The sequence below is a fragment of the Salmo trutta genome, chromosome 15, assembly GCF_901001165.1.
Source record: "Salmo trutta chromosome 15, fSalTru1.1, whole genome shotgun sequence".
Classification (NCBI taxonomy): Eukaryota; Metazoa; Chordata; class Actinopteri; order Salmoniformes; family Salmonidae; genus Salmo; species Salmo trutta.
The window spans coordinates 30,074,573-30,188,979 of record NC_042971.1 but is presented as its reverse complement, the minus strand read 5'-3'; the positions used below and the strand labels follow the sequence as shown (position 1 = coordinate 30,188,979).

General features: G+C 42.3%; 3 protein-coding genes across 5 annotated transcripts; 2 read left to right on the top strand and 1 right to left on the bottom strand.

The window, feature by feature from the left end:
- Window positions 1-7,002: 7,002 nt before the first annotated feature.
- Window positions 7,003-25,841, top strand: LOC115148783 (E3 ubiquitin-protein ligase CBL). Its single transcript, XM_029691008.1, has 15 exons — window positions 7,003-8,189; window positions 9,113-9,360; window positions 10,580-10,726; window positions 10,849-11,005; window positions 17,124-17,245; window positions 18,922-19,059; window positions 19,298-19,385; window positions 19,668-19,799; window positions 19,947-20,183; window positions 20,453-20,569; window positions 20,762-21,048; window positions 22,357-22,512; window positions 22,727-22,854; window positions 23,182-23,376; window positions 23,480-25,841. The coding sequence occupies exons 1-15, from the start codon at window positions 8,055-8,057 to the stop codon at window positions 23,809-23,811; spliced, it is 2,619 nt and encodes an 872-aa protein (XP_029546868.1). The 5' UTR covers window positions 7,003-8,054; the 3' UTR covers window positions 23,812-25,841.
- A 3,688-nt stretch (window positions 25,842-29,529) lies between these two features.
- mcama (melanoma cell adhesion molecule a) lies at window positions 29,530-94,572 on the bottom strand. 2 transcript variants are annotated; one of them, XM_029691006.1, is made up of 16 exons: window positions 94,275-94,572; window positions 46,079-46,203; window positions 43,782-44,016; window positions 43,506-43,576; window positions 43,310-43,397; window positions 42,921-43,100; window positions 42,260-42,387; window positions 37,671-37,815; window positions 37,135-37,250; window positions 36,804-36,945; window positions 36,405-36,535; window positions 36,083-36,224; window positions 32,932-32,967; window positions 31,126-31,255; window positions 30,768-30,885; window positions 29,530-30,615 (listed from the first exon to the last, which is right to left on the bottom strand). In XM_029691006.1, exons 1-16 carry the CDS (start codon window positions 94,336-94,338, stop codon window positions 30,595-30,597), a joined length of 1,872 nt encoding a protein of 623 aa, XP_029546866.1. In that variant the 5' UTR covers window positions 94,339-94,572; the 3' UTR covers window positions 29,530-30,594. The 2 variants fall into 2 exon arrangements, with proteins under 2 accessions (XP_029546866.1, XP_029546867.1); XM_029691007.1 differs by having other exon boundaries at window positions 29,530-30,620; window positions 94,275-94,571.
- Window positions 94,573-107,164: 12,592 nt separating this feature from the next.
- On the top strand, window positions 107,165-110,261 carry LOC115148781 (E3 ubiquitin-protein ligase RNF26). Of its 2 annotated transcripts, none has more exons than XM_029691004.1 (2): window positions 107,165-107,391; window positions 107,743-110,261. In XM_029691004.1, exon 2 carries the CDS (start codon window positions 107,754-107,756, stop codon window positions 109,155-109,157), a length of 1,404 nt encoding a protein of 467 aa, XP_029546864.1. In that variant the 5' UTR covers window positions 107,165-107,391; window positions 107,743-107,753; the 3' UTR covers window positions 109,158-110,261. The 2 variants fall into 2 exon arrangements, with proteins under 2 accessions (XP_029546864.1, XP_029546863.1); XM_029691003.1 differs by having other exon boundaries at window positions 107,165-107,396.
- The last annotated feature ends 4,146 nt before the right edge of the window (window positions 110,262-114,407 follow it).

The following is a 114,407-nucleotide window of genomic DNA, read 5'->3' as shown; positions in this document are numbered from 1 at the left end:
TGGAGAGATGGTCAAAATGATAGAGAGCATAGCAGAAATGCAGGCCACCATAGCTGACTGCAGAGTTCTCAAACCTGAGAAAAATAACTCTGTCCAGAGCTTTGTAAGTTACTCCTACTTATTGAGTGTAGTCACATCTGCAATGTGTTATGAAGTAGTTAATACAGTATATCTAGAGATTGTCTATAACATAGCACTGTCCTGATAGTTTGTTTGTTGTTTCTGGTCCTACAGAGCCCAGGGAAGGTCTCTGTGTCCTGTGTCTGGCATGACTGACCTCTCACCTCTTGTGACTTCAGCACCGCAGACCCTGGATGAAGCCCTATGGCCCTGCCCTCTGCTGTGGCCCCTCCCTCCCCAGAGGATGTCCCAAGGCCTTTGAGTCCTCCCAGCCCTGTCCATGTCATTGTTGCTCTGCCTGCTGTGGAGTACTTCTTATACCACCGCAGCCCTTACCTGGACCCCATCACCAACCTGAGCGAGAACGGTAGGAAGCTGCTCCAGGAAATGTCGCAGGACATAGCAGGAGTGGCCCAACAGGTAGGTTTTGGGAAGGGGTTGTCATTCCTTCCTACTATAGCTGTAAATTACCCGCAGGGTTGGGTAGGTTACTTTCTAAATGTAATCCGTTACAGTTACTAGTTACCTGTCCAAAATTAAAAAAAATTGAATTTTAGAATTTTTATTTCACCTTTATTGAACCAAGTTCTCATTTGCAACTGCGACCTGGCCAAGATAAAGCAAAGCAGTTCGACACATACAACAACACAGAGTTACACATGGAATAAACAAACATACAATCAATAATACAGTAGAAAATCTATATACAGCATGTGCAAATGAGGTAGGATAAGAGAGGCAAGGCAATAGGTAGGCCATGGTGGCAAAGTAATTACAATATAGCAATTAAACACTGGAATGGTAGGATGTGCAGAAGATGAATGTGTAAGTTGAGATACTGGGATGCAAAGGAGCAAGATAAATAAATAAATACAGTATGGGGATGAGGAAGATTGGATGGGCTATTTACAGATGAGCTATGTACAGGTGCAGTGATCTGTGAGCTGCTCTGACAGCTGGTGCGTAAAGCTAGTGAAGGAGGTAAGAGCCTCCAGCTTCAGAGATTTTTGCAGTTCATTCCAGTCATTGGCAGCAGAGAACTGGAAGGAGAGGCGGCCAAAGGAAGAATTGGCTTTGGGGGTGACCAGTGACATATACCTGCTGGAGCGCGTGCTACGGGTGGGTGCTGCTATGGTGACCAGTGAGCTGAGATAAGGCGGGGCTTTATCTAGCAGAGACTTGTAGATGAACTGGAGCCAGTAGGTTTGGCGACGAGTATGAAGCGAGGGCCAGCCAACGAGATCATACAGGTCGCAGTGGTGGGTAGTATATGGGGCTTTGGTGACAAAACGGATGGCACTGTGATAGACTGCATCCAATTTGTTGAGTAGAGTGTTGGAGGCTATTTTGTAAATGACATGGCCGAAGTCGAGGATCGGTAGGATGGTCAGTTTTACGAGGGTATGTTTGGCAGCATGAGTGAAGGATGCTTTGTTGAGAAATAGGAAGACGATTCTAGATTTAATTTTGGATTGGAGATGTTTAATGTGAGTCTGAAAGGAGAGTTTACAGTCTAACCAGACACCTAGATATTTGTAATCAGTAACGTAACTTTTGGATTACCCAAACTCAGTAATGTAATTTGATTACATCCAGTTACTTTTAGATTACTTTCCCCCTTAAGAGGCATTAGAAGAAGCCAAAAATGTATGTTAGTAATTGAACGACATCTATTGCAGGATAAATCAGTGTTAAAGTTTACATAGCTGGCCATATATGGATGTTACATTTTACTTTATGGGTTGGTTATGTAGGCTTCTTCTAACCCATCGCTTTCTACTACATATAATAATACGATTAAATTATATCTTTACATTAAAAACCGAACTCTATCAGAATTCCAGTCATTCCAATAAATGTTATATCCCTTGATCTTCAAGAGTAGGACTTGGAAATATGGAAGTATAGATTAGCCACATTGTTTTACCTGAACATAACCCCAAAACCCCATCCTGACTATGTCCCAGTCCCTGCCGCTGAAAAACATCAATTTTCACCCTATCATTTGGACTGAGTGCACTGAGCACCTTGGACTCTTTGTCATAGTACCTTTTCTGTTCACTCCTTTTTCTCAGTTTGTTAAGAATGACCTTGTCATCCTTCTCTGTTTCTAGGAGTACTGGCAACCTAGTTTTGAGTTTCCTGTTGAACAACAGCTCTGCAGGAGACACCATGTTTTAGTGGAGTAGCCCTGTAGTTTAACAAAGCTAGATACGGATCTGTCTTTGAGTCGAGAACTTTCTTAAGCAGTAGTTTCACTGTTTCGTAACCGTTTTCGACGAACCCATTAGACTGTGGGTACAGTGGGCTGGATGTAACATGCTTGAACCCCTCCAGTTTAGCAAAATCACTGAAAGCTGAACTGTGAGGCGTTGTCTGTACAGACTACCTCTGCGACCCTATGACGAGCAAAGAATGACTCAATGTGAGTTATCACCTGACTAGCAGTAGTGTCCTTCAGCAAAGCCATCTCTGGGTAATGGGAGTAATAGTCTATCAGTAGAACATAGTTCTTGCCCTCAAGAGAAAAGACATCTATTCCTACTTTGCCCCATGATCTCAAGACCTCTTTTTCCTCAACCCACATTGGCTCTTTGCTCTGTTTCGACCTGTATTTCTGGCATGTTTCACAGGCTCTGACTATCTGCTCTATATCAGCATTCATCTTGGGCCAGAATAACACTACTTTTGCACATCGTTTTGACTTTTCCATCCCTATTTTGATCAGCATGTTTTTCTATAACACACTTGGTATCATAATTCTTGAACCCTTCAACAGAATTCCATTAAGGCCAGATAGCTCATACCTGTATTGACCATAAGGGTATGGTATCGCTTGTACAGCATGTTATGGCTTGAATCACCTTTTGCAAACACTCATCTTCTGTACCTTTGAACATTCTTTGCAAAAGTAACCAAAGGTTTAGGATCTGTTTCGGCCCATACTGTGTTAGCCATAGATAAACACATGGAATTTCTGACATGCATATGACAGTGCCAATGTCTCTTTCTCAATCTGAGCATTGTTACACTCAGAAATTGTCAGAGCCCTGGAGGCATATGCAACTGGGCGCCATCTAGTGCCATACTGCTGTAACAACACTGCACCTAAACCTGCTTTAGAAGCATCTGCTGAGATTTTGGTTTTGCGCTTTTCATCATAGAACCTCAGTACTGGAGCATGCATGATTAATGCCTTGAGCTCCTCAAACTCTTTCTGGTGTTTACTGTTCCAAAACCACTCTGTAGTTTTACAGAGTAAACTTCTCATCTGACTCTTGTGAGTTGCCAGATTAGGTACAAATTTGCCCACATACTATTAACTATACTTAAGAACCTTTGTACACCCTCTTGATCGGTAGGCGGTGGCATGTTCTTGATGGCTTTCACTTTGCTCTGGTCTATCTGAACACCTTCACATGTTAGTTTTTCACTCAAGAAGGTTATTTCTGTCTTTCTGAATTCACATTTGTCTGCATTTAGCTTTAGCCCGTTAGCTCTGACTAGAGCAAGTGCTGCTTTCAACCTTGTGTTGTGCTCTTCAAGAGTCTGAACCCATATTAGCACATCATCAATGTACACCTTTGTGCCTGGCACACTCTCAAATATCTGTTGGACAGTCCTATGAAAGACTTCTGGTGCTGAAATGAGACCAAACGGGAGCCTTTTAAATGAGAACCTACCAAAAGGAGTATTGAAAGTACAAAGCCTTGTACTCTCCTTGTCTAGACTGATCTGCCAAAACCCTGAGGAGGCTTTGAGAAGCTTTGAGAAGTATTTAGCCCCTGCTATGTCCCCGAATATCTCCCCTCTGGTGGGCAGCTGAAAGTGTTTCCTTTTTACATACTTGTTTAGCTCTTTTGAATCCATACACAGTCTGAGCGAGCCGTCTTTCTTCTCAACTATTACTAGTGAGTGGACCCATTCAGTAGGCTCTTCTACTTTGTCTTGGATATGTAAGGACTCTAGCCTCAGTAGCTCTGCTTTTAGCTGGTCTCTTCGTGATAATGGGACCTTTCTACAGTAGGTGCATGGATCACTGGTCTATATGGCTGCTCTAACTCGATTTTGTGCCGCACCTTGAGTTTTCCTACTCCCTGAAAAACATCAGCATATGTATCCTCAACATTAGTCATTTCACCATTCACTGTATGAACCCGTTTCACTAGACCCAGTAAGTTACATGACTTGAACCCAATGATGGGTGTTTTTTCTCTCTTTACTATGACAAACAGAACCTTGTGAGATTGATCATCTACCTCCTGTACCAATGTGCATGTCCCTGAAGTGGCAATTGCTTCTGTCGGCACTGTCCTTTGAAGTGAGCCTTTTAGCTGTAGCTCTTCCTTTGCTAACATACTCCACTTTACATACTATGTCACTAAGAACACCACTGTCCATTGACCATATGCAACTCTGAGTCACTTCTCTAGTTTGACACATTTGTATTGCTCCTTCTAGTGTCAATTTATTCTCACCAAGTAACTTTTCTCTCAGCCCCTTGTCTCTCACCCCCATGACAATTCCATCTCGTATAAGCGAGTCCGCAATTTGACAAAAATTACACGACTGACATTTCAGTTTCAAGTCCATAATAAATTCCTTTAATTTTTAATTCTGACATCTACTGTTGAAAACATACCTCTCAAATGTCTTGTTTCCTCTGGGAGTACAAAAAGACAGACATTTGGCTAATACCAGTTCATATTCTGCTTGCTCTTCATCCATTAGCTGAAAGCTGTTGTAGACATCAATGGTGTCCGAGCCAGCTACTGTGAGAAACTGTGCAACCTTCTGTGCGTCGTTTTTTTCAGCCTCTTCTATCGCCGGTCAGATAGAGGATGAAACGCTGCTTGAACCGCTTCCATTGCTCTTCAACTTTTCCGTTAAGTTTCAGTTCTGTTAGAGGCTTTAGCTGCTCCATGTTGTTAGCCAGCTAGCACTGCAAAACGACTAACTACATGCACTGCAAAATGACTAGCTACATGCACTGCACGCTCCGTTAGTGCCGGCGTGTTTTTTAATTTTTTTATTTACCACAGTCTTGTTAGCCCAGTGGCTAGTAAGCTAACATTAGCTAAAGTTAGCTAGTTGACGTGAAGCCTCTGGCTTCGTTCAGCATTTTCTACCAAAACTCGATGATGGATGAGACAAAGGCGAGTTCTGTCACTCCTGGTACCATGTTGTATCTTCTTGTCTAAGAAATTCTAAAGAAAACAACTGTTCTTTAAACATAAGTTCTTCTTTATTCAAGTTAACAGGAGCCGTACAAAAATTGTGCATTGAGCTGGGATCTCCCGCTCTTCCATCTCTCTGCGAGGGCTGTGCGTCCCCTAAATGGTCAGGTGGCCTCTGATACAATATGCCACATCTGGTAGCTAAGAAATTGAACCTAACTAGAGTGAGGATGAATTACCTGCAGTGTCAGGTGCAGTGAAGACTGGCGAATTTGGGCCTTGCCCTGATAATGACAAAGATGAATCTGACCCAGTGGTACTCAGATTTTTGGAGAGAATGGATCCTTGCTGTATGGCTTATCCATATGTGGTGTCAGGTTGGGTGAAAATATGTTGGGGACTGTTGAATTGGTGAAAGTAACTGGAAGTGGACTTGTGATGATTTTTTTTGTGTGTCTTCCACCCAGAGGGAGTGGTGTCTCCGCACCACGCGCCTCGGGACAAGACCTGTGACTTGCTTTCCTCTCCGAAGAAGGGTGCAGTTGAAAGGAATGATAACTGGGGTGGCATTAAGTGTTATGGAGGATCAACTGAAATGGAAGATTCCTGGTGTCTGTGACACCTGCCATTTGGTGCGACACAGACCTAGTGGAGAGTGTGGTGAAACAGAGAAGACACTGTCTGTCCTGCTGAGTTTTGATGCAGAGTCTTTACTCCAAAAAAGTCAAGTTAGAGTGTGTCAGTTATCCCATGAGAGCTTTTGTCCCAAACTCATTATGGTGTTTTGGGTGCCAAGTTTTATGGTCATGCAGCAGTGTGTAGGAGGGAGATTCCTAGTTGTGAGAAGTGTGCAGGAGGACATGAGACAAAGGAATGTGTAGCACAGGAGGCTGCTGAGGAGAGGATGGCTCATAATAATGACGGGAACGGAGCGAATGGAATGACATCAAATACATGGAAACCATGTGTTGATGTATTTGATACCATTCCACTTCTTCCACTCCAGCCATTACCACGTGCCCCTCCTCCCCAATCAATGTGCCACCAACCTCCTGGGATGTGTAGTATTGGTGGAAAAAGCTGTGTGTGTTACCTGTAGGGGTACCCATTTTGCTGGAGATCAGAAGTGTCTGGTGAGAGAAATGTAGGTCGAAGTTGCAAGGATCAGAGTTGTACAGAAGGTGTTGTATGCTGAGGCAGTGAAGAAAATAGTAGAGAAAGATGGGTCCAAGGCAAGGGATCCTTAGAGGCTCCCTGTGAGTAGGCCGAGGCCAATAGAGAGTGATAGGAATAACATATGCTTCAGTAAGGTTGGCTTCTTAGCGTTCATAGCCACGGTTATGGTTAACTGACCGCAGAAACTGAACGTAAATCACAGAAAATAGATGTTGTGGTGGCAGCTGCAGAAAAGTACTCGGTTTACAAGGTTTTTCTGCAGAAGAGTTACAAGGTGTATTGAACGATAGTGTCCAGTCCTCACAGGCTGCCGGCTTGGTGTAGGATCAGATAGGGCCAAAGTAGTGGAATAGTGGTAAGGTTTTAAAGAGTGTAGGGTTAGTTGGTAGGGCAATTTTTCTTCCCTTTCCCCATTCTGTTCCCCCTCTCCTTTTTGTCACAGTGGGGATTTCTCTTTTGAAAAAAACTCTTTCCTCACTCCTTTGTGACCCGAAAACCCATAAGTGATCGAAGAGTGTGTCAATTCGTTGGTAGCTATATGGAAGACAGCCATTCACTCCTCGATTGCCTCCTTTAGGCGAGGAAGCACAAGTGTATCCTACCTGAGTCCTTCACTGAAAAGTTTAGAAATCTGCCACACCCCCTTTAAATCAGCTATCGTTTTCTGGAATGAGAAAAGCATGCAAACATTTAAAAACGTTATACCACGTATCCTTTCATGTATAAAATGTCTTGCAAATTCGTTTGTATCACTTTATACATTTATTTTGGGATTCCACCCTGTAAACGTAATTTGCCTGATGGCGCGCGATTGGAGGACAGTCTCATTTCACAGGAGCGCATTTTAGTCCACGTTCCCCCTCCTCGCCGCCTCTTCTTGATTACCTTTGACCTTTTTCAAAAGGAGGCCAGAGAGAGGACGCCGTAGTTGATACTATCTTAATTGAGAAAATTAATGCTCCAGAACAGTAGATGGACACACAGTAGGTGGCGGCATGCACCTCTGACGTTTGTTTGCGACCTCCATAATACAATAGAAGAAGACTTTTTATTTTATTTATACACTTTTTTTACGTTTGAAGCTACATTCCAAACCGGAAGTTACCCGATTTGCTCTACAGGCGGAAAAAAAACTGAAACATAGGAAGAAAACAGACAAATAGTAGCAAGCTAGCTACGCTCCTATTTAGCTAGAAGTCTGAAGAAATTAGCCAGTATACTTAGCTCGATATTATTATTTTTTTATCAATACGCTTTTGTATTTGCGTGTGCCCTGTGTTCATCCAAGCCTGTCCACAAATATAACAGACGGGTCACAAATTGAACAACCAGGCAGTAGGTTGAACTATGCAAACGCCTGTCTTTTCCGACGAAAGGAGAGGGCAGATGAAGACTTTAAATCAGCTAGCTAGCAAGCTTACCATCCTTTAATTCGTCTTGTGATATTTGTGTGGTTATTACTGTCTTTATTCGAGAACAATAGAGATAGGCAACTACCGTGGTTACTAAATACGTGCCCAGAATTGTCATTCATTGACGGCCTCCAAGCCCCGGGGCTCTCCCCCGGCCGGCGACAGAAGCATGGCAGGAAATCCGAGGAGGGGCGCGGGTTTCATCGGCTTGATGAAGGACGCATTTCAGCCCAATCACCAGCCTCCCCAACCTGCGGTGGTAGACAAGAAAATGGTGGAGAAATGCTGGAAACTTATGGATAAGGTAGGTAACAAGCCATCTAATTTCCTCAGGTCTTATGTTAAGTCCTTTTGATAGGTAGTGCAATTGTCCATTTAAATAGCCAGAATACTCAAAATATGAAATGCAAGGTTTGCAAATGTCCATAGTGTAGCAATAGCAAAACAATAGGACAGTGTGCTTTTCATATTCTGTGAGCAATTACCACAAGACTGATCATGCTAAGTCAAAACTATTTATTCTGCAAAAAGAAGGTAACATATTCAGGCATTTTTTTAATTTATAAAATGGGCTCCAATACATTGTTCTCCAAATGGCCACAATTACCAATTATGCTGATTGGGCAATTTTGACTTAAGCAGAGTGTACAAGTTGTCTTTGTCAAGAAAACACTTTCAGAACAAAGTCTGTTTTCAAAGTCTGAACTAACCATCAGGTGGTTATTACATCCTTCCTCTTTTGCTCACTCACTCCAGTTTGAATGAACACAAGCGTACCAGTTCCATGTGTCAAATGGCCTATTCAGATATTATAACAATACCAAGTAGGCCTAAAAGGTATTATTTTCACATGTATTTTTCATTTCACACAACTAAAATAAATTATAGGCCTACAAAATGGTCTATTCCCTTCTGTGGTAAAAATATAAACTATATTTTCTATAAATCAAATTTTATTGGTTGGGTACACTTATTTTGCAGCTGTTATCACAGGTGTAGCGAAGTGCTTATAAACAAAGATGATAAGGACTACTTGGTGTACTTTCAAAAAGGACAGTTGAGACACTAACAAGGTACTGGCTAGGCCTGGTTTGGTGAACCAGCTGAAATATAAACATCAACAAGACTGTACATTTAAAAAAAAAAACATTAATTTCACACAGATGCACGTTGGAGAAACACGTCCAGGTTCCTCTGACCTCGTCTCATCCTCCCTTTCCCACGCAGGTGGTACGTCTCTGCCAGAACCCTAAGGTGGCCCTGAAGAACAGCCCCCCCTACATCCTGGACCTGCTGCCAGACACCTACCAGCACCTCCGTACCATCCTGTCCCGCTACGAGGGCAAGATGGAGATTCTCGGGGAGAACGAGTACTTCCGGGTGGTGATGGAGAACCTGACCAATAAGATCAAGCAGACCATGAGCTTGTTCAAGGAGGCAAAGGAGCGCATGTACGAGGAGAACTCTCAGCCCAGGTAAAATGTAGGAGGATATTGAGCCTGCTGGGTGCCAGTCTGTTTCTGCTTTAGCCAACTTGTTGTTGTTCTGCTTTAAGGCTAGAACCAAACTTGAATAGTAGGCCTAGTTCCTATCAAAGGTTTCTTTTCTCGTTATCAAGGTGACTGGTATGTCTTATTTTAGAAGAGTTTCTCAAGTGATTTCGACCACTTGTGGGGAGGTATAAGAGCATTTATGCATATCTCAGCAGTGTTAACCTACTCTTGAGTGAAGCTTCAAAATAGGAACGCCCTAGTGGGAGATGCTGTGTGATCAGTGTTTTGAATTTCTTCCAAGAAACTACCCCACACCTCAATCCAAAGTCCTATGAATAAAGCACATGTTGTGTTATTTGCAACGATTTGTAGCCATTTACACACACAGAAATACTAGAAATTAGTAATTTGACATTTTTCCTTATTTAGGTGCAGCTAACGTTGTGTAAAGCTGAGTGATGCAAAAACCACTAGGCTAAATGATGACCAGATCTGTTTAGGGTATATTTCCTCTTTTAATCAAAAAGACACTACTAAGCTAAAAACCCATCCTGTTTACTTTAGTTTTCAGTGAAGCAATCATAGAATTCTAATCTCATTCTAGTTCTGTGAAAGCAATGATGCTATCAGTGATTCTTCTTACTCACAAGTAGCACAAATGCATGAGCCATTATAGGAAACGGACGTGCTAGTACTTGTATGCAGCATGAAATAGTTTGGTCGGAAAAATAGTTTTTTTCTTAAGGTGAACATCTTCTAAACAAGTGTTCGGAGGAATGTAAAAAAAAAAATGTTTAGCCCCTGTGTAAACTTTTGTGGTCTAAAGATAAACCCACCAGGCGGTCTCTAGCATATACCACCACACGGATTACACTTCTAAGAACCTCATCACACTTTCTTACAACTGAATGGGTGAGCAAGTTAGATGAATGTAATTGAATCAAACGCAATTGCTTCTCAATTGCACTTTCCCTTTGCTCACCTGTAGTGAATACTCCAGTCCCCAGCATTGCTTTAGTAGACTAGTGTGAATTTAGTATCCAATCCTAAGCGGCTAGGCTTATACTACCTAGCCTAAATGTTTGACCAGGGGGGTGCCAAAGTCAAGAGAATGCATTACCATTAGTCAACCTCAGGGATATGAGGTTTGTTTGAGGACCTGATTTGCTAAGATGAGATATAAGATACCGTTTCTCCATAGGCGAAACCTGACCAAGCTGTCGCTGATATTCAGCCACATGCTGGCTGAGCTAAAAGCCATCTTTCCCAATGGCCTGTTCCAAGGAGACAACTTCCGCATCACCAAAGCTGACGCTGCTGAGTTTTGGAGAAGGTCTTTTGGTGATAAGTGAGTTTTTCTTGGCTCATCTATTATATAAAATGTCCTTAAAATTAAACTTAAATGCTTAACCAAAACACACCTGGGGATAATTCCTACTTTTGTATCACTAAACGCTTTCCCCTCTGTAGGACCATTGTTCCATGGAGGACATTCCGCCAGTCTCTTCATGAGTTCCACCCCATCAGCTCAGGCCTGGAAGCCATGGCTCTCAAATCTACCATCGACCTCACCTGCAACGACTACATCTCTGTCTTCGAGTTTGACATCTTCACCAGGCTCTTCCAGGTAATGATTTGCATGTATTTGTATTTAAGTTTCTCAAACTCAAGTAATGATGGTGATGGATGCGTTTGTTTAGCGCTTTTCCAGGTGCCTAAAACACTTTAGATTGAATGGGGGTAACTTAACTCATCCACTACCAAAATAGTTTTGCACCCATTCCACCACCAATATATAGGGAGTGTGCTTTCACTGCTCCCCATTCCTTTCCTGAATCACTCACTATCATATTACTTTGGATGAGAGCGTCTGCTAAATGAATACAAAGGGACTTACAGTAAGTGCTTTATTACCTTCTACAGTCACAAAGTTGTTTTCTCTCTGGGGCGCCAAATCTATACAGAGCTCAACTGCAGTGTAGAAACTCCACTGTAGAAGTTAACAAAACTGTTGGAGGTGGCTAAGGAAAGGCCTGCGACACCACTGTGTGGGTGGTTAATTTCAACCATGGGTACCTTTTTTTAGGCCATAAGGACATGTGAGTACAAAGGTAGAAACAGCTGCTCTATCATTATTTAGGGTGGGGTGGTTAAAGTTCAGTCAGTACGTGTTCTATTGAACGTATGTGCGTGGCCTTTACAGTAATTCCCTCGACTGTGTGTGCACAGAGGCCACAAGTGTTTCCACAGCCTGACTCCGGGCTGCCTGAAACCAAAATGACTTCCTCAAATTAGCCTTGAGAATTGAACTGGAGATGCCTGTAAATGTTTAACCAATGTAGTTTGTAGTGCAGCAGTGGTTACCAGCCAGTGGCCCTGGAGAGCTACTGGGTATGCTGGCTTTTGTTGCAGCCCACCACTAACGCATCAGCTTGAACATGATAATCAATTAATCATCAAGGCATTGAGGGGATTTCGAGCTGGGCTGGAACAAAATCATACGGGGGTAGCTCTCCAGACCATTGTTGGTGACCACAGTTGTAGTAAATATCAGGTGAAGAACAAAATGAAATGTATTTATAAAGCTGTTTTTACATCATCAGATGTCATAAAGCGCATATACAGAACCCAGCCTAAAACCCAAAAAGCAAGCAATGCAGATGTAGAAGCACGGTAGCTAGGAAAAACTCCCTAGAAAGGCAGGAACCTAGGAAGAAATCTAGAGAGTAACCAGGCTCTGAGGGAGTGGCCAGTCCTCTTTTGGCTGTGCTGGGTGGAGATTATAAGAGTACATGGCCACTAAGGCCAGATTGTTCTTCAAGATGTTCAAAGGTTCATAGATGACCAGCAGGGTCAAATAATAATCAGTGGTTGTAGAGGGTGCAACAGGTCAGCACCTCAGGAGTAAATGTCTGTTGGATTTTCATAGCCGAACATTCAGAGGTCGAGACAGCAGGTGCGGGAGGGAGGGAGAGGGTCCGGGACAAGATAGCTTGTCTGGTGAACAGGTCAGGGTTTCATAGGCACAGGCAAAACAGCGTACATAAACTGGATCAGCAGCACGAACAGGTGGACTGGGGACGGGGGCAGACGGGAGTCATCCGGCCAGATGGTCCTAGGGCTTAGGTCCTTCAGGAGGGGAGAGAAATATGGGAAAATTAGAGAGAGCATACTTAAGTTCACACAGGACACCAGATAAGACAGGAGAATTTCACCAGCTAGGACAGACTGACCCTAGCTCCCCGGCACATAGACGATTGCAGAATAGATACTCAAGGCTGAGACGGGGGGTCGATACCCATGGACAGAGCCAACCAGGCAGGATGTAACCCCACCCAATTTGCCAAAGCACAGCCCCCACACCACTAGTGGGATATCAACAGACCAAGGCTGGTGATCATGACATTTTGTCAGCCGGTGATTGTCAAGCAAATAACTGCCAGTCTCATGGTAATTGACTGTTAATTTACATAAACACATTTAGCATCTCCTGGCTTCCAAGCATAGCCTACAAGTCACTGATGCAGACCTTTGGATCATCTACATTATAAAGTCTAATAAATCCATGTAATATAGCCTTCACCATCACAATAAATCCATTATTTATTTTAAACAGGTCTAAAGAAACATGATATGATGAAAATGTAGTCTATTTCAGAAGAACGGAAAAGCATACTCTGAGTTGTCCTTATGTTAGGCCCTGATCTGGCTATGCCATATGCCTGTGGGCTACACTAGTTCATTTAGCAGACAATATTTGCTTAGAATTCCGTGGCATTATTTTATAGTATAAAGAATACAATTGAACATAGCTGAATAAAATAGAAAGGATATTTTCTCCAAAGGATTTGAGGGAGTGCGCACATGCGGCTATTCTGTTATTTATGTAACTTTAGTTGTGATAAAAATGTTGGGCTATATGTTTCGATTTGTAAAAGTTTCTAAGGCTGCAGGATGTGACTGATGGTGATTTGAAAAAAGTTGCATGAAAGGCATAAGCTCTACTTTTTTGTTGTTGCGCAGGCTGTACACACTTCATCACTCTCTCACTCACAATTTGACAAGCACTTGATAATGCCTAGAATTTTCCGGCTTCATCCCCTTTGTGTGGCCTTAATGCCCCCTAAAAAAATCTGTGCCTTTTGCAGCCAGTGATCGTTGTGCCCTTAGGCTGAATATAATAAATATAATTTGCTTCTCCCAGCTGCCTGCCGAAGCACCTCTCCGTCACGTGATCGGGTCTTTCTCACAGGCTACAAGGGAAGACGGACACATCGGGGCGCGTCCTTATCTAATTCCGAGGCGCATATTGAAGATATTGGAAGAACTGTCCACATTTACTTTTTGTCAGCCAACAAGATGATTAGGCCTAACGAACAGCAAAAGCATTAGCCTATATTAATCTACTATACCCCATAGTACAAAAGTTGATCTACTCTATTCTGTGCGAGAAATAAATATTCCAAATATAATCTGGGACAGTGTGGGATGCGATAGATCCCAAATTAATACAACCACTAGCATAAAAAAACCTGTTTTACGCAATGAGCCTGACGCAACAGATGACAAAGTTTATCAACATTTTTAGATAAACGATTAGGCTATTTCTTCACATTATAAGCACAGCAATGCTCACACGTCAGTAGGCTATAAGCTCTAATGTTCCATTAGCAGGAAAATACCATTCTCAAAAGTGACCACAAATGCGAATATGCATCTATTGCTTTTATTATAAAGGTGCATTTTTATGGTGAAAAGGATCTTCTCCAAACATGTAATTTAAGCACTGCGTATGTATGCCATTTAGGTTCTACACCTGTTGTAAAGCAGATTAATGTGCTTTATTTTAAGAAGTTATTTGGCCACTTTAGTTGTGATACAAACATTATCGAAACATATAGGCCTATGAGCTAGGCTACATGAGCTATAAGTTGAAAAAGTTGCAAAAAAAGAATGCGCTGTTTGCCTTAAGCTGGGCATCATAATATATAATATATAATATATACAGTTGAAGTCGGAAGTTTACATACACTTAGGTTGGAGTTATTAAAACTTGTTTTTCAACCACACCACAAATTTCTTAAACTATAGTTTTGGCAAGTCGGTTAGGACATCTCCTTTGTGTATGACAAGTAATTTTACCAACAATTGTTTACAGACAGATTATTTCACTTATAATTCACTGTATCACAATTCCAGTGGGTCAGAAGTTGACTGTGCCTTACACTAAGTTGACTGTGCCTTTAAACAACTTGGAAAATTCCAGAAAATGAGGTCATGGCTTTAGAAGCCTTTGATAGGCTAATTGACATCATTTAAGTCAATTGGAGGTGTACCTGTGGATGTATTTCAAGGCCTACCTTCAAACTCAGTGCCTCTTTGCTTGACATCATGGAAAAATCCAAAGAAATCAGCCAAGACCTCAGAAAAAAAAATCTGGTTCATCCTTGGGAGCAATTTCCAAACGCTTGAAGGTACCACGTTAATCTGGACAAACAATAGTACTCAAGTATAGACACCACGGGACCATGCAGCTGTCATACCGCTCAGAAAGGAGACTTGTTCTGTCTCCTAGAGATGAACGTACTTTGGTGAGAAAAGTGCAAATCAATCCCAGAACAACAGCAAAGGACCTTGTGAAGATGCTGGAGGAAACGGGTACAAAATATCTATATCCACAGTAAAATTAGTCCTATATCGACATAACCTGAAATGCCGCTCGGCAAGGAAGAAGCCACTGCTCCACAACCACCATAAAAAAGCCAGACTACGTTTGCAACTGCACATGGGGACAAAGATCGTACTTTTTGGAGAAATGTCCTCTGGTCTGATGAAACAAAAATAGAACTGTTTGGCCATAATGGCCATCATTATGTTTGGAGGAAAAAGGGGGAGGCTTGCAAGCTGAAGAACACCGTCCCAACCGTGAAGCACAGGGGTGGCAGCATCATGTTGTGGGGGTGCTTTGCTGCAGGAGGGACTGGTGCACTTCACAAAATAGATGGCAACATGATGATGGAACATTTTATAGATATTTTGAAGCAACGTCTCAAGACATCAGTCAGGAAGTTAAGCTTGGTCGCAAATGGTTCTTCCAAATGAACAATGACCCCACGCATGCTTCCGAAGTTGTGGCAAAATGGCTTAAGGACAACAAAGTCAAGGTATTGCAGTAGGAATGACAAAGCCCTGACCTCAATCCTATAGAAAATGTGTGGGCAGAACTGAAAAACTGTGTTCGAGCAAGGAGGCCTACAAACCTGACTCAGTTACACCAGCTCTGTCAGGAGGAATGGGCCAAAATTCACCCAGCTTATTGTGGGAAGCTTGTGGAAGGCTACCCGAAACGCTTGACCTAAGTTAAATAATTTAAAGGCAATGCTACCAAATACTAATTGAGTGTATGTAAACTTCTGACCCACTGGGATGAAAGAAATAAAAGCTCAAATCATTCTCTCTACTATTATTCTTTCACATTCTTAAAATATGGTGGTGATCCTAACTGACCTAAGACATGGAATTTTTACTAGGATTAAATGTCAGGAATTGTGAAACTGAGTTTAAATGTATTTGGCTAATGTGTATGTAAACTTCCGACTTCAACTATACTTCACAAGTGATAGGCTAATATTGTCACCCATCAGACTTAAAAAAAAATTTAAACTGGTCTTTACATATACTTAATGTGTTAAATTTGTTTTGATTTAGAATGGACCATTATCATGCACCTGTATCGAAACAGGGGCAGCCGGAAAAAATACATGTCATCTATGTACTTAAATAGCGAATTGAGGATGCTTTTCACGTGATTAATTTTCATGCCAGTCAGGTAGGCTATACTCCTGTTGTAAAGAGAAGCAATGTGTTTAATATTAGGAAAGCTGAGAAATAAATATAGTAGGCCTAGCCTACAGAAAGCTAATGGGATCCTCCTCCTTTTTAATAGAGGCCATCATTCTGTTCTCACACAATTGCAAAGCATATAGAAATGTTGGGAAACATGAGCTCATGTGCTCTCATCAAGTCTTTGATTAGATTTTTGATTACATTTGCATTGATTTCAGATTGATTAGAGGGACAATAGAATGCTGAGTACAAGGCAGTTAACAAGTTTGGTAGACAACTAATGACCATCAGAGCTTGGAGAAGCCTTAATACCGTGACTAAGCGGTCACGTGGAATTTGAATGTCATGACTCGTGACAGTCGGTGTGGCGGTAATACGGTCACTGTAACAGCCCTACCACCAACTTACTACCCACAAAGATCTCCTCCACCGCACTAGCCTGAGGGGGCGCAAAGCCGGACAGGAAGATCACATCAGTGACTCAACCCACTCAAGTCGAGTATTGTGAAAAAAGCCTGACGCAACATTTTTTTACATTTACATTTTAGTCATTTAGCAGACGCTCTTATCCAGAGCGAATGACAGTAGTGAATGCATACATTTCTTTTTTTTTTTCTCCGTACTGGTCCCCCGTGGGAAATGAACCCACAACCCTGGCGTTGCAAACACCATGCTCTACCAACTGAGCAACACGAGACCACGTGATGCAGCTCTCCTAGGGACGTTATGGAAGAGCACTAGTAAGCCAGTGACTTATCCCCCGTAATCGGGTCAGAGGCAGAGAATCCAAGTGGGAACACAAGTGCTTCTTTCGTGTTTTATTATCAACTAGGATTATTATTTGTTGTCAGAGTTTTGACCGTGGTTTTTGACCGTGGTTTGTGTGTTGTATTGTGCAGCCGTGGTCATCTCTCCTGAGAAACTGGAACAGTCTGGCTGTCACACACTCCGGGTACATGGCCTTCCTCACCTACGACGAGGTCAAGGCCCGGCTTCAGAGGTTCATCCACAAGCCTGGCAGGTGAGACACACACACTCACAAATACACATGACATACACACACTTGCATGCACTTCCATACACACTAACACACAAACAGTGAGGCACACAGACCATCCAAATACATCATGTACACTCACAACTGCCCTTATGGACCACACACACCGCACTGAATGTTGATCTCAAATCCAATTTTATTGGTCACTTACACATGTTTAGCAGATGTTATTGCGGGTGTAGCGAAATGCTTGTGTTTATAGCTCCAGCAGTGCAGTTACATCTAACAAGTAAAATCTAACAATTTCACAGCAATACACAACTACATACAATACATAACTACATACAAATCTAAAGGAATGGAATTAAGAATATATACACCACCGTTCAAAAGTTTGGGGTCACTTAGAAGTGTCCTTGTTTTTTGTCCATTAAAATAACATAAAATTTATCAGAAATACAGTGTAGACATTGTTAATGTTGTAAATTACTATTGTAGCTGGAAACGGCTGATTTAGAAATAAATAAATAGGCTATTCAATGCTAGAAATTGTCAAGAAACTGAAGATCTCATACAACGCTGTGTACTACTCCCTTCACAGAACAGTGCAAACTGGCTCTAACCAGAATAGAAAGAGGAGTGGGTGGCCCCGGTGCACAACTGAGCAAGAGGACAAGTACATTGGTGTCTAGTTTGAGAAACAGACTCCTCACAAGTCCTCAACTGGCAGCTTCATTAAATAGTACCCGTTGTGCACTGGGGCCTCCCACTCATCTTTGTATTCTGGTTAGAGACAATTTGCACTGTTCTGTGAAGGGAGTAGTACACGGCATTGTACGAGATCTTCAGTTTCTTGGCAATTTCTTGCATGGAATAGCTGTAATTTCTCAGAACAAGAATAGACTGACAAGTTTCAGAAGAAAGTTCCTTGTTTCTCTCCATTTTGAGCCTGTAACCGAACCCACAAATGCAGATGTTCCAGATACTCAACTAGACTAAAGGCCATTTTTTTTATTGCTTCTTTAATCAGAACAATGTTTTTCAGCTGTTTTAATATAATTGCAAAAAGGTTTTCTAATGATCAATTTGCCTTTTTAAAATGATAAACTTGGATTACCTAACACAAAGTGCCTTTGGAACACAGGAGGGATGGTTGCTGATAATGGGCCTATGTAGATATTCCATAAAAAATCTGCTGTTTCCAGCTACAATAGTCATTTACAACATTAACAATGTCTACACTGTATTTCTGATCAATTTGATGATAGGTCATTTCGAAGTTGCCCCAAACTTTTGAACGGTAGTATAAATATTTGGAGGAGCAATGTCAGAGCGGCATAGACTAAGATTCAGTAGAATAGAATACAGTATATACATATGAGATGAGTAATGCAAAATATGTAAACATTATTAAAGTGACTAGTGTTCCATTATTAAAGTGGCCAGTGATTTACAAGTCTATGTATATAGGGCAGCAGCCTCTAATGTGCTAGTGATGGCTATTTGACAGCCTTGAGATCGAAGCTGCTTTTCAGTCTCTCGGTCCCAGCTTTGAGGCAGCTGTACTGACCTCGCCTTCTGGATCTACCGTTCGTCTGCCGTTCATTCGGCGTGCTGTATTTCCGGGATCATTCTACATGTACAACCGGTTTGCAAATTACGGCCGGCCCTCACACACCACACGTCTCCCTCTGTCCCAGTTATATCTTTAGACTGAGCTGCACTCGGCTGGGCCAGTGGGCCATTGGCTACGTCACTGCAGATGGGAACATTCTGCAGACCATCCCCCACAACAAGCCCCTCTTCCAGGCCCTCATTGACGGATACAGGGAGGGATTGTGAGTACCATGACATAGCCAAGATGAAAGAATGACCAACTACTACCTTCTCTGGTTCAGTCAAGGCGTTTGCTGAATCTGTTGTAAAGTTTCCTCTGAAAGTGGTTGAAATCAGTTTCTAAGACTATAAACTAAAGTCACCACAGAATTGCACATTAGTTGAAATAACAGGAAATCATACAGCCTGTGGCTTCAACTGGCCATTGAAATGTTTTGGTTTGTTGCTCTCTCTGTCCAGCTACCTGTTCCCAGACGGCCGGACACAGAACCCAGACCTCACAGGGCTGTGTGAGCCCTCCCCACAGGACCACATCAAAGTCACACAGGTCAGACACTCACGTCCACAAAGTACAGGTCGTAATTCAGACTTCAGATTCACTTGTGTGACTCAGAAGTTTGCTTACTGTAATTTTCCATAGCTTACAACGCCCTAAACGTAAATTTGTATACTTATTCCGATTTATGTCCGTCTTTCTCAAGTCAAAATGCTGTCTGTTTAGATGGATGTTTCCTAAAATCAGAGAAGGAAATATTTGTTCAATTGTAGTATGCATGCACTGATATATTCTGACATTTCTGTTGTCTCCTTTCTCTTCTCTGTGTTACAGGAGCAGTACGAGCTCTACTGTGAGATGGGCTCCACATTCCAGCTGTGTAAGATATGTGCTGAGAATGACAAGGACGTGAAGATCGAGCCCTGTAGCCATCTCATGTGCACCTCCTGTCTCACTGCCTGGCAGGTAGGTCCCAGAGTTGCTTCACCCTGAAAGAGTGTCTATTGTTTCACTCACATATTTTATACATTTGATCTAGATTTAGTCTATTTTGGTCCTGTACTGTTACTCTCCCCTCTTCCTCTCCTTTCTTTTTTCTTTTTCTCTCTTTAGGAGTCGGAGGGGCAGGGCTGTCCGTTCTGCCGCTGTGAGATTAAAGGCACGGAGCCCATCGTGGTGGACCCCTTCCGCCCCAAGAACAACGGCAGCGGGGCCTCCTTTGCCAGCTTCCAGGGGCTCTACGGGGCGGAGGGAGGGGGCTCCCTGTCAGTCTCCCCGAGCAACGACGAGGACGATGACGAGCGCCTGGAGGACCCCCACCTCAACATGAGCAGGCTGGCCTGCACCAAGGCAAGACTTCCTCACCCCCAGCCACCATCTGGAATCAGTCAGACTTTGTCATGTTCTCTCTCTTTCTCCTACACACACACCATCTCACAACATAATTGTTTCCTTATGTGCTCAAAGTGAAAAGGAAATCTTTTATATATATTTCAGAATTCGCCACTCAGATACACCACCCAGTAAATTAACAACAACAAAACCACATCCTCCATCTAGAAGTTGTAGAAAGTCTGACCTCTCAAGTTTGTTTTAATGTCTCCCCTGTGTGTTTTCAGGTAGAGCGCCCACCCTCCCCTGTTACACCACTGCCCCCCGTGCCCCCCCGGCTGGACCTGGTGCCACAGAGGCCCCCCACCTCCCCAGGGGCCCTGGGCCAAGGAACCACACCCAAGGCAAGTGGAGGACCTAATCCATCAATCACTTAATCAAATTCAAGCTTTCTTATGTATATAATGGTGTGTGACCATGCATGTCATATGACATTTACATTTGACAAATTTAGCAGACACTCTAATCCAGAACGACTTGCAATGAATTTACAATTATAAATGGCATCCAGTCATATGAATGTCTGCTCTCCCCAGATTGCAGCCCTCCACAGAGACAAACCTTTGCCTCTCCCTCCTGCCCTGCGAGAGTTACCCCCACCTCCCCCACCCGAGCGTCCCTCTCCCCTTGGACCTACAGAGGGCCGGCTCCAGAGGAGACCCCTGCCATGCACCCCTCCAGAGCCCAACTGGGCCTCCAACTACATGGTTCCCCGGCCTGTTGCCAAGGCCCTGCCACAGACCAACGGGCCCAGTGACAGTGACTCCATCCCCAGAGCAAAGCCGCTGGCAGCGACCAACGCTATCTACTCCTTGGCAATCAGGTATGGCATTTGTATACATATGGATAAAATATGTGTGGATGTAATGTAGATGTTCAATTGAGATTAGTCGCTCAGGTGCTAGGAAAACATTCCCCACACCAGTACACCACCGCTACCAGGCAGGATGGGGCTACGGACTCCGCTTGCCGCTTACACCAAATCCTGACTCTGCCATCAGCATGATGGAACATGAACCAGGATTTGTCGGACCAGGAAATGTTTTTCCAATCCTTGTTTTTTTTGGCCCTTTTTTCTCCCCAATTTCGTGCTATCCAATTGGTAGTTAGTCTTGTCTCATCGCTGCAGCTCCCTTACGGGCTCGGGAGAGGTTGAGAGCTATGCGTCCTCCGAAACACGACCCAACCAAGCCGCACTGCTTCTTGAAGCAATGCCCACTTAACCTTGAAGCCAGCCGCGCCAATGTGTCAGCGGAAACACCGTACACCTGGCAATCATGTCAGCGTGCACTGCCCGCCACAGGAGTCGCTAGTGCCGGATGGGACAAGGACATCCCTGCCGGCCAAACCCTCCCCTAACCTGGACGACGATGGGCCAATTGTGTGCCGCCCCATGGGTCTCCTGGTCGCAGCCGGCTGCGACAGAGCCTGGACTCGAACCCAGAATCTCTAGTGGCACAGCTAGCACTGCGATGCAGTGCCTTAGACCACTGCACCACTCGGGAGGCCTCACTGATGCCGGGTCTTCTTGTTTTTAGCTGACAGGAGGGGAACTCGGTGTGGTCGTCTGCTGTAATAGCCCATCCAAGACACAGATCGATGAGTTGTGGGTTCCGAGATGCCGTTCTGTACACCACTGTTATACTGCACTATTATTTGTCAGTTTGTGGCACACATGTTAGCTTGCACGATTCTTGCCATTATCTTTCGACCTCTGATCAATGATCTGTTTTCATCCACAGGACTGCCGCTGACTGGATGTTTTTTGTTTGTTGCAACATTCTCGGTAAACACTAGACACTGTCGTGTGTGAAAATCCGTTTCTGAGATACTGGAACCTGCGCGCCTGGCACCGACGCTTAGGTCACTCGTTTTGCACATTCTAAAATTGTCGAACAGTAACTGTATGCCTTGATGCCTGTCTGTCTGCTTTATATAGCAAGCCACGGCCACATGACCACTGTCTGTAGGAGCAAACCATTTTTGTGAACCGGGTGGTGTACGTAAACTGATTCAACTAAAACTGATTGGCTATATTCCTTGTTTGTGACTCATGGTATGACTGATCAGGAATTCAAATGCGTCATATGTATTACCTGGCTCAGTGTCTGTCTGTGTGTCTGTCTGTTAGGACACCTCAACGGGCGTCTACTGGTGAGAAGTCGTCTGGGAGTGACGAGGAGAACGAGTACATGAGCCCCACCTCTCTCCCTTCAGGAGGACCCTCCTGGGTCATGGCGGGGGCTGTCGTGCCACCACCGCCCCAAACAACTAACCACGACTCACGGTGAGCACTCAAGACTGTCACTATGAGGTGGCCCAGTGGATTATGATTGTACTATCCTAGATGTATGTATTTCCTGAATGGCTTAAATCTCTAAAATCAGTACAGGGTCATGACTACTGTTTTTTTTTTTATGCCCCTCCCTCTGCCCGCCATCTCTCCCTCACTCTTTCTCCATCCCTGCCTCTCTTTCTCTCTCACCTTCCTTCTCTCCTAGAACTGTGGTGTGTGATGTGGACTGTGAGGACCCTCAGGTGTATGAGTCCATGTGTAACATCAAGGCCCAGGCTAGTGCTGCTGAGCCTCTGCCCGCGCTGTCCCTGCCACAGCAGCCCCCAGAGTCCGGTACATAGAGATGAATTAAGGATCTCTATTCTCACCTTTCTGATTGCACATGAAGTTACATAAGTCATACCTTTGTACAATCAGAAAACCATCATCTAACTTTGGCTTGAATCACAATATATTTGTTTTGCTACTCTATACCTGCCCAGAAACCTACTATTGCAATGAATGTGGCCACGATTGGATAACAGTTCATTTTGATCCCCACCAGGTTATCTGTTAAGCCAGTTATCATGCATCTCAGTGCATAGAAATGTATATTCTGTATTTGGGGTATTAAAATCACTATCTTTTTTTTATCCCTTGAATTCTCTGGTTTCCGTCCAGACTACCTCATTCCGCCCCCTGCGGTTCCCCTGCACCTCGCAGTAGAGGAGATTGAGGCAAAAGATGTGTATGATTATGACTACCCCCGACCCCAGGCTCCCCCGACCCCCGCCAGGCGCACCCTCTCTGATGTCACCGGCACCTCGGCCGCCTTCAGGTGCCTCTCTATGGACAGCCTGTCTACCATGGATGCCTGTATGTAGCTTAGCATTCGTGTTTTCAGTCCTTTCACTCTCTTGCTTTATGTTAAGTTATAGTTATCAAACACCATCTCTCTCCTCTCTCTTTCCTCTCTCAGCTATGTTTGCACCAGGTCAGGACTCTGAGCGCCCCCCTAAGCCCCTCCCCCGCCGGGTCAACTCAGACCGGCAGCCCCGCCCCCTCACCCCAGAGGCCCTGCCCGCTGCTGCCAGTCCATCAGCGGGCTCCAGAGGAGCATCCGGAGGGCCCTCTCCAGTTCCTGGTGCGGAGCTACCCATCAACGGGGAGATAGAGCGTCTGATGAGCCAGGGCTATTCGTTCCAGGACATCCAGAAGGCCCTGATGATCGCCCAGAACAACCTGGAGACGGCCAAGAACATCCTGCGCGAGTTTGTTTCCATCCCCTCCACGGCCCACATCCTCACGTAGCAGCTGCAACACCACACCCTATATCCTTTACCCTCTGTGCCATAATGGATAGCATTTCTGCTGCGCTAGTTGTGACAGGTCTGGAAGCGCTGTATATTGTAAGGGGAGGAGGGCTCACCTTGGTTCCATGCACAGGCATCTAGTGAGATAATCTAAAGAGAGAGGGAGAATATGGCCTGTGTACGGCCAAGCCTTTGAACCTCGCATGGTCGTTTGCGCTTGCCTCCAGTCTTATTGTGTGGATCTAAGCATTTCCTTGTTTCTGGGTACAGCGTAGAGTAAGCCTAACTTTACACTGTGTTCTTAGGCTGCAATGTCTCGCAAGGAATAGTTTCAGACTTATTGTGCACTAGCAGTAACTGTCATCGGGGCGTACTTGACTCATGATTCCCCTCCCCTCGTACATACATTTTGTAGCTAAATACGTCAGGTGGAGATTAAAGCGTTTAATTCTGTGGTTTGTGCTAAAGCTAACGAATGTGAATCTTGAAGTTGCATTGCAGTATTACAGGGCTCCATGTCATACATTTCACTGTATTGTAGTAAATGAAGTAATGATTTTTTTAAAAGTAAGAATAACTCCAAATTGCTTTAGTTCCTGGTTTATTGATGGTCTTATAATATATAACAGTCTGAATGATGTGTACGTAATCTTGGAATGTACAGTAAATGTACAGTAATGTACAATGTAGTGCTAACATTGACGGATGAACTAACGTAACATTTATCATATTTGTAATTATTTTTTACAATTGTTTTAATTCCACCAGTGGTAGTGGTTTCATGGTTAAGCCTTATTGTTAATTCTGTGAATACCTTGTATATTTTAAAGTGAGTGTCCTTTTTTAATGTCATACTTAAAATTAAGGGAGTATATGTGCCCTATCAGAATTTTCCTAGCCTAATCCGTATTTTTTTCATATCCATACTATTCATTTTCCAGACAATAGCATATTGATTGGGCAGAGAAGACAAAGTGATCCAAGTCATATATATATATTACACTCCTTGATATTTAGTGAAATGAAGTACTTAATTGGCACTACCTCATAGACTTGCTTTGCTGCCTCCTCTTGTACAACGTTCTTGTTACGTTACAAACAGACCATGACCCCATCGTAAGGTGGCAAAAAAAAAATCTTACTTTGTTAATGCGTTTTCTTTGTACCAACCTTGATTAGCAGTCTTTTTTCCCCCAGGGACGTGGCTTCGACACATTATTGAGAATCTGTTCATATATTAATAATTACATTTCTTTCCTTTGAATTTGAAACCCGGTTGGACAGAGGGAGTTTTTGTCATTGTCCTCTTGACTCAGGTACACAACAGAAACTGAACAATGTGTAGTGATATGCCAAGGTTGTATGGGGACTCACACTCCAGAAATGTTAGTTGTAAATGTGTTGGATTTAAAGCCAAAAGCATTTGAAATACAGGTTTAAATCGCATATTAGTAGTAGATACTTGTAAGGTCATTGTAAAGAATGGCCATGATATTTCTGCATCGGTTTGTTTCTCTTGATCTCAATACCGTTTTAACTTCTTTCAAATTGTGATGTACGTTGACTGCAATTCCTTGATCATGAACTTAAGTGCCACTCCTTGTAAAATAATTTGTGAAAATTGACTTGAAATTGTTCAAAGTAGTGCTTTGTAAGCCCTCTGCTTTCCACTGTCACTCATATGTAGACTCACCACAAGAGGGCACTCTGTCATAAGATATTGCTGTGGTCTCTGACTCCACATACAGTGCTCAATAGTTGCATAATTTACTGGTATACTGTAGTACAGTTGGTACTTTGTCATTCGATCTAAGATCCAATGTGAAAATGTATGTATGGTATAACTCATTGTTCGCCTAACCGTTACATACGGAGAGAAATAGCTTTTTTCATTGCCTTGTTATTGCATGTGTAGATAAAATATTGTATTTATTGATTTTAATATACTCCGCATTCATTATGTTGCCATGTGTTCATGCCTCAGCCATTAAATATTTGAAAATAAACCATATTTTCTTTAAAATTTGATGATTGGTATATTTTATTGAAAAATATATAAATAATATTGTAGTACTGGAAAAGTATTGTGTTTAATGTAGCTCTAGAAAATAACATTTTCCAATCGTAAGAGTAAGGGCATTCAAATACAGATGAAATCTGCTGTTTCTACATGTCTAGACTATTTTGTTGAACCTCCTCCCACCAAGCAGGCTCTCTATGAAAATCTGGAGCTACTGTACTACTCACGCCAGCATACAGCATAACAGTGGTTAGCGGGGAGAATTATCTCCTTTCCCCCGTCGATCACATTCTGGCTCTCTGATATAGACCATACTGAGGTGCAAAGTCAGTCATATTTTGGCTGGTGAATTAAATGTATTTTCAGTCATGTCTTAGCCACTGAAATGCACTCGTAGAATGTTTTCAATTCTCTGCTATAAACTTTTCTTTTAAATATTTTGTGTAAAGATGACAATGAAAAAGCGACATCAAATGTGACTTTTATTTGGCATTTTCTTGCAAAAGAGAATTATAAAAAATGCAAGCATCAAATCACAAGAACTATACTTAATTTACACACATTTGCAAAATCAAAACATTATAAAACAATGATAAACTGTGCTGGTCCAAACATTCTTGTCCACCAGTAGCTGTTCCAGATAGTGATTAACATATCAGTCAAAGAAAGTGGTTGGGATGGGAGGAAGCAGGTTTAACTTTATATTTTCTGAGCTAACTGCATGCTGTTTTTACTGGTGATGTTGGCTAACAGTGAATCTTTTTTACATCATGTAGGCCAGTCATCCACAAGCTTTTCTTTCTCCTGTGTTGGGATCTGTCTTTGGGTGACATAAATGAATGAAACTAAAACACTCCTATGTCCAGACCTCTTCCTTCCATAAGCATCAAAACACTACACTATAACACAACTAAACCAGACTGAACAAAAAAGGCACACAGTTGTCATACTACTACCAAAGGTCCACTATCTGCAGTCCAATGGCTGGATGAAAGCAGGCTGAACAAAATGTATTACATTTCAACTAAACACTTACAATGACCACTAAAATATTACCTTTGAAGGCAATGTTAGGATCACAACATACACTATTTGTACAAATTGAACTCTAACATATCACCATTCCGTAAATGTTACAAATCAGAGCAACAACTTCTTCTTCCCTGCACACAACTTACAATAAGCATCCAAAATGGATCACACACAAAATGACCTTCAGGTCTGCTTGGTGCTCATCCAAACACAAAGGAATACACAGAGCAAAAAAGAAAAAATTCAGTGTATTTTACATTTTCAAAATGAGACAAATTTCCACAGGCACTGCAGATTATAAAACAGTAGGCCATTTAAAAAAAGACAGTTGAAGGCCATGGCTACAAAGGTTCTTATGCTACGATTACAAACAGTACAAGAGCTTGACAGTAGTTCACAAGAGAATGACCCATCTGGATGGGCGAGTTTTGCTGACTAAATTGAAACGGCTGTTGGCGTGGCGTTTCGCCATTTACATAAAGGTGGCAGAGCATTGGGCCACTACTGCTTATCTGACATGACAAGCTCACTGGTTCCCTGATTTACTTTAGGCTTTCTCTCTTCAGATAGGCAGCTCCAGAACTTATGTCTTATGATGGAGTATAGCTGTCAAAGCTTTTAGTGAGCCAATATAGTGCTGTACACACACCCACAAAATGTCACATTTTGTATGTCTCTCTAAACATTACAATGGGTAATTGCTCCAATGTCAACAGATTAGCATATTATGAATCATTCATGGATAAAAAAAGAATAGCATTATAATTGTGTACAACAGAGCTTTGAAGAATGTAGAGTTGTAGACACAATCTGATTATTCATCGAATCAGGTCTTGAACAGCAGTATATTTACTGTATGTTTCCAAAAGAAAAGTAAAAACAAAAAAACATAAAAACAGCAACTGGTCCACTGATAGTAGACCATTCACAAAACTAAGACCATTCACAAAACTAACCAGCTTTGTTTAAGCTTTAGGAGTCAACAGGTCATGTATACTGCCACAGATCACATACTTCTTACATCTGGATGTACATGTAAGATAAGTAAATGGTGATTAGAGTAGAAGAGGAGAGTCCTGTAATTCAGTGGTGTGACTGCTGGAACATGTCAACACAGATTGAGGATTTAGATCCAACTTGCCCTCATGTCAGGGAGTTTCAGTGTGGGGACTTAAAGGGCTATATGTAATATTTTTCCATTGTAATTTCATAAAATGACCTTAATATGTGTACAGACGTGGCCAAATGTTTTGAGAATGACACAAATATTCATTTTCACAAAGTTTTCTGCTTCAGTGTCTTTAGATATTTTTGTCAGATCTTACTATGGAATACTGAAGTATAATTACAAGCATTTCATATGTGTCAAAGGCTTTTATTGACAATTACATGAAGTTGATGCAAAGAGTCAATATTTGCAGTGTTGACCCTTCTTTTTAAAGACTTCTGCAATCCACCCTGGCATGCTGTCAATTAACTTCTGGGCCACATCCTGACTGATGGCAGCCCATTCTTGCATAATCAATGCTTGGAGTTTGTCAGAATTTGTGGGTTTTTGTTTGTCCATCCGCCTCTTGAGGATTGACCACAAGTTCTCAATGGGATTAAGGTCTGGGGAGTTTCCTGGCCATGGACCCAAAATATCGATGTTTTGTTCCCCGAGCCACTTAGTTATCACTTTTGCCTTATGGCAAGGTGCTCCATCATGCTGGAAAAGGCATTGTTTGTCACCAAACTGTTCCTGGATGGTTGGGAGAAGTTGCTCTCGGAGGATGTGTTGGTACCATTCTTTATTCATGGCTGTGTTCTTAGGCAAAATTGTGAGTGAGCCCACTCCCTTGGTTGAGAAGCAACCCCACACATGAATGGTCTCAGGATGCTTTACTGTTGGCATGACACAGGACTGATGGTAGCGCTCACCTTGTCTTCTCCAGACAAGCTTTTTTCCGGATGCCCCAAACAATCGGAAAGGGGATATATCAGAGAAAATGACTTTACCCCAGTCCTCAGCAGTCCGATCCCTGTACCTTTCGCAGAATATCAGTCTGTCTCTGATGTTTTTCCTGGAGAGAGTGGCTTCTTTGCTGCCCTTCTTGACACCAGGCCATCCTCCAAAAGTCTTTGCCTCACTGTGCGTGCAGATGCAGTCACACCTGCCTGCTGCCATTCCTGAGCAAACTCTGTACTGGTGGTGCCCCGATCCCACAGCTGAATCAACTTTAGGAGATGGTCCTGGCGCTTGCTGGACTTTCTTGGGCGCCCTGAAGCCTTCTTCACAACAATTGAACCGCTCTCCTTGAAGTTCTCGATGATCCGATAAATGGTTGATTTAGGTGCAATCTTACTGGCAGCAATATCCTTGCCTGTGAAGCCCTTTTTGTGCAAAGCAATGATGACGGCACGTGTTTCCTTGCAGGTAACCATGATTGACAGAGGAAGATGTTTTTTGGGGGGATTCAGTTCATTTGCATGGCAAAGAGGGACTTTGCAATTAATTGCAATTCATCTGATCACTCTTCATAACATTCTGGAGTATTCTCAAATTGCCATCATACAAACTGAGGCAGCAGACTTTGTGAAAATTAATATTTGTGTCATTCTCAAAACTTTTGGCCATGACTGTATAGTTATAGTGGAATGATAGTTTCACAATATTTATTTCAATTTGTTTTACATTCTGCCTACACAAAATTGCATTCTAATGGTGCAGCCGTATTAGCTATCAAAAGACAGACCATCTCTTGTTTTCAAATTGACTGAAGCCAGCAAATCTTGTATTGTCAATTCAACAACGGACCAGTCCATTTGACAACAACAGATTTGCTGACCCCAGTCAGTTTGACAACAAGAGATGGTTCGTTGTTGAATTGTTACATGTAGTACCTTTAAGCTTCCACTGATGCCACTGATAGTGCTTAAGAAGACATAACAATCAGAAAAGAAACTGAGGGCTCTATTTAATCCACATAGAGGAAATTCAGCTTTACAACATGATTGTAATTTAAAGGCAATGTTCTTGCTTTAGCGGAGACTGCATTCACGGTAAACGCTGCTTATGTCGGCTCAATCGGAAATGATCTTAACATTTATATTGTGGAATCTGTAACACTTCAGAGTTACAGATTGAATAGAGCCCTAAGAGGGTGAAGATATGAAGAGAGAACCCTTGGCCTGACTTGAGTGACATTTATGGTCAAATCACCTCCATAAGATAATGTTGGAACGCCTAAACATGGATCATGGATGAATAGCTAAAGCAAAATGACACCATAAACAGATACTACCATGAAGTCTGAAAGGTATGTGTCAAAATATCTTAAATAACGAAATATATATAATATATACACTTTATAAAGTTTATAACGCACAATTTATGAACGTCATCGTACACTTGAAAACAGCAAAATCAAATCAAATCAAAAAGGCTTTGGGGAAACGGTACAAAAGAAGAAACAGTAAAACGGAACAATCAAAACATCCTACAAACCTCTATCATACACCTTAAAATCTGTGGTGTGTGTTCCTGTGTGGTTTTGGCCAGATATGGGGAATACTGCTGAACACAGAAGAAATGTGGGGAAAGTGATTGATTGAGTCCTAATTATAAAGTGATTGTGAAAGCAGATTTTTTCCAAGGCTTCCAGTAGTCTAGCCTTGGATTGTGGGTGGATGTGGTGGGGTGGCGAAGAGCTTCGGCTGCCCACGTCAGAGCTCGGCCCTCTGCATATGTCACTTCCTCAGATTCATGTACTTTACTCCAGGGAAAAACACAATGTATGGGGGAGAGTGAGAACAAACACCAGAAAATAAAATGTCAATTCGGTGAGCCATGCAAGATTCAAGAAATACATTAGACAGTAGGCTACTTCTGTTTAGCGTATAGCTTTCGTATCCATAGTTACCTGGTCGCTGGGGCCATTCTTGTCACCGTTGATGCCCTTCAGAAGTCCGGCATCCTCGGTCTTGGTGTTAGTCTTCATCTCCATCACAATGTCATCTTTGTTGGGGTTCTCCTTGGTGCTGTGGATGGAGAGCACAAACTCAGTTTCCTCTCAAAAGTCCTCTCCAGTGAGGACAGTATCACATTCTTAGAAGCAAAAAGACTAATTCATATAGAATACATTTACATAACACTTTTTCAAGTGCTCAGGGTGGTTTACATTGTAATTTACCCTAACACACTACAAATGTGTAGCACCTATCTTATAGAACTAGACACAAAACCTGGCCCTAGACCAGTTGTTAAAGTGCAATACTCACATCTCCTGCTTGCCAGAGCGGCCACAGGGGATCTTTCCCTTCTTGTGGAGGAAGTAGAGCACACTGCCCAGGATGGCCAGCAGAAGGATACAGAGGATGATAACCACAATGATCACACCATTGCCCTCAGCTATATAGACAGACAGACAGACAGACAGAGGGGAGGGCAAGCTCAGGTTAATGCTTACACCTGTTCACCGATCCGATAAACTGGGAAAATGGAGAATGATCATGGAGAATCATCCAGACATGATAAGGTTAAACACTTCCTGGTCACCTGTGCTGCCTATACATGTGACCAATGACCCATGACCCATGACCCATGATGTGAGAGTGTCCTTAGTGTAAAAAAACAAGTGAAAACATCCCTAGACAGACAACATATACCCAAGACATAAAAAGGCCAAAATGACTCGTACAATAACGTTTTCAGATTTGCTACATCAGCAGTTGTCAAAGCAGTTGTGACAACTTTTTACATCAGCAGTTGTCAGAAAGTGGTTACTGTAAATAACCCAGCCATGACCCAAAAGAGAAGGCAGAAGCAAATTCACAAGCACAGTGGCCAGGGATGGGTGGCCCATCCTCCTCTTGCAGTACCAAAAATATATGTAACAGTAAGACAAAACATAGAAAGATGTGGAGGATAGTAGCCACTAGCCAGGATAGTCCACTCAGCAACACTTGCCACTGTTTTCCAGGGAGTCCTGGGATCCAGATTGTAGAACAGTTGTAGAGTATGGAGCTATTGGTAATGAATTATGGCCAAGTCATAAGAAGCAGATTGGGAAACAAATCAAATGTCAATTTCCTGGTTCTCTGACAGAATGGCACAATAGATGTAGTTAATTTGTTGTGTTCGGAACATTGTACAAATTACTGTATGTTCCCTACAGGCTGATGTGGTTTTTAATGTAAAAGTGGGTTTGAATATGCACATTAACTTCCCAGCTTCAGCTCTCTTGCTTTGTGAGTGAGTGCTCCAGACACTGGGCAGAGAGAGATGGGAAATAGCCCTGGCCTGCCCCTGTGACAGAGCCATCAACATTTCAGTGCAATCCCCTCAGGAGGAAATTAGAGAGTGCTACTACCTACCAGAGCAATTAACTCCTATATTTAACCATGGAGTAAGCCCTCGTTAAAAGGGAAACAATAGTCTGGGTGTGGGTTTATGACAATTTCTATTACAACAGCTCAATAAAACAGTGAGACAGCGCATTAACTTCCCCAATAATAAGTAAATATAAGTGATTTTGGCACTCGACCACTATATTTTGGAATTCGACCACTATAAGTGTTGTCTTGCTCTTTTTTTCCTGTTAGATTTGTCTCTTTCAGACAGAATTTTAAATGTACCCGCAGGCAATGAGCAGAGCCAATCCTCCCACTCGTTCCAGCGAACACTTTGCCTGCATGAAAATCATTAATTATTTAGTTGCCTCGTTGGCTTATCCTTCATTGTCTGGGTTGGTGTGCATTCAGAGAGAATCAAACAAAAGTTGAGAGAAAGCAAATGAAAAAAATCTCAAAGTTCTTCTCAACTAGATAAGAGTGATCTAAAGGTGAAGAAGAACAGACACAGTGTGGGAGTGTGGTTCCGTGGTAGTGCTGAAGCCTCCCAAGCACATGTTACCCATGGTGATATGGGTAGGAATTCCACCCCACACATTTGTGCTGTTTCTTCTCTGTACTACTTCCAACTGTCTAAATAAAAGTGATAAAATATGCTCCTGTTCTCCTTTAAAAAAAAGATGAGGAGAAACAGAGAGCAGCAAGAACAAAATAATAGCGAGATTGCTGTCTTACCGGGTGAGTAGGGCGCAGTTGAAGTGACCATGGGAACTGTGGACAAGCAAAACAACAATTAAAATGTAAGACCTTCCCATCAACAATATACATTAGTGAGCTGTTTAAAATAAAAATGCATTTTTATTGTGGGTGTGGGGTATTGCTCATAAATATCCATTTTGGGGGTGGGTAAACGTAGTTGTCCTTGATCCCAAAACTTTCTCACTAAAGCATACTGACCAGAGGTCCACTGTCACGCTCTGATAATTAAATGATGTTCACTGCGAGGAACTACACCTCTGGACAGTTAGCTCACAGTGATAAGATGCTGTGTTCCTGACGTTTACTGCCATTTGCAGTGTAAGTTCAAATCCCCCATGTGGGGTAAAGCAACTATTTTAAATGTGGACTCATATTTATTGCGATGCAATCATCACCTTGAAAATGAAGATTAGTGGCTCAATTCAACCCACATTTTTACGCCGTAGCTTTTTTTCCAGTGGTCAAATGAACTCCCAGATTGGTCTTCCTGGGTACTGTATAAAACCTACAACTACGACCGGAGTGACCCCTTTCACAGGTATGCTTTCACTTTTCAGAATTAGAAGTGTGTGGGCATGGGACAAATAATGCAAATAAAGGATTAGAACTCACAATTAGTGAATTCTGATGCAACAGTCTTAGCGGACTGCGCCACCAATCAGTCATAGCAGTGGAGAAAAAATACAACAAGTTGACATTAACACTATTGTCATCTATTTCTTGTTACGTCTGATGGATGTAGCTATGAATATAAACATAGAATCCTCATGGCCTACATGTTTTTTCTTTGTAAAAGCACATACAGTTGAAGTCGGAAGTTTACATACACTTAGGTTGGAGTCATTAAAACTCGTTTTTCAACCACTCCACACATTTCTTGTTAACAAACTATAGTTTTGGCAAGTCGGTTAGGACATCTACTTTGTGCATGACACAAGTAATTTTTCCTACAATTGTTTACAGACAGATTATTTCACTTATAATTCACTGTTTCACAATTCCAGTGGGTCAGAAGTTTAAATACACTAAGTTGACTGTGCCTTTAAACAGCTTGGAAAATTCCAGAAAATGATGTCATGGCTTTAGAAGCTTCTGATAGGCTAATTGACATCATTTGAGTCAATTGGAGGTGTACCTGTGGATGTATTCCAAGGCCTACTTTCAAACTCAGTGCCTCTGCTTGACATCATGGGAAAATCAAAAGAAATCAGCCAAGACCTCAGGAAAAAAAATTCTGGCCAAAAATTCATCCAACTTATTGTGGGAAGCTTGTGGAAGGCTACCCGAAACGCTTGACCTAAGTTAAACAATTTAAAGGCAATGCTACCAAATATTAATTGAGTATATGTAAACTTCTGACCCACTTGGAATGTGATGAAAGAAATAAAAGCTGAAATAAATCATTCTCTCTACTATTATTCTCCCATTTCACATTCTTAAAATAGAGTGGTGATCCTAACTGGTCTAAGACAGGGAATGTTTACTAGGATTAAATGACAGGAATTGTGAAAAACTGAGTTAAAATGTATTTTGCTCAGGTGTATGTAAACTTCAGATTTCAACTGTATACACTACATGACCCAAAAAAGTATGTGGACACCTGCTCGTCGAACATCTCATTCCAAAATCATTGGCTGTGGAAACCCATTTCGTTAAGGTCCCGACCAACAGTTATTGTGCTGACGTTGCTTCCAGAGGCAGTTTGGAACTCAGTAGTGAGTGTTGCAACCGAGGACAGACAACATTTATGCGCTACACGCTTCAGCAGTCCCGTTCTGTGAGCTTGTGTGGCCTACCACTACGCAGCTGAGCCGCTGTTGCTCCTAGACGTTTCCACTTCACAATAACAGCACTTACAGTTGACCGGAGCAGCTCTTGCAGGGCAGAAATTTGATGAACAGACTTGTTGGAAAGGTGGCATCCTATGACGGTGCCAAGTTGAACGTCACTGAGCTCTTCATTAAGGCCATTCTACTGCCAATGTTTGTCTATAGAGATTGCATGGCTGTATGCACAATTTTATACACCTGTCAGAAATGGATGTGGCTGAAATAGCCAAATCCACTAAATAGAAGGGCTGTCCACATATTTCTATATAGCGTATCACTTTTGCAACAAACTGTCTAAATGAAGACCAGAATGGACGTATTTCACTATAACTATGCCAAAACATCTGGTTTAAAATGATTTAAAAAAAATGAAAGTTAGTCTTTAAAAGCTGTTAAAACGACCCAACATGTTTTTGATAAGATTTCAGTTCGGCTTGGATGCATATTTTATGTGATTGAAATACTATCATATTTTATGATGCTGATAAAGATAGCACCTTTACAGACGGTCCCTAAACGTGAATTCGTTCTTTCAAGATGCTGAAATAAGTATTATTTAAATAATAAATAATATTTCTCCACTCCTGTTCCAGAGTAAAAATGTACATTTGGTGTATAATTTTACTGCAAGAAATGATTAATTCTGCAGGAGTTCATATTTTATTAAACTATGTGAGAGGCTATAGACCTACAGTAGCGTCCAGTATTCCATTTAATGCATCTGAACAGTACAGTTCCTTTGACGGGCCATTTTGATGTCCCCGTCTTATGACTGTCGAATTTGTATAGTGCCTCACAATTATCACACGTAACACTGCTATCAGCCTCTTTTACCACGTCACCAAATCTTTCCCAAACATTAGACTATTGTTCTGGCCCTCCCTTCTATTCATTTTCAACTCTCCATTTCGCAGTGTTTCTCTTATTGTCCTTTTTGCCTCAGCGGATCAATGTTAACTTTTTCTGCCCAAGTTCCCAAAAGCATTTCGCAATTGGCGTGTATTTGATGTTCTACAGTTAGGCCCTAAAGACTAGGCTTAGGCTACGCACTAGATAAAAATAATGAAAGAAAAACCTCAGTGTAGCCTATAGATATGAATTGCACAAGAATGATACATTTATGGATTTTTTATGCATGTTTTCTCATTATTCAACCTGCCCTTCATCCACACGATGTTTCATGACCCTAAACTCGCCCACCCCGTGTTTATAACTGTGGGGACTGCTGGTAATGAGTCAACCCGCGCATCACTAATGCCCATATATTCCTATGTAGTGTATGTGGCAGGGAGGCTTACTGGCTCTGATGCTGAAGGACTTTGTCTCTGTGCCAATATCGTTGGTGGCGTTGCAGAAGGCTGTGATGTCAGAGGTCACTTTGATGGACACCACGCTGATAGTGCTGTGCTCCGTGGCTCTGGTCAGCACCTCGTGCCAGCTCTGTTAACACAGCACACACACACACACACACACACTAATGTCATATCATCAGTCACACCAATGTGCATCGGAAACAGACATTACCAAGAAAATTAGATAGCATAAAAAAAGCTAAATTCATGCAATGTAAATATGCCCACATATGTAAACTGCCCAGTGTACTGCCAAGCCCTGTTTTACCTGGCTGCCAGTCACGGTCCAGGAGATGGTGGTCAGGGGATGTGCATGTGCCTCACAGCTCAGGTTCACCCACTTCCCAGTTCCCTCATCCATTTCAACCTCCCTATCAGCATCCTTCATCTGGGGAGCACCTGGGAGACGGGTTACAAACACATATACATGATAGGTAAAGACAGTTTTTGAGCTATGAAAACATCTTATCTGACAAACTCAATCCATTGTTTCTGGTAGAACAACCAGGGTGGATGTTTTTGTTCTATCCTATCATATCACACCTGATACAACTAATCACCAAGTAGTGAAAGTGCTGGGCTAAAGCAAAAATGTGTACCCCCTTGGGAGTTCCCCAGAAATGGACTGTATGTTACAGAGAGTACATGTGGTGGCGTGGTGACTCACCCTGGACGATGATGTGGACCGAGCCAGAGGTGTGCAGTCCAGGCAGGGAAGAAACAGTCACCTCACACACATACTCTCCTGCCGTGTCATAGGTGGCATCCTGCAGGAACAGCATGTGGCCTTTTCCAACCTCCTGCCCATTCTACACATAGACAAAATTATACACACAAACATAAGACATATAAGAGGGAACATTACTAAGTCCACATAACTGAATAACAATGCCTGATTAGCTACATTCGGCAAGTGACATGGTCATCTGTTATGTCAGTCTTATAACCGTGTTGCATTTAAAGCACTAAGTTAGTGCTTATTACGGGGTATACTGTACCTTCAACCAGACAGTGGTGGTTTCCAGGGAAGACAGAGCGTTGCAGGTAGCAGTCAGACTCTCTCCTTTTAACAAGATCTCTGAGTCTTTGGGCACCACAACAGCTGGGTCCAGATCTGGAGAGAGTAGATATGATGTGAGGACAAGACATTGCTAAGTACCATGCTGGTGTGTGGTCCATGCAACCTTTTTCCATTCAAATACCTTCTCAATTTGAATTAAATCACTGCAAATCATGTTAATCGATGGTGAAAATGTTGACTTCAATTAAATGATCTTAATGAGTAGTGAAGTGATGCAGTGACAGTGAGCAATTGGAACACAACAGCAGAGCTATCTTGGTAATCAAAGGGCCATGAGTAAAAATAATTGATAGCTTAAACTCAGTCAAGCAACTAATTCAACCACTTCCAGTCTAAACAGAGCATAAAAAAATACAAGTGTACGTGTGCGTGCACATGTTTCAGTGTGTGTGTGTGTGTGTGTGTGTGTGTGTGTGTGTGTGTGTGTGTGTGTGTGTGTGTTAGCTAACTTACAGTGGACAGTGAGCTGCATGTCTCCCGTGACCTGCTCGTAGGTGTCCAGGTCCAGAGCACGACACTGGTAGACCCCGCTGTCCCCACGGATCACCTCCCTCAGCACCAAAGTGTCATCGCTGGCCTCCAGCGCCGTCTCCTGCTCCTGAGAGGGGCAACACCAGGTTTACACTGTCATATTAATGGATCTACATTTTGGATACTTTTATGGAATGGAAATCTTTGGCAAATGTAGATTTTGGGGTGAACTATCCCTTTTAAGTCACACACAAACAACAGCTTAACTAGTCTGGTTATCGGGAGCTACACTATATAAACCCTTTAAAATGTTCCTGTGACCCTCTTAATCAGTGGTTCAACACTGTGGGTCAGGACCCACCGGTGGGTCACAGTAGGGGTCCAGGTGGGTCAGGGGATATTTATTGTGCATTGAAGAAGAAAAAATATTCTCCCTGCTGCCAAGATGTGGGCCTAAAATGTTCTTGCCCAGGGCCAGGGCAGAATTCAGCAGTGCAGACGACCGACCACGCCATTGTCACAAAAATGACAAAATACAATTACAAAATACCATAAAGATCAATGTATTAAATACTACAAAATACTTGTATTTTCAAATGTATTTAATTAAAATACATGTACAGTTGAAGTCGGAAGTTTACATACACCTTAGCCAAATACATTTAAACTCAGCTTTCATTTCTTTCATCACATTCTCAGTGGGTCAGAAGTTTACATTCCCTCAATGAGTATTTGGTAGCATTGCCTTTAAATGGCCACTCCAATACCTTGACTTTGTTGTCCTTAAGCCATTTTGCCACAACTTTGGAAGTATGCTTGGGGTCATTGTCCATTTGGAAGACCCATTTGTGACCAAAACTTAACTTCCTGACTGATGTCTTGAGATGTTGCTTCAATATATCCACATCATTTTCTGTCTTCATGATGCCATCTATTTTGTGAAGTGCACCAGTCCCTCCTGCAGCAAAGCAACCCCACAACATGATGCTGCCACCCTCGTGCTTCACGGTTGGGATGGTGTTCTTCGGCTTGCAAGCTTCCCCCTTTTCCCTCCAAACATAATGATAGTCATTATGGCCAAACAGGTCTATTTAAGTTTCATCAGACCAGAGGACATTTCTCCAAAAAGTACGATCTTTGTCCCCATGTGCAGTTGCAAACCATAGTCTGGCTTTTTATGGCGGTTTTGAAGCAGTGGCTTCTTCCTTGCTGAGCGTTATGGTTTCAGGTTATGTCAATATAAGATTCGTTTTACTGTGGATATAGATACTTTTGTACCCGTTTCCTCCAGCATCTTCACAAGGTCCTTTGCTGTTGTTCTAGGATTGATTTGCACTTTTTGCACCAAAGTACATTCATCTCTAGGAGACAGAAGGCATCTCCTTCCTGAGCGGTAAGACAGCTGCGTGGTCCCAGGGTGTTTATACTTGCGTACTATTGTTTGTACAGATGAACGTGGTACCTTCAGGCGTTTGGAAATTGCTCACAAGGATGAACCAGACTTGTGGAGGCCTACAATTTTTATTCTGAGGTCTTGGCTGATTTCTTTTGATTTTCCCATGATGTCAAGCAAAGAGGCACTGAGTTTGAAGGTAGGCCTTGAAATACATCCACAGGTACACCTCCAATTGACTGAAATGATGGCAATTAGCCTAACAAAAGCTTCGAAAGCCATGACATCATTTTCTGGAATTTTCCAAGCTGTTTAAAGGCACAGTCAACTTAGTGTATTTAAACTTCTGACCCACTGGAATTGTGATACAGTGAATTATAAGTGAAATAATCTGTCTGTAAACAATTGTAGGAAAAATTACTTGTGTCATGCACAAAGTAGATGTCCTAACCGACTTGCCAAAACCATAGTTTGTTAACAAGAAATTTGTGGAGTGGTTGAAAAACAAGTTTTAATGACTCCAACCTAAGTGTATGTAAACTTCCGACTTGTGTACGCAGAGGAACTTAAAACTGTATTTTAAAATACAGCAGCAACATTTTCAGTAACGGATACAGAAACATTTTACTTGCTATGACTGTGATATGTTGTTGTTTATCTACACTACATCAAATCAAATCAATTTTTATTGGTCACACACATGGTTAGCAGATGTTAATGTGAGTGTAGTAAAAATCCTTGTGCTTCTAGTTCCGACAATGCAGTAATATCTAACACGTAATCTAACAATTCCACAACAACTATCTAATACACACAAATCTAAAGGGATGAGCGATGACTGAGTGGCATAGGCAAGATGCAATAGATGGTATAAAATACAGTATATACATATGAGACGAGTATGTAAGATATGTGAACATTATTAAAGTGCCATTATTAAAGTGACCAATGATTTCGAGTCTGTATGTAGGCAGCAGCATCTCTGTGTTAGTCATGACTGTTTAACAGTCTGATGGCCTTGAGATAGAAGCTGTTTTTCAGTCTCTCGGTCCCAACTTTGATGCACCTGTACTGACCTCGCCTTCTGGATGGTAGCGGGGTGAACAGGCAGTGGCTCGGGTGGTTGTCCTTGATGATCTTTTTGGCCTGCCTGTGACATCGGGTGCTGTAGGTGTCCTGGAGGGCGGGTAGTTTGCCTCTGGTGATGAATTGTGCAGACCGCACCGCTCTCTGGAGAGCCTTGTGATTTTGGGCGGTGCAGTTGCCGTACCAGGCGGTGATACAGCCCGACAGGATGCTCTCAATTGTGCATCTGTAAACGTTTGTGAGGGTTTTAGGTGACAAGCCAGATTTCTTCAGCCTCCTGTGTGGGTGGACCATTTCAGTTTGTCTGTGATGTGTACGCAGAGGAACTTAAAACTTTCTACCTTCTCCACTGCTGTCCTGTCGATATGGATAGGGGGTGCTGCCTCTGCTGTTTCCTGAAGTCCATGATCATCTCCTTTGTTTTGTTGAGGCCCGTCAGAAAGTCCAGGACCCAATTGCACAGAGCGGGATTGAGACCCAGGGTCTCGAGCTTATTGATGAGCTTGGAAGGTACTATGGTGTTGAATGCTGAGCTGTAGTCAATGAACAGCATTCTTACATAGGTATTCCTCTTGTCCAGATGGGATAGGGCAGTGTGCAGTGTGATGACGATTGCATCGTCTGTGGACCTATTGGGGCGGCACGCAAATTGAAGTGGGTATAGGGTGGCAGGTAAGGTGGAGGTGGTATGATCCTTGACTAGTCTCTCAAAGCACTTTATAATGACAGAAGTGAGTGCTACGGGGCGATAGTCATTTAGTTCAGTTACCTTAGCTTTCTTGGAAACAGGAACAGTTGTGGCCATCTTGAAGCATGTGGGCACAGCAGACTGGGATAGGGATTGATTGAATATGTCTGTAGCTTTACACCACTCCAGCCGACTCTTGGCATTGCGCAAGGTGAATTTAGGCATGTTTGCGGCTGCTTGGCCAAGGAAACCCATATCATGAAGCTCCCGACAAAAAGCTTTTGTGCTGACGTTGCTTGCAGAGGCAGTTTGGAACTCGGTAGTAAGTGTTGCAACCGAGTACAGACAATTTTTATGTGGCCATCCTACAAACACTACAAATGCCTTGATGATCTGGATGAGACTGCCGAATCGAGGCAAAAGTAAGAATCTCTGTATTAACTATCTAATGTTAGCTATATTTAGTAATTAATAAATTGGCAACATTTCTTTAAACTGACAATTCTTTGAACTGTCTTGTGCAAGTTTTAAATTGACACAATACCTGTTAGTAAAGGTGTCAGCTGAGAGTAAATAGAGCCGAATCTATTGATAAAAGTCACCTTGTCCGAGAGAGATTTACATGGTTATCAAAACGTCACTCCAGGGTAAACCTAAAATGAAACATAGCCCTTATTTTAAGTGTCTCTAAAATCCTATGGGAAAAATGAAGGGTGGAAAAACGATTGGAACCATTTCCCTATTTGACCACTAGGTTTTATAGGTATTATGACACATCCACTGTGGGGCTCTATGGGGTGACGTCAGAGTTGGGGTGTCCCAAGGATCCCGTTTATAGACTTTTCTGTGACGCGACTTATGCTTTTGGACATTGACAAGGCAACACTCCAACTTAACTCCTTCTCCACAATTACTGGATTTGTTGAACCTCACCTGACAGGTTTTTCCTCTCGTCAGGACCAGAATGTGGGGTGTCACGCACAGGCATTTCTTTTACGCCTTTCTACATTAGGTTAGGGAACCCCTGCTCTGAATGACCAAATCATGCTTCTATCCACATCCCAGTCTTAAGACCCAACAGGGGAAACCTTAAATGTGTTATTGTGGTCAGTTGAACATACTGTAGGTATTGTGTGTGAGACATGGGAATGAGAACTATTCTATCCTGAGGATTTTGATCTCCAGTCAGTCACAGACCCTGCCGGAAGGGGTCCAAAGATCTCTCCCAGAGCCACAGGGTCAAACATTATGTGGTCCCGTTCACAAGGCCTACACTTCTACTCTGAGGCCTGAGTCTGAATATCAAAAACATTCTCCAGATGTCTCCTGCGTGTCATTTTTTCCCCCTCGTTTTATGGTTCTCTGGACTCAATAGGCAGACGCAGAAAAGCGGGCCATTCTTACTTGTTCTCGGTTGAAAGTGAAGGGCGGCGGGGGGTTGCCATCGCCTTGGCAACGAAGCTCCACAGTGTCCCCCTCTTTGACCAGGCCCTGGGGAGATTCCTTCCACAACTCGATGATGGTCGTGGGGACTGCGGGACAAAAACCATACATCAACGGGACTATTCAATGCCTGGTGAAGTCACCAGACTACGCCGCTTTACAAGCCAGTCATTTACTCAGCACTGACAACAGCAGAGTTGATGTTTTGTCATCACTGTCATGGTATGCTAAATTGGTTCAAACAACACTAGACACATTGAGAAAACATTGTGGGCTAAAATTGAAAGAGCGCCAAAGATGGTGGGTTTGGATTAGATTAGTTGGTTTACTACTTTGACAACCCAGAAGCTGTTGACTTGTTTTAGATAGGCTGATATCATTTCATATGCTTTAACTTGGGTGTTGTAGAGAGAAACACCAGCAAACACCCTACTAGTTTTATGGTAGGGAAATTCATAAAAACAACTGGAGAGCGTCTTTATCACAACGAGGAAGCATTAGCTCTAGTTAGCAATACATTCAATTGAACTCAATAATGCTAAGAGTAGCACGCTGAGTTAGCATGAGTTGTGCGGTTAGCGATAGCATGTCTGGGGTATATGACAGTTGGTAGGTTTCTTACAGTGCACAGTGATGTTGATGACCTTGGACTTGGCTGTCCTCACACCTTCTGGAACATAGTAGCTGACCTCACAAGAGAACAGGGCGTCCTTGTCCTCCTTGGCCACTTTGTACTGCAGCTCACTCTGGACCGTGTAGAAGCCACTGGACTCACGGGTCACCAGTGTTACCACATTGATCTCTGGGATGGGTGAGAAAAACACTGATTTAGCTGCTATCACAGGCTGGTAGATAGATGACATCTGGAAACACTTCTTCATGTAACGACAACATGTATTTCAGTGACTGTTGTGAGTATCACTACATGAAGTCAAAACAAGAAAATAGCTTGACTAGTTTTTCTCAAATAGTCCATTGATGAGATAGTCCATTGGTATTCTTGCTACTCACGGCCATGAGTGGGGGTAAGTGGGCTGCTGTCACGGTACCAGGTGATGTTGGGTTTGGGGAAGCTGTTCCTTGCCTCACACGATGCAATCTGAATAGAGAGAATAAGATACCTTAAAGCGTTTTATAATGTTCAATGTTGCTTTCATGGACTGAGAGATAAAGTGAGATGTACTCAAGTGGACTGCCTAGTGCCTACCCTTGATGGCAGCTCATTGGTCACAGAGATTCCAGTATGGACACCTTCAATTACTGAGGCCTCTGGAGGATCTGGAAAAAAATTACATTATCAATATATAGACGCATTCTATCAATAACCACTGAAACACCTGGTAATGGGCAGAGTATGTCACCATACTGTGCTGTACCCAAATCCTCAATCATTTGGATAACAAGGAGAGAGAAGTTGGATCAAGCACAAACAGATTTGGACCATCAGGCTAGGAAGAGACTGATGCAGAGTCCAATGTCTTACCGAACACCCTGAGGTGGGTCTTGCCTTCTCCGTTGCCTGCAGCCATGCCGTTGACTTGGCAGAAGAACTCCCTCTCATCAGTCAGCTGGACGTCCTGGATGGTAAGCAGCACGCCCTCCTGGTCCCCAATGTCGGACACTGTGATACGGCCCGTGAAGTCTGTACCATCATCCACTATCTGCTGTGTGTTGTCACCGTAGTAGATCCGCTCCCGGCTACTGCTACCGGGATTCCTCTGTAGGGAAGGAAAGTGCCGGAAGATGAACTAAGTTGAATGTGAAAAATACAGTGTACTGTACATAGAAATAAATTGGTGTGTGTATGTGTGTCAGAGCATGTGAGCAGAGTGGACCAGTTGGAAATCCCGTTCATCGCTCATGGAGCGGTGCTCGCGGCGCTCCATGTCCTTTCCAACCGCTCCGCCTAAAACCGTTGTGCACTCACAGGGAACAAAACTGCCGCTCCAAATTCGCTCCATTCATTAAAATCACAATTTAACCAACAGCAATCTATTTCTGTGACTACCTGGACCTACCATTTGGCTTGGAAGTATTGAAACCAAACCATATGGATTTGAATAAAAAGTATTTGAATAAACATGAAAAGGTGAATGTAAGAAGCGCACATCATTTAAAATAGGCTACATGTCATATTAAACAGCATATAAACACTCTAAATAGGTCAGAAGCCAGACAGGGAGCCTAAGCCATATCAGACTGGCCAATAAAAATAAAAGATTAAGATGGGCAAAAAAACACAGACGATGGACAGAGGAGTCACCTCTTCACCAGTCTCAACGTCAACAGTGTTTTGTGGGTACTATTTAATGAAGCTCCCAGAATAACCAGAATAGAAAGATGAGTGGGAGGCCCCGGTGCACAACTGATACAACGGGTACTATTTAATGAAGCTGCCAGTTGAGGACTTGTGAGGCATCTGTTTCTCAAACTATACACTCTAATGTACTTGTCCTCTTGCTCAGTTGTGCATTGGGGCCTTCCACTCCTCTTTCAATTCTGGTTAGAGCCAGTTTACACTGTTCTGTGAAGGGAGTAGTACACAGCGTTGTACGAGATTTTCAGTTTCTTGACAATTTCTCGAATGGAATAGCCTTCATTTCTCAGAACAAGAATAGACTGACGAGTTTCAGAAGAAAGGTCTTTGTTTCTGTCCATTTTGAGCCAGTAATCGAACCCACAAATGTTGATGCTCCAGATACTCAACTAGTCAAAAGAAGGCCAGTTTTATTGCTTCTTTAATCAGAACAACAGTTTTCAGCTGTGCTAACATAATTGCAAAAGGGTTTTCTAATGATCAATTAGCCTTTCAAAATGAAAAACTTGGATTAGCTAACACAACATGCCATTGGAACACAGGAGTGATGGTTGCTGATAATGGGTCTCTGTACGCCTATGTAGATAGTCCATAAAAAATCTGACGTTTCCAGCTACAATAGTCATTTACAACATTAACAACACCGTATTTCTGATCAATTTTATGTTATTTTAACGGACAAAAAAAGTAGCTTTTTTTCAAACCAAGGGCATTTCTAAGTGACCTCAATCTTTTGAACGGTAGTGTATATATAGGTAGGCATAAAGATTTTTAGGCAAAATAACCCGATCAAAACGGAACGCTCCTTGAACATGGGAATATATCAGGCTTATTGGGCCAAAATCAATTATGGCCTATTGTATAGATAATAGAACAAAAATGAACGAAAAGTCTAAGAGATCTTCTTTTTTGTTTATAAATACTTTGCTACAATGAAACACTTAGTTATCTACCCACCTTGTTCCTTTATTTTAGCATGTGCATGTAGTAAGTACACCATCATGCTTTCGGAATATGTGTCTTTCCAGATTCCACAATGACTCTTTAGTTGTGAACACTCCCTCTCTTGCTCTTGGTCCTCATCTTTGTAAGTCACCTTGATTTAGCACCTGTGAGTTCTATCAGTTTCTTTATGAAAATATTTAGTGAACTCTATGATAGTAGCTAAAGCAAGGGGCTATAGCAGCACACAAGGAGACTACAAATGCATGTTGGGCCGGGCATGCCCTGAGCTCTTGAAGTGGGCGCTACTGGAACGAAATTCGAGCAGCCTGACGCTCCAACCTTTGGGAATCTAGCTCTGCGCTCCAGTCAAATTGGGCACGCTCCGCTCCAGCTCCTCTCACATACTCAGATGTGTGTATGTGTGAGAGAGAGAGAGAGAGAGAGAGAGAGAGAGAGAGAGAGAGAGAGAGGCTGGGTGAGTCAGGAGGGGGTGCAGAAAATGGTCCAGAACTACTCACCACAAACCACTGGATCATGACTGCTCTGGGCTGCTCACTGAAGACATACTGGCAGGGGATGTCTGCTAAGTCACCCAGGTACACCTCCACACTCTCGTCCATGGTCATTTCCACCTTGGCCCAGGCTGCAAAGAATAAACACAACACCATCATCAATGTCTTGTCACACCAAGGACCACAACAACATGCAAGGCAGGCCAAAAATAGGCTTTGCATTTTTTATGTTTTCAAAAGACAATCTTTAATTCATTACCCCTATTGTGTCAGTACTATAATGACACACAGGCACAGTGTGAAAGCCAGCATGTTCACTCTATTGCAAACTGATGGATCATCTATGGATCAGTGGGACCTGTGTTTTGGCCACTCTAACGGTGTGAGAACTAGACACTGTGGCTGGCTGGCAGAGGGAAGAGATGTTACAATGTGTGGAATGTGTGAAGCAGGGCCCACCCTGGTCCCTCCAGGAGCACTGGGCAGTGTCCAGCTCTTCAGCATGTCACCCGCCAGCACAGAGAAAAGGCTTGTTTTACACACAGACTGAAGAATTACTGCAGTGTTCCCTGTTAACCCGTGACCGAGCCAACAAACTATCCTAAAACTGGCCCGCTCAGCATCGTCATGAGAACCACCAGACACAAGATAGAGCCTGTTTGATGTATAACAGCCTTATAAAAACATTTTTTTAATAGGATGTAGAATCTAGCACTATTCTTGGCAGATCTGTCTAGACTTTAGGGTCACACAGCTACCCATAATCAAATAATTGAAAGTTATATAGTCTGCTACTGCAGGGTTTTGGTAATTTTAGGTAACAATCAAATATGCAATATTAATTGAATTGGGTTATAATCATGTTTCACACTCATTTCTGGTCTGAAGGTCACTTTTCCAAAATGATCTGGCAACGTTGTTCTCAAGCCTCTTCCCACTACATTGGAGCTGAGCCACACAGACACTCCCTGAGACAGTGTTACAGTACGTGTTGTTTTGTTACCACATTGTTCTTGTGATCTCCAGTAGGTAGCCCCCACACAGATCTCTATCTATAGTAATACCCTGTCTGAGCCAGAGAAAAGGAGACATGCCTCAAAGTAAGCCTCCCATTCATGGTGGAGAGATACTTGCTCTTCAATCCCCCTTCCCTGACACACATGTAAATATTGTATGGTACATTGTTGAGTGCCTTCCTGTATTTATACTAAAGCTACTTTTTTATTCTATTCTACTGAGCTCATTTACTTTTTTATTTTAATTCTTATCTTTTATTATTTCTTATTTTTGTCACAATATCGAGAGGGAACCTGCAAGTAAGCATTTTGTTGGACTGTGCATACCATGTGTATCCTGTACATACAATAAATAAACATAAACTTGAAACTTGAACTACCCTTGGTGCCACAGCAATCCGCCACACTGACTTGTAAGCTATGACCCCCACTCTGTTCTCCTCCCCCTCTCTACCCCGCACATCCCCCTCTTTCTGGCTCAAAGACAGTCTGTTTTTCTCCCCTCGTCCCACCCCTCCATCTATCTAGCCTGATCCTAGTCCACTGGGGCCACCATGCCCCCCCTCCTATCTACACCCCCTCTTCTTCTTCTTTTTCTCTCACTCCATTTCAACCCCCCCTCTTGCTGTCTACCCCTATCTCAACCGCACCCCCCTTCTCTATCTCACCCCAACCCCTCTCTCTCTCTAGCCTCCATCTTCACTTCAGCATGGAGAGAAGTAGAGAGAATTGAGAGAGGCTTCCTTCTTAATCGGAAGCATGTGGGAGGCGGGGACTGGTGCTGGTAGGGAGCCGGGGAGTATTAATGGGTTTCCTCCATGTTGGCAGAAGGAGCCCTTACTGGGTGGAGGGGAAGGGGAGAGCAGACATTGGTAGTGCTAAGGGGGTGGAATTGGTACAGAGAGTCATCAGCTTTTCAATTCAATTCAGGGCTTTATTGGCATGGAAAATATATGTTTACATTGTCAAAGCAAGTGAAATAGATTATAAACAAAAGTGAAAAACAATGAACAGAAAAAAAATTGAAAAAAAATTAACAGTAAACATTACACTCACAAACATTCTAAAGGAATAGAGACATTTAAAATGTAATATTATGGTTATATACAGTGTTGTAACAATGTGCAAATAGTTAAAGTACAAAAGGGAAAATAAATCAACATAAATATGGGTTGTACAATGGTTGTTCTTCATTGGTTGCCCTTTTCTTGTGGTCACACATCTTGCTGCTGTGATGGCACACTGTGATATTTCACCCATAAGATATGAGAGTTTATCGAAATTGGATTTGTTTTTCGAATTCTTTGTGGGTCTGTGTAATCTGAGAGAAATATGTGTCTCTAATATGGTCATACATTTAGCAGGAGGTTAGGAAGTGCAGCTCAGTTTCCACCTCATTTTGTCTTCTCTTGTGAGCCAGGTATGCCTACGGCGGCCTCTCTCAATAGCAAGGCTATGGTCACTGAGTCTGTACAAAGCGTTCCTTAATTTTGGGTCAGTCACAGTGGTCAGATATTCTGCCATTGTGTACTCTCTGTTTAGGGCCAAAATAGCATTCTAGTTTGCTCAGTTTTTTTGTTATTTCTTTTCAATGTGTCAAGTAATTATCTTGTTTTCTCCCCACATAAGAGTAGGAATGCCAACGTCAAAGAAGACATGGCGAGGGGGGGCTAGGGGTGTCCTGGGTGAGTGAGAAGGAATGGAATTGGATCGGCCTCATTCATTGTTTGTGTGGTGTGTGTGTACTGTATGTATGTTTGTGAGGGGGGTATGTGTCTGAGTCCGTCTGTGTGTGTGTGTCCAAGCCCACAAGCCATTACCATTTGCACTTTCTAGAAGTATTTTCAAACTTCTATATTCAGATCTGTCATTATAAATCACACACAAATGCATGCACGCAGACACACACACACACATGCACGTATGCATGCACGCACACACATTCAGAGCCCTTATTAAACTCACAGTCACATCCTGCTGGTCCTATTGAGCTTTCCCACCCCCACTGTCAGCCTGCTTGCCCGCCTGCTTTTCCCCTCCTTTATCCTGTTCACAGCGCCAAGCAACCAGCCTGCTCATTGTGGCCCTGCTTGTTGGGGCTTATTTCTGTCAATTCTCCCAGTCTCTCATCTGGTTTCTCTCTCTCTCTTTCCCTCGCTCCGAGCCATGAGGCCCCAGGCTGTATTCAGTCACCTCTAAGACGCACACGCCATTGTTCCCACACCTGGTAAGACCTTAGCCTCTCTGCCTCTCTCCAGAATGTTTGTCCACCTCAAACTCAGAGGTTACAGGGAGTTTGTCACGTACCACTAAGGTTGTTTGCTGTTTATCTCCTGAGCTGTGGTGGTTTAGCTCATGACGGAACAGGAGTAGAGAGGAGGGGGCAACGTTTCTGTCTCTTTGGGCCTCGTCCTTTTTGGGCTAATCCGATTAGCATGCGGACAGAATATCTACTAATCGGGGGATTTAACTCCAAAGCCAACATGGGCTGCCTTATCTGTGTAAACTTACAGATACAACAGCAGCATACCTCACCTGTGGACTACTCAGTCAGAGTGTTGTCCCTGGTTACCACAGTCTGCTGGCTGGAAACCGCCACTGGATATTTGGATGTGTTGACAGGGCCCGTAATGAGGCAATGAGGCCCAAAACTGCTGGGCTGTCACAGAGGCAATGGAGGGGGGTGTACCAAGGAGATTTACAATTTGTCCCGTTCTTAGGGAACATTGCCCATTGAATCCAACCTGCATTGTTAACAGTCAGAGGCATTGCAGACAATAGCCCTGAGACAATGGGAAGTGCCGCATGGATTGTTTGAGGGGGGTCTTGCATACAGTCGGTCATTATGCACCTAATACGCAGACAATAGCATTAGAAGCTAATCACGGTAGTCTCAACATTAGCTTCTGTGCACCTCCCCTCACCTCCCTCACTGACAAAGCAAATCAGCTTGGGTTGCAGGCCCATCTGAGCTCCATTAAAGCTCCAGCTGTTCCTCGTCATCCTCCTTATCCACGGTAACAGACCCACCCTGCCTCTGCCAACCGTTGACGACAACACACACACAAATCACCTGTGGCAATAGAAATTAAAGCTATATAAATGGGAGATATAGCCTAATCCCTCCATGTCTAGCCAGGCATGAAATAGTGCAATATGTATGTTGTGGCAGATAACCAGCGCCTGTTCACCCCGCTACCATCCAGAAGGCCAGGTCAGTATAGGTGCATCAAAGCTGGGATCAAGAGACTGAAAAACAGCTTCTATCTCAAGGCCATTAGACTGCAAAACAGCAATCACTAACTCAGAGAGGCTGCTGCCTACATTGAGACCCAATCACTGGCCACTTTAATAAATGGATCACTAGTCACTTTAAACAATGCCACTTTAATAATGTTTACATATCTTACATTACTCACATCACATGTATATACTGTATTTTATACCATCTATTGCACCTTGCCTATGCCGCTCGGCCATCGCTCATATTCTAATTCACCCCTTTAGATTTGTGGGTTTTAGGTAGTTGTTGGGGAATTGTTAGATTACTTGTTAGATATTACTGCAGAACTAGAAGCACAAGCATTTCGCAGCAGTCGCATTAACATCTGCTAACCATTGATATGTGACCAATAAAATTGGATTTGATTTGATATCATGTGAAATCTTGGTAATATGGGGTGACTAATGTAAGTGGAGGTATAACGTTTATGTGCCTGGGGCCCCATGGTGGTTTTCCCTGTGCCTGACTCTCAGCCTTCTTCTGCTTAGGGGCACTGCCTGCACCAACTCCCCTTATAGATCAGCGACACACTTTCCAAAGAGGAGCTGTTATGCTGAGGCTTTCTCATTCCCAGACGGTGACTATGATGTCTGTAGTTTTCTATTGATTCCTATTGACGTGTGATCCTCTTAAATACAACAAACTGATCTAAATTTCACATCGTTAGAGTCACCAAAGCCTATCCAGGCAATGGTGATTCCTTCTGTTGTTCTTCAAACACCATGTGTTCTAGGTGGTGGGGTTTGAAAATGGCATACCTGGTGGTTCTAAGCCACCTCAGGAAGTCAAAGGGGTCAGTTTGTGGGACTGGCATGTAACCCTGTGTGACAGTTAGGCAGTGATGACCCCTCAGAACTTTAAACAGCACCCCCTGGTCCCACTGAAACACCTGGGGGAGTCCACACAGCACCCACCTGAGATCAAAGTGACCCTGAGCCTCAGCTCTGCTTTCTCAGTGTGCTGTTACACACACACACACACACACACACACACACACACACACACACACACACACACACACACACACACACACACTGTGAAAGCACATACCCCTAGACTGGAGAAATGAAACCCCCTTGACCTACTGGTCTTCCCTGGCTTTGTGAACTACACTCTGGCACAAATCTCCCCAGGAGGGTGGGTCTGAGCCAGGGCCAGGGCTGTGGCATTCATTCAGATGGCAGCAAAGGGAGGGTTAACGTCAACTACTTCCCAGAGAAAGGACTGGAGGAATGAAGGTGTAAGGAGAAGCAGGTATGGGGAGTCAAACATTTAATCAGGAACAGACATAAAACAAGACAGGAACAGCGTCAGCACACAGGTATACAAGGACATAAGACAATCAATGCAGAAGCAGGGAACAGAGTGGGGAACCAGACAGATATAGGGAAGGTAATGACAGAGGTGATTGAGTAGAGGTGAGTCCAATAATCGTTGATGCGCGTGACGGATGAAGGCAGGTGCGCCCTCAAGCTCCAGGGGGGAAGAGCGGGAGCAGGCGTGACAGAAGTAATGGTCCACATCAAACATGTCAAATCAAATCAAACGTTATTGGTCACATACACATGGTTAGCAGATGTTAATGCGAGATTAGTGAAATGCTTGTGCTTCTAGTTCTGACAGTGCAGTAATATCTAACAAGTAATCTAACAAATTCACAACAACTACCTTAAACACACAAATGTAAAGGGATGAATAAGAATATGTACATATAAATATATGGATGAGCGATGGCCATGCGGCATAGGCAATATGCAGTATATGGTTCAGAATGTCTACATAATGTAGGATATGTAGACATTATTAAAGTGGTGTTATTTAAAGTGACTAGTTACCTTTATTAAATCCATTTATTACATTTATTAAAGTGGCCAGAGATTTGAGTCAGTATGTTGGCAGCAGCCACTCTATGTTAGTGATGGCTGTTTAACAGTCTGATGGCCTTGAGATAGAAGCTGTTTTCAGTCTCTCTGTCCCAGCTTTGATGCACCTGTACTGACCTCACCTTCTGGATGATAGTGGGGTGAACAGGCAGTGGCTCGGGTGGTTGTTGTTCTTGATGATCTTTTTGGCCTTCCTGTGACATCGGGTGCTGTAGGTGTCCTGGAGGGCAGGTAGTTTGCCCCCAGTGATGTGTTGTGCAGACCGCACTACCCTCTGGAGAGCCTTACGGTTGTGGGTGGAGCAGTTGCCGTACCAGGCGGAGATACAGCCCGACAGGATGCTCTCGATTGTGCATCTGTAAAAGTTTGTGTTTTATGTGACAAGCCAAATTTCTTCAGCCTCCTGAGGTTGAAGAGGTGCTGTTGCGCCTTATTCACAACTCTGTTTGTGATGTGTACGCCGAGGAACTTAAAACTTTCTACCTTCTCCACTACTGTCCCGCCGATGTGGATAGGGGGATGCTCCCTCTGCTGTTTCCTGAAATCCACGATCATCTCCTTTGTTTTGTTGACATTGAGTGAGAGGTTGTTTTCCTGACACCACACTCCGAGGGCCCTCACCTCCTCCCTGTAGGCTGTCTCGTCGTTGTTGGTAATCAAGCCTACTACTGTAGTGTCATCTGCAAACTTGATGATTGAGTTGGAGGTGTGCTTGGCCAGGCAGTCATAGGTGAACAGGGAGTACAGCAGTGGGCTGAGAACGCACCCTTGTGAGGCCCCAGTGTTGAGGATCAGCGGGGTGGAGATGTTGTTTCCTACCCTCACCACCTGGGGGCGGCACGTCAGAAACTCCAGGACCCAGTTGCACAAGGTGGGGTTGAAACCCAGGGTCTCGAGCTTAATGACGAATTTGGAGGGTACTATTGTGTTAAATTCTGAGCTGTAGTCAATGAACAGCATTCTTACATAGGTATTCCTCTTGTCCAGATGGGATATGGCAGTGTGCAGTGTGATGGCGATTGCGTCGTCAGTTGACCTATTGCGGCGGTAAGCAAATTGGAGTCGGTCTAGGGTATCAGGTAGGGTGGAGGTAATATGATCCTTGACTAGTCTCTCAAAGCACAGTGCTAAGGGGCGATAGTCACTTAGTTCAGTTACCTTAGCTTTCTTGGGAACAGGAACAATGGTGGCCATCTTGAAGCATGTGGGCACAGCAGACTGGGATAGGGATTCATTGAATATGTCCGTAAACACACCAGCCAGTTGGTCTGCGCATGCTCTGAGGACGTGGCTAGGCCGGCAGCCTTGCGAGGGTTAACACGTTTAAATGTTTTACTCACGTTGGCCATGGTGAAGGAGAGCCCACAGGCTTTGCCACTGGCACTGTATTGTCCTCAAAGCGAGCAAAGTTGTTTAATTTTTCTGGGAAAAGGAAATCAATGTCTACAACAGGGCTGGTTTTCTTTTTGTAATCTGTGATTGACTGCAGACCCTGCCACAAACATCTCATGTTTGAGCCATTGAATTGCAACTCTACTTTGTCTCTATAGTGACACTTCATATTTTTGTTAGGCAAGTCATTTAAAAACATTACCTTGTTTTTAAATTTTTTACCTTGTCAGCTCTGGGATTTGATCTTCCAACCTTCCAGTTACAAGTCCAACACTCTAACCACTAGGCTACCTGCCGCTTTACTTGTTTGATTGCCTTGTGGAGGGAATAGCTACACTGTTTGTATTCTGTCCGAATCCCAGCCGCTACCACAAAGAACTGGTCCGAACCCAACCCCAGTCCCGCAATGTTATTTTAGGCATATATGATGATGCAGCTCACTTGCCAGCCATGGTCGCAGCAATTTTGTGCCTTATAGACAATATCAAAATGCGCAAAAATATCCTAAGAAATAGGTTAAATAACCAGATTTTAATGTGAACCATTATATTAGGCTATCGGTATCATTGGGCTATATCAGCAAATAGGTAAGACGTACCGTAATTTCCGGACTATTAAGCGCTCCTGAATATAAGCCGCACCCACTGAATTTAAACCAAATTATTATTTTGAACATAAATAAGCCGCACATGTCTATAAGCCGCAGGTGCCTACCGGTACATTGAAACAAATTAACTTTACACAGGCTTTAACGAAACACGGCTTGTACCAAAAATAAATAGGCTTTAACGAAACACGGCTTGTAACAAAAATAAATAGGCTTTAACGAAACACGGCTTGTAACAAAAAATTAAAATTAGCAGTAAGCTTTAGTTGCCTTTTTGCACTGAGTCAATTCCTCACGCTGCTGTTTCCAACATCTTATCATCGACTCATTAAGACCAAGCTCCCGTGCAGCAGCTCTATTTCCTTTTCCAACAGCCAGATCAATCGCCTTCAACTTGAAAGCTGCATCATATGCATTTCTCCGTGTCTTTGCCATGATGAGGGTGACAAAATGACTACCGTAATCAGAATGATGGGAAGTTTGAGAGAGCTCGATTTAATCTAAACAGTAAACAAAAAAGTTGTTTGACCTTAACCCGTTCGGCAATTTCATTGGTCTAATGAAAGCTTCATGCCGGCAAAAAACTGAGCACGTTACAGAATGTGTTTTTTTGGGAAAAAAAAATTGAAAGCGGGAAAAATCCATATATTAGCATTGTTTAAGCCGCGAGGTTCAAAGCCTGGGAAAAAAGTTGCGGTTTATAGTCCGGAATTTACGGTAGTTTGAAGAGAGCTGAGTTAGAGAGATTTGCACTTTCTCTTGAGCTACGTTTTATAGCCTACCTTTTAGGAGTGGGATGATTTTCAGATGGAGACAAATATGGGTGATCAATATGTATTTATTCTAAGCAATGTAGAAATAGTCTAATCATATTTAGGAAATACATTTCCTTAGAAAGAAAACTGTACGTTGAGACCACACATATACTAGGCGTACTTGATCTCGCAGGCCCAACTAGGATAGGAGGTAGGTTACCTAAAGCAGCGAATTCTGAGTGTGTGAATAATGTGACAAAGATGTGTTTTTAATACAATAGGCAGATTAACGCATACCAAGCCCTTTCCAAATAATCTGCAGGACAAGAAAAATATTTGAATCCTAAAGTTGTCTGATCTGACCACCTGCTCCCAACCGCAGCATGAAAAATGCCGACCACGCCGCAATGATCTCTGTCGGGCCCCCCAGGTCAATCAAGCTCCTCTTGGTAACCCATCCTGGATCAAGGGCCTTGCTGTCTAATATTTGTTTTGTCTGTGCAGCACACTGAAAGTAAAAAATGTTTGTTACTTGTTTAACTTGTGTAATGTGTAACTCTGTGTTGTTGTTTGTGTCGCACTGCTTTGCTTTATCTTGGCCAGGTTGGAGTTGTAAATGAGAACTTGTTCTCAACTGGCCTACCTGGTTAAATAAAGGTGAAATAAATAAAAACCATTAAAAACGTTATGAGCTGGGATGTCTGTCTGTCCTGCAAATAGTTTATTTCAGAGACTGTATAAAATGTTTGCATGTGTTTCTTAGCATTTAGCTAGCATTCACTATGACATTTTACATGTACTTGATTGAAAATAGCGCCCCCTGTGTCCAGTGCCGGTATTACCGAATATCCCAGGATGGCACAAGGTAGGTATGAACGTATGACAATCTGGATACCGCCCAGGCCTTTTGAAACTCTCTTTCTCATTGATCTATTAATTAACTTTATTTTCCAGCTTGGTTTTCTTGGTCCTTTTGGCTTCTCTCAATTTTATGTATTTTCACAGTCTCTCCAGTGATCATAAATCTAGCCTTAGGTCATAATGATCCAAAAAGGGGCTGAAAAATGTACGGAAGTCAAGAGTGACATTCACACGCGTTTCCAGGTAGACAACCCTAAGCTGATTAAGGTGATTCATATTCTATCTAGAATTAAAATCACTAGGAGTGACAGACAAGCTTGACTGACATTAAAGCAGAAAGGTCAGGTGGCCCGTGGCAAATATACAACGTATATCAGACGTTGGCATGTGACGTCATTACAACCCTATAAATAGAATCCCTGCTTCACGTCAGCTCTCATGACAGCAACCTCATAGGAACCTGACAAAAGATCTCCTTGTCTCTGTGCACAGGCCTGTGGTTACCAATGTAATAGATACTCTCAGAAAGGTCCTAGAGGAGAGAGGAAAGGGTGGAGGAGCTGAGGAATCAAACCGACTGGCCTTCGGTGGCTTTATCTTTACTTTGGACAAAGTATTCTATGTATTTTCAGCATGAAATACACCGAAAACCATTCAATGAACCAGATAGAAAGAGCACTATGGTTTCCAGTACGACCTCACCAATAATATGACTCCAGCCTCTCTGGCATGTCTCCAACATTCCCATCCCCTGGATGTGGGCTGCTGTCGGCCTGTGTGTGTGCTGCTACATCAACCAACCAATCCCTCTTGTGCTGGCAGAACTCTCAGCCTGCTTCTACGAGTCACACAACAAAGACCAATCTGCATATACCCGTCCTTTTATGCTATCGATCAGACGTCAGGACGCTGTCACCCGGTCAGAGACACACCCGAAACGAGGATCAACCAGCAGCATATCTCCAGTTCTATGAACCCCCGCCACAAGGGCTTAATGACCTCAAAGAGAATAGCAGATTGATCACAGGTGCACCATAGCGTTAATGAGGGGGTGGGGGGGACTAGTACCCCCAAACCCCTCCATTCTCAAACTCCCGGCTGTCAGCTAATGAGAGCCTGGGCTAGTCTGAATTCTAATCTTCTCTTTTACAGGAATTCTTTAATGGGGCTTTGGATTAGCCTGGTCTTGAGGATTATGAACACGCAGTGAGTAGGTTAGTTGTTTCCGTGTTTAAATTAAGATTGGCAGTTTTAGAGGTACACAGCCCCAAACCACCAAACAATGTTTTGGGAGACAGGGCCTGTGTGGGCTTTGAATGGCTTGATTTGGACTGAAATAGTAGGTCAAGCTCAACAGGAGAATTCAGTATTTTAAATGTTTTAAAGTTTGGCAGTGGAAAGGTTTGTCTGAATCCTGCTGCCTAGAGCTGTTTCAGCTGCCTACCAATCCCAAGCCTCTCTCCCACCAGCAAGTGCCAAAGGTGAAAGTTAAAAAACATCTGTTGGTTTTCTCCTCGTACCCCTCAGTGTATTGCACTCTTTGCTCCCATTCCGCCCTAAGCACTGTTTACAGCAGCCTCAAACAGCCTAGCACTAAACGACAGGACTTGAGGACCTACAACCACTTCTGTTTTCACCAAAAATTGCCCATGTTTCCCCTTGAAACAGAGTCTCAACTCCAGGAGCAAAAATACAGCCTCCTTTACCTCAAATTAACCCACTGCCAGTCAGACAATGTCAAGCCCAATGACATATCGACTGTTTTCATAACTCCAAGCCACAGACTTTCATATCAAAATGTTAAGCGCTTTCCTTTTCATATCTTCTGTACATCTAAACTTGTGACTGGAACTAAAACCACTGCGGAGAAAATAATATCAACAGCTCCAGACTGATGTTGTATTGACTGAGCGCCATGCCAATACCTTGAAAGATGCTACTATTATGGCTGCCGCTCCAGTCCAGTGGGTGGCCCATGCCACGCTGCGCAGGGAGAGAGGACGGAGTAGTCCTGGGATAGATAGAGAGGTGGGGTTCACGCTAACATGGGCAGCTGCAACAATGGGAACATCTCTCAGACTCCCAAGCTAAAGACAGGCGCAGCTGGGGACAGAGAACTCTCCTATTGACACCTGTCGCCTGGCCATTTGCGAAGTGATTTAATGGAAAGTGGTGGAGGAGGGGGTGGAGGTGGGCAGAGGGGGAACAATGGTGAGAAAGTAGAGGAGAGGCAGTGGACCACACATAATGACTGACACTGTTCTCTCTCTCTCAAGTTTTTATTTCTCTCTTCCACACCAGCCACACCTGTGCCCATAATAAATCCTGCACTTCCTTCCCCCCTCATTCAGAGGGATCTGTTCAGAGGTTTCTCTGCAGAAGTTTGGGTCACGGAAACCGGCTTGGTTAATGTCCCCCACTAGGATGTCAACAGCAGGTGCTCTGGTGCTTTTAACTGGATATGCCTTTTGCTTAAGCCATAATAGCCACGCCGTGGAACGCACTTCCAGACACTATTAGCGCTGCAGATTCTCTGTCCTAATTCTGGTCTCATGTCCTCCGGATCTGACGACACCTTTGATTGTTGTCTGTGTTCTATGTTCTGTGTTTTGGATTGTTTTTATTATTTATTTTTTTTAAATGCACCTTGGGTGTGAGAAAAGCTTTACAAATTAAATTAATTACTATTATTATTATAACTTGGATTTAAGAGCAACTTTATGTAGCCTACTGTTTTGTAGACAATGCATAGCTGCTGGTCTGTCTGAATATGTCATTACGCTGTCATAGGATAAGGGATAGTCTTTATTAACACTGTTCAATACTACTGAACTCATGAACTAATCAGTCTCTGAACTCATTGAGTTAATTCAGTATGTCAGTCTCTCAGTTTAAAGGTGTAATCCATAATGTCTATGTTCCCTGTGGCAAGAAAAGGAAGCCTGGTTTGATTTGCGCCAGTGAGTGCACGGCTCCTATTATTCTTCAGTTTTACACTTACAGATAGTGCCTTTTAAAGTGGCCTGTTTTTGGTTTGATGAGTTAGACTTTTGAAGGATTACACTACTATGCCTTTGGGGAGGCAAAGCACAATGTGTTTGGAGGGAAGTGTTTTTATCTAACTCAACATATCCTCAACAAGCACCCAAAGGCTCTCTGTGTAATTAACAGTGTGTGATTTTGTCAATCATTGTGATGATGGAAAGAATGGGTAACTGAGAAAAAGGCAGGATCCGATTCTCGTTCTGCAAGTCCTGCTCTAAAGGGAAAGGGGGATACATTCAACTGAAATGTGTCTTCTGCATTCTGAATCAGAGAGATAGCAGCAAGATTGAATTATTGGACGTAATAGCTTTGGGCCACTATCCCAAAATTCTCAAAAGAGGGAAAGGGCTCCTTTTTAGGTGTGCACTGAAGCTGGTATATGAATAACTTCAGCACAAGCAATCGCACCAGATAATCAGTATGCACACCAACACACCACTTTGATTCACTCGTGATCTTTTAACAGTGTCTAATATCAGGGGAGAGGAAGAGGAGGATTTGATATTCAAGGAGCTTTATCGTCTCTCTTTGAAACGTCAAGTTCAAAGATTCACAACTATCCCGTTCATCTGTGGGCCTAGACGACCTTAAGAATAACTAAGCGACTGTTCTTCATCATAGAGCAACAGCAATGTCTTTATTTGGGGTTCCCATTGTCCGACTTCAGATGGCGTCATTTGTGCAGTGTGTGTTCTGTCAATATACTTGGTAAAATAATGGTTCATAAACAATTCTAAGGGGGGCCCTATAAAATGTGAGATTTTTTCCCAAATTCTGTTTTATATTTTAGTAGCTAGGATAGTAGCTGGGAGCTTGTGGTGTCATTTGTTTATGACAGTTTGCGATGGAACATTGCATACAGGCCTACTTTCGGGAATTGTTTGGCGACCTACTCATAGGTGGGCTGTGAGCTACAGGTGGCTTGCGATCGACCTGATGGAGACCCCTGCACTAGTTCCTAACTCAGAAAATCAATCAGTTCTCCTAAGCTATGATGCACTGGCCACTACGGCAAACCATGCTCGATCAGCTGAGCAAACTTGCTCCAGCTAGCAGCCTAGTGCTAGCTTGTTTGAATAGCCATTATGGTAGATAGTTTGCCAGCTTTTTGATGCACATCACCAAATTATGGGACTATTCTAAGAAATCAGAATGTATCTATAGCTAGCTAGAGGGAGTATTCAGCATTGAGTGTGTGAACGGAGTTGTTAGCATCCCTTTCATTTCATATGGATTGATTTGAGACTGGTTCAGCAAGCAGACACTAGCCAGCTAGCTCATTTTTGTGCACATTTAAATGTTCATAAATACTGATTCTACAACCACAAAATGCCTTAGCTAGGTGTGAATACTTTTTTTCAAAGTTAGCTACAGGTTTATGGTTTTTGTTAACACTCTTTTTAGGATGAAAGGGGCTTCAGTGGACAATGTCACCTTGGTAACATTTTTGAATGTTAGGATAGGATATTATAGCCAAACTTCTATTTAGATATCCTTTGAGTGTTTGTGAGTTATCATACGGATCAATACCGACATGAGACAATGGGGGGTTCGTGGAAACTATGACAAGTATTATTATTATTATCAATGATAATACTGCAAAAATAGCTCTGCAGCGCAATGGATCCACATTCTTTGATGTTTTTTCCCATGCTCCTTTCAGTTTTATCAAATCAGAGCAATTTCTGCATAATGAAATATTCTTAGATGTTTTGAGGCTTTTATCACCAAATTAAGTTATTCAATTAGGAAGCGATCCAAGGCAGTTCCTGTGATATGCTAACTCTCTTAGCCTGAAGTCTAGACCAGTCGAGCCCTTTCATCCAAAAAATGTGCATTATGAACAAAACTGAACATTATACGCAAACGTAGTACACATAGTCTAGAGTATACTACTGAGTCAGCAGAATACAAGTGGAATGCTCATTTTAGGAAAAAATATATTAAAGTAGAAGTGTTAAAATTCATATACTGTAAATTTGAGCTTTTGGAGGCAAGGCAAAGTGGGCACTGATTCAAAGAAGTGTTTCTGTGATGCCTTGCCAATTCATTTTTGTCCCATCAATTCCACTGTCAGCCCCAGTCGATGCCCTGCTGAACTGGAGGCGAGCCAGAGAACAAGCTGGAAAGTCATTGATATGGGAAAATCGAAGAGTAGCCAATATACTTCCCCACTAGCATTCATTTTTCTCCACAGCTGAGCATTTGGGTTAATTCCTTTATACTACTACTGAATGGCTCAAAGCGTTTTAATGTGGGGTCCTATGGTATGCTTTGTTTGTATGCCCTTTGTTTTCATCAGGAAGTTAGTCACTGTATAGCAAGACAAGAGATGGATCTATCACAAAATACACCCTTATAAAAATGTATTTAAGAGTCATGGGCAGGGCTTTAAATAAAACAATTTCAGCAGTGGTGTTACTAAAGTTGCCCATGAAAACCCTCAGACCACTCGTAGAACAGCTAAGTGTGTCATTAGATGCTTATTTGCCCTTTTTTGCACTTTATACACAGAATATCTCAGCTAAACATAGAATCAAGATGTTTATCTGTCTATCTGTGACCGCAGGTAACATTAGAACGAAGATGACAAATACAAAGTACATTAGAACGAAGGTGCAAATACAAAGTTGCCAATGTCTGTGCAATTATTTTGGTATTTGGTATTATATTAGGATCCCAATTAGCTGTTGCAAAAGCAGCAGCTACTTTTCCAAACAAGAGAAGGATTAAAAGATGCTTCAAATAAAAACCGAGATGACTGCATTCAAATATAAATACAGTAGGCTACATAAGCCCTGTAATTCAATAATATTGAAATCCATTTAATGTTCAATCAAATGAGTTCTATTTTGGTAATTGTAGGCTTTCTGTCATTTTTTTCCTCTATATTTCATATTGCTTCATTAACAACATTATATTATCGGCCGTTGTAGGAACGATGCGTCATTAAAACAATCAGGCCTTGATCTTTTGAACTGTTTGGACTAGAAACAAGACGTTTTTTGCTGTAGTATTGGTGCAAGCATGACACTAACAAATCTGAGCTCGGTAAACAACAGTACAGCAAAGCCTTATCATTACAACAATTATTATTACAAAAATATACACTGAGTGTACAAAACAGTAAGAAAACCTGCTCTTTCCATGACAGACTGACCAAGTGAATCCAGGTGAAAGCTATGATCAATTATTTATGTCACCTGTTAAATCCACTTCAATCAGTTTAAATGAAAGGGAGGAGATGGGTTAAAGAAGGATTTTAAGCCTTCAGACAACTGAGACATGGATGGTGTATGTGTGCCATTCAGAGGGTGAATGGGCAAGACAAAATATTGAAGTGCCTTTGAACAGGGTATGGTAGTAGGTTCCAGACGCACCAGTTTGACTGTGTCAAGAACTGCAACGCTGCTGGGTTTCACGCTCAACAGTGTATATACACTGAGTGTACAAAACATTAGGAACACCTTCCTAATATTGAGTTGCACCCCCTTTTGCCCTCAGAACAGCGTCAATTAGTCGGGGCATGGACTACAAGGTGTCGAAAGCGTTCCAAAGGGATGCTGGCCCATGTTGACTCCAATGCTTCCCACAGTTCTGTCAAGTTGGCTGGATGTCCTTTTGGTGGTGGACCATTCTTGATACACATGGAAAACGGTTGAGCGTGAAAAACCCAGCAGCGTTGCAGTTCTTGACACAGTCAAACCGTTGTGCCTGGAACCTACTACCATACCCCGTTCAAAGGCACTTAAATATTTTGTCTTGGCCATTCACCCTCTGAATGGCACACATACACAATCCATGTCTCAATTGTCTCAAGGCTTGAAAATCATTCTTTAGCCTGTCTCCTCCCCTTCATCTACACTGATTAAAGTGGATTTAACAGGTGACATCAATAAGGGATCATAGCTTTTACCTGGATTCACATGGTCAGTTTATGTCATCGAAATAATGTTTTGTCCACTCAGTGTACATTGGATTTTTTGGGGGTCTCACTGGTGCTCCCAAATTAAAACTGCAGGTCACACAACAAAATATTTCATCGCACTTTAGAACCCTGGTCATGGGTAAAGGCTTGGGTCATTGGTATGGAAGTTTGTGATGTGATTTGATAGTATTGTACCCTAAAAGCAGAAGATTGAGTTATAGTATTTGTACCTAACACCCTCTCTCCAAGCTCAATTGCTATTATGTCACTTATGTTTCCTAAATGATACTACAGTTGGGTGGTGAAATAAAGACATAAAGGAATAATGAGAATGATAACTCAGCAGAGAACGCTTCAAGGCATCAAATGGCCTCAACCTTTGAGGACAACAGATATTTAATCCAATAATGCCCCTAAAACTGATGGGGAAAATGAGGTTTATAGCAAGTTCCAAGCAGGCAATGACCAAATAAAGCTATTTAATAAAACTTTGGGGAGCTTAGCAGACAACAAAATGACACTACAAAGATGAATTGCCATTGAAGAGAGACAGTACAATGAATTCAATTAATCTGTTTGAGGGGGTGATTTAGCTACCTGAAGATGCCAAAAATAACCCTTCCTTCCTGAGTAACAACAGAGCTCCCCTCAGTGGTGCGGTATCTATATCAGTAAGACATGGACCTGTCTGTTTCCCTCCTCACTATAATTGGCTACTTAGGTGTTCTCTCTGTGCCCGGTGTTTGTATGTGCTTGTCAATATCACAGTTCCTGGTGTCCGCTGGGAGAGCAGATGCCAGTCAGTAGGAGTGGAGAGCCCGCTGTGCCATGACTCCTCCAGCACTGCAGGGGGAAGTGCTTTGTCAGCTGCTTTCTAACAGACCTGCTGGCACTCTCCATTGGATGTACAACAGTTGTAAACCAGTTGCCCCTGGTTGGGGTGATAGAGTCTTAGCCTTACTTAATTTTGTAAGCAAACATACATAGCTAGCTACCTCTGCTAATAGGCTAAATTGAGCCCAGTGGACTACGTAGGTTACACTTAAGGGTCCTTACGTGACTGGGATTAGCGGAGGCTGACTGAGCAGCACTTCAGGAAACATCAATAATTAAGTGGCTAATAATCATGGAACTTGGGAGGGGTCTGTTTATATCAATATTGCTACATATTAGATAAGAATGACCATATGGGGCAACTCACCTCTAATCCCTCTCCTCAATACTAATCTAGAGAATTGCCATCCATAGACTTGTAACCCCTGTAACCCCTTGCAAAGCTAAGCACTCTGAACTAACACACTAAGACTATAAATCAACAATCAGATGAAGGAACAGCTACCTACCCTATTATTCATACAACTCAAGGAGCGATTATCTTATAGTTCTTGGATTGCAAAGTGAATCATAATGAAGTATCGGATTGAGGGCAGACAACGACTGTACTTGATTGGTGACTTACTGGTGAGTTATGTGACAATAAGACCTCCATTCCAGTTCATTACTTCTGAACAAACCAATGCCAAGATGTGGATTGACCCTGCTTTGTAATCAATAACCTTCTTAGAAGTGAAACTTGATCTGAAAATGGCAAGAAGGGACCTCACAGGAACCAGAAACACAGCATAATAATTTCCCAACAATAAATCTTGAATGTCAGTGGCAGATTCATATATTTCAAGGTTTATGAGGACAATGGGTATTTTCTATCCAAGAATTACAAAAAAGTAATAAAAGGCCATGTTGGATGACACTTTGAGCTAATATTTTTTCCCACCAGCAATCACAACAAAATGGACACATTCTGTCTGACAGGCCTGCCTTTGTCATAATGAATATGTGCATATAAACAACGTTTATGAGAACGTTTAATGGGAGGAAATTCATTTCAAACGATGAAGGGCTACAGACCATTTAACACGCAGCAGAGGTGGTGTGCAGTTAAGAGGAGTATGCTGCTTTAACAGTAATTTTGTGGGATCCACAATAACAACAATATTATGTGATAGGGTTTGCATCAGGCAGCAGTCTAATACAGTGACAACTAAAAGATACCAAAAACAATTTAGCACAATCAAAATAAGCTAAATATGATGTGGCTGTCCATGGTTCTGATTTGTGTGCGTGTGTGTGTGTGCGTTCGTGCAAGTAGATAAACATGTTGACTAACCTTATTTGTAGAGAAACACCAATGCCATCCTACTCTCTTTCCTGTTGACGAAACGGTCTATCACTCTGTCATACAGTAGACGCTTGTATTTTTTGTAGTCCTAGGCTACCTGGCTAAAATGCTTGCTCGCTAGCCTAACTTCCATTCATAGGCAACGTTAGCTAGTTAACATTAGCCTTCTACATCTAGCTACATATTGAACTTTCATACTCTCAGGCCAGAGGCACAATAATGTATTAATTAATGGTTGGTTCAGAATCGCCGTTATAATCATTGGCCAGTACGGAGAATAACTAAAACCACAAGTCCAAATCCCTATCTCCATCCATGACTAATGTAGGAAAGAGCCAATTTTAGCTAGCTGGTTAGCTAGCCACCGGAGGACAAAAACACAACGAGATGCAACAATTCAACTTTGTCTGCCAATGACGTATGCTCTCAATGGGATTTGATAGGAGTGACGCCAAATCCAAACTGACTTCCCTTGACACTTTCTTTTGGTGCACCTGGACCATTCACAGTTGAGCTCGCTCAGTTTAGCTCAATGCTGATAGGCACATTTTTTTATACTTTTTTTGTCAAGGGAGGCCAGATAATCGCTGGCTTCCCTTGCCTTCAATGCTACGGGGGGTGACAATGTCATAGTCGTTTGGACCAGACAGCATCAGATAGACGGCCTACACGTAGAGAAACAGAGGGGTACTGTTTCGCTCGCTCAGATGCTGTCACGCCCTGACCTTAGAGAGCCTTTTCATTTCTCTATTTGGTTAGGTCAGGGTGTGATTTGGGTGGGCATTCTAGTTTTTCTATTTCTTTGTTGGCCGGGTATGGTTCCCAATCAGAGGCAGCTGTCTATCGTTGTCTCTGATTGGGGATCATACTTAGGCAGCCTTTTTTCCCACCTTAGTTTGTGGGATCTTGTTTTTGGTACTGTGCTGTATGCACTACTGAACGTTACATTTTCGTTTGTATTTGTTTTGTTTTCGGTGTTCATTTAATAAATCTAAAATATACGCCTACCACGCTGCACCTTGGTCCGATCCTTCCATCGACGAGCGTAACAGATGCTTTCTCCTGTGAGATACATTCAGCCTCTTGCGAATTTAAGGAAAATTATGAAACACAGAGAGACAATTTGTTTTATTGGTACATTTTTTTGGGAAGCCTGGCTTCCCTTGGCATCCATGAATACACATCACTGTTCAAAAAAGACATTGTCAGCGAATTTATAGGTGCAGAGAGAAACCTTGGCAGTGGCACACTGACCAAACGAAACCCAACCAAATGATTTATCTACATGAGGCATGACAAGACAGTGTGCAGTCGGCCAAAGCTACTGACCACTCAATCAGAAAAGACACCGGAGATTTAAGAGCCAGGAGCCAAGGAATATTTTTTAACTAAAGACAGTTTCTCCTAGGCATGTTTTTTTATTTATTCCTCACAAGGAACAGAGAGAGCTTTGTGGGCTGTGTTTTCACTAAGATGGGAGTAAAAGCTGAAAGGGTGAGGGGTTACATATATCAACCACAAATATGATAACCAGCAAGAGTGGCTTCACTTAAACAAACCACTGCTGCGGCGCTGCTGAGTGGGCGATATATCAACAAAGACAAACCACAAGATACCAGGAAGTAGGCGTAGCCTACGTTCCATGTCTTCATCATTAAGAGTCAGCATGATCATTTTTCTTTTTTTTAAACATTATTACAAGATGCTTTAACTGATAACCTTCTCTATACTAACAAAGAGGTCATGACTTGTGTGACCAAGCTCAAAATATACATGTAGGACATACAGTACTAATACATCATCCACATTTAGACAAACTGCAACAGCAACAGACACTACCCACTGGGCATAGACGTCATTTCAAAGTCTTAATTTTTATTTAATTTTGGTTGACTTGTCAACTAAGGGATGGATCAAAATTTACAGAATGGTTACCTGGAGGAAAATAGGGGAGGGTCATGCTTTTTCAATTTCAGTCAAGGGGAGGACTCAGTATTTGTTTTAATCTAGTCCAGGGGAGGGTCATGTAATTTGTAATGAATGAAATTTCAATATTTCTAAGTGTTTAAGAATTAGTTGTTGATTAGGGTATTCACTGAATATACAAAACATTAAGAACACCTGCTCTTTCCATGACATAGACTGACCAGGTGAATCCAGTGTTCCTTATGTTTGGTATACTCAGTGTATACCGATGTGTGCTCCAAGCTGCCCCTCGTCTCTGATTCTCCACTGGGTACCCAATATCAAGTGCGCCTATAGGCTATAAGCTACTAAGTGCATGCTCGGAGAAGCACTGAGCAAAGTTACATTTCTAAGATAGCTGCTGGGATGGTGTAAACACAACTAGGCTGCAATACACACTGCAATGGATGTTCCAACCATGAGCCCCGGCCTGCTCTGCTCTTGCTGATCAAAAACATTTTTGTGTGCTGCCTAACCAATGGCTGTGCTGTATAAGCCTACAGTGGCAGGATTGATTAGGCCTAGTCCAAAAAAATTCACCCTTGCGTGCGGACTAGCCTATAGCCTATGTTCTGTTCAGTTTGAGAAGGAGAGCGCGAAAATGAGAAGGAGGACAAGAGGTTAACTTGCTACTACTGTAATGTTTCTTGTCCATGATGTATTTATCAGAGTTATTGACCTCACAATAAGCCAGATTTTTACACTGTGGTGCTGAAACTTGAAGTATCAGCCGCGGCACAATCAATCGTAAATGGACAGCTCATGGTGCTGAAAGTAGGCAAATTACAGTTGGCATAATTCATTTCAACATTCTTCAATTTAATTTGACTTTACTAACAAAAAGAGGGCTTTGTGTTGGAGCCTATTCCTTCCTATTTAAGAAATAAGAGGTAGGCCTACCTGTTTGACAGATGAAATTAGGCTATAGGATGCTATATACAGTTGAAGTCGGAAGTTTACATACACCTTAGCCAAATACATATAAACTCAGTTTTTCACAATTCCGGACATTTAATCCTAGTAAAAATTCCCTGTCTTAGGTCACTACTGTATTTTAAAAATGTGAAATGTCAGAATAACAGTAGAGAGAATGATTTCTCTCATCACATTCCCAGTGGGTCAGAAGTTTACATACACTCAATTAGTATTTGGTAGCATTGCCTTTAAATTGTTTCACGTCGGTCAAACGGTTCAGGTAGCCTTCCACAAGCTTCCCACAATAAGTTGGGTGGATTTTGGCCCATTCCTCCTGACAAAGCTGGTGTAACTGAGTCAGGTTTGTAGGCCTCCCTGCTCGAACACACTTTTTCAGTTCGGCCCACAAAATTTCTATAGGATTGAGGTCAGGGCTTTGTGATGGCCACTCCAATACCTTGACTTTGTTGTCCTTAAGCCATTTTGCCACAACTTTGGAAGTAAGCTTTGGGGTCATTGTCCATTTGGAAGCCCCATTTGAGACCAAGCTTTAAGTCCCTGACTGATGTCTTGAGATGTTGCTTCAATATATACACATAATTTTCCTACCTCATGATGCCATCTATTTTGTGAAGTGCACCAATCCCTCCTGCAGCAAAGCACCCCCACTACATGATGCTGCCACCCGGTGCTTCACGGTTGGGATGGTGTCCTTCAGCTTGCAAGCCTCCGCCTTTTTCCTCCAAACATAACAATGGTCATTATGGCCAAACTGTTCTATTTTTGTTTCATCAGACCAGAGGACATTTCTCCAAAAAGTACAATCTTTGTCCACATGTGCAGTTGCAAACCGTAGTCTGGCTTTTTTATGGCGGTTTTGGAGCAGTGGCGTCTTCCTTGCTGAGCGGCCTTTCAGGTTATGTCGATATAGGACTCGTTTTACTGTGGATACATATACTTTTGTATCCGTTTCCTCCAGCACTTTTAGCACCATAGTACGTTCATCTCTAAGAGGCAGAACGCATCTCCTTCCTGAGCGGTATGACGGCTGCGTGGTCCCATGGTGTTTATACTTGCGTACTATTGTTTGTACAGATGAACGTGGTACCTTCAGGCATTTGGAAATTGCTCACAAGGATGAACCAGACTTGTGGAGTTCTACAATTTTTATTCTGAGGTCTTGGCTGACTTCTTTTGATTTTCCCATGATGTCAAGCAAAGAGGCACTGAGTTTGAAGGTAGGCCTTGAAATACATCCACAGGTACACCTCCAATTGACTCAAATGATGTCATTTAGCCTATCAGAAGCTTCTAAAGCCATGACAACATTTTGTGGCATTTCCAAGTTGTTTAAAGGCACAGTCAACTTAGTGTATGTACACTTCTGACCCACTGGAATTGTGATACAGTGAATTATAAGTGAAATAATCTGTCTGTAAACAATTGTTGTAAAAATTACTAGTGTCATGCACAAAGTAGATGTCCTAAACGACTTGCCAAAACTATAGTTTGTTAACAAGAAATGTATGGAGTGGTTGAAAAACAAGTTTTAATGACACCAATCTAAGTGTATGTAAACTTCCGACTTCAACTGTACATAGATTTGTCAGTAAATTCCTCCACCCACCATGTACTCTTTAAATACCCTACCTCCATGTCAGTGAAGGGCTGTTGAGTTAAAAACAAGACTCAAATTAAGCGGGTATGAAAGGGTATGCCATATGCCTACCATTTATTTTTTTTTAATGGAAAAAAGCTTAAGATTTTAAAGAAAATAAAATGGATCTGATTATATAAAGTGATCTATAACCACACTTTGGTCCACTTTATGCTAGATACAAGCTGTAAAATAAATGGGAAAGACTTGACTCAGATGCATATGGGAATATCATTGTTTCGTTTCTTTGACATTCAGAGGCTGAGCTACAACCTTCTATAGCCGAGGAGGCAAAAAATAGACTTTGCTTGGGAAGTAATCTAATTCTGTCACTATACATTGATTAAACTATTCACTGTCAGTGCAATAGAAGATGTTTAAACCCAGTCGCCTTTTAGGGAAACACTTGTCAAATCAAATCACATTTTATTAGTCGCATGCGCCAAATACAACAGGTGTAGACCTTACTTAAAGCCCCTAACCAACAATGCAGTTAAAGAAATAGGAATAAGAAATAAAAGTAACAAATAGTTAAAGAGCAGCAGTAAAATAAGAATAGTGAGACTATATAAAGGGGGTATCGGTACAGAGTCAATGTGCGGGGCCACCGGTTAGTCGAGGTAATTGAGGTAATATATACATGCAGGTAGAGTTATTTAAGTGACTATGCATAGATAACAACAGAGCATAACAGCGGCGTAAAAGGGGGGGGCAATGCAAATAGTCTGGGTAGCCATTTGATTAGATGTTCAGGAGTCATATGGCTATGTGGAAGAAGCTGTTTAGAAGCCTCTTGGACCTAGACTTGGCGCTCCAGTACCGCTTGCTGTGCGGAAGCAGAGAGAACAGTCTATGACTAGGATGGTTGCAGTCTTTGACAATTTTTAGGGCCTTCCTCTGACACCGCCTGATATAGAGGTCCTGGATGGCAGGAAGCTTGGCCCCAGTGATGTACTGGGCCGTATGCACTACCCTCTGTAGTGTCTTGTGGTAGGAGGCCGAGTAGTTGCTATACCAGGCAGTGATGCAACCAGTCAGGATGCTCTTGATGGTGCAGCTATAGAACCTTTTCAGGATCTGGGGACCAATGCCAAATCTTTTCAGTCTCCTGATTGGGAAATGTTTTGCCGTGCCCTCTTCATGACTGTCTTGGTGTGCTTGGACCATGTTAGTTTGTTGGTGATGTGGACACCAAGGAACTTGAAGCTCTCAACCTGCTCCAGCCCCGTCAATGAGAATGGGGGTGTGCTCGGTCCTCCTTTTCCTGTAGTCCACAATCATCTACTTTGTCTTGATCACGTTGAGGGAGAGGTTGTTGTCCTGGCACAACACGGCCAGGTCTCTGACCTCCTCCCTATAGGCTGTCTCGTCGTTGTCTGTGATCAGGCTTACCACTGTTGTGTCATCGGCAAACTAATGATGGTGTTGGAGTAGTGCCTGGCCGTGCAGTCATGAGTGAACTCCAGGGAGTACAGGAGGGGACAGAGCACGCACCCCTGAGGGGCCCTGTGTTGAGGATCAGCAGGGCGGATGTGTTGTTACCTACCCTTACCACCTGGGGGCGGCCCGTTAGGAAGTCCAGGATCCCGTTGCAAAGGGAGGTGTTTAGTCCCAGGGTCCTTAGCTTATTGATGAGCTTTGAGGGCACTATGGTGTTGAACGCTGAGCTGTGGTCAATGAATAGCATTCTCACATAGGTGTTCCTTTTGTCCAGGTGGGAAAGGGCAGTGTGGAGTGCAGTAGAGATTGCATCATCTGTGGATCTGTTAGGGCGGTATGCAAATCGCAGTGGGTCTTGGGTTTCTGGGATAATGGTGTTGATGTGAGCCATGACCATCCTTTCAAAGCCCGTCATGGCTACAGACGTGAGTGCTTCGGGTCGGCAGTCATTTAGGCAGGTTACCTTACTGTTCTTGGGCACAGGGACTATGGTGGTCTGCTTAAAACATGTTGTTATTACAGACTCGGACAGAGAGAGGTTGAAAATGTCAGTGAAGACACTTGCCAGTTGGTCAGCGCATGCTCGCAGTACACATCTTGGTAATCCATCTGGCCCTGCGTCCTTGTGAATGTTGACCTGTTTTAAGGTCTTACTTACATCGGCTGCAAAGAGCGTGATCACGCAGTCGTTCGGAACAGCTGGTACTCTCATGCATGTTTCAGTGTTATTTGCCTCCTTGCGAGCATGAAAGTAGTTTAGCTCGTCTGGTAGGCTTGTGTCACTGGGCAGCTCTCGGCTGTGCTTCACTTTGTAGTCTGTAATGGTTTGCAAGCTCTGCCACATCTGACAAGCGTCGGAGCCGGTGTAGTACGATTCGATCTTAGTCCTGTATTGACAGTTTGCCTGTTTGATAGTTTGTCAGAGGGCATTGCGGGATTTCTTATAAGCTTCCGGGTTAGAGTCCTGCTCCTTGAAAGTGGCAGCTCTAGCCTTTAGCTCAGTGCGGATGTTGCCTGTAATCCATGGCTTCTGGTTGGGGTATGTACGTTTGGTCACTTTGGGGACAACGTCATCGATGCACTTATTGATGAAGCCAATGACTGATGTGGTGTACTCCTCAATGCCATAGGAAGAATCCCGGAACATATTCCAGTCTGTGATAGCAAAACAGTCCTGTAGCTTAGCATCTGCTTCATCTGACCACTTTTTTATTGACCGAGTCACTGGTGCTTCCTGCTTCAATTTTTCCTCATAAGCAGGAATAAGGAGGATAGAATTATGGTCAGATTTGCCAAATGGAGGGTGAAGGAGAGCTTTGTATGCATCTCTGTGTGTGAAGTAAAGGTCATCTAGAGTTGTTTTCCCTCTGGATGCACATTTAACATGCTGATAGAAATTTGGTAAAACAGATTTAAGTTTCCTTGCATTAACCTGTTGGGGCTAGGGGGCAGTATTTGCACGGCCGGATAAAAAACGTACCCGATTTAAACAGGTTACTACTCTTGCCCAGAAACAAGAATATGCACATAATTAGTAGATTTGGATAGAAAACACTCTAAAGTTTCTAAAACTGTTTGAATGGTGTCTGTGAGTATAACAGAACTCATATGGCAGGCCAAAACCTGAGAAGATTCCATACAGGAAGTGCCCTGTCTGACAATTTGTTGTCCTTCAGTTGCATCTCTATCGAAAATACAGCATCTCTGCTGTAACGTGACATTTTCTAAGGCTTCCATTGGCTCTCAGAAGGCGCCAGAAAGTGTAATGGGGTGTCTGCTGTCTCCGGGCGAAGAACAGTGAGTTCTTTGTGAGTGGTCAGCCTGGGAACAGTGACCCTGGAGATGCGCGTTCATGAGAATTCTAAAAAAAATTATTTCAGCCTTTGAATGAATACAACGTTGCCCGGTTGGAATATTATCGCTATTTTATGAGAAAAATAGCATAAAAATTGATTTTAAACAGCGTTTGACATGCTTCGAAGTACGGTAATGGAATATTTTGAATTTTTTTGTCACAAAATGCGCTCGCACGTCACCCTTCGGATAGTGACCTGAACGCACAAACAAAACTGAGGTATTTGGATATAACTATGGATTATTTGGAACCAAAACAACATTTGTTGTTGAAGTAGAAGTCCTGGGAGTGCATTCTGACGAAGAACAGCAAAGGTAATCCAATTTTTCTAATAGTAATTCTGAGTTTGGTGAGGGCCAAACTTGGTGGGTGTCAAAATAGCTAGCCGTGATGGCCGGGCTATGTACTCAGAATATTGCAAAATGTGCTTTCGCCGAAAAGCTATTTTAAAATCTGACACAGCGATTGCATAAAGGAGTTCTGTATCTATAATTCTTTAAATAATTGTTATGTATTTTGTGAACGTTAATCATGAGTAATTTAGTAAATTCACCGGAAGTTTGCGGTGGGTATGCTAGTTCTGAACATCACATGCTAATGTAAAAAGCTGGTATTGGATATAAATATGAACTTGATTGAACAAAACATGCATGTATTGTATAACATAATGTCCTAGGAGTGTCATCTGATGAAGATCATCAAAGGTTAGTGCTGCATTTAGCTGTGGTTTTGGTTTTTGTGACATATATGCTTGCTTTGAAAATGGCTGTGTGATTATTTTTGGCAGGGTACACTCCTGACATAATCTAATGTTTTGCTTTCGCTGTAAAGCCTTTTTGAAATCGGACAATGTGGTTAGATTAACGAGAGTCTTGTCTTTAAAATGGTGTAAAATAGTCATATGTTTGAGAAATTGAAGTTATAGCATTTTTGAGGCATTTGTATTTCGCGCCACGCGATTCCACTGGCTGTTGACTAGGGTCGGACGCAAGCGTCCCACCTAGCCCAGGGAAGTTAAAGTCCCCGGCCTCTGGATGAGCGTTTTCCTGTTTGCCTATGGCGGAATACAGCTCATTGAGTGTGGTCTTAGTGCCAGCATCAGTCTGTGGTATGTAGACAGCTACGAAAAATACAGCTGAAAACTATCGGTAGATAGCGAGGATAGCTGTGCTGCAAGCCCAGCTTCAGATGCAATCGTTAGGCAAGGGTAATTTTAGTGTAGGAAAGGATGAAACAGCGTCTGTGCCACCAGTAAGTACAGATAGTAGTATAAATCCCCTCGCACGGTCCCCGCAGTTGGACAACTTTCTCATGGCTTCTGGAGGGAAATGCTGTAGGAATGCTCAACCGGTGTTGCTCATTCAGTCGACAGAAACTTTCAACCGCTTCTCCCCATTAAGCAACGAGTCGGAGTCTGAGGCCGAGCCTTCTCTGGTCTCTACTCCTCCCGTTACGGGGTCTGAGAAGCCGAAGGCTCCCACCATTAGCTCTGACAAATTGAAAACCCTAGTCATTGGCGACTCCATTACCCGTAGTATTAGACTTAAAACGAATCATCCAGCGATCATACACTGTTTACCAGGGGACAGGACTACCGACGTTAAGGCTAATCTGAAGATGGTGCTGGCTAAAGCTAAAACTGGCGAGTGTAGAGAGTATAGGGATATTGTTATCCACGTCGGCACTAACGATGTTAGGATGAAACAGTCAGAGGTCACCAAGCGCAATATAGCTTCAGCGTGTAAATCAGCTACAAAGATGTGTCGGCATCGAGTAATTGTCTCTGGCCCCCTCCCAGTTAGGGGGAGTGATGAGCTCTACAGCAGAGTCTCACAACTCAATCGCTGGTTGAAAACTGTTTTCTGCCCCTCCCAAAAGATAGAATTTGTAGATAATTGGCCCTCTTTCTGGGACTCACCCACAAACAGGACCAAGCCTGGCCTGTTGAGGAGTGACAGACTCCATCCTAGCTGGAGGGGTGCTCTCATCTTATCTACGAACATAGACAGGGCTCTAACTCCCTTAGCTCCACAATGAAATAGGGTGCAGGCCAGGCAGCAGGCTGTTAGCCAGCCTACCAGCTTAGTGGAGTCTGCCACTAGCACAGTCAGTGTAGTCAGCTCAGCTATCCCCATTTAGACCGTGTCTGTGCCTCGACCTAGGTTGGGCAAAACTAAACATGGCGGTGTTCGCCTTAGCAATCTCACTAGAATAAAGACCTCCTCCATTCCTGCCATCACTGAAAGAGATCGTGATACCTCACATCTCAAAATCGGGCGACTTAATGTTAGATACCTCACTTCCAAGGCAGTTATAGTCAATGAACTAATCGCTGATCATAATCTTGATGTGATTGGCCTGACTGAAACATGGCTTAAACCTGATGAATTTACTGTGTTAAATGAGGCCTCACCTCCTGGTTACACTAGTGACCATATCCCTCGCGCATCTCGCAAAGGCGGAGGTGTTGCTAACATTTACGATAGCAAATTTAAATTTACAAAAAAAAAAAACGTTTTCGTCTTTTGAGCTTCTAGTCATGAAATCTATGCAGCCTACTCAATCACTTTTTATAGCTACTGTTTACAGGCCTCCTGGGCCATATACAGCTTACCTCACTGAGTTCCCTGAATTCCAATTGGACCTTGTAGTCATAGCAGATAATATTCAAACAGACCCACTCCAAAAGGCTTTTGGAGCCATCATCGACTCAGTGGGTTTTGTCCAACATGTCTCCGGACCTACTCACTGCCACAGTCATACTCTGGATCTAGTTTTGTCCCATGGAATAAATGTTGTGGATCTTAATATTTTTCTTAATAATAATAATCCATAATCCACCCCTAAAAACTAAAAACATTTGTCATTAGAAACTAGCTCCCTGGTATACAGAAAATACCCGAGCTCTAAAGCAAGCTTCCAGAAAATTGGAACGGAAATGACGCCACACCAAACTGGAAGTCTTCCGACTAGCTTGGAAAGACAGTACCGTGCAGTATCGAAGAGCCCTCACTGCTGCTCGATCATCCTATTTTTCCAACCTAATTGAGGAAAATAAGAACAATCCGAAATTTCTTTTTGACACTGTCGCAAATATAACTAAAAAGCAGCATTCCCCAAGAGAGGATGGCTTTCAATTCAGCAGTAATAAATTCATGAACTTCTTTGAGGAAAAGATCATGATCATTAGATAGCAAATTATGGACTCCCCTTTAAATCTGCGTATTCCTCCAAAGCTCAGTTGTCCTGAGTGTTCAGGGAGACACTTAAGTGTTTTAGTACTATATCTCTTGACACAATGATGAAAATAATCATGGCATCTAAACCCTCAAGCTGCATACTGGACCCTATTCCAACTAAACTACTGAAAGAGCTGCTTCCTGTGCTTGGCCCTCCTATGTTGAACATAATAAATGGCTCTCTATCCCCCGGATGTGTACCACACTCACTAAAAGTGGCAGTAATAAAGCCTCTCTTGAAAAAGCCAAACCTTGACCCAGAAAATATAAAAAAACTATCGGCCTATATCGAATCTCCCATTCCTCTCAACATTTTTTGAAAAAGCTGTTGCGCAGGAACTCACTTCCTTCCTGAAGACAAAGAATGTATACGAAATGCTTCAGTCTGGTTTTAGACCCCATCATAGCACTGAGACTGCACTTGTGAAGGTGGTAAATTACCTTTTAATGGCGTCAGACCGAGGCTTTGCATCTGTCCTCGTGCTCCTAGACCTTAGTGCTGCTTTTGATACCATCGATCACCACATTCTTTTGGAGAGATTGGAAACCCAAATTGGTCTACACGGACAAGTTCTGGCCTGGTTTAGATCTTATCTGTCAGAAAGATATCAGTTTGTCTCTGTGGATGGTTTGTCCTCTCACAAATCAACTGTAAATTTCGGTGTTCCTCAAGGTTCCGTTTAAGGACCACTATTGTTTTCACTATATATTTTACCTCTTGGGGATGTCATTCGAAAACATAATGTTAATGTTCACTGCTATGCGGATGACACACAGCTGTACATTTCAATGAAACATGGTGAAGCCCCAAAATTGCACTCGCTGGAAGCCTGTGTTTCAGACATAAGGAAAAGTATGGCTGCAAACGTTCTACTTTTAAACTCGGACAAAACAGAGATGCTTGTTCTAGGTCCCAAGAAACAAAGAGATCTTCTGACAATTAATCTTGATGGTTGTACAGTCGTCTCAAATAAAACTGTGAAGGACCTTGGCGTTACTCTGGACCCTGATCTCTCTTTTGACAAACATATCAAGATTGTCAGGGAGGGTTTAAGTCAAAAAACATTTTGATTTTTTTACCTTTATTTAACTAGGCAAGTCAGTTAAGAACAAATTCTTATTTTCAATGACGGCCTAGGAACAGTGGGTAGAAACGGGGGCAGAACAACAGATTTGTACCTTTTCAGCTCGGGGATTTGAACTTGCAACCTTTCAATTACTAGTCCAATGCGCTAACCACTAGGCAACGCTGCCGCCAAATACATTTTGGTGAAGGGAGGCCCATCCATTTTCATTTCAGTGAGGTCTTATTAAATAACTACCTAATGTGAATTCAAAATGAAATCAACAAAACATTTCACAATGCCATTGGTTTTAGTTTAAAAGTTGGGTGGAAATATACAAAATTCCCTTAAGTTGACGACTATTTGCAAATCCAAACAGTTTTCCATGTTGATTCAACGTTATCAAATGTAATTTCTTTGTTTAAATGACGTGGAAACTAAGTTGATTCAACCAGTTTTTGCCCAGTGGGTAATCACACAGTGATAAGTAGACATGCCAACTTCTTATTGAATGTAGGCTACATGTACAGTTGAAGTCAGTAGTTTACATACACTTAGGTTGGAGTCACTAAAACTCGTTTTTCAACCACTCCACAAATTTATTGTGAAGAAACTATACTTTCGGCAAGTCGGTGAGGACATCTACTTTGTGCATGACACAAGTAATTTTTCCAACAATTGTTTACAGACAGATTATTTCCCTTATAATTCACTGTATCACAATTCCAGTGGGTCAGAAGTTTACATACACTAAGTTGACTGTGACTTTAAACAGCTTGGGAAATTCCAGAAAATGATGTCATGGCTTTCGAAGCTTCTGAACATCATTTGAGTCAATTGGAGGTGTACCTGTGGATGTATTTCAAGGCCTACCTTCAAACTCAGTGCCTCTTTGCTTGACATCATGGGAAAATCAAAAGAAATCTGGTTCATCCTTGGGAGCAATTTCCAAATGCCTGAAGGTACCCCGTTCATCTGTACAAACAATAGTATGCAAGTATAAACACCATGGGACCATGCAGCCGTCATACTGCTCAGGAAGGAGACGCGTTCTGTCTCCTAGAGATGAACGTACTTTGGTGCTACAAGTGCAAATCAATCCCAGAACAACAGCAAAGGACCTTGTGAAGATGCTGGAGGAAACAGGTACAAAAGTATATATATCCACAGTAAAACGAGTCCTATATCGACAAAACCTGAAAAGCCGCTCAGCAAGGAAGAAGCCACTGCTCCAAAACCGCCATAAAAAAGCCAGTCTACAGTTTGCAACTGCACATGGGGACAAAGATTGTACTTTTGGAGAAATGTCCTCTGGTCTGATGAAACACAAATAGACCTGTTTGGCCATAATGACCATCGTTATGTTTGGAGGAAAAAGGGGGAGGCTTGCAAGCCGAAGAACACCATCCCAACTGTGAAGCACGGGGGTGGCAGCATCATGTTGTGGGGGTGCTTTACTGCAGGAGGGACTGGTGCACTTCACAAAATAGATGGCGTCATGAAGACTGAAAATTATGTGTATATATTGAAGCAACATCTCAAGACATCCGTCAGGAAGTAAAAGCTTGGTTGCAAATGGGTCTTCCAAATGGACAATGACCCCAAGCATACTTCCAAAGTTGTGGCAAAATGGCTTAAGGATAACAAAGTCAAGGTATTGGAGTGGTCATCACAAAGCCCTGACCCCAATCCTATAGAAAATTTGTGAGCAGAACTGAAAAAGTGTGTGCGAGCAAAGAGGTATACAAACCTGACTCAGTTACACCAGCTCTGTCAGGAGGAATGGGCCAAAATTCACCCAACTTATTGTGGGAAGCTTGTGGAAGGCTACCCAAAACGTTTGACCCAAGTTAAACAATTTAAAGGCAATGCTACCAAATACTAATTGAGTGTATGTAAACTTCTGACCCACTTAGAATGTGATGAAAGAAATGAAAGCTGAAATAAATCATTCTCTCTACTATTATTCTGACATTTCACATTCTTAAAATAAAGTGGTGATCCTAACTGACCTAAGAAAGGGAATTTTTACTAGGATTAAATGTATTTGGCTATGGTGTATGTAAACTTGCGACTTCAACTGTATCAGGGCTCTATATTGCGACCATTTTACTCGCTGTTTATGAGTTTGACAAGGCGGGCTTTAGTGTGTAATTAAGTGCCACAGTCCCTCAGTGTGCCCTGACCCGCCACAGAAAAACAAGACCTCCCTTCAAGTCCTGTTGTCAGGAAGGACGAGTCAGATATGAAATCTGGGAGACAGCTGGGAGGAAACTCAAGATAAGATACAAGGAGCTGCTCTCTCCTCTAATTCCAAAAAAGAGCAAACAGATGTTTTACTTACTGTATGCTGTTAAAGCAGCATGTGTTCTATTTTCATTCCAAATAAAAAAATACAGAGGTCAAATACACCAAACAGCTATGACATGAAACAAAACAAACTGATTGAAGTTGTCAGTTCTGATTGTAACTTATAAGCATTGTATTTCCAAGCAGGGAGTGCTTGCATTGCTAAAGACAAATGGGTACAAGGTGTTTGATGACAACATATTATTGGTCTCTGCATTCTAAAATATGCAATTGAATGTACCATGATTCATTTAGGACATAAGCAGAGTTTCTATGACAAATGTCAGGTGTATAGATCTCCTGCAGGATACATTTCAGGGTTTAAACCTGAGCTGAGCCTTAGGTCACATTACCACTTTCACATTACTGGTCTTCAAAAAGTACCATACGAAAGTGCCTCAGATCAAATAAGCAACTTTGTGCTGAAGTATATTTTATATTCCATCTGCTTAACAAAACCCATGTGTCACTGCCAGGCTGCTCCTCTGTGTCTAGGTCTAATCTGGTAACACAGACTGCCTCAGTTTATTATCACATTTCCTGGACCCTTCAAACGACTTTAAACTTAAACGGAACTCTTGAGAAAAACAGACACACTTGGAGAGCAAATGTCCCCTCAAGTTTTCTCCAAACTGGCTGAGTTTTGTAGTAGTTTTGTGAATTGACACTCTGAAGCACCCCTGAACAGTTGTCTCTGCATAAATTCCGCAACACTAAATGACACATTACAGAGCCTGTCATAAACTAAAGTGGTTACTAATGTGGCTACATAAAGTCTTCTCTAAAAGCTAACATTTAGTGACATGGACTCCATAATGGAATTGGAAATACACTGGGATACATTATCAGTGAAGGGTTGTGGACGAGCTCTGAACTGACTAACCAGGGTTGGCTGCCGAAAGCAGTTAGCTACTGAAACTGTGTAGTGATTTTCAATGAATCATTTGCATCTGAGAGACCGTGTGCGAGGCAAAATTCTGAAAAGAGGAAGTTATTTTCCTCATCCTATTACGTTCTTTCCTTTCCTTCCTTTTTGTCATTATGCGTCTGTTTCACTCCAAATATCATGGTATTTCTGCTCGTCTTTTTTAAACGACTTCACAAGGATGAGTGGGATGAATTAATGCATATTTTTATTATAAGATATACAATTCCGGTTCTTCTTGGAAAATCCACTGTACTGAATGGATAAGAGGGTTCATTGTCTCACATTCATCAACGCGTCTTGCTAAATATCACTAAATGCTAAATGGAAAACACATACTCACACAGATTTTAGGGGACAGACTTCTATAGATAATGCAAACTAATTGCTGAGTGCAGTAATATTCTGGATTACTTCCATTATTTGATCATCAACACCCTGTCCCCCCCCCCCCCCCACCTCTGTCCTCTCTCTCATGATCCCCTTGAGACACACTTAAACAAAGAGGTCTGTCCCATGGGTGTCTGGGCCAATGACACGGTGGATGAATAAATGCCCTGAAACTCATAGAACGTCCACCCAGCCAGTCCTTGAATAATTACCCTATGAGCCTCCTGAGGGTATAGGAAAACAGAAAACAAAGTTGTTTAGCCTAATTTTGCCCTTTGTCATCGCAATGCTCATTGCCCTCTGCCATGGCATGTGTGCTAGACAAGTAGCCATAGGGCAACCTTAACACTTAACCACCACGGTGTGACTGTTTTTACTTCCTGCTCATTGTTGCATGGCATGCAAGTGCAATCCATGATGCAATTACCCTTGAATCAGGGTGGGTGGTTCCTCTACAAAAGCTCTTTCCAGTGTTTAAGGATTTGTTTTGCACTATTCCATAAACCAGAGTTATTCTGATGGTGCGAGTTACTCTGAAGGTGCTTTCTTAATAGCAAATATCATGGCCTAGAAGGAAACAAGTTATGTTGAACAAGCAAAGCTACTGCAGACATTGAACTATGGAACACTTTTGACCATTTGCATCTGATCATGGTGGATGTCAAATGTTTTTCTTTCCTTTGGAAAATCGATTCACTATGCTGACACAAAGTGGTCACTTTGAGACAACCCATTCTACAGATGACCAAAATGAATGTACTATAAGCAGCATTTCCTGTAACAGACCAATTCCATCTCTGACACCAAAGAAACTCATAAATTGACACCCTATCCCCAAACATTCTGTCACTAAGCTATATCAGATGCTAAGTGTCCTGCAGTCACATTCCAATGAAGGTACGTATCTTCACACCATTAATCCTAAGGGGCCACCCACTAAACACCATAACACAAATACTTTTGTCAATGGTAAGGACAGTTGGAAAGTGAAGGAGGACAAATACAGAAACAGCCACTTTTCCTCAAAGAGCCAATGTAAACATGAATATTTATGTACATATGCACAGCCTTTATGCCTATCTGTCATTTTGCCAAAGCTGCCATTACATACTCATCCGGGAATCATTTTAATTAGGTGAGGCACATGTAAAAGTTTGGGATGAGAGCTGCTGGTGGCAGGAATTTGGCATGGCGCCAGAAAAAGCATCATGTGTTTCACCAATTGGCTTCTCGTATTCACCTGTCTCTGCTTAGGCCCTGTACCAAGAGTCAATCTGCCAAGGGTTTAAGATGGAGCCAGCTAGAGTCTAAGAAGCAAGGTAGCATGGTTAGTGTCATAGCTTCTTTCCACTGGGGTTTATTGACAACTCAAAATACCCTTGCTGAATAGAGTTCTAAGTTTGGTTTGGCTGGCAATATCAAAAACCATGCAAAAACTGGGCCAGCTCTTTGAGTTCCGCTGGTTTCCTAATGTTTATTTGAAAAACATTAGGAAACCAAAACGGAGAGCAGGACTGAGGAAAACCACTGCCGGGGCTATATTCAGATAAAGAATATTCATGAAGTTCAAACCTGCAATGAGCCCATTGTGCAAAAAAGCAGCTAATTTGCACACAAAAGCTCTTTCTTTCGGGGGGATTTTTTTATTGTTGCAATTTGAGCCAAGCAACTTCTGGTAAAATGACACAAAAAACAAATGCTCCTCAAAAATGTGTCTTGGAGACTTTCTGCGAATCTGATAGCATATTCCAAATTGAAAGTAAGTCATTTGTTAAACTGGTATCTTGACATAACCCCAAGAACAAAAGGAGTTAGCAAAGACTCATTCCTCAAGACAATGATATGGTTTAAGGGTATGTTCAGAGAGAGCATTCAGAGAAGAAGGTTGGGAGTTGCATTGTTCTATGACGAAGCATTATCATATCTATTACAATAGAGTCCAGACCAAAGATGAAAGTAGAACCTCTATCTTATGACACATTGCCTTGGTCGAATTTCACAAACCCTCAAGTGTGTCCCTTGAGCATTAAGGACAATAGGTGAAGCTAAGTCAAGCTCACATTCCAGCACCCTCACAGCATACTTAAAGCTTTAAGCCCGTGTGACTGTGAGTAGTTTTTTTCCTATCAAACTGGGCAGTATTACTGCATGCCCCCAGTACTTACATTAAATGTACTCTGGGGAGACAATGCTTACATAAAACCTTAAACGTGTGACTCCAATGTTCTATGAATATTTGATTATTATTTTGTAATATTTGTCAATATCCAGGCTGTATCACAACCGGCCGTGATTGGGAGTCCCACAGGGCGGCGCACAATTGGCCCAGCGTCGTCCGGGTTTGGCCGGTGTAGGCCGTCATTATAAATAAGAATTTGTTCTTAACTGACTTGCCTAGTTACATAAAGGTTATATTTAAAAAATATATATATATATTAAAAAAAATGGTTTAACATAACAGAAGCTGAGGGAAGTCAGTTGTGGACAAAACAAAGGAACTGCTGGGACTGTTCTGAAAACAAGCCCTCTCTTAACCTATTACCTATATACCTTCTATCTTCAGTCACCAGTGACGTTTTAGCAAAAACATTTTTTGTATAAATAGGGGAGTTTTAAACCGACTGTAAGACAATTATTAGACATTTTTTTATCTATCCAAACTGTTTGGAAAGGTGCACGATACCAAGTTACTCTAGACTGCCTATGTCTGTCACACAGACTACGCTCTTAACTTCTGATCAATCGATCAGGACATGATATCAGCCTTCTCTCTGCTGCCCATTCACAGTACAAAGGAAGGGAGCAATAATCCCAGGCCAAGACGACCACAAAGTGCCATGTACAAAACAAATGTCCTTGAATACAATCAATAAATGAAAGGAATTTAAATTACAATTCATATCAACAATGAATTTCTCTTTGACATGACTGCACATTGCCCCACACCTCCACCCTGTATGTCCCTTTATCTAAAAACCACTGGTGCTGTTATTCTGCTTTTGGTATTTCTATGTTAATCAATACTGTTTACTACAGCAACAGAAACACAGAGGCCTGGCAGCCTCAGGCTCAATCCACCAGGGATACCAGCCAAACAAAGACAAGGGGGGTAGAGAGTGGGAACAAGGGGAGGGGGGTTAGGCATGAGAGATGTGTGGGAGGACATGTTTTTGACTGCGGAGGATAGGGGGTGGAGGATTGGAGGGGGAGGTCCACTGTGGTGTATGTTTTCTGTGTAACCTGAGCAGCGTAGTACCCCCCTCCCCTGCCCATTCCCCCTCCAAAATCTGCATTGTCTGTGAATTGGGTGCCAGGTGTGTGCAGCTGCTGGTTGTTGAACTGTGTTTGAGAGACTTGGGGCAAAGGAAGAACAATGGGGGGCTTTTCAGCAAGATCTCTGAGTCCCTTTGGAATCATTGGGATCTCTGCCAGGGCCGAGATCCTGGCCCAAGAGAGTTGCCCAAGAGAGTGCCATGTGTCCCACAGATGGGCACTCCAATATGAGGGGACATACTGTACAGACGAGATGGCTAATATTGCCCAAAGAGAGCTCAGGCACTAGCTTTAATGGCTATAATGGCATAAAAATGAGGCGACCCAGACTAATGCCTATCATCAATATAATGTACTGTTATACACATTTAAAATGCTAATAGACCGTTAATACCAATGTGATTAACACAGCTGTGGGCTTCATCAAGGCTCTGCCCTGAGAAAACCACAAGCAAAGAACAGTCACAGTGTAACCTACTAAGACATTTGTCAACTATACAAAGACATGTTTGCAAACAGCTGGACGCAAAGCTTTTGGCATACAAACTTCCTTTCCTACCGCCAACAAGGTGTAAAAGTACTAAGCACTTGCACCCTACTGCTTTTTTCCTGAAATGAACAGGAAAATAAATGTTTTCGCAAGAGCAGTATGCATGATGTGGTTTTTCTACATAGTGCTAGATTTGCCCTGAAAGTGACTGCCCTGGTATCTGCCAATGATAAATTCTTCACCCCCTGGATGCACTTGGATGATTGTAATTAACTCTCACGCCCTTATTACCATAGTTGATCTCCCCATTTGACTTTGATAAACAACCAGTATTTTACAGAAGGCGCTAGATACTCCAAGGCTAAAACTTCTGGTGTAACATCTGGCCATGATTGGGAGTCCCATAGGGCGGCACACAATTGGCCCAGCGTTGTCCGGGTTTAGTCCGTCATTGTAAATAAGAATTTGTTCTTAACTGACTTGCCTAGTTAAATAAAGGTTAAAATACATTTTTAAAATTCCATTCTCATGAAAGAGGTGCCCTGAATAAAACAGTTAAATCTCAAGCAGTTTTTTGTCGGTTTTCTGGCACGAATACGATAAGTCAATGCTGAGGAAATTCCCTCCAAGAGGGCAGGGATAAATCTAACCACTTCATAAAGAGCAGCTGAAATCCCACACTAAAATCAATAATCCACATTCTGGAGATACTGTATGCATGGCTAAGCCCTCAGCTCAGGCCGGGGTGCCCTGACTGCTGATGCCTCTTTGATATACTGTCTGTGCCTGGTTTATTTTTTTACAGTGTGGTAAAGACGTCCAACCAAAATCTAAAGCTATGGGTATGTAACCACAATCATTTGTGGGTGGGCTTACGACGGAAGTATCATGCTTCTAAAGTGCAAGAGGTCCAATAGAGAAGGTAAAACCAAACAAACCAAGACTATCTTGTCTTCAGATCAGCACAGCCTCGAGACACCTGTCTACAGGTCTAGATGCATTTGGGATTAGGATCACCCCCATCCTATAATCAAAGCCCAGGTAGAGCAACATGGGGCCCTTAGAAGCTCCTACTCATTGTTTTGGTCCACACTTCAGCGGGCAACTTCAAATGGTGCAGGGGGGGGACCGATTTGGGGCTTCCCTCAGTCTCCGTACTCCTGTCTCACCTCATCATTGCTCAGGGGGCTTATCACAGCAAGGCTCAGGGCCTAACTCCATGGCTCCTTGGCCTTGATCAATGAGCCTCCAGAATGAGAGGTGTCATGGTCATCTCAGCTCCTGAATACAGCTGTCAGGGCTGTAGACATCTGAGGTCAATCAGAATAAAAGATCCGGAAATTTCAATTAATGGTTTGGTAAAGTCCCAGTGCCAAGCAAAAATTAATTGGCAATGTAAACTGCGATGCTTGGCCAAAAAAGTCTGCTGAGATGTGCTGCAAGTAGATTAGTGCAGAGTGCACCAACAAAAGAGTTGTTAGACTTGAAGCTTTGAGACATTCATTCTCTTATCTACTCGATATCAAATTGGCCTATATATTCAAGAGCATATTTGCGACCAATACCATTTTTGGTGTACATTTTTGTCAGTATTTCCATCAGTATCAGTACTATTTCAAGGCCCTGTTTTAAGCCTCTGGGCTAAGACAGCACCTTCTCTCTAATGAACACAAAGAGTCAGTACATTTGAATATTTGCCTGCCGTGGCTAACTGTCACTCAGGCTAAAGCAGTAGTGCTGTGTGGGCGAGGCCCACAGCAGCACACATCCCAGCTGCCTCTGTACAGCACACGGCAAATCCACCAAATTTCTACAGCTGCCCATTTCTGTAACGGAAAAGACATGAAAAAAAGATAGGTAAAGTCAAGAAAGTTATGAGCCTATTGGCATTGTATGTTCTCATGGTATTGAGAAGTGTCTGACTGCTGGAGCTAGAAGATTGTTCAGCTAAACTTCTGTTCTTTCACTCTTGGCCTCAAAAAAGAAGACTTCATTTTATAGATTATGCTTTTCCTCTGTAAGAAAGCACAGCTTGGATATAATAATGAATCTGAAGCATTGCTGAGAGCCTGAGAGTTTGCTTCAGGATCAAATCAAATCAAATTTTATTGGTCATGTACACATATTTAGCAGATGTTATTGCGGGTGTAGAGAAATTCTTGTGTTCCTAGCTCTAACAGTGCAGTAGTACCGTAAAATAATGGAATTAAGAAATATATAAATATTAGGATGAGGAATGTCGGAGTGGCATTGACTAAAATAGAGTAAAATAGAATACAGTATTTACATATGAAATGAGTAAAGCAGTATGTAAACATTACTAAAGTGACTAGTGTTCCATTATTAAAGTTTCCAGTGATTCCATGTCTATGTATATTGGGCAGCAGCCTCTAAGGTGCAGGATTGAGTAACCAAGTGGTAGCCGGATAGTGATGGCTATTTAACAGTCTGATGGCCTTGAGATAGAAGCTGTTTTTCAGTCTCTCAGTCCCAGCTTTGACGCACCTGTACTAACCTCGCCTTCTAGATGATAGTGGGATGAACAGTCCGTGGCTTGGGTGGTTGATGTCCTTGTTGATCTTTTTGGCCTTTCTGTGACATCGGGTGCTGTAGGTGTCATGGAGGGCAGGTAGTTTGCCCCTAGTGATGCGTTGTGCAGACCGCACCACCCTCTGGAGAGCCTTGTGGTTGAGGGCTGTGCAGTTGCCGTAACAGGCTGTGATACAGCCCGACAGGATGCTCTCGATTGTGCATCTGTAAAGGTTTGTCAGGGTTTTGGGTGACAAGGCCAAATTTCTTCAGCCTCCTGAGGTTGAAGAGGCACTGTTGTGCCTTCTGTATATACTGTATTGAGACCCAATCACTGGACACTTTAATAAATGGATCACTAGTCACTTTAAACTAGAGGTCGACCGATTATGATTTTTCAACACCGATAGAGATACCGATTATTGGAGGACCAAAAAAAGCCGATACACGTAAAAAAGCTAATGTTTAAGTTCCTTGCTCAGAACATATGAAAGCTGGTGGTTCCTTTTAACATGAGTCTTCATTACATTTACATTTTAGTCATTTAGCAGACGCTCTTATCCAGAGCGACTTACAGTAGTGAATGCATACATTTCATACATTTTGTTTTTCCCGTACTGGTCCCCCGTGGAAATCAAACCCACAACCCTGGCGTTGCAAACACCATGCTCTACCAACTGAGCCACACGGGACTCTTCAATATTCCCATTTAAGAAGTTTTAGGTTGTAGTTATTATAGGAATTATAGGACTATTTCTATCTATACCATTTGTATTTCATATACCTTTGACTATTGGATGTTCCTATAGGCACTATAGTATTGCCAGCCTAATCTCGGGAGTTGATATGTTTGTAGTCATAAACAACAAAATGCTTGAAGCACAGCGAAGAGCTGCTGGCAAACGCAGGAAAGTGCTGTTTGAATGAATGCTTACGAGCCTGCTGCTGCCTACCACTGCTCAGTCAGACTGCTCTATCAAATATCAAATCATAGACTTAATTATAATATAATAAACACACAGAAATACGAGCCTTAGGTCATTAATATGGTCAAATCCGGAAACTATTATTTTGAAAACAAAACGTTTATTCTTTCAGTAAAATACGGAACCGTTCCGTATTTTATCTAACAGGTGGCATCCCTAAGTCTAAATATTGATGTTACATTGCACAACCTTCAATGTTATGTCATAATTATGTACAATTCTGGCAAATTAATTACGGTCTTTGTTAGAAAGAAATGGTCTTCACACAGTTCGCAACGAGCCAGGCGGCCCAAACTGCTGCATATACCCTGACTCTGCTTGCACAGAACGCAAGAGAAGTGACACAATTTCCCTAGTTAAAATAAATTCATGTTAGCAGACAATATTAGCTAAATATGCAGGTTAAAAAAAATATACTTGTGTATTGATTTTAAGAAAGGCATTGATGTTTATGGTTAGATACATTGGTGCAACGACAGTGCTTTTTTCGCGAATGCGCTTGTTAAATCCTCAATCGTTTGGCGAAGTAGGCTGTGATTCGATGATAAATTAACAGGCACTGCATTGATTATATGCAACGCAGGACAAGCTAGATAAACTAGTAATATCATCAACCATGTGTAGTTAACTAGTGATTATGTTAAGATTGATTGTTTTTTATAAGATAAGTTTAATGCTAGCTAGCAACTTACCTTGGCTCCTTGCTGCACTAGCGTAACAGGTGGTCAGCCTGTCACGCAGTCTCCTCGTGGAGTGCAGTGTAATCGGCCATAATCGGCATCCAAAAATGCTGATCACTGATTGTTATGAAAACTTGAAATCGGCCATAATTAATTGGCCATGCTGATTAATTGGTCGACCTCTTCTTTAAACAATGCCATGTGGTTTCCAGTTTGCATAAAGTCCAGTGTAGTTCCTTGAGGGCCTGGTATCGGCTTGAAGGGGAATATACATGGCTGTGACTTGGGAGGTAATACGGTTGGCATTTGATTGTGAGGTATTCTGGGTCGGGGGAACAAAAGGACTTGAGTTTCTGTATGTTCTCACAGTCACATCATGAGTAGTTAATCATTGAACATACACCACCGCCTTTCTTCTTCCCGGAGAGTTCTTTATTGCTGTCTGCGCGATGTACTGAGAACCCAGCTGGCTGTATGGATGGGGACAGTATATCCAGAGAGAGCCATGATTCCGTGAAACAGAGTATGTTACAGTCCCTGATGTCGCTCTAGAAGGAGATCCTCGCCCTGAGCTTGTCTACTTTATTGTCCAGACACTGAACATTAGCGAGTAATATAATCACAAGCGGTAGATGGTGTGCACACCTCCTGAGTCAAACTAGAAATCCACTCCGAATACCTCTTCTCCGCCGGTGGCGTCTTGGAGCAGCCTCTGGGATAAGTTCAATTGCCCTGGGGGGTACGAACAAAGGATCCAATTCGGGAAAGTCGTATTCCTGGTCGTAATGCTGGTGAGTTACCAATGCTCTGATATCCAAAAGTTATTTCCGTTCTGAGCAAATAATGTAAGCAATAACACACAAAAAAATATGTTGGCGCCATCATTAAGGGTTAAGCATGTTTATCAATTTGACCAGTGGTCACAAACCTTTTCTGAGTCAAGATTACTTGTGCTGTAAAAAAGCAAGCCGAGCTCTACCATTCAGATGTTTTATTTAAACATGAATAAAAAAATGTAACATTAAACAAAAAACAAAAATGCTGTAGGTTTGTGAGGTTTGTGCAGTAGGAGCAAATAATTAGCTCTTTTATTTTACTGGACTGATGCTACCTGCATCTGATGGTCATGGTGCTTTCAAGACAACTGGGAACTCGGAAAAAACGAGGTCAAATCATGACATCAGTGAACTTCAGGTCGGAAAGTCGGAGCTCTAGAAAGATGCCAAAGTTTCTGAGCTGGATGACCGTTCAAAACAGTTTTCCCCATTCGGATCTTTTTTTTTTTTTCACAGTTGTCTTGAACGCACTGAACTCAGAGATTTCCGAATTTCCAGTTGTCTTGAACACGGCATTAGTCTCAGCAGAGGGAGGGAGAGAGCAGCAGAAGGTCCGCCTCTCACCGTCCCTGCCTACTCTCTCCTTCCTTTCCTCCGGTGAGACTGACCAGAAAGAGGGGACACTGTCTTCCACCTGATGGCAAAACTCTAATCGCACCACATCTGTCTCAGGCACAAATTCATGTTGTTCCTATGACCAGAGAAAATGAAATATCGATATTAAAATAGACATGACAATGCGAGCTGCTAATTATAATAAAAACGCAGGGCTATCGATACACTTGGCTACTCATTCATTGCAGCTGTAGCACAAGTGGAAGTAGAGAGAAGCAAGTTTTATGTTTTGTAATAGTGTTGAATAAAAACAGTGTTAACAGTGCTAAATAAAACTTACGACATGAACTCACTCCTAAAAACCACCTCTTTGCTGTATTCTTTGACAGTCTCGCTCTGGTCATGGATTTAAAAGTTATTAAATCTCACGTAGGCTAGTATCAAACTTTGCTGTGGCCGGGGTCGTGAAAGCTGTGGAAGCTGCAGGTAGGCACGGTAATTTGAACTATCCGATTGGCCAGTGCAGCAGGCACACTCAATTTAGCCACAGATCTCCCGGTTCACCGGGAAGGTGGAGTTTGTCTTTTCAGACAAACCTACCCGGTGCACAGGGCTTCTGAATGAAGTGTACCCACCGCCAACAGCGCAACACAAAAAAAAGGTGCGCAACCCTTCATCGTTGGCTTTTCTACAGAAATGTTTGGTGATCGACTAGGAATGCCAGTTGGCATGACCGGTTGGTGACCACTGACTTAGACCATCCAGAATGAATTACCCTGTTACTGCCCCCTGTTGGATGTCTATGACATTACATCATATGGTGACTGAAGGGACGATTAACATTCAATTGCATTATGCTCTAATGAGCATGCTGAGTTCCCCCATCAGCAAGTGACACGTCGATATCTCAGCCAGGGGCTCTGGTTAATGACATTATATCTTATCTAGATGTACGTCAGAGAACCACTAGCAGCTGTGTATTACTATGCCATGAATGTTTACATTCATGATGAATAGTGTGTAATCTGGGGAGCTGTTCAAATGGATTTTAGGGAGGGCTGAGGGCTCCTTTCCTCACTAAAAGAATGACTGCCAAAATGAAGAAAAGTTTTATTCCGTCTTGAAAAACTCTCTCGCTCCCTCCCCCCTCTTTGTAGAAGAGTGAGATCATTGAAGATGTGAAGAGAACATCTTCCTCCACCAAAGATCCTTTAAAAAGGTCCATTGAATTTCCTTCTGTTGTTTTAAAAGCGTCCTTTAAGATGCCTTCTTTAATTTCATTTTTTGGGTCACCTGAGTTCAGTCCTGAATACATACTTAAAGGACTGTAATAATTCGGAGGTTTAAAGCTGTAAGGAGAAGCAGGGCTCCATTGTTGACGAACCTAGCAGTGTGCAAAGAATGGTCTCTGAGGAGAAACAGCATCCCATTGTGCTTCCATCAGCAGAGGTCAGGGGCTGCTCCATCAAGCAGGAAGCAGGCTGCTTAATGAGTGGGCATAGGCCTACTGAAGCTACTATGATGGGGGCCAGTAATGTACTTCCATATTCCAATGATGGCTTAATTTGAAGTTCATTATTTCCTTCATCTGAATTATTATTAGAATCTATTCGGAACTGGGACAATGCATCAAGAAATATGGAGAGAAATGCAACCATACAAATAACGGCAGGTTATGTGTCATTCAAAGAAAGCCAGGCCTGTTTTCTCTGCTAAGTGAGCACTACTTTCTTGTTTTTTGTTTTGATGATTTGGTTCCCTAAAACTTCATTAAAGAATCTCCAACCTTAGGAGCCTGATCATAGATTCTGTGTCAGTTACTGTTAGTCCTGAAATTACCTCATGTTTTGACTTAAAGTAAAAGGTGGCACAGACTAGTAAAAGGCATGCATGTTCAATATCAATTCTGTTTTACCTGTATTTTTCAATATTCACACAGTAGGCCAATTTTGTTGAATTCCTTGTATTGAAATGCAGTTATCTTCTATTAAGAATTTTTAATACAAGTACCTTGATTAAGGAGCGAACCCTTTTTTTAAATTTTCGCCTAAAATGTCACACCCAAATCTAACTGCCTGTCGCTCAGAACCTGAAGCAAGGATATGCATATTCTTGATACCATTTGAAAGGAAACACTTTGAAGTTTGTGGGAATGTGAAATTAATGTAGGAGAATATGACACATTAGATCTGATAAAAGATAATACAAAGAAAAAAGTGTTTTTTGTTTTCTTTTGTTCCATCATCTTTGAAATGCAAGAGAAAGGTCAAAATGTATTATTCCAGCTTAGGCGCAATTTCGATTTTGGCCACTAGAAGGCACCAGAGTATGTGCAAAGTTTTAGACTGATCCAATGAGCCATTGTATTTATGTTCAAAGTGTTGTATCAAGTCTGCCCAAATGTGCCTAATTGGTTTATTGATACATTTTCAAGTTCATAACTGTGCACTCTCCTCAAACAATAGCATGGTATTCTTTCACTGTAATAGCTACTGTAAATTGGACAGTGTAGTTAGATTAAAAATGCCTACATGAGGATGGGAATCCTACTCACAACGGTCTCTGTTTAGGTTCTCCAGAGGGGCCAAGGGTTTCTATCTTTGGTCAATAATCCTAAAACAAACAGCTTTACCTCATCTCCCAGGGGGGCGAGGAGGATTAAGTGGAGGTGACCCAATTAAGACAAAGTTAAAAGAGGAAAAAACTGGGTTCGGAGGCTAAATTAGGCATAAGGCCAGAGCAGAGTGAGTGTTGTCCTGTTGTGAAGTGGTGGAGGGAGAGGGGGAGAATCAATCAAATATATTTATAAAGCCCTTTTTACATCAGCCGATGTCACAAAGTGCTATACAGAAACCCAGCGTAAAACCCCAAACAGCAAGCAATGCAGATGTAGAAGCACGAGAGGGGGGAGGAGAGGGGGGAGGAGAGGGAGGGCCACACCATACTCAGGTAGATTAATGAACATGTGAGTGTCAGCTGAAGTGTTTCCCCTATATGCATTTAGCAGCAGCACACCAGGATATGCATTTTCAGCTGCACACCATGAGGATTTAGTGGATGGGGAGGAGAGGTTGTGGGGATCTTGTGACCAGCAGGGTCAGACCATGAAAAGAATCTCTAACACACACTGTTAAGGTGAGCTGCACTTAGTAAAAGCAACACTCAAACCCAACCCATCTTCGCTTAGAGCTTGCATGCACACATACATACACATACACTTGCACAAATACAAACTCACTGTCCTGGAATTCCTTATGATTTTTATCAAAGCAGGCACAGTACACACAACACAGTTTATATATATATATATTTTTTTTTTTAAGGCGCGTGGTTGCCCGAGAGATGAAAAACACAGATATGCCATTGATAGCTCTGGAAAAACAACTCCTAATTAAACCATTTAAACCTCTTGATCGTTGGAGAGAGCTGTCTGACATTTAAAACCAGCACATATCATAGGATAATATTGGTGAGCAAAATATGTTCATAATGCAAAAACGCAACAAGGTTTAATACCCAGAATTCCAAATGTAACACGTACATGATGATTGACAACGTGATTTCATAGTCACACTGGCCATAGTGCCAATTTAGCAACGGTAATTAAAACCGTATAACTAATGAATAAGCCAATTAAATTCACTAAAACAAAATGACACGGAAATGAAGTGTTCAGTTAACTCTGGCTACACGTAGTCTACGTCAAGTAGACTTTTGGGAAAAGGGATGCTTTTTCATTTCCCAAAAACATGGGGCTCCAACAGTTCACATTTCAACATTTGCATTTTGTACAGTTGCACTTGCTCCTAAAATAAGCAACACAATCTTAACTCAAAGTGTGTAGCCTATTATTACTAAATAACAGTCCACAGCTTCGCAGAAGAGTCAGATATATGCTACTAGGTTTTAATGTGACTGCAACGAAATAAAATCCATTTACATTAAAAACAGCCAAATATCGAAAGCCAAGGTTAGACTGCTACAGCATCCCTCAGTCGAAGTGCATCCCATTCAAACTGTACCCCTTGGAAACATTCGTTAAATCCGCGAGAAAAGTTTCCCAAAATCTAAAACAAAGAAAACATACGTTATTTGTCTTACTTACCATTCCAGCTGAGGGAACAAATAAGAAGAAACACCAATATGAACGAGTTCTTTGGGAAAGCCATGCTGTTTCTCCCGTCTTATCCAGTCCTTTCAAAATGAAACGTAGTTAGTCAACTTGGTCCGCGCGCACAAAGAAAGAGCGAGTCAAGTCTGGACGGTTGTGAAGGAAAGGGAGGGAGGGAGTCGTGTTGCAGAAAAAGGTTTGTCGTCTATTGTACTGTCTGTAGTACTTTGTACTTTGATTTCCAAATTCCATCCCCCCTTCCTCTTGCATTTAGTGGGTAACGGTAACACGATTGTTTTTCTTGCGAGAAAATGTATCTATAACAGTAGGGACGCTAAGCCTACCATCATTGCCTGGAATAACACCTCTTGGCCAAAATGGTATTCTCTCATTTGGCTATTCTTACATTGGGGTGTATAAGGAACTAGGTGCTTTGATAAATGAGAAAATGTGATTTATTGTGCACATTAACCCAAAACCATTTCTATGATATACCTCATGAATAATAATCCAATCATGTAATGTAAGGACATAAAAGGATTGGAACAATCAATTCACATTCTATTCCATTAAAATAATCCTTTGTTCTCTCTATAGGTAGAGATACTGTACATTTGAAAAATATTGGAAGAAATACATTGTCCACCAATGGGTCCTTGTAAACATAGTAGTGACCCCAACTCTCCACCATAGTAAAGGGGCTTCTCTGGGGCAGATCAGCTTGCAGGTCGTTAACAACCTCTGTTTTTTTCGTCACTGGACTGTCACCTCAGCTAACAGCTGCAGCAGAGAGGGGCTCCAGAGTACGGCTCCCACTCCAGCTGTCCTGCGGGGTTGGGTCCCCCTCTATAGATCACTACTAGCCTGGCCTGAGACACATTGCAGGGGAATATAGGGTTACAAATGGAGGGAAATCAACCCATTGGGCAGAAATTAAGAACAGTCTTCAGTGGCGGTAATAAAGCTATGTTGAACAAAAGATGTAACAGGACACAGTATGTTCTGTTTTTACTTTATTTTATGCTGTGCAGGATATCTTGTTCAGCAAGACATTTTCTTTTTGATTTATTAAAGCATTCAATCTCCTCTATGATAGTATATTTAGACTTCTAAATCATATTTATACTTTATTTATACTTCTCAGAAGGACCACATCATAATTAATGGTAGACAATTAGAGAATGTTTAGTTTTTACTCAAGATGTTCCATTTACAAAATGGGCTCTAGAGGTACCGTCTACACTGACAAAGGTACTCTCAGTGTAGTTAAGGTCACCTTCTACATCCATCACACACTCCACATGCATCACACTGTGTGAGTGTGTTTGTTCACCTGCAGATGCAAAAGCACTCATCACTGTACACAGCAGCAATTCACCCTGCAACCACCCCTGCCAAGTGCACCAAATCTTGGCCAGTGGATTTAGAAAGAGGGCAAAAAGGCAGAGTGTAGCACAGTCCCTTGAGGCCAAGGTACAGTCTACAGAGCAGAGAAGGCAAATCTGAAGCAAATGAGAAAGGGCCTTTGAAGTGGACATAGAGCCCAGGCCCCCTCTGAAATCCCTTATTTTCCCTGTGATAGAGGCAGAAAAAGACGATTCCATGTTGAAATGTAATTTTCTCCATCTCAAATCAATTGTATCCCTTGCCCCCTCTGTCCATCTATCTCTCTCTCTCTTTTGCCCTCCATCTCTCTCTCTCTCTCTCTCTCTCTCTCTCTCCCCATGTTGTATCAGAGTTTCCCATCTGTCTCTCACACTGTTGTGACTTTGGAGAGCAAACAGAGAGGGAGGGGGAGATAGGAGGGAGTGACGGTGAGGATTTAATGGTCAAACACCATTAACACACACACTGATTATTTTACCAGGTGACAGGTGCCAGTTCAGCTGATCTGCACACTCTCGTTAAGTGTCCAAGTTGAATTTTCCAGAATGATTGTGGGCTGGAAAGACAAGTGTGGTTTTTGTAGACTCAAGTACAAGTGTCTCATAAATAAGTCAAGATCACTGTGACGAAGAAGGTTGTCAGTCCAGTAAAATGAGGTTCAAAAGTACAACTGGAACGATACCTCAAATCAATAAATTAATTATTCAAAAACTAACAAATTGACAAGAGGTTGAAACTGAAGTTTCTATCTCAATCCAATATTTGTGCTTTCCTGTCTCTTGGACATATTTTTGTAGAAAGAAATGGTTAATGGTGAATATGATTAAAAGTCATTATTGAAAATTCACTATCTTGTTAGATTAATGTAATGCATTTTCTGCAAATACCAGAATGATCACCATTATGACTAATCATCACATTCACAAAACAGATGTTCTGTATTCCTCAAAATTGACTACAAAGTGTAAATAGGAGAATTTTGGTCATAAAGTCATTCTCGTACAAAACTGAGTTTTGTGAGACTTTTGGTCGTGACTGTATCACAACATAAATGAAGGTTTCAATCCTGCCCACAGCTGGCAGCACACAAGTAATCATCAATTCGGAGTACAGCTGCATGTGACCCAATCGTAATGCCCATGGTAAATTTGGGTTCACTTTGGATATCTCTATGGGCTAGTTAGGGACCATCAGTAAATTACACAATGTACATGGGACAATATGTCAAAATTCTAATAGCTCCAAATTGAAACTCAGCCAACAATACATGAAAGATAAACTGAAGTTTCTATCTCACTACAGTATTTGTGCTTTCCTGTCTCTTGGACATATTTTTGAAGAAGGAAATGGTTAATGGTGAATAAGATCAAAAAGTCTATCAGGAATCAAGGTAAGACCCAGATGCGGACACGTTGAATAAACAATGGTTTAATAGTCTAAGGGGCAGGCAAGAGACAGGTCAAGGCATGAAGGGGTCAATAATCCAGAGATGGGGCAAGGGTACCGGTTGGCAGGCAGGGTCAGGCGGAGTGGTCAGGCAGGCGGGTACAGAGACAGGACAGGCGAGGCGAGGGTCAAAACCAGGAGGGGGAGAAAAAGAGAGGCTGGGGAAAAAAACAGGATCTGACAGGACAAATACTGGTAAGCTTGACAAACAAGATGAACTGGCAACAGACAAACAGAGAACGCAGGTATAAGTACACCGGGGATAATTGGGAATATGGGCGACACCTGGAGGGGAGTGGAGACAATCACAAAGACAGGTAAAACAGATCAGGGGTGACAAAGTCATTATTAAAAATGCACTATCTTGCTAGATGAATGTAATGCATTTCCTGCAAATAATTATCACCATTATGACTAATCATCACATTTACAAAACACATGATATCCCTATTCCTCACTCTAGTGTCATATGATGAATCCATTTCCAATGGGCTTATTGGGGTGAGGTCAGGTGCTGATGATGTGGAGTACATGAGAGGGAGAGAGATGAGCCAACAGAGGATCAGGATAAGCTCTGAGGTGTGACCGGTTTCCGTGGCTGCCTGCACAATTCCCTATCATCAAGATCACAGAATACCATGTTTTTTTCCCATGTCACTCACTTTGATTACACACACGAAGAAAATCTTCAATATTGTGCCGAATAAGGGTTATTTGGCTTGTAACCATAGCGGATCCTTTTTGATACTATATAGATACTTTTTTAAAGATTCTATAAAGCAAGGGTTCTCAAATTGGGGTCCCGGGAGGTGCTATTTCTACATTATAAAAAAAAGAACATTGTCAACAACAACAGATTAAACTAATTCATTTTGGACAAGGGTTCTGTGGAATAAGTTTAGAGGGAGTAATACAATACAATACAATGCATTATTATTAATCTACAATTTATGTTCTTAACCCTGGGCAACATGGGCCTGGGAGGCTCACAGGGATATTGGTATCCACATTACTGTGTCAGGTAGCCTAGCGGTTAAGCGCGTTTTGCCAGTAACCTTAAGGTTGCTGGTTTGAATCCCTGAGCTGACTAGGTGAAAAATCTGTCAATGTGCCCTTGAGCTAGGCACTTAACCCTAGTTGCTCTGGATAAGAGCTTCTGCTAAATGTCAAACATACTCAATCAATTTTTCAACTCAATACTTCTCGTATTCCCCAAAAATTATATATAAAAAAACAACAACATAAATGCACTGTAATTTAAGCAATTTTTCTGTCTGCCTCTTGGCAAAATGTTTAGAATTGCAGGAAGTTAGCTTGGGCTGGTGGGAGGAGCTATAGGAGGACAGGCAAATTGTAATGGCTGAAATGGAATTAATGAAATCACAAACGTGGTTTCCATGTTTGATGTGTTCGACATCATTTCCTTTATTCCATTACAGCCTTTACAATGAGCCTGTCCTCATATAGCTTCTCCCACCAGCCTCCTCTGGCTTGAAAACTGCTAAATGTCCTCTCCTAATTTTTATTTAACTAGGCAAGTTACTTAAGAACAAATTCTTATTTACAATGACAGCCTAGGAATAGCTGGTTAACTGCCTTGTTCAGGGGCAGAATGACAGTTTTTACTTTGTCAGCTCGGGGATATGATCTAGCAAGCTTTCAGTTACTGGCCCAATGCTCTAACCACTAGGCTACCTGCTGCCCCCTATGCCAAGAGGAGGGCCTTAAAAGAGCAACTAATAATTTAGAAAACAGCCTATGTGACATCGATATGAATCAGAAACATTTATTCTACTGTCAAAATTTACTACAAAGTGTAAATAAAGTCAGTATCACCCAAAACTGAGTTTTGTGAGACTTTTGGTCGTGACTTTTTATTTTTATTTTTTCATTTCACCTTTATTTAACCAGGTAAGCTAGTTGAGAACAAGTTCTCATTTACAACTGCGACCTGGACAAGATAAAGCAAAGCAGTGCAACAGAAACAACAACACAGAGTTACACATGGAATAAACAAGCATACAGTCAATAACACAATAGAAAAAAAAGAAAGTATATATACAGTGTGTGCAAATGGCATGAGGAGGTATGGCAATAAATAGGCCAAAGTAGCAAGTAATTACAATTTAGCAGATTAACACTGGAGTGATAGATGAGCAGATGATGATGAGCAGATTATGATGTGCAAGTAGAAATACTGGTGTGCAAAAGAGCAGCAAAGTAAATAAAAACAATATGGGGATGAGGTAGGTAGATTGGGTGGGCTATTTACAGATGGACTATGTACAGCTGCAGCGATCGGTTAGCTGCTCAGATAGCTGATGTTTAAAGTTAGTGAGGGAAATGTAAGTCTCCAGCTTCAGCAATTTTTGCAATTCGTTCCAGTCACTGGCAGCAGAGAACTGGAAGGAAAGGCGGCCAAAGTAGGTGTTGGCTTTGGGGATGACCAGTGAGATATACCTGCTGGAGCGCGTGCTACGGGTGGGTGTTGTTATTGTGACCAGTGAGCTGAGATAAGGCGGAGCTTTACCTAGCATAGACTTATAGATGACCTGGAGCCAGTGGGTCTGGCGACGAATATGTAGCGAGGGCCAGCCGACTAGAGCATACAGGTCGCAGTGGTGGGTGGTATAAGGCGCTTTGGTAACAAAACGGATGGCACTGTGATAGACTGCATCCAATTTGCTGAGTAGAGTATTGGAAGCTATTTTGCATCGCAACATAAATTAAGTTTGGGTTGTTTCAAACCTGCCCACAGCTGGCAGCACACAAGTAATCATCAATTCGGAGTGTAGCTGCATGCGACCCAATCATAATGCCCGTGGTAAATTTGGGTTCATGATGGATACCCCTATGGGGATAGCTAGGGACCATCAGTAAATTACACAATGTACATGGGACAAGATGTATAAATTCCAATATCTCCAAATTTCAACGATTTAAAAAACTCAAACCAAATGTAAATTGTAGAAATTAATTTACAAATACTGAAAGCATTTAATGAAAGAGATAAAAGTTGCCTAACTAACCCCAGAGTTAGGCTATCCAAAGTCAAACCAATTTTGCCATGGTTGCACATTAGCCGGCTGTAGTTAATTGGCTAAATCATTTGTATAACTCAACCCACCTGCAAACACACACAAGAGTCACCCACATCAAACCATACTCTGAAACCAACTTACGTTTGAATTCAGTCGCCCAAACCTTTAAAATGTTTCTTCCCAGGGCAGGGCCCGAGACTTGGTTCGTCCAGCAATGCACTGCCGAAGTCATAGTAAAACTCGAGTTGTGTTCTGATTCTGAGGGGGTCCCTGGTGAATTTGCTATCACAAAAGGGGTCCCCAGCCTGCCCCAAAGAGTTTGGAACCTTTATGGTGCTATAAAGAACCCTTTCCTAAGGTTCTATAAAGAACCATTAATAATAAAGGTTCTATATACCGTCAAAAAATGGTTCCTCTATGGTTATAACCCCTTTTGGAGCTGTATAGAACCTATTTTTATGGTTCTTTACAGAACCTTTATGGAGAAGGGTTCTATAAATAACCCTCAATCTCAAAAGTTCTTTGTAGATCATTTTTAAGAATGTAACGTGGGTCGTATAAAGGGGACCAAGGCGCAGCGTGTAGAGTGCTCATACTTTACTTTAATGAAAACACTTAAACAAAAACAACAAAACGACAGCCAACAGTTCCGTCAGGTATACAAACAAAACGGAAAACAACTACCCACACCAACACAGGAAAAACAGGCTGCCTAAGTATGGCTTCCAATCAGAGCCAACGATAGACAGCTGCCTCTGATTGGAAACCATACCCGGCCAAAACATAGAACACAAAACATAGAATGCCCACCCACCTATCACACCCTGACCTAACTAAACAGAGAAAACACAGCTCTCCTAGGTCAGTGCGTGACAAAGAACCATACAGGTTTTTTTTATATTCTCGTTAGCCATATTATAAAAATTATTTGGCCGTTATTGGGTTGGTTGATGAGTTAAATCAGGTGTGCAACATGTAGAACAGCTGGGGTTCCTTGTGGAGAGAATTGAAAAGTACTAATTTATGCCATACATTAGTCTTTCACAAGACATTGCTACTGGCCCTTAGTCATATTTAATATATAACATTGCAACACAACATATTAGATAAATTGGAATGATGCTCTCATTCATGGTTTGCTTGCACAAAAAAAGATGTGAGGAAACCACTTACCAAAATATTTGAATGAGCCACCACCCCTAAATTTCAATTATCACTAAAAGAAGAAATAACCCTTTTCTAAACTGCAAAGAACCATTGAAGGGCTTCAACAGTTGATTGAGTCATTAAGGTTCCACAAAGAACCATCGCCCTTACAAAAAAACACTTGAAGATAATTTGTAAGTGTGTACAGTTTGCAGTCACCATGGAAATCCCTAACAAAGCTATCTGTTTCACGTACTCAAAACAACCATGAGAAATAGTGAATGGAGAATTAAGAGGGAAGAGCTGCTGGGATCAAAGTCATGCTAAAAGTGCTACTCTCCTGCCAAAACTTGCAATCCATACAGGAATCTTCTACCCTACAATGTTTGATTCTGGTGGTTGGTGTTTGTCTTGAATACATCCCCCACTGTATGGACTTACTCAAGGTAATGATGCAGTATCGGGAATGTGTATTCTTCTGACAAAGACCACCTCCATGGCCATGCAGGTCCCACCTGAATAGTCATCTTATACCACAGCGGGAGCCGTTCTGTCGCTAGAGAATGCTGATGAGATGATATCTATGACTGTGTGAGTGAGAACCCTAATGTGCCTGTTCTTAAAAAAAAGTATATATTTTGTTTATATTTTCACTTTTCAATGGGTTGATTGATTTGATGGTGAATTCATTCATTAAATAAAGGTGAAATAAAAAATAAACAATTTTAAAAAACAATCCTGCACCTGTGTCTGAACTCACCTCCGTTAACGATAAGCAGTATTGTCAGATCTTCCGTATAGAGAGAATGCTCCACTAGCTGAAAATCACCTTCTGACAATGTGGATTCACTTTGATCTTTGAATGTATCCTATTCCTCATGTTCTGGAATACTGGTGCCTATTAACGGAGTACTTCTGATGACTAGTCATGTGAATAAAACATAACCTAACTAATGATTATGGCCATTAAATAACTACTGATTGTATATTAACTTTAACTAATCCCCAATCACAATCCTTGAAATGTCCTACTGTGGCATGAATATTTAGCTGCTTAACTCACTCAGACATTTAACATGATTTTCAACTTGTCTTGACCTGGATGAATTCAGATTTTGGTTGAATAAGCTACAGGAATACTATCCACTATAACCAAAAAGAGCTTAGTATCCTCAAGAGAGCATAATGTTGGTTACCATTCAGATTCAGACTTTTTGTACACTATGACCTATAATTAAGATCTTTGGAGCCCAAAACCTTCAGCACAACCTTCAGAAATAACCTTACAGTATCTGAACTTGGGGGGGGGGGGGGGGGGGTGAGGAAAAAGGACCTTGACATTGTCCTCAGCTCTTGCATGTCATCTTCGCTTTTGGCTCTGGCGAGTCTGACACCCCTGTGGAGATACACTCTGTTCCCAATCTGTGTAACCAGACCTGCCAGTGCTAGCTCCCGCTCCCGGCAACAAGGAGGAGAACGCTCAGCATAATCATGTTAGCTCTGTATCACTAGTCTACATCAGCTGCCCCACACTGAATGTCATTGAACAATATGTGTCATTTTGGGTTATGTTCTTTGCCGTACCTGGTGCTGTGGCGAATTTGATCCAGCGGCCTACAGCTGTGTTGTCTTTACAAGCTGTTTTGTTGTCTTGTAGAGTGCTGTTGTTTTATATTTGTTTTACAGTGGTGCCGAATATAACAGCAAGGTGAAGAGGGGACCAAAGAGTAAAAATAAAAAGTTTGGTGGTGTAAAAGAGATACATTATTTTAATTGAAATGTACACCAAAGTGCTTGAGTATGACCAAGTGCAGCCACACCCTATCACTAACCAGGTAGGCAAGTTGAGAACAAGTTCTCATTTACAACTGCGACCTGGTCAAGATAAAGCAAAGCAGTTCGACACATATAACAACACAGAGTTACACATGGAGTAAACAAACATACAGTCAATAATACAGTAGAAAAATAAGTCTATATACAATGTGAGCAAATGAGGTGAGATAAGGGAGGTAAAGGCAATAAATAGGCCATGGTGGCGAAATAAATACAATATAGCAATTAAAACACTGGAATGGTAGATTTGACAGTAGATGAGTGTGCAAAGTAGAAATACTGGGGTGCAAAGGAGCAAAATAAATAAAGAAATACAGTAGGGGAAGAGGTAGTTGTTTGGGCTATTTATAGATGGGCTATGTACAGGTGCAGTGATCTGTGAGCTGCTCTGACAGCTGGTGCTTAAAGCTAGTGAGGGAGATAAGTGTTTCCAGTTTCAGAGATTTTTGTAGTTCGTTCCAGTCATTGTGCCAAGAGCAATGGGCTAAACAGGTCTAATCTAGAGGTTGGCTTATTGCAATTGAGTTTAAATCAGAGTCCATGACACATTTGTAATGACCATTGCCTGGTCTAGCTGAGGGGGCCTTTTGAATCATTGAGCCATTGTCTGATCTGCACTTTCACCTTTATTTACAATGACGACCTTTCAAGCACATCAATAAACAACACATCAACAATCAACAATTACACTACATATCTATATACACATCAATTACACAATACATGAAAGCAAACACAAAATCAAAACACATTCATTTGAAACAAACATTCTTCAGAAAAAAGGCCCTCTAACATCCGCCTAAATTGCCCTAAAGGCACCAAATACATAAACTTGATGGACTTTTGGAGATCCTTCCACATGAGACGCACAAAAAAACTAAAAGCAGATTTACTTAACTTGGTGAAGATTTAAGGGAACTCCAGGGTTAGCAGTCCCTGAGTCTGGTAACTTAACTGAAGGTTAACAATGAGGTAAATTATGGCGGAAGTTTATGCAAGAGGCTTTATAGACAAAAAGAGCGTAATGCATCAATCTACGAGACTTCCAGGAGGGCCAGTCTACTTTCTGATAGAAAATGCAATGATGTGTACTGAACCTATCGCCCATAATAAAGTGCAATGTGCTATGATAAGGCCAATTGATGAAAGCCTTTGAATAAGTAATGAGTGATACACAGTGTCGAATGCTTTAGACAGGTCAATAAAAAGGGCAGCACAGTGTTTCTTCTTATCCTGTCTCTTCTTCTTATTCTTCTTGTGCTTGTGTGTGCGGGTGGGTGGAAAGGGGGTTTCTGGGGGGTTTGGGGGAGGAGTGACTGGTGACTTGTGCCAGTCTTCACATTGCTCAGTTACAATGACATGGCTTGTGCTGAAGAGGACTCTAACATCTACGCTGACCCCTTATAACAGCCGTTGCCATGGTGACCCAACATAATTAACAAATGAAACACCTTGGAGTTCCTCAGCTCAGACACATCAAGGTCTGGTTGGTCAGGTGGAGAGAGGGGGTGGACCGTAGGCTGAATCCCAGACACAATACTGGGTAGGGTAGAGGACAGGGGTGGAGCCAAAGTGGGACCCAGGTGGCCACTTGGAGCCAAATATAGTGTGTTAAAATGGGATCAGGGCACCTCTTAATCATCATTAGAAGGCTAGACACTTTACAATCATTTCTTTGTTATCATATTATACCATTTCCTAGTTCTGGCTCTTATCATTTTTCTATTTTACATTATAGTGAGGGTAGCAGTTGTAGCTTATTGAAATTCAGCTCGTGATGGTTTGGTGAAAAGTCGGAATATGCTTTTTTTTGTGCTGTGAATAATTCAACCTCATACTGTAGGTTCCCTATCAAAAGCTTATTTGAATGGTCATTTCTTATATAAACTATGGGCAACCCTTGCATTTTAAAATGTTGGTATTAATTATTTATCCCTCCCTCATAATAAAGCTATTACTTAATTAAAGATGAACAGTTTGCTGTAAGTTATGTACATGTGTTGTGTTAAATTGTTTCTGTAACATGTTCAGTTGAGAACAAGGGTGTGATTGTAAAAGCTGTATGCTTCAGGTTAGCCTCGAGACTTCGTTGACAGACCATTGATAAGGTCCCTATCCCCACACCCAGCCCAGGACAAGGGCAGCCAATTCAGTAGATTTCACCTCCGAGCATGGCCTATGAGCATCCACCGAGGAAAGCAATTATAGCTCAGCTGTTCTTGTAAAGGGACTTTCACAAGCAGAGAACACCCAACCCTCAAAATTGTCAGAGTGCCAGAAAATATGAATGCTATTCTTTCATTTGCTCAGTTACCAACTGAAGGCTTGCTCTATTTAGGCTATCAAGATATAATTTAGCCTGAATAGACTATAGGCAATGTTGTTCTGTGTGTCCTTGGCTGTATGGGAAAAGATACTTATCATTCCCCCATTCTATTATGTCTATGGAACCAATTGTTACATTAGAATCATTGGCATTAATCTATTGACCAATCTATGAATGTCAACTATCTTTCCTATTTGATACATTGAAAGGGTTTATATCAAACATCAACCTAGGATACCGACAGTGCACTTCCACCAGCAGAGTCTTGGAAAGCCTTCCTGTTCTCAGAACATCTTAAACATTAAACATGGACAACTCTTTCAGGGTGAGACAGTGGAGGCATCCAATTGTGCTGTTAGTGAGGACAAGTGTTGAATGCTCCGAAGGCCTACATGAGGAGTGTTTAGTGGGGGTCCTAATTGGCAGGAGAAGGGTGTCTGATGCCATTTTTCCACATTGGGCTTGAAGGAGAGCAGCAGCTGTGATAAGATGGGCAAGAACAACAAACAGGAGAGGAATGAGAGAGTGAAAGAGAGTTAGAGAGATTGCAGCTGTCTGAAAAATGTCTGGGAAATAACAAAAGACTAACTGCGGACATTGGGTTACCTATCTGTTAACCTGGAGGCTCATCCATGGAATACCATGATGTCACTTAAAGAGCAAGAGGGCTTGATGTATGGTTGAAGTCATTTGAAGAGAGTAACACCCTATTCTGGACTCCAAATGGAGGCATTTTGTTGACTGGCTCGTGTTAGTCTGTACACATATTTGTAGAAAGTTGAGTAGCATGACATAAATAGTGGGGAAAACACAGAGGTGGGTGCAAAACAGCTCTCTCTTCTAAGACAACATCACACACGCACAGCTGGGAGGAAGGAACATGACTGATTATGCTTTTCAACCCTCCAAAAGAAGCCATATATTCAGGTTGTGTGATGATTTGATAAGGGCCACGGTTGGCTGCTGTTCCAGAGCAGACAGGATGGGGGTGGACATGGGTGTTAAGCAGTCAAATTAGTGATTTTTTTTTGCCACTTCCATTATGACTGTCCTCAGGGCAAGCTTCCTGGCGAGATCAATCACAAATAACATACATTGATGCTGAGGGATTTATTGACTCATAATGAGATACAAGACGTCTATTAGAAAAAGCATGTTAGTCTCTCACATGGACTAGGATCTGCTCAAGATACATTTTCTCATTCTAGAGTCATTAGTGAATTGTTGAGTGAGATTATGGCTTTATATTTGGGATATCCTACAGTACAGTGGTGTTAATGGTGTTGCTACTTGAATGGTGTTGCCTCAGGTGAGTGGGTGGGTAAGTAAATACATTAAATATATCAAATTACTTGGCCTGTATTGTCTCTTAAAGCACAGAATGACAGGGGGTGACATGAGTGTGCAATATCTCACAGTTTTGCGGTTGGCCACTGTCTAGCCAGGAAACACCAGAACATGGGCAACTATTGAAAAATAATTGTGAAAAGAAACTGTAACGGCACTAAATATGTATAAATATATTTCCACTGTCCATGCAAAAACAGGATAATATGGACATGACAGTATGATAAAAAAATATATATATGATTAAGAGTATAATGTCACTATGATTGGTGATAAACGAACTACTGTTACCATTTAATTATTAGTTAGAATATAATATTTGTATTTATTATTATTTTATTCTCTGTCGTTCTTATTTCTTTCACAGGCATCAACGTTGAAGCAGTCACCATCACAAGATCTGAGTTCGATTATTTTGTCTAGATAGGCTTCTCAAAATTGAATCTTCCTGTCTGGTTGGTCGTGTTTACATGGATGTCTAAAATGACAGCGTCTTTAGATTGGAGCCTGCAAACATTTTTATTGATTGTGTCAATCCAATTATCCCATTGGTAGCAATTGGTTAGCGTGTTATATACGCTATGTAAGGTGAGATCCGTTTTCTATTTTAGCTGCTATAGCTAGCTAGCATAACCTGCTAACTAGCTAGCTGATAGTGGGTGGGGTTTCCATTAGCATTAGAAGTAGCATACTAGAGATGTTTTTTCTTCTTTTTCTTTTTTTTAAATTTCTGTTAATCTCAGTTCGTGTTATGTCATTGGTAATCAGGAATAATAGCTTTAGCTAGCCACTTAATAATGTTGCACAGCTTGAAAGTTAGCCAACTGTGCTGCTTAGCTTAACTGATAGCATGCTAGCTAACTAGTGTGTAAGCAAGTTTTTAAACGTAAATGTAGTTCAATGGCAAACTTTAACACGTTCTTGTCTTCTGTAGGGAACACTAATATGGATGTAGTGAACTTTGTTTCCTGTGCCATTGGGAAATGCCTGGATACGTTGTGCCTTCTACTGGACTTGGTCATCTGGTTTGTGAATTGGCTAGGCCGACTTTTCTCCAACATGGGTTCATCAATGCACGACCTGCAAGTGGTGCCGAGTGGCTCCATCTTACTAGAATACTGGAACTGTGCACTGTTCTCATTCCTCACTGTAACAGAGGTGGTCACAAGCACAGCACACGGCGCTTTCAATCTACTGGAGGGATGGCTTCAGACCTTAGGAGGGGTGTTCGAGAGTTTCAAAATGGTGGGCCACCTCTCTTCTCATGTTGCATGGCGCACCAAGGAGCTGCTACACCGTGGACTCTTGTCTGGACATACTGTGCTTAAACAGACTTGTGACGGTTTTAGCATCGCGTTCAGCCTCGTTCTCTACTTTGTCAACACCATCGTCAACATTCTCCTCATTGGTACCCAGAACTGCTTCTCTGCAATGGTAGGGGCCTGGGAGGCAGTGTCAGGCCCCCTGCATAAAGCCTTGGAGCTGGCCCTCACACTTCTCACCTTCCTATACAGCTGCCTGGTGGGCACATCTGTACTGCTTTGGACACCCTGCCAACTAGCTCTTGAGTTTCTGGGCTCCCTCGGTCATGTCTTTATCACAGTATTCATGCTCAACATCTATGGCTTGCTCTTAACAGCGGTCATCGTTGCTTTGACCTTGCTATATCTCAACCCAGAGTTGCCTCGTCATGTGGCCCAGCAATGTCTTCACTTTGTCAACGCAATCCCAGGAATGCTAAGTCTACAGAGGACCATCTATAGACTTTACCTGCTGGCCATGGAGCAAGCTCAAGCTCTTCAGGACAATGCTGCTGGACCACAGGCTATGGGGCAGGTGGCCCAAGCAAGACAGCCAAGGGGCAGAACAGTACAGCCTTCTGTGGACCAAGGTGGAGTGGGGCACCCAGTTCTGGATCCAAGGACCCCAGGTATTCCTACTGACCATACAGGTACCCTTCTTCCCCCAGAGCAGACTGGAAGAGAACAAGTGGAGTTATATTCAACACTTCAACACCTCGACACTAGGTGGGATGACATCAACCTTGACCCAGACCAATACCACCACCAGCCTACAACAAGGACTACAGTGAAGCAGCAGCCTGCCTCTGGCCAAGGCAGCCAGGCCCCTCCAGTTGACACTGGCCTCCTCAGCCTATTGAAGGAGCATGAGGAGAGGAAGAAGTGCGTAATCTGTCAGGACAGGGTCAAGAACGTGTTGCTACTGCCCTGCCGCCACCTATGCCTGTGTCGCCACTGCTCGGCCATCTTGCTACAACAGCCCCCCCAGCAGCACAGCTGTCCCCTCTGCCGACAGGCCATCACACAAACCATGGACGTCTTTCTCTGAGGGACCTGGTAGTGCACTTTGGGGTACCATTTCAGACATGTCCCTAGAGTTAAAGAGCGGGACACTGATAAATACATAGAAAGAAATGCAGCCAGTCTGAAAACAACCTCAGTTAGCATAATGGGGATGGCTTCAGCTCGACTTCCAATGGGCTTTAAAAGAGCTTCTGCCATATTACTTATTTCTTTTGTACATTTTAGATCTACAAACACTGAAGGGGAAGACTTTAAACTCAGGATAATGAGTGATGATAGACCTCCACAATGTATAGCTGTGCTGATAAAACACAACTCTTGTCCACTGTCATGTAAAAAATGGTACTGTATGTATGGTGCCTATTTAGTGGGGGTGAACCATTTAGATAGACATGAATTTTATAGAATAGCATTGACTGTAGAGTTTTGTTGGCTCTGTGTAGTACATTGCTATCAATGCTCTGACCCAAATAAGCCCATAGGGTTTCTGATGCTCACACTTTGCTTCCACCAGTTCAATTAATTCATATTGCAGCTTGCATTTTAGGCGTTTGGTCCTATAGGTCTAATTTATATAATGTGGACATATCCTTGATGGTTTTCCACAGTTGCACTAACTATATTGCACTGGCTACGAAGCTGCTGTGCTGGCTTGTACAGTGAACAACATATTACGTTTGTAATTGAATAGACTTTGAATACTTCCAGTTCCATCTTTCAGGCACATACTGTAGGAGCGCTGCACCTGTACTGTCATATCTTTTATATAGATAACTTATAAATGACTTATAGGCCTATAACAATGTATAAATTGTGAAGATGAAGAATAATCCCATTTGTTTGAGAACTAATAAATTCAGAGCGAACTAGACTAACACCGCTCTAATATATTTAAAGGAACTGTTTATCATTCATACTGTATATGTATACTGGCAAAATATTACACTACCTTAAGTTTGTGTTATGATTTGATGCACAAGGTCATGCATTTTTCTATGTTTTGTACTTATGAATGTTTTTTTATGTTGTTCAGATACATGTGTTGTCTATTCATTACCCTTGTCAATGTTTTTGTATCATATCAAATAAACATGCAACAGCCTATGCCTTGTAGGCTATAGTTCCATATTTTTCATGTGTATATTCCAGTGTGTATTTATACATCAAAACTAACAAGCTGAAATCTACGGAAGTCCAGAGAGGACATATTCATAAAAAATATAATTCGACGTTATGTGGAGAGCACGACTTATCTCACGATCATTACATATGAAAACAACTTTTGTTATGTAAGGCTTCTTGCAGACAGCCTACAAGGCAGCATCCTGACTTATCAGCTTCTGAGGCTGCTATTGAATCTGATCAGCATGCCAGGAATAGAGCACGCCCACTCTTGATCATATACATAATGGACTGATTGCTAATCTGCCTGCAAGGAGCTTTACCTATGAAACAGCCTAGAAGGCAGCATCTTGATTTACCATTCTCTGTTGAATCTGATCAAGCTCTGAGGCTGCTATTGAATCTGATCAGCCTGTCAGGAATGTAGCTCACCCACTCTGTAAATGTAAATATTATCCATAAAACATGACGTGTCCCTTACAATTATACACATATCAGGTATGCAAGCTAACAATCAGCATCGATAACTGGCTAGCTAGCTAAGAAGACTACCTAGCTAACTAGCGAGCTAGTTCGCGCACAAGACTAGCCAAGTTAGCTGTGTTGTTGCTTGCTGTGGTCTTGGGGGTGGCACACAGCCTGGGAGACCGTGCTGCCTGTCAGGTATCGTTCAGGTCTTAAATGTCTCTTAGCTCAAAGGTAAGGGACCATTAACTTGCTAACATTCTAACTTATAAACTGATAATGAGCTCCAAACACAAATGAAAGCATGGTTAGCATGAAATGTACCATCCCTTAGTGTAGCAAACAATAAAAATGTATGCATTGATCCACCATGGGCTCTGCCACCTCAGCCATACTGTCAATCTATCATCAATACCTCCACTCGTATTTATAGAGTTTCTCGGGATCTCAACAGAACAACTTTTATGTCGTGATCATGAGAAAATTGTTGTAATCTAGACAAAAAACGTTTATGTCGTGATCATGAGAAAATTGTGATATTGACAAAACTATTGTTATGTGGTGATCATGAGATAAATAAGTTGTGAACTCAACATAACGAGGGAATCATTTTTTTATTCATATGTCCTCCCTGGACTTCTGTAGAGATCTATATTTTACACATCGATACAATTTGTCTAGGGTTGCGACTAAATTAGTAACACTTCACCATACCTTTATTCGTCACATACTGGGGACTAAGCAAAACTGAAATGTTAACACCACTGCAGATGGTGTGTGTACGCCATAGGGCATGGTGGTAGACTATTCCTGTGCGTTTTATTCATTGACATAAATCTGGATGATGGATGTCTCACACACAGTGACCCCCAGATATTTTTGGCCAAGGAAAAAAATATGCAAACAACGCAGTTTTAAGTGTTTCGCTGTTTTAGTAATCATATTCACTGTATGAGCTCTGATTTGTCATTGTGTCATTTTAATGGCACTGTGAGACTGGTGTGGGCTTCAATGATCTTTCACCTGCTCCCCAGTCTATTCTTCAATGTATGAAGAACAGTAGCTTAATACACAGCAGTTCCTCGGTTGAAAGTGCTTGAATCCAGGTTACACTGCAGTGCATTCTATATGAGAAAAGTTTGTATTGGCTTTACACTTTATCCATCAACTAGTATGAAGCCGTAAAACTTTCATAATTGATTGAATGCCACCCACACTCAGTCATTACTACCCCGTATTATCATTTAAACACCATTGGGAAATTGACTTCAGGCCTTATGTTTTTCTCTTTCAGCACAAGAGAAAGGACATGAGGGAACAGCAGGGGGGTAAAGGCCCCTTCCTTAGTGGGACGTCTTGCTCTTGAGGCTGGGGAGTGGCCCTGTCCTGCCCTACCTCTCTCTGGACCAGCCGTTGTTCCCCTCCTGACCTGGCACTGGGCCAGCAAGGCTGCCATTACGGGGCCTTAGTTGGTTCTGGGGGGATAATTGGCCAGCAGGAGCCGTCTCTGGACCCTCCAGGCTGAGTGACAACTAGGAGAAAGAGAGCCGCGACTCCCCGCGTCCGCTGTGACAGCTGTCTCACCCAGCCACTCATGCCTCGCCCATTGTCTGAGGTGTCCTAATAGCTGCCTATGTAGAATAAAGAAAAAACATGCACGTCTTTTCATAATGAGGCATATTTTTGGAAGGTTTTGTCGTGAGGTGCAAATTGCACATTCTCATTGAAAGGTTTTGGTGCTTTTGAAAATCAGTTCATGCTGACCTCAAATTGCCAGCAGACTATTTGCTTCACCATAATTTCTTATCGCCTCAATGTACACAGTGTACAAAACATTAAGGACACCTTTTCTTTCCATGACATAGACTGACCAGGTGAAAGCCATGATCTCTTATTGATTTCACTTGTTAAATCCACTTCAATCAGTGTAGATGAAGGAGAGACAGGTTAAAGAAGGATTTTTAAGCCTTGAGACAATTGAGACATGGATTGTGTGTGTGTGCATTTCAGGGGGTGAATGGGCAAGAGAAAAGATTTATGTGCCTTTGAACAGGGTATGGTAGTAAGTGCCAGGCGCACCGGTTTGTGTCAAGAACTGCAACGCTGCTGGGTTTTTCACAGTTTCCCGTGTGTATCAAGAATGGTCCGCCATCCAAAGAACATCCAGCCAACTTGACACAACTGAGGGAAGCTTTGGAGTCAACATGGGCCAGTATCCCTGTGCAACTTCATATTAGGATGGTGTCCTTTATGTTTTGTACACTCAGTGTATATTCAAATTAGACCTCTTCGGAGACTGTATTCTATGTCCATCTCTATCTGTCCATTGCCTGTCCGTAATGTTAAGTGTTGGGAGTTTTGGTAACCATGGAGCTCCATATAGACAGAGAGAAGCTCGGGGGGGGGGGGGGGGGGGGGTGTCCTCCTCCACTCCCAGACTGCTGGCCAGGCAGAGCGGGTGGGTGCGTAGGAGGGCTTTTGTCTTCTCCTCTCCCTGACTCTAGTGGGCTGCCAGCCAGGATAATTCAATCTGTCACCAGCTGTCTGCTAGGCTGTACCAGGGCCAGTCCCTCCCCCTCACTGCCCACCACTCTCTGACTGGGTCAGGTCACACCCCAAAGGCCAAGGGATGAGCCTCTGTCAGCTGGGAAGCCCTGTTCCAGGTTATCCACCATTATATGGTGGGAAATAAGCCTACTTACAAAGTAGCAAACCGTCCCTAACTATAGTATCTGTTTACAAGCACGATGCATCATGGAGTATTGGTGCTAATTATTTATTGAAACTACTGTATGTTGTAATTTAGGCAGTATGTTGCCATTTTTAATTGCTCCAAAAAACAAATATAATGAGTGTTTATTTATCATGGTTCAGATCCTTGATAAATATTTTTCTATAATCACGCTTGATACTTTGTGTTAAGTTTTTTTTTTCTTCTCAAAAGTCTGAAATGTTTCCTTATATTTTGCCAAAAAATTACAAGCTTCAAATTGGGGTTTCACAGTTATTTGGGAACAGAAGTATGTTTTAATTGATTTTACACTCAGGAAAATGTGGAATTTGTCGCAATCGCCCCAGAAGACATAAAATCCCTTTGAGGTAAAAGCCTAAAAAGTGATGGTGTTGTTAGCTTTCCAGAATTCCTGAGCTGCTGCTAAGAAATGACTAGAGTCTGCTTGTATTTGTGCCAGTCTTTTCTTTCAACTGAGACCTTTGAGAAATATCCCCAAGCTGTGAGCTGGACATCTAAATGGTAGACAGAAACCACCTTGTCTCTATTGTCCTAGCAGTAAACATAGATTAGAGTAGAACAGAGTAGAACATCAGTGTAATTACAAGCTCAGGCTCAATAACTGGCCAGTAAAAACAAATAGAAAAGCTATGGGAACAGTGGTGTCTGGGGTATATGAAGGCGAAGGTTAACCAGTAGCCTTGTTCCATTAGGAGGCTAGAGAAAGGAGCAGCAGCAGGAGAGCAATGGCCTTTCAGCACCCTGGAGAGCAGGCCAGGGCCACCCCAATCCAATGACACAGTCTGTCCTCAAAGGTCAGCCGCGGAGGAACAAAGGCTTGGAGGCCGTTGGGAGGGGATGCACAGGAAAATAAATGTAATTGAACATACGGAGCGCTGGATTGAAGAAATGTGTTTTGCAGCAAACAGAAATTCCCAATACAGTTCTGTAATTGAA

What these genes read in the sequence shown, in the direction of transcription:
- mcama (XM_029691006.1), bottom strand. Translation starts at nt 94,338, where the DNA reads ATGGCTTTCCCAAAGAACTCGTTCATATTGGTGTTTCTTCTTATTTGT. An exon ending in CATCAACATCACTGTGCACT is followed by an intron (nt 42,388 to 42,920) that starts GTAAGAAACCTA and finishes TTTGTCCCGCAG; the next exon opens with TCCCCACGACCATCATCGAG. An exon ending in CCACCACTGTCTGGTTGAAG is followed by an intron (nt 36,946 to 37,134) that starts GTACAGTATACC and finishes GTCTATGTGTAG; the next exon opens with AATGGGCAGGAGGTTGGAAA.
- LOC115148783 (XM_029691008.1), top strand. Translation starts at nt 8,055, where the DNA reads ATGGCAGGAAATCCGAGGAGGGGCGCGGGTTTCATCGGCTTGATGAAG. An exon ending in GCTGGAAACTTATGGATAAG is followed by an intron (nt 8,190 to 9,112) that starts GTAGGTAACAAG and finishes TTTCCCACGCAG; the next exon opens with GTGGTACGTCTCTGCCAGAA. An exon ending in GCAGGCTGGCCTGCACCAAG is followed by an intron (nt 20,184 to 20,452) that starts GCAAGACTTCCT and finishes GTGTGTTTTCAG; the next exon opens with GTAGAGCGCCCACCCTCCCC.
- LOC115148781 (XM_029691004.1), top strand. Translation starts at nt 107,754, where the DNA reads ATGGATGTAGTGAACTTTGTTTCCTGTGCCATTGGGAAATGCCTGGAT.